The sequence below is a fragment of the Ranitomeya variabilis genome, chromosome 3 (assembly GCF_051348905.1).
Source record: "Ranitomeya variabilis isolate aRanVar5 chromosome 3, aRanVar5.hap1, whole genome shotgun sequence".
NCBI classification, from domain to species: domain Eukaryota; kingdom Metazoa; phylum Chordata; class Amphibia; order Anura; family Dendrobatidae; genus Ranitomeya; species Ranitomeya variabilis.
The window spans coordinates 519,595,678-519,739,856 of record NC_135234.1 but is presented as its reverse complement, the minus strand read 5'-3'; positions in this window follow the sequence as shown (position 1 = coordinate 519,739,856).

The window sequence follows — 144,179 nt, the reverse complement described above, 5'->3', positions numbered from 1 at the left end:
TGTGACACTGCATCTGTCCCTGAGCCCATGGAGGTTGGGGCTATCTTGATGATGGAAAGAGAGAGAAGACACCGCAGAGACAACCAACTATGCTTTTTCTGTGAATCCTCTGGACATTGGAAAAGGGACTATCCCTCTTGTCCTTCTTCTGCTAAGCTGTTGGGAAATGCCTAAGCCTAGATAAGGATTGAGAAAGTGACCCAGACTACCAGGTACATTTTTCCTCACTTGCTAAAATTTTGCTTCAGGTGGAATTGGAACTGGCTGGCGGTCCTGTCATGACCACCGCCTTTGTTGACTGCAGTCCTACCATTAACCTGATTGATGCCCAGGTGGTGACTTTTAGTAAGATAGGGGCAGTCAGGCTTAAGGATCCTGTTAAAATTGTGGCTATTGACTCGTCTCCTCTGGGACAGAGTTTGTTTCATGTCTGAAGTTTTTTCTCTGAAAGTCTGAAAGTGGGTTCTACTCATGTGGAAAAATTAAGTTTGCCTGCTGGACTGGTACCAGGAATGCCTTGGCTTCAACGCCATAATCCTATCATTGATTGGGTGACTGGGGAGATCACTCAGTGGGGATGTAAGTATAATGGTATATGTTGTAACCTGGTACCTCTTGTCACCCCTGTAAAATCTGTATCTGTGTCGTCTGTCGGTCTGGAGGGTGTTCCTGATACCTGAAAGACTTTGAAGACGTGTTTTCTGAAAGCGAGGCTGAGGCGATTTCACCACATAGACCTTTCGATTGTGCCATTGATTTAGTCCCGGGAGCAAAGTTACCCAAGGCTCGCCTGTTTAATTTGTCTGGGCCTGAGCATCAAGCCATGAAGGAGTACATAACAGAGAGTTTCCGCAAGAGGTATATTAGGCCTTCTGTTTCACCCTTGGCAGCGGGGTTATTTTTCGTAAAAAAGAAAGATGGTAGTTTGCGGCCATGCTTTGACTTTCGGGAACTGAACAAGATTACGGTAAAAAACATGCACCCTCTTCCCCTGATCCCTGATTTATGTAACCAAATCACAGGGGCCAAATGGTTCTCTAAGCTTGATTTACGAGGGGCTTATAATCTTATAAGGGTCTGGGAAGGGGATGAATGGAACACAGTGTTCCTGATGAATGAAGGGCTGTTTGAAAACTTAGTTATGCCTTTTGGTCTCACTAACGCTCCGGCCGTTTTTCAAAACTTCATTAATGTTATTTTCTCTGACCTAATTGGGGATTATGTGGCCATCTACCTGGATGACATTTTGTGTACTCAGTGAACAATCAAAACCACTGCGTATGGTTCTTAGGAGACTCAGGGAGAATCATTTATATGCTAAACTGGAAAAATGTTCATTTTTTGTGCAAGAACTGTCTTTTCTGGGTTTAATTGTGTCAGGGGAGGGATTCTGCATGGATCCTAAAAAGGTCAAGGCCATTACAGATTGGGTGCAGCCTCATGACTTGAAGGGGTTGCAGTGATTTTTGGGCTTTGCTAACCTCTATAGGAAGTTCATTAAGGGTTTTTCACAGGTGGTAAAGCCTTTGACGGACCTCACCCTCAAGGGGGCGGTTGTGAAAAATTGGTCCTTGGCTGCAAAAAATTCATTCATGACACTGAAAAAAGTTTTATTTCAGCTCCTGCGTTGGTACAACCCAATCCGTCAAGACCCTTTATTGTGGAGGCTGATGCTTCTGAGGTGGGGGTGGTGGCAGTTTTGCCTCAAGGTCCTTCCACACTCATTAATCTGAAGCAATGCGCCTTCTTTTCTAAAAAATTCTCTCCGGCTGTGAGAAATTATGATGTTGGCAATAGAGAATTGTTGGTGGTTAAGATGGCTTTTGGAGAATGGAGGCATTTCTTGGAGGGGGCCATCCATCCCATTACAGTTATCACTGATCATAAACATTTGGCCTATATCGAATCTGCCAAGAGACTGACTCCCAGACAGGCTCGGTGGGTGCTTTTTTTTCTTGATTTCAATTTACCATCACATTCTGCCCAGGATCTAAAAATATTAAGGCTGATGCTTTATCCTAAAGTTTTGATTCTGAGTCCCCTCCAGAACCTCCCTCCCCCCATTCTTCAGCCAGGAGTAGTGGTGGTTGAAATCTCTTCCGATTTGCAGAGAGAGATTTTGGAGGCTCAAACCCGGGCTCCTGGTAGTAAACCTCCATGTAAATTGTTTGTACCGGAACAGTTCCATCTCAGACTCCTGCAGGAGTGTCACGATTCTGTGTTAAGTGCCCATCCTGGGATTGCAGCTACGCGGGGGGCTGTTGCTAGAGGTTTCTGGTGGCCCTCTATGGTATCAGATGTTACCATGTTTTGTGACTGCATGTGGGGTGTGCACCCATTCCAAGAGCTCTCATTCCTGGCTGGGGAATTGACGCCTTTGCCAATTCTGGATAGGCCATGGACACATTTGTCCATGGACTTTATCATATATGAGTGGTGGTGGATAGGTTCCCCAAACAAGCCCACTTTGTACCTCTACCTGCATTACTGTCTGCTGAAACCTTGGCCCGCTAATTTATACAGCATGTTGTTCGGTTGCATGGAGTGCCTGTGAATGTGGTGTCGGACAGAGGTGGGCAGTTTGTGCCCAGGTTTTGGAGGGATTTTTGTAAGAAGCTGAGTATTACGCTGTCTTTCTCCTTCTGCCTATCATCCGGAGTCTAATGGACAGACTGAATGCACAAACCAATCCTTGGACTCAACCTCTCCAAAACTGAACTTCTTCTGCTCCCGCCTTCTACTAGCCTCCCTAAATCTGACATCTCCCTCTCTGTGGGTGGCACCATAATAACGCCTAGGCAGCAGGCACACTGTCTGGGTGTTATGTTTGACTCCGATCTCTCCTTCACCTCCCACATACAATCTCTTGCCCGCTCGTGCCGCTTACACCTAAAGAACATCTCTAGAATACGCCCTTTTCTCACCATGGAGACAACAAAAACTCTCACTGTCACCCTAATCCACTCCCGTCTGGACTACTGCAACTCTCTATTAATTGGCCTCCCCCTCACGTGACTTTCCCCTCTCCAGTCTATCCTTAATGCAGCAGCTAGGGTCGTCTGTTATGATCCTGGTGGTAAGGAACACATGAACTGACCTGATGGGTAAACCAAAAATAAGAACAAGCTCTGGGAATGTGGGAACTTTACTGACCGCAAACCTGATCCTATCAACACACACTATAGGCAGCCGTGGAGCGTTCCTGACTCGGCCTAGATGCCTCTACACAGCCTGAGAAACTAGCTACCCCTAGAGAGAAACAAAGCCTCACTTGCCTCAGATAAATTTTCCCCAGAGTGTAGGCAGCCCCCCACAGATAATAACGGTGAGTTAAGGGGAAAACACAAACATAGAAATGAAAACAGGTTTTAGCAAATGAGGCCCGCTAATAACTAAATAGTCAGAAGATAGCAAGGAATCTGTGCGGTCAGTATAAAATACTACAAAAATTATCCATGCAGAGAATACAAAAAGACCCCCACACCGACTCACGATGTAAGGGGCGCAACTCTGCACCTCAGAGTTTTCCAGCTAGCAATCAAATAGCATATAAGCAAGCTGGACTGAACTCATCATATACTGAGAAACATTTTCAAAAAACAATGAGCAAAAATGGACTAGTATGAACTTAGCTTCTCCACAAGGAGACAGGTCACAAGGGAAGTCCCAGAGAGATCTGAACCAGTACTGAATACAACGACAGCAGGCAACAAGTAAAGGTCCAGATGGAGTTAAATAGGCAGCAAGCCTAGCAGGAAACGAGGCAGCTGGAGTCCAGCTACAGACCAGCCGTAACACTCAAAGCCACCAGAGGGAGCCCATGAACAGAACTCACAAAGTACCACTCATGACCACAGGAGGGAGCCCGAGAACGGAATTCACAACAGTACCCCCCCTTGAGGAGTAGTCACCGAACCCTCACCAGAGCCCCCAGGCCGATCAGGACGAGCCAAATGAAAGGCACGAACCAAATCGGCAGCATGGACATCAGAGGCAACAACCCAGGAATTATCCTCCTGACCATAGCCCTTCCATTTAACCAAGTACTGAAGCTTCCGTCTCGAAATACGAGAATCCAAGATCTTCTCCACCACATACTCCAATTCTCCCTCGACCAACACTGGAGCAGGAGGATCAACAGAAGGAACCACAGGCACCACATAACTCCGCAACAATGACCTATGGAACACATTATGAATGGTAAAAGATGCTGGGAGGTCCAAACGAAATGACACAGGATTGAGGATTTCTGAAATCTTATAAGGACCGATGAAACGAGGTTTGAACTTAGGAGAGGAAACCTTCATAGGAACATAACGAGATGACAACCATACAAAATCCCCCACACGAAGTCGGGGACCCACACAGCGACGGCGATTAGCAAAGCGCTGAGCCTTCTCCTGTGACAACGTCAAATTGTCCACCACGTGGTTCCAAATCTGCTGCAGAATCCACCCCAGGACAGTCAGAAGGCTCAACCTGACCCGAGGAAAAACGAGGATGAAAACCAGAATTACAAAAAAAAGGCGAAACCAAAGTAGCAGAACTAGCCCGATTATTGAGGGCGAACTCAGCCAATGGCAAAAAAGTCACCCAATCATCCTGATCAGCAGAAACAAAACATCTCAGATAAGTTTCCAAGGTCTGATTAGTTCGTTCGGTTTGGCCATTCGTCTGAGGATGGAAGGCCGAAGAAAAAGACAAATCAATGCCCATCTTAGCACAAAAGGACCGCCAAAATCTGGACACAAACTGGGACCCTCTGTCAGACACAATGTTCTCCGGAATACCATGCAAACGAACCACATTCTGAAAAAACAGCGGAACCAAATCAGAGGAGGAGGGTAACTTAGGCAAGGGCACCAAATGGACCATTTTAGAAAAATGATCACAAACCACCCAGATGACAGATATCCTCTGAGAGACTGGAAGATCCGAAATAAAATCCATGGAAATATGCGTCCAAGGCCTCTTTGGGACAGGCAAATGCAAAAGCAATCCACTGGCACGAGAACAGCAAGGCTTGGCCCGAGCACAAATCCCACAGGACTGCACAAAGGAATGCACATCCCGCGACAAAGAAGGCCACCAAAAGGACCTAGCCACCAAATCCCTGGTACCAAAAATCCCAGGATGACCTGCTAACACCGAAGAATGAACCTCGGAAATAACTCTACTGGTCCATCTATCTGGGACAAACAGTCTCTCCGGTGGACAACGGTCAGGTCTATCGGCCTGAAATTCCTGCAGCACCCGCCGCAAATCAGGGGAGATGGCAGACAAGATCACCCCCTCTCTGAGGATACCAGCCGGTTCAGAAACTCCCGGAGAGTCAGGCACAAAACTCCTAGAAAGGGCATCAGCCTTCACATTCTTTGAGCCCGGAAGGTACAAAACCACGAAATGAAAACGGGAGAAAAACAGCAACCATCGAGCTTGTCTAGGGTTTAACGGCTTGGCAGACTCGAGATAAATCAAATTCTTGTGATCCGTCAAGACCACCACGCGATGCTTGGCTCCCTCAAGCCAATGTCGCCACTCCTCGAATGCCCACTTCATTGCCAACAATTCCCGATTACCAACATCATAATTCCGCTCGGCAGGCGAAAACTTTCTAGAAAAGAAAGCACATGGTCTCATTACCGAGCCATCAGAGCTTCTCTGTGAAAAGACAGCCCCTGCTCCAACCTCAGAAGCATCAACCTCGACCTGAAAGGGAAGAGAGACATCAGGCTGACGCAAGACAGGAGCCGAAGAAAACCGACGTTTCAGCTCCTGAAAGGCCTCAATGGCCGCAGAAGACCAATTTGTCACATCAGCACCCTTTCTAGTCAAATCCGTCAAAGGCTTAACCACACTAGAAAAATTAGTGATGAAGCGACGGTAAAAATTAGCAAAGCCCAAGAACTTCTGAAGACTCTTCACCGATGTAGGTTGAGTCCAGTCATAAATGGCCTGGACTTTAACTGGATCCATCTCGATAGTAGAAGGGGAAAAAATAAAGCCCAAAAAGGAAACCTTCTGGACTCCAAAGAGACATTTAGAGCCCTTCACAAACAAGGCATTGGCACGCAAGACCTGAAACACCATCCTGACCTGCTTCACATGAGACTCCCAATCATCAGAAAAGACCAAAATATCATCCAGGTACACAATCATGAATCTATCCAGATACTCTCGGAAGATGTCATGCATGAAGGACTGAAACACGGAAGGGGCATTAGAAAGCCCAAAAGGAATCACCAAGTACTCAAAATGACCTTCGGGCGTATTAAATGCTGTTTTCCATTCATCCCCCTGCTTTATACGCACAAGATTATAAGCTCCTCGAAGATCTATCTTGGTGAACCAACTAGCCCCCCTAATCCGAGCAAACAGATCGAACAGCAGAGGCAAAGGGTACTGAAATTTGACCGTGATTTTATTTAGAAGGCGATAATCTATACAGGGTCTCAGAGAACCATCCTTCTTGGCCACAAAAAAGAACCCTGCACCCAAAGGTGACGAGGACGGACGAATATGCCCTTTCTCCAAATACTCCTTTATTTAAGTCCGCATAGCTGTATGTTCTGGTACAGATAAATTAAAAAGTCGACCCTTAGGGAACTTACTACCAGGAATCAAATTTATAGCACAATCACAATCCCTATGAGGAGGTAGGGCACTGGATTTGGGCTCATCAAATACATCCTGGTAATCCGACAAAAATTCAGGGACTTCAGAAGGAGTAGAAGAAGCAATTGACACCAAATGAACATCGCCATGTACCCCTTGAGAACCCCAACTTGACACAGACATTGCTTTCCAATCCAGGACTGGATTATGAACCTGCAGCCATGGCAGACCCAACACGACAACATCATGCAAATTATGTAACACCAGAAAGCGAATAACCTCCTGATGTGCAGGAGTCATGCACATAGTCACTTGAGTCCAGTACTGGGGCTTATTCTTGGCCAATGGCGTAGCATCAATTCCCTTTAGTGGAATAGGGAATTGTAATGGCTCCAAGATAAAACCACAGCGCCTGGCAAATGACAAATCCATCAAATTCAGGGCAGCGCCTGAATCCACAAAAGCCATAACAGAGTAGGATGACAGAGAGCAAATCAAAGTAACAGACAAAATGAATTTAGGCTGTACAGTACCAATGGTGACAGACTTAGCGAACCTTTTTGTGCGCTTAGAACAATCCGAGATAACATGAGTGGAGTCACCACAGTAAAAGCACAACCCATTCTGACGTCTGTGATTTTGCCGTTCAATTCTGGTCAGAATCCTGTCACATTGCATAGACTCAGGCTTCTGTTCAGAAAACACCGCCAGATGGTGCACAGGCTTGCGCTCCCGCAAACGCCGATCAATCTGAATGGCCAAAGACATTGACTCTTTCAGACCCGCAGGCGTGGGGAACCCCACCATAACATCCTTAAGGGCTTCAGAAAGACCCTTTCTGAAAATCGCTGCCAGGGCACACTCATTCCATTGAGTGAGCACAGACCACTTCCTAAACTTCTGACAGTAAACCTCTGCTTCATCCTGACCCTGAGAGAGAGCCAGCAAAATCTTTTCTGCCTGGTCTACTAGATTAGGTTCCTCATAAAGCAATCCAAGCACCAGAAAAAACGCATCCACATTTAGCAATGCAGGATCTCCTGGCGCCAGGGAGAATGCCCAATCTTGAGGGTCACCACGTAACAAAGAAATAATAATTTTAACTTGCTGAGCAGGGTCACCAGAGGAACGAGGTCTCAGAGAAAGAAACAATTTGCAATTATTTTTGAAATTCAAAAACCTAGATCTATCTCCAGAGAACAGCTCAGGAATTGGTATTTTAGGTTCTGACATAGGACTGTGAACTACATAATCCTGAATGCTTTGTATCCTTGTAGCGAGCTGATCCACACAAGAGGACAGACCTTGAATGTCCATATCTGCAGCTGAGTCCTGAACCAACCAGAGATTAAGGGGAGGAGAGAGGCTAAGCACACTGCAGAGGAAAAAAAAAAACCTCAGAGCTTCTCTTATCCCTCTTTTGCGATGCATTAACACTTTACGGGCCTGCTGTACTGTTATGATCCTGGTGGTAAGGAACACATGAACTGACCTGATGGGTAAACCAAAAATAAGAACAAGCTCTGGGAATGTGGGAACTTTACTGACCGCAATCCTGATCCTATCAACACACACTATAGGCAGCCGTGGAGCGTTCCTGACTCGGCCTAGACGCCTCTACACAGCCTGAGAAACTAACTACCCCTAGAGAGAAACAAAGCCTCACTTGCTTCAGAGAAATTTTCCCCAAAGTGTAGGCAGCCCCCCACAGATAATAACGGTGAGTTAAGGGGAAAACACAAACATAGAAATGAAAACAGGTTTTAGCAAATGAGGCACGCTAATAACTAAGTAGTCAGAAGATAGCAAGGAATCTGTGCGGTCAGTATAAAATACTACAAAAATTATCCACGCAGAGAATACAAAAAGACCCCCACACCGACTCACGATGTGAGGGGCGCAACTCTGCACCTATGAGTTTTCCAGCTAGCAATCAAATAGCATATAAGCAAGCTGGACTGAACTCATCATATACTGAGAAACATTTTCAAAAAACAATGAGCAAAAATGGACTAGTATGAACTTAGCTTCTCCACAAGGAGACAGGTCACAAGGGAAGTCCCAGAGAGATCTGAACCAGTACTGAATACAACGACAGCAGGCAACAAGTAAAGGTCCAGATGGAGTTAAATAGGCAGCAAGCCTAGCAGGAAACGAGGCAGCTGGAGTCCAGCTACAGACCAGCCGTAACACTCAAAGCCACCAGAGGGAGCCCATGAACAGAACTCACAAAGTACCACTCATGACCACAGGAGGGAGCCCGAGAACGGAATTCACAACAGTCGTCCATCTGGCTAATCGTTACTCGGACGTGTCAGCTCTTCGCCAGTTGTTACACTGGCTGCCCATTCATTACAGGATACAATTCAAACTACTTTTTCTCACCCACAAAGCTCTCCACAGTGGGGCACCCCCTTACATCTCCTCCCTCATTTCTGTCTATTGGCCTAGCCGACCGCTGCGCTCTGCAAACGACTTTCGACTAACCTCTGCACTAATCCGTACCTCCCACTCCCGACTCCAAGACTTCTCCCGTGCTGCGCCAATCCTCTGGAATGCTCTACCCCAAGATATTAGAACCATCCACAACTTGCATAGTTTTAGGCGCTCGCTCAAAACTCATTTGTTCAGAGCGGCCTATCACGTTCCCTAATCAGTCATTTTAGGTTTGTGTTTGTGTAGCCCATTCACTATCTCCATCTACCCCCCACCCCCTGAAGATGGCTGGACCATCATTGTAAATACATCATTGTAAATACACACCTGTGCTTTGTATCTCCCCCACCTCATTGTAGATTGTAAGCTCTCATGAGCAGGGTCGTCTTATTTTGTCTTATTTTGCTTTATTACTGTATTGTTAACATTGTTACCTATGACTGTTGTGTTTGAAACGGTTAAACTGTAAAGCGCTGCGGAATATGTTGGCGCTATATAAATAAAGATTATTATTATTATTGGAGCAAATTTTGAGATGCCTGGCCTCTACCAGACAGGAGGATTGGTGTGAGGTATTGCCCATGGCAGAATTTGCATTCAACTCTTGTGTGAGTCAGTCCACTGGAAAGTCTCCCTTTCAGGTCAACTATGGTTTTGACCTACATTTTGGGGAATTTTCCCACATGGAGTCAGGTTGTCCTGGAGCCGAATGCATGGTACAGCGTTTGAGAACTCTTTGGAGGGAGGTTCAGACGAACATCTCTAAAGCCCAAACAATTTGCAGACAGGAGGAGGGGGCCAGGTCTGGTGTTTGTAGTAGGGGAGAAGGTGTGGTTATCCACTCATAATATCAAGCTTAAGATACCCTCTATGAAGCTGGGCCCCAAGTTTATTGGTCAATACAAAATTATGGAGGTATTCAATCCAGTGGCCTACAGACTACAGCTGCCCACCCCCTTCAAAATATCTGATGTCTTCCACAGGTCCCTGTTAAATCCAGTGGGGACGACCCTTCGTCCGATTTTCTGCCAGTATTGGTAGAGGGACAGCTGGAGTACGAGATAGGGCGCATCATTGACTCTCGGTGGGTGCCCCAGAAGCTCCAGTATCTGATACATTGGAAAGGGTATTCTCTTGAGGATCGGTCATAGGTCCCAGCCAGTTCGGTGCACGCCGATCGTCTGGTGTGGGCCTTTCATGACAGATATCCAGAGAAGCCTGGAGGTTCAGTGGCCCCCCTTTAAGGGGGGTACTGTTATGGTTTGGACAGGGTTAATGCCCTGCCCTCTCAGGGTTAATTGTTGGGGCCTCCTTTTGGATCTGGGAGGGATATTCATACCCACCCTGGACTAGGATTCTCTGTTAGTTATGGTACCTTCACACGAAACGACTTTGTAACGATATCGCTAGCGATCCGTGACGTTGCAGCGTCCTCGCTAGCGATATCGTTTAGTTTGACACGCAGCAGCGATCAGGATCCTGCTGTGATGTCGCTGGTCGCTGAATAAAGTCCAGAACTTTATTTGGTCGTCCGATCGCCGTGTATTGTTGTGTTTGAAAGCAAAAGCAACGATACCAGCGATGTTTTACACTGGTAACCAGGGTAAACATCGGGTTACCAAGCGCAGGGCCGCGCTTAGTAACCCGATGTTTACCCTGGTTACCAGCGTAAAAGTAAAAAAAACAAACAGTACATACTCACCTGCGAGTCCCCCAGCGTCTGCTTCCTGACACTTACTGAGCGCCGGCCCTAAAGTGAAAGTGAAAGCACAGCGGTGACGTCACCGCTGTGCTGTTAGGGCCGGAGCTCAGTCAGTGTCAGGAAGCAGATGCTGGGGGACGCGCAGGTGAGTATGTACTGTTTGTTTTTTTTACTTTTACGCTGGTAACCAGGGTAAACATCGGGTTACTAAGCGACGCCCTGCGCTTAGCAACCCGATGTTTACCCTGGTTACCCGGGGACCTCGGCATCGTTGGTCGCTGGAGAGCGGTCTGTGTGACAGCTCCCCAGCGATCAAACAGCGACGCTGCAGCGATCGGCATCGTTGTCGCTATCGCTGCAGCGTCGCTTCGTGTGAAGGTACCTTTATATGTTCGCTCTGGCTGTGTGTCTGACTCCCTGGTGTGTGTGTGTGCATTCTGTGTTGGTTGTTTGCTCTCTGTGCCTTATCTGATCTGTTTAATCCTCTTGGCTTCCCTGCTTTGTGTTTCTATCCATTCCTTACTTGGCTTTCTGACCTCCAGCTTCCACCTGACTATCTTTCTGTCTCACCCTCTGGTACCTCGCTTATTCCCTGGTTATTGACCTCAGCATGTTTGACTGCTCTCCGGCACCGTTCACCTCCTTGCACCCCGGTGCCTGGCTCCACCCCTGGCCACTTCCCCTCTGTCACATGGTTCATGTCCTGTTTGCTACCTGGTGAGTTCTCCGCCATTCTACTCTGGGCTCCCTTACTGCGGCGAGTAGCCTCCCAGCAGTAATTACACACGGGAGCCTTGACAGTCAGAACTTGATTCGTCATATGGTTCAGGTATGATTCCACCTTTATCGGAGCTAGGTATCTCTTCCAAGGTAGCAGGTGCCTTGGTTACTGGTATATCTGTGCCATGGGGGATGGGACGAATTGCTGAGTGAAGATTGGGGTATGAAATGGAATGCTTCAATTTGGAACTATACCCTTTCACAATTCATGAACAAAAGTAACAGTCGTTACTATGGTTCTTTTGCTCTCGCCATACTATAGGAATTCCATAACAGAAAGCTTTTTTCTTACCCTTAAACCAATTTCAGAGGTCCTGAACACACCTTTTGCACACTTTATGAGGCGCCCAAACTTTATCTTGAGCTCCAAGTATTAGTCCAAAGTATGCGAAGTATACATTTTGTTTACAAAGTCTGTAATATTCAGCTGTTGATTCAACATTGTATATTCGCCACAAATGAAACAGAAATAGTCAGGCAACTTTATACACTTCCGCAAAGCCATAACGCTAATTTGGGGAAACACCGTTGATGAATGAAATTCCAAAGCAAGTTTCTTGAAAGCATAAGGACCTTTCACTATGTCACTAGCCACCTGACAGCCAATCATGCAGTTCCTATTGATGTTAATGGGGAAAGAAATTAAGCTGCCTGTCAATGATTCACACCACAGTTTGCAGAAGAACCTATAGGCTTGTGGCAAGTTCTGACGTTTAGGATTTTTCAATATTTTTTTCGTTATCAAAATACATGGAAATTATATGAAAATAATCAAACAGCTTTTTAGTCGCAGACCTGTATAATCAGCTCCATAAACGTTTTGAAATGTACCTAAAGAATATGTGCAGCGCCCCAGAGTCCTGGTCGTTGCAGTACTGTGGCTCCGCCACTATGGGGAGCCATGGTGCGTCCGATGGCACTGAAGGAGTTCATCTGATCAGGTATCACAGACACCAATACATTTCACGGCCGGGCCTCCGGGGGGAGCTAAGGGTTCTATTCATTAGGCCACTCCCCACCATAGTGGGTAAACTGGGGGTCAGGCAGGAAGTTAGATGAGAAAGCTGACTGGATTGGACGAAGCAACACCTAGTGGCAGAGGGTGTTGCGGAGGAAGAGACAGTAGGGTCTCTGTCAGGGGTGGGATCCTGACAGAGGCTTGGCATTGGAAAGAACGTAACGGGTCCGCGCCAGCTCCGGGAAGCGGCGGGGCCCAAGAAAGGACTAGAAGCGAGATAGATTGTGCTGAGTGAGAAACGAGATCAAGCGATAGGAGAATTCCAGTAGGGGTCGTGCTGTAAGACCGGAGCAACACCCTACTGAGGCGCACTACCGGTGGCCGGAACGCCGAGGGAGTATTATAACATTCAGCTTTAAGCAATACTCTAAACAGCGGCAGGACAGTCAGTTTAAGGCGGGCTGTCTAACACATATCACCTATGAAGTCTTGGGAGGCAATTGCGGGAGAGGGGCGTCTCTAGGGTCCCGGAAGAACTCCAGGCCTACCCGACAAACGGGTGCCGTTCTAACTGTAACATCAGGAAGGGACGGACGATTAGAAGAACATCATTTAATCGAGTTGTGAGGGAACTTAAGAAACAGACACAACGGTTGTGGGGTACTTTCCGTAAGCACAGCAGGGAAGGACTACAACACATAGCGCTAAGGAAGGCACCGATTTCCACCTGTGAAGTGAACTCTGGAAGTGCCATTGGACCGGCCGGACTTGCGCAGCCTGGTGAACCGTATTCTGGACTGAGGATTCAGAGATCTCCAGTAAAGAGGTAAAGAGACTGCAACCTGGTGTCCTCGTTATTTACCGCGACCTGCATCCCACAACTGCACCACCAACATCCACACCTATCATTCACTGTGCGCCCCACGGCAGGGTCACGGACCGGGGCCTAGCCGCCGTGACAACCCCAGAAGCAGAGACTCAGAGGCCCGGTACCGGGTACCCCTCGGCCCTGCGGCAGTGGGGGCGCTACAACTTGGCGTCACGAACAGGATCTACTTAAGCCTGAAGAATCAGGTCATGTGTGCCTTGGAACTGTGATTTGTTGTGCTTGGACTGTACTTTATTGCAAAGACTGTGCTGCGCCATTTACCGCCAAAAGTTCCCGCCAAAATCCGCCGCCATTGCAGTGCTGAGGAGAGCGCAGGAAGGGAAGAGGGGCGTGAAGTGGGCGTAGGCGAGCTGGGGAGCGCGAACAGCAATGGCCGCCCAGTCTAAGTATTTCTTGATCCTGAGGACGTGCCCGTCAACAGCCGAGGTCCGCCTCCTGATTCTGGTTGGAGGGTGGAGACCATGGGGACGGGGCCGCCCACGGAAGAGACCGCGGGAAGAAGACGCTGGAGAAGAGACCAAGATGGCCACGCCAGAAGCCCCACATGAGAAGGATCGGGCACGGAGAGAGGTTGGACAGCCCAATGTAGTTCAGAGTACGCCGTCGCTGAGGGGACTGACCCTGGCAGGGCCAACGATGGGCCGACCTCCCCGGCCGCCGTCGGAAGAGAGCATGGCCGCGGCCGAGGCCCGGCAGATTGCCACCCGCCTGGAGGCCGACGCCCGCGAGATCGCCAGGCTGGGCCAGCTCACGGAGATCTGTTTGGCTCCAGTGTCCCCTGCTTCTCCCAACCCAGCCGCGGCTGAAAGTGCGATGCAGACGTCAGGCCTGAAGATCATGCCTGAGGCCGAACATCTGCGACGCTTGATGGCTGCATGGCGAACCCGACCCCAGCCGGCCGTGCAGGTTGACCTGACCACCAACGCGGAGGTTCCCTCATCCCACTGGGGGGTAGTGATCTCCTTCAACCCCCAATACGGACGCGGGGTTATCCAGGAAATCGGGGAGCCGCTACAAATCCACGTGGATCGGGAAGAGGTGGAGCCCTGCAGCGGAAGATTTCCCCGCGATCTGGAACCCGGGGATGCGGTGACTTACACCCGATGGAGGAGGGCTACGGGAGAGGCTGGCTGGATGGCGCGAGGCGTGCAGCGATGCATTGCTCTCCAAGCTGCTGCCGGAAAACCGGAAGAAGATGCTCCCGTGGGGAAAGCAGCAGAGCCCGGCCCCACGGAACCTCGAGAAGCCCGGCCTCGCCGTGCCCCGGAGGGACGTGTGCGCCTGCCAGCGAGAAGGGCCTCCCGGCGAGGGATCTTAGCGTTGCTGGGGCCAGAACCGCGTCCTGGCTCACCAGTGCGAGCTGTGGGCCTGGTGAGACCGGATAGGAGACCACCACAGTAAGATTTTACTGTACTTCTTTTACTTGTAAATAGTGTTGAGCGATACCGTCCGATACTTGAAAGTATCGGTATCGGAAAGTATCGGCCGATACCGGCAAAATATCGGATCCAATCCGATACCGATACCCGATACCAATACAAGTCAATGGGACTCAGGTATCGGACGGTATTCCTGATGGTTCCCAGGGTCTGAAGGAGAGGAAACTCTCCTTCAGGCCCTGGGAACCATATAAATGTGTAAAATAAAGAATTAAAATAAAAAATATCGCTATACTCACCTGTCCGACGCAGCCGGGACCTCGGCGATTGTAAGCGGCAGCGTTGTTTCTTTAAAATTCGCGCTTTTACTTGCTTACGTGAATTCCCGGCTTCTGATTGGTCAGGGCGGCCATGTTGCCGGGACTCGGACCAATCACAGCAAGCCGTGACGAAATTACGTCACGGCTTGCTGTGATTGGTCCGCGTCCCGGCAATATGGCGCCGTGACCAATCACAAGCCGTGACGTCACGGGAGGCTGGACACGCGCGCTTTTCAAAATAAGCGCGTGTCCAGCCTCCCGTGACGTCACGGCTTGTGATTGGTTAATGGCGGCCATGTTCCTGGGACGCGGACCAATCACAGCAAGCCGTGACGTAATTTCGTCACGGCTTGCTGTGATTGGTCCGCATCCCGGCAATATGGCGCCGTGACCAATCACAAGCCGTGACGTCACGGGAGGCTGGACACGCGCGCTTTTCAAAATAAGCGCGTGTCCAGCCTCCCGTGACGTCACGGCTTGTGATTGGTTAATGGCGGCCATGTTGCCGGGACGCGGACCAATCACAGCAAGCCGTGACGTAATTTCGTCACGGCTTGCTGTGATTGGTCCGAGTCCCGGCAACATGGCCGCCCTGACCAATCAGAAGCCGGGAATTCACGTAAGCAAGTAAAAGCGCGAATTTTAAAGAAACAACGCTGCCGCTTACAATCGCCGAGGTCCCGGCTGCGTCGGACAGGTGAGTATAGCGATTTTTTTTATTTTAATTCTTTCTTTTACACCTTTTTACATTAATGTTGTTTCGATACCGATATCCGATATTACAAAAATATCGGATCTCGGTATCGGAAATTCCGATACAGCAAGTATCGGCCGATACCCGATACTTGCAGCATCGGAATGCTCAACACTACTTGTAAATAGTTACTGTTTTATTGCTTTTATGATTGCTAACACCCGTTAAGGGTAAACTCTTAAGGGGATCCTTCTATGGACCCGGGATCCCTATTGTTTGTTTTTTGTTACCAAAAGTTTTGCACAAGTTTTAAAAACTGCTGAATCATGAACTGTGCATGATCCGAACTCTTTTGTATATAGTTTGCACCTTATTAAAGGCGCTCCCTACTGGTTTTACTTAAACAAGGACTCTTTGCGAAGATACCGCACTGGAACCTTTGATGAGTATGGACTGGTAGCTTGAGAAGATGTGCTACCTCACCGAGATTTGGTCCCCTCTTAAAGGGGATGTTCATTTGTTGCACGTAAATGGTGATATTGCTTTAAGACCGGTAGCAATAATGTCAATGGAAGAAAATGATGATAATATTTACATGTAAAAGTTATATGTATGCCATTAGTTAATTGTAAAGGAATGCTGATAATGTTCTCTGAAAGAAAAAGTAAAAGGAAGTAATGAGAAAGTTTAATATTGTGAAAAGAAGATAGTTGATAATGTTGATAAGAAAAGGGGGGGGATAGAAGGTAAACCCTGCGTTCCCCATCGAAAGTTAGTAATGTGTTATTAAGGACAGAAAGTGAACCCGTAAGGGTTAGTGGGTGAGTCCTTATAGGAGCCAAGTAGAGCCGGCTCGGTGTTCTCAAACTGAAAGAAAAGTTATGTTCTATACTGTGTATAGTAGTTGAAAAGGCAGTAGGCCCTGGCTGAACGGGGCGGTCCTGTAACAAAAAGGAGAGGCAGTAGGTCTGGTGCCGATAGGACAGGCAGTCCTGCAGATCCAAAGTAGGAGAATGAAAAAGTTAAAATACCTTGTAATGTGATTATAGGAAGGTCTTTAGCGGATTAAGAGTGTATATCCTTAAAGACAAAGTTAAATTATTGGTTAATAATGTTTGCACTTAGTAGAATACCCGGTTGGGTAAGAAAAGTTAATTATAGCATGTTGCTATGATATTTTTGCCATGTTTGTAACGTTCAAGTGTCCTTACCTCCCATAAAGGGAAGCCTGTTCAAGTATACTTATTGTTATTGCACTCAACAAAATTGTATGTCTTTTTGCTAACTTGTATTGTTGTTTTCTTCCCAGTCCCGGAGTACTGTGTTTAACCAGGGGGGAGTGCAGCGCCCCAGAGTCCTGGTCGTTGCAGTACTGTGGCTCCGCCACTATGGGGAGCCATGGTGCGTCCGATGGCACTGAAGGAGTTCATCTGATCAGGTATCACAGACACCAATACATTTCACGGCCGGGCCTCCGGGGGGAGCTAAGGGTTCTATTCATTAGGCCACTCCCCACCATAGTGGGTAAACTGGGGGTCAGGCAGGAAGTTAGATGAGAAAGCTGACTGGATTGGACGAAGCAACACCTAGTGGCAGAGGGTGTTGTGGAGGAAGAGACAGTAGGGTCTCTGTCAGGGGTGGGATCCTGACAGAGGCTTGGCATTGGAAAGAACGTAACGGGTCCGCGCCAGCTCCGGGAAGCGGCGGGGCCCAAGAAAGGACTAGAAGCGAGATAGATTGTGCTGAGTGAGAAACGAGATCAAGCGATAGGAGAATTCCAGTAGGGGTCGTGCTGTAAGACCGGAGCAACACCCTACTGAGGCGCACTACCGGTGGCCGGAACGCCGAGGGAGTATTATAACATTCAGCTTTAAGCAATACTCTAAACAGCGGCAGGACAGTCAGTTTAAGGCGGGCTGTCTAACACATATCACCTATGAAGTCTTGGGAGGCAATTGCGGGAGAGGGGCGTCTCTAGGGTCCCGGAAGAACTCCAGGCCTACCCGACAAACGGGTGCCGTTCTAACTGTAACATCAGGAAGGGACGGACGATTAGAAGAACATCATTTAATCGAGTTGTGAGGGAACTTAAGAAACAGACACAACGGTTGTGGGGTACTTTCCGTAAGCACAGCAGGGAAGGACTACAACACATAGCGCTAAGAAGGAAGGCACCGATTTCCACCTGTGAAGTGAACTCTGGAAGTGCCATTGGACCGGCCGGACTTGCGCAGCCTGGTGAACCGTATTCTGGACTGAGGATTCAGAGATCTCCAGTAAAGAGGTAAAGAGACTGCAACCTGGTGTCCTCGTTATTTACCGCGACCTGCATCCCACAACTGCACCACCAACATCCACACCTATCATTCACTGTGCGCCCCACGGCAGGGTCACGGACCGGGGCCTAGCCACCGTGACAACCCCAGAAGCAGAGACTCAGAGGCCCGGTACCGGGTACCCCTCGGCCCTGCGGCAGTGGGGGCACTACATATGCATGAAGAATTACTCCTTATTTGGAACACTCTTTTTTGGCAGTGACAAAAGCAAGCTAAAAGATACACCAAATTCCTTAAGAGACATAAAATTAAGCAAATTTATACAAAATGCAAGTCTGGATGAATTGACACTTCTTATTTTGAACTCACTCTTAGCTTTGGCTTACAAAACTGCATAAAATCCTGAGTGTGGAAATATACCCTAAACTGAATCAGTAGGCAAATTAAAATTAACGGATTTAAAGGGTTAAGGTATTTTAATTAAATTGTGCCCCAGAATTTTGGATATACATCCTATATTAATTAATGTTTTGTGCAATATATATTGATGCAGTGGGAAAGCTGTGAAACAATGTTTTTGTATTCTTTTAGGCCTCCTTCACACGTCCGCCTAAAAAAGTATATGTGAGAATGTCTGTTTTCACTATACATGTGGTTTTCGATTGTCCGTCAGTATGTACGTGTGTACCATGCATGTGTCCTCTGTGTGTACCATTTGTGTGCGTTCTGTGTGACACATATCAGAATAGAATTCAGAATAGAAATGATAGATTTTAGGTGTTAAAGATGTGCAAAAATATAGATAGATAGATAGATAGATAGATAGATAGATAGATAGATAGATAGATAGATGAGATATACAATTAGTATCTTGCGTGTGTAGCTTACTGTACGTGGATTAACCTAATAAATAAATAAATGAAAAAAGTGATGTGGGGTCCCCCCATTTTTGGTGATCGGTAAAGCAGACAGCTGTGAGCTGATATTATCAGGCTGGGAATATCCATAGTTATTGGGCCTTTCCTAGCCTAAAAATACCAGCCTGCTGCCCCCCGAAGTGGAGCATCACATAAGATGTTCCAATTGTGGTGCTTCACCTATGCTCTTCACGATTGCCCTATTGTGTTGGCATTCGGGGTAATGGTAGTTGGGCTTGATGTCAGCTGTCAATTGTCCAAAAACACAGCTGACATTACACCCTGGTGTTAGTAATGGAGAGGTGTTTATCAGACACACCATTACTAACCCAATGCTAAAAAGAAAAAGACACACATACAAAAATACTTTATTTTCATAAACAATCCACAAGTATTATCTGGTTTACCACTATATTAACAAAACAAATCCCATGCTGGTCATTCATTCAACGGAATCTGTCGTAGTTCACATATGGAAACCTGAAAAACATAAAAAGAGAAATAAAAGCAAGACACTGTCACTTGTTCACCAATTTATCATAAAAAGTTCTCACGTAGGTCCAGCGTAGGCCAGCGCGTCCCACGATGTTCCCTGAATCCATCATCCAAAGCTTATGGAACCCCATTCTGAGGCTTCACAGGCTTTAGTAGCAGTCACTCCCAGCTCATGGTGTGCTCCGTGAGGCCCAGCCTTGGAGAAAAGTGGTCAGTAATGTTACTGCTCTTCACAGTCACCAGGACATGCAAAGTGCAGCATGACCCGGCAACTCTGATGAGCAGTGTCGTCAGTAAAGGTACTGCTCTTCATAGTTTTCTGGGTCTCATGGAGCGCACTGTGAGCTGGGAGTGGCTGCTACTAAAGCCTATGGAGCTCCATGGGCTTTGGATGACAGATTCGAGGAATGCCATGGGGAGCACTGGAGTACATTGGACCTGCGAGGGGACTTTTTCTATAATAAATTGATGAATAAGGGACAGTGTCTTGCTTTTATTTCTCTTTCTCTTTATGTTTTTAAGGTTTCTATTTGCGGACAATGTCCGATTCCCTGGACTACTTTGGACCTGCGTGGGTTTGTTTTTAATAAATTGGTGAACCAGGGAAATAATTGGGCAGTGTTTCTTTAAATAAATGTTTTTTTAAGTGTTTTTTTTCTTTTTAGTACTTGACTAGTAATTGGGGTGTCTGATAAACCACTCTCCATTACTAATACCAGGGCTTGATGTCAGATGTGCTTTTGAACAATTCACAGCTGACATCAACCCCCATTACCCTGATTGCCAAAACACCAAAACAATTGGGAATAGCCAGAATTGGCGCATCTAATGTTATGCACCACTTCTAGGTCAGCAGCGGGCTGGTATTTTTAGGCTGGATAGGGCCCAATAATCATGGACCTTCCCAGCTTCATAATATCAGCTCTCAGCTGTTGTCTGCTTTACCTTTGCTGGTTACCAAAATTGTATTTATTTATTAGGTTAATCCATGTACAGTAAGCTACATACCCAAGGAACTCCTTATATATTTCATGGATATCTATTTATCTACTGTATGTATCTGTATGTCTACCTAACTAACTATCTCTATCTTTGCACATCTTTAACATCTAAAAATCTTTAATTTCTATTCTGAATTCAATTTGGTATGTGTGACATGGATGTCACACTTACGTTATCAGTGTGTGAATATAATCTGTGCTGCTGGAAAAACAGACATGTCTACGTGTGGGTCACACTGACATGTGCGCAGCCCCATAGATTATAATGGGTGTGCGTGTGTATGTGTCTATGGTACGTGTAAAAATAGATGCCACATGTACCAGAAAAACAGATGTGTGAAGAGGGTCTTAGGCTATTTTCACACTAGCACTTATCCGGGCTGCAGAGGGATGCATGGCCTGCGTACCCAATGTTATAGATAGGGTGCGCATGCCGCATGCAGCCATAGGAAGAGCTGAATGAAGAGGCGTGGTAGTGGGCGGGGCTTCACAGAGGAAGTCCGCTGTTATGATCTGGTGGCCTAAGAGCAGCATGAGACGTACTCTGTAGAAGGTGGTACCTGTACTGACCGCAGACCCTGAACTTAACACCGCAACTAGAAGTAGCCATGGAATGTACCTAGCACTCCCTGGACATCTCGACACAGCCGGAGGACTAATTACCCCTAGAGATAGAAAAGGGAAAACTATCTTGCCTCAGAGAAAATTCCCAAAGGATAGGCAGCCTTCCACAAATATTGACTGTGAGAGGAGAGGGAAAAAACATACACAGACTGAAATCAGAATTTAGCAAAGGAGGCCACTTCTAGCTAAATAGAAAGGAGAGGACAGAGTACTATGCGGTCAGTATTAAAACACTAGAAAATATCCACCACAGAAAATACAAAAACTCCACAGCTAACTAAAGATAGGGAGGGTACATCTGCATCTCCGGAGATACCAGCTTGGCTAAACAAATCCTTATACAGACCAAGCTGGACAAGACAAAAAACATGGAAAAGAACTGAACAATAAGGCCACAGCATGTGGACAGCAAAAAATCAAGGCCAGAACTTATCTTTGATGAAAAGAACTGCAAAGCAGGAGAGACCAGGCAGAGATGTGAATCCTCCAGGAACAATGGACAACTGGCACTAACTAAAGGGTGAAGCAAGACTAAATAGCCCAGTCACAATTGCAAAAAGTGAACACACCTGATAAATGCTGTGATTCAGAGACAGCAGCGCTACCACTTACAACCACTGGAGGGAGCCCAAGAACAGAATTCACAACAGTACCCCCCTTAAGGAGGGGTCACCGAACCCTCACCAGAGCCCCCAGGCCGATCCGGACGAGCCAAATGAAAGGCACGAACCAAATCATCAGCATGAACATCGGAGGCAACAACCCAAGAATTATCCTCCTGGCCATAACCCTTCCATTTGACAAGATACTGAAGCTTCCGCCTCGAAAAACGAGAATCCAAAATCTTCTCAACCACATACTCCAACTCCCCATCAATCAACACCGGGGCAGGAGGATCAACAGAGGGAACAATGGGCACCACATATTTCCACAACAAAGATCTATGAAAAACATTATGGATGGAAAAAGAGGCCGGAAGGGCCAAACGAAAAGACACTGGATTGATAATCTCAGAAATCCTATAAGGGCCAATAAACCGAGGCTTAAACTTAGGGGAAGAAACCTTCATAGGGACATGACGGGAAGACAACCAGACCAAATCCCCAACCCGAAGCCGGGAACCAACACACCGACGACGGTTAGCAAAACGCTGAGCCCCCTCCTGAGACAACACCAAATTGTCGACAACATGAGCCCAAATTTGCTGCAACCTGTCAACCACAGAGTCCACCCCAGGACAATCAGAAGGCTCAACCTGCCCCGAAGAAAAACGAGGATGAAAACCAGAGTTACAAAAGAAGGGTGAAACCAAGGTAGCAGAACTAGCCCGATTATTAAGGGCAAACTCGGCCAATGGCAAGAAAGCCACCCAATCATCCTGATCAGCAGACACAAAGCATCTCAAATAAGTTTCCAAAGTCTGATTAGTTTGCTCAGTTTGGCCATTTGTCTGAGGATGAAATGCGGAAGAAAAAGACAAATCAATGCCCAGCCTAGCACAAAAGGCCCGCCAAAACCTAGAAACAAACTGGGAACCTCTATCGGACACAATATTCTCCGGAATGCCATGCAAACGAACCACATGCTGAAAAAACAACGGAACCAAATCAGAAAAGGAAGGCAACTTAGGCAAAGGTACCAAATGAACCATCTTAAAAAACCGGTCACAAACCACCCAGATAACTGACATCTTCTGGGAAACCGGAAGATCCGAAATAAAATCCATAGAAATATGCATCCAAGGCCACTCAGGGACCGGCAAAGGCAAAAGCAACCCACTAGCGCGGGAACAGCAAGGCTTGGCCAGCGCACAAGTCCCACAGGACTGCACAAAAGAACGCACATCCCGTGACAAAGAAGGCCACCAAAAGGACCTACCAACCAAATCTCTGGTACCAAAAATCCCAGGATGACCAGCTAACACAGAACAATGAACCTCCGAAGTCACTTTACTAGTCCATCTGCCAGGAACAAACAATTTCCCCACTGGACAGCGGTCAGGTTTATCAGCCTGAAATTCCTGAAGAACCCGTTGTAAATCAGGGGAGATGGCAGAAAGAATCACCCCTTCCTTCAGAATACCGACCGGCTCAAGGACCCCAGGAGAATCAGGCAAAAAGCTCCTAGAGAGGGCATCAGCCTTAACATTCTTAGAACCCGGAAGATACGAGACCACAAAATCAAAACGGGAGAAAAACAGGGACCATCGGGCCTGTCTAGGATTCAGCCGTTTGGCAGACTCGAGATAAATCAAATTCTTATGATCGGTCAAGACCACAATACGGTGCTTGGCCCCCTCAAGCCAATGTCGCCACTCCTCAAATGCCCACTTCATAGCCAACAACTCGCGATTGCCGACATCATAATTGCGTTCCGCAGGCGAAAACTTTCGAGAAAAGAAGGCACACGGTTTCATCAAGGAACCATCAGAATTCCTCTGAGACAAAACGGCCCCTGCCCCAATCTCAGAAGCGTCAACCTCAACCTGAAAAGGACGAGAAACATCCGGCTGTCGCAACACAGGGGCAGAAGTAAATCGGCGTTTAAGCTCCTGAAAGGCAGAAACAGCCGCAGAGGACCAATTCGTCACATCAGCGCCTTTCTTCGTCAAATCGGTCAGGGGTTTAACCACACTGGAGAAGTTGGCAATGAAACGGCGATAAAAATTAGCAAAGCCCAAAAATTTCTGAAGGCTCTTCACGGATGTGGGCTGGATCCAATCATGAATGGCCTGAACCTTAACCGGATCCATTTCTATAGATGAGGGAGAAAAAATGAAGCCTAAAAAAGAAATCTTCTGTACTCCAAAGAGGCACTTAGACCCCTTCACAAACAAGGCATTATCACGAAGGATCTGAAATACCATCCTGACTTGTTTCACATGAGACTCCCAATCATCTGAAAAAATCAAAATATCATCCAAATATACAATCATGAATTTATCAAGATAATTCCGAAATATATCATGCATGAAGGACTGAAACACAGATGGAGCATTAGAGAGTCCGAATGGCATCACAAGGTATTCAAAATGGCCTTCGGGCGTATTAAACGCAGTTTTCCATTCGTCACCCTGCTTAATACGAACAAGATTATATGCCCCTCGAACGTCAATCTTAGTAAACCAACTAGCCCCCTTAATCCTAGCAAACAGATCAGAAAGCAAAGGCAAAGGGTATTGGAATTTGACCGTGATCTTATTCAAGAGGCGATAATCAATACAGGGTCTCAAGGAGCCATCTTTTTTGGCAACAAAAAAAAAACCTGCTCCCAATGGTGAAGAAGATGGCCGAATATGCCCCTTCTCCAAGGACTCCTTAACATAGCTCCGCATGGCGGTATGTTCTGGCACAGACAGGTTGAAAAGTCGGCCCTTAGGAACTTACAGCCTGGAATCAAGTCAATAGCACAATCACAGTCCCTATGCGGTGGAAGGGAACTGGACTTGGGCTCATTGAATACATCCTGGAAATCTGACAAAAACTCAGGAATTTCAGAAGGGGGGAGGAGGCAATTGACATCAAAGGAACGTCACCATGAACCCCCTGACAACCCCAACTAGTCACAGACATAGATTTCCAATCTAATACCGGATTATGCACCTGTAACCATGGGAATCCCAGCACAATAGCATCATGCAAATTATGCAACACCAGAAAACGACAATCTTCCTGATGGGCTGGCGCCATGCACATGGTCAGCTGTGTCCAAAACTGAGGTTTATTTTTAGCCAACGGTGTAGCATCAATGCCCCTCAAAGGAATAGGACTCTGCAAAGGCTGCAAGGGGAAACCACAACGTCTGGCAAATTCTAAGTCCATTAAGTTTAGAGCGGCGCCTGAATCCACAAATGCCATGACAGAAAATGACGATAATGAGCAGATCAGGGTCACAGATAACAGAAATTTAGGTTGTACAGTACTGATGGTAACAGAACTAGCGATTCTCTTGGTACGCTTAGGGCAATCAGAAATAACATGAGCAGAATCGCCGCAGTAAAAACACAACCTATTCTGACATCTGAATCCTTGTCGTTCAGCTCTAGACACAATCCTATCACACTGCATAGGCTTAGGACTCCGCTCGGAAGACAATGCCATAGTGTGCACAACTCTGCGCTCGCGCAAGCGCCGATCAATCTGAATGGCCAGAGACATGGAATCACTCAGACCAGCAGGCGTGGGGAACCCCACCATAACATCTTTAACGGATTCAGAAAGACCCTTTCTGAAGATTGCCGCCAAGGCATCCTCATTCCATTTAGTCAGTACAGACCATTTTCTAAACTTCTGGCAATATGATTCTGCCGCTTTTTGACCCTGAGACAGGGCCAACAAGGTCTTCTCAGCATGATCCACTGAATTAGGTTCATCATACAATAACCCAAGCGCCTTAAAAAAGATGTCTACATTAGCAACGCCGGATTCCCAGGTTCCAGGGCAAATGCCCAATCCTGGGGGTCACCACGCAGCAGAGATATAACAATTTTAACCTGCTGGATGGGATCACCAGAGGAACAGGGTTTCAGAGCAAAAAACAGTTTACAGTTATTTTTAAAGCTCAGAAATTTGGACCTATCTCCAAAAAACAAATCAGGAGTTGGAATTCTAGGCTCTAAAACCGGAGTCTGAACGATATAATCAGAAATACCCTGTACTCTAGCAGCAAGTTGATCCACACGAGAAGCCAATCCCTGAACATCCATACCAGCGCCGAACTCCTGAGCCACCCAGAGGCAAAGAGGGAAGAAAAAAAAAAAACACGACAGACCACAGAAAAAAAAATGGCTCAGCACTTTCCTTATCTTCTACTGAGATGCGGTTAACTCATTGCTGGCCAGTTGTACTGTTATGATCTGGTGGCCTAAGAGCAGCATGAGACATACTCTGGAGAAGGTGGTACCTGTACTGACCGCAGACCCTGAACTTAACACCACAACTAGAAGAAGCCGTGGAATGTACCTAGCACTCCCTGGACATCTCGACACAGCCGGAGAACTAATTACCCCTAGAGATAGAAAAGGGAAAACTATCTTGCCTCAGAGAAAATTCCCAAAGGATAGGCAGCCCTCCACAAATATTGACTGTGAGAGGAGAGGGAAAAAACATACACAGACTGAAATCAGAATTTAGCAAAGGAGGCCACTTCTAGCTAAATAGAAAGGATAGGACAGAGTACTATGCGGTCAGTATTAAAACACTAGAAAATATCCACCACAGAAAATACAAAAACTCCACAGCTAACTAAAGATAGGGAGGGTACATCTGCATCTCCGGAGATACCAGCTTGGCTAAACAAATCCTTATACAGACCAAGCTGGACAAGACAAAAAATATGGAAAAGAACTGAACAATAAGGCCACAGCATGTGGACAGCAAAAAATCAAGGCCAGAACTTATCTTTGATGAAAAGAACTGCAAAGCAGGAGAGACCAGGCAGAGATGTGAATCCTCCAGGAACAATGGACAACTGGCACTGACTAAAGGGTGAAGCAAGACTAAATAGCCCAGTCACAATTGCAAAAAGTGAACACACCTGATAAATGCTGTGATTCAGAGACAGCAGCGCCACCACTTACAACCACCGGAGGGAGCCCAAGAGCAGAATTCACAACAGTCCGCATCCTTATTCATTGTCTATCTTTTGAGGATAGCTTAGATTTCAGTTTGTGGACAGACAAAAACTGAGTAAATTTATTGAGAGTCCCTTTACTTTTTAGTAAATTTGGCACATCTAACCTCAGTTCTCATGCAATACCAGCAGCGTCGCACTGAAGCACCTTGGGCCCACCAGAGAAAATCATTCTTTAGGCACAATATGTAGCTACATAGAAATGAATAAAAGACCACCAACTGTGCAGTAAAACACACTAATATAAGGGTATATTTTAAGGTAGTACGCGTCTTAATGATATAGCAGGGATTGGGGTAGCCCACTCATAGAATATAATGTAGCCCCTCTCATAGAATATAATGTAGCCCCTTCAGAGAGTATAATGCAGCCCCCTCATAGGGTATACTGCAGCTCCCCATAAAATATAATGTAGCCCCCCTCAAAGAATATAATACAGCCCTTCATAGGGTATAATGCAGCCCCCTTATATGGCATAATGCAGCCTCTTCATATAACATAATGTGGCCCCATCATAAAATATAACGTAGCCCCCTCATAGAGTATAATGCAGCCCACTCATAGGGTATAATACAGCCCCCCCATAGAAAATAATGTAGCCACCTAATAGAGTATAATGCAGCCCTCCCATAGAGTATAATGCAGCCCCCCTAATATAGTATAATGCAGCCCCCCATAGAATTTAATGCAGCCCACTCAGAGTATATTGCAGCCACTTCATAGGATATAATGTAGCCCCCTCATAGAGTATAATTCAGCCCCCTCATAGGGTATAATGCACTCCCCATAGAATATAATGTAGCCCCCTCAAATAGTATAATGCAACCCCCATAGAATATAATGTAGCCCCCTCAAAGTTTAATGCAGCCCCCATAGAATATAATGTAGCCCCCTCATATAGCATCATGCATGCATCATCCCATAGAATATAATGTAAACCCTCAGAGTATAATACAGCCCTCCCACCATACAATGTAATGTAGCCCCTCATAGGGTATAATTCAGCCCCATCATAGGGTAAAATGCAGTCCCCCAATAGAATATAATGTAGCCCGCTCAGGGTGTAATGTAGCCCCCTCTTAGGGTATAATGCAGCCCCCCATAGAATATACTATAGGCCCCTCATAGGGTATAATGCAGCTCCCCCATAGAATATAATGTAGCCCCCTCCACAGTGTTATGGCCATCAGTACTCACTCACTCATACAAAAAAATATTATATATATAAAAACCCACAATACTCACCTCTCCACCTCATTCCCCCGCTGATCCTGGCTCTGCTCCAGTGTCAGCAGCTGTGATCTGTCCAGCACACACAGCATGGTGCGATGAAGTGACATCATCATGCACCGGCTGTGTCAGAGGCAGAGGGGAATGATGAGGGAGGGAGCGTCATCTGACACATCTCTTCCATTATTGCTTTCAACTGTATTGGGATCTATAATGCCGATACAGTTGAATGAGGCGTGTGCTGGGGAGCAGCAGCTGTGGAGCAGAGGGTGACCGGAGGCAGGAGCCGGCTGCTGTGGCTAAAGCCTGTGCCCACTGATAAAGAGAAATGAATATACACTGCTCCCCATGCCCACGGGTGTGGAGAGTAGTGAATATTCATTCTCTTTAGTAAAGAAAATGAATATTCACCCCTATCCACGCCCATGGGCGTGGGGAAGTGAATATTCATTTCTCTTTAGCAGCGGGCACCGGCTTTAGCCGCAGCAGCCGGCTCCTGCCTCCTGTCACACTCTGTTCCGCTGGCACCAGACGGGCCCCCCTGTCTCACAGGTCCCATAGCAGCTGTGTAGTGTGCTGATATTAGCGACACACCAGTAGCACCATTTTGCTTGAACTGTTAAACACAGCAGATTTTCTGCACAAAAAAAGCATCGTATTACAGTAGCAGTATTATAGAGAAAATCCACTGTGTAAATCTACAGCCTATCAATTTATGCTGTGAATTTTCACAGCAGATTTAACCTTTACAACGCAAAGGACGAAAGTGCGTAAAATCAACAGCATTTCTACAACCATGTCTACAAAAAATTCTATTTGGTGCAGATTCTTCTGCTGCACGTAACTTTTTTTTTTGTCAGATGGATCATTGAGATGATTCATACAGCTGGTCTACTCTTCAGTAGTGTTGAGCGATACCTTCCGATATCGGAAAGTATCGGTATCGGAAAGTATCGGCCGATACCGTCAAAGTATCGGATCCGATACCCGATCCCAATGCAAGTCAATGGGACGAAAATATCGGAATTAAAATAAACCCTTTCTTTCCTTGTAGGTTAATTCTACATGAAGGAAAACAACTAAGAATAATGTAGGATGTATTGGGGGACGTGGCGGAGACATTAAAGGCATAGAGGTTTAGCCCAATCTAATAGAATAGCAGGATTTTGTTTTGTTTTTTATGACGTTCGGCGTTAGAAAGATTTTGACTATGTTAATTTTTTTTTTATTTTGTCAGATATTGATGCTTCACTACTTCCACGCCCTTCACCTTCTTTTTTACTTCTCCCACACTTTCTTCTTCATTATCCTCATCATCAGCTTCTTTGACATCAACTTCTTCACCTTATTCATCTTCTTCTTCATCTTCTACCTATTATTTTTTTGGTTACATTGTTCATATTCTTTTTATTTTACTATTATCTTCATCATATTCTACTTCTTCATCATATTCTTATTTGTGACAGGCATTCCCGTAGTTGTTATCTATAAAAGTTTGAAGATTACACCTTCCGTTCTGCCTGTCACAAAACAGTTACATTTGTCCGCGTTCAGTTTGGCCTGCAGCATCAGGCTTTATCCAGGGGCACCACGAGGAGGAACGGACTCACCCCCATACACTGCTTAGTCTTCTTCTGCTTATAATTTAGATAATATCTTTTGCTCTGATATTTAGTCTTATGCTTAATGTTCTTCTGCTCTTTGTTCTGCAGCCTCTTGTTCTTCTGCTTCTCGGTCTTCCAGGTCGTCGTCGTCTCCAGGGTCGTCGTCTCCGGGGTCGTCGTCATCGGGGTGGTCTTCAGGGTCATCGTCTCCAGGGTCGTCGTCATCACGGTGGTTGTCGTCTCTGGGGTCGTCGTCATCGGGGTGGTCTTCAGGGTCATCGTCTCCAGGGTCGTCGTCATCACGGTGTTTGTCGTCTCTGGTGTCATCGTCATCTTAGGGGTGGTCTTCCGGGTCATCGTGTTTAGTCTCTTGAACTTGGAAATGTAGCAGAAGGTACAAGAAGGCTGAGAAAATGCCGAGAAACAGCTGATGGAACTGGAACTCGGATGGCTACCCGAAGGTCCAAGAGCCAATGGAACTACCGAGGACCAGCTGACGTTACTGGAACCCGGTTACTAAGCAGGAGGTACCCGTGCCTGAAAGCACTACCAAGGACCACCTGACGTTGGTGGAACTCGGATACCCAGAGGGAGGCACCTAAGCCAAAGGCTCTGCCCGGAACCAGCTGACGGTACTGGAACCAGGATGGGGAGCAGAAGGTACAAGAGCAAAAGACACTGCCGAGAACCAGCTGACGGTACTGGAACCCGGATGGGTAGCCGAAGGTCCAAGAGCCAATGGAACGACCGAGGACCAGCTGACGTTACTGGAACCCGGTTACTAAGCAGGAGGTACCCGTGCCTGAAAGCACTACCAAGGACCACCTGACGTTGGTGGAACTCGGATACCCAGAGGGAGGCACCTAAGCCAAAGGCTCTGCCCGGAACCAGCTGACGGTGCTGGAACCAGGATGGGGACCTATTCAAGCTTGTCTTCCTAGAGCCCCAACTAGCAGTGTTGGAGCAAAGGGTCAGCAGGAGGAGGAGAGGGAGCAGAGTGTAGGCCGAAGCCTGCAGTGGCAGCAGCTTTGGGTCTGTTGTGTCTGCGTGGCAGTTGCAGGACACGTTGCCGGCTGCACAGCAGGGGAACAGCTGGCGGTGCTGAACCCCACTGACACATTGGCTGGTGTTTTTCTCTGTGCAGCTAGCAGTACCGGGCCCCAACTGGCGGTGTTGGAGCCCGGGCTCTGCAGGGGGAGCAGAGTGTAGGCCGAAGCCTAATTGAACCAATTTCAAAGGTAACCTTTAACCCCCCCTCAGGGGTTACAAAGTAGAAGAGCCACAGCTTATGCAGCAGTAGTGCTGCACAAGTCAAAGGTTGCTCTTTTAATTTTGCTCCTTGCACACGCTGAATGAAACACGTATAACATTTAGCCCTTTACACAGTCAAACTGTGTTGGAGGCGCGAGTTCCCTTCGTAATGAGACGCAGCACAGATGTCAAGAATCCCACCTTGGTGCTGGGTGCAGCCTCCTGAGCATTGTTATTTGCTGTACAGGAGTCTGCGCTGTCGTGTTATCCCCTGGCCTAGCGCTGTTAGCGCTGCCCATCTTCTGACATCATTTAATGTCGGCCGGTGCGGTTCGCGATGACCATGAATCCCAGCCCCGCAGTGTCTTAACATTGTTAAAACACTGCGGGGCTGGGATTCATGGCCTGGCGCAGCACATATGTTCGCCTCTCACACTCGGGTCCTTACACCCGCTTCAGACTGTGCGGCGTCAGCTGATCCCTTATTGCATGCCGCGGCCATGAAGCCGCACAGTCTGAGGAAGGCGGAAGGAGATGAGGGACAGGCGAACATATGCACTGCTCATGCCCATCAATCACACCCTCGCAGTCAAAATAAATAAGACACCGAGGGGCGTTGTGTTGGGCAGGGCTGCCGCAGAGGCGCAGCCAGCCAAACAATGATGCCAGAAGACGGGCAGCGCTACCAAGGGGGTTGCAGCGTGTCATTACAAAGGAAAGTCACACCTCCGGGACGGTTAAATGGTCACACAGAGGACACATTTTAGACGTGTTTTCAGTTCCACATGTGCGAGGAGAATACGTTTATGAGCCACCTTGCACACATGCAGCATTACTGCTGTACAAGGTGGCTGTAAAACATACAAACGCCTGGGGGAGGGGGGACAGGTTCCCTTCAATTTCAGTTCTTGTGTCTGCGTGGCATTTGCAGGACACGATGCCGGCTACACAGCAGGGGAACAGCTGGCGGTGCTGAACCCCACTGACACATTGGCTGGTGTTTTTCTCTGTGCAGCTAGCAGTACCGGGCCCCAACTGGCGGTGTTAGAGCCCAGTGTCAGCAGGAGGAGGAGAGGGAGCAGAGTGTAGGCCGAAGCCTGCACTGGCGGCAGCTTTGGGTCTGTTGTGTCTGCGTGGCAGTTGCAGGACACGTTGCCGGCTGCACAGCAGGGGAACAGCTGGCGGTGCTGAACCCCACTGACACATTGGCTGGTGTTTTTCTCTGTGCAGCTAGCAGTACCGGGCCCCAACTGGCGGTGTTGGAGCCCGGGCTCTGCAGGGGGAGCAGAGTGTAGGCCGAAGCCTAATTGAACCAATTTCAAAGGTAACCTTTAACCCCCCCTCAGGGGTTACAAAGTAGAAGAGCCACAGCTTATGCAGCAGTAGTGCTGCACAAGTCAAAGTTTGCTCTTTTAATTTTGCTCCTTGCACACGCTGAATGAAACACGTATAACATTTAGCCCTTTACACAGTCAAACTGTGTTGGAGGCGCGAGTTCACTTCGTAATGAGACGCAGCACAGATGTCAAGAATCCCACCTTGGTGCTGGGTGCAGCCTCCTGAGCGTTGTTATTTGCTGTACAGGAGTCTGCGCTGTCGTGTTATCCCCTGGCCTAGCGCTGTTAGCGCTGCCCATCTTCTGACATCATTTAATGTCGGCCGGTGCGGTTCGCGATGACCATGAATCCCAGCCCCGCAGTGTCTTAACATTGTTAAAACACTGCGGGGCTGGGATTCATGGCCTGGCGCAGCACATATGTTCGCCTCTCACACTCGGGTCCTTACACCCGCTTCAGACTGTGCGGCGTCAGCTGATCCCTTATTGCATGCCGCGGCCATGAAGCCGCACAGTCTGAGGAAGGCGGAAGGAGATGAGGGACAGGCGAACATATGCACTGCTCATGCCCATCAATCACACCCTCGCAGTCAAAATAAATAAGACACCGAGGGGCGTTGTGTCGGGCAGGGCTGCCGCAGAGGCGCAGCCAGCCAAACAATGATGCCAGAAGACGGGCAGCGCTACCAAGGGGGTTGCAGCGTGTCATTACAAAGGAAAGTCACACCTCCGGGACGGTTAAATGGTCACACAGAGGACACATTTTAGACGTGTTTTCAGTTCCACATGTGCGAGGAGAATACGTTTATGAGCTACCTTGCACACATGCAGCATTACCGCTGTACAAGGTGGCTGTAAAACGTACAAACGCCTGGGGGAGGGGGGACAGGTTCCCTTCAATTTCAGTTCTTGTGTCTGCGTGGCTTTTGCAGGACACAATGCCGGCTACACAGCAGGGGAACAGCTGGCGGTGCTGAACCCCACTGACACATTGACTGGTGTTTTTCTCTGTGCAGCTAGCAGTACCGGGCCCCAACTGGCGGTGTTAGAGCCCAGGGTCAGCAGGAGGAGGAGAGGGAGCAGAGTGTAGGCCGAAGCCTGCACTGGCGGGCAGCTTTGGGTCTGTTGTGCCTGCGTGGCTGTTGCAGGACACGTTGCCGGCTGCACAGCAGGGGAACAGCTGGCGGTGCTGAACCCCACTGACACATTGGCTGGTGTTTGGCTCTGTGCAGCTAGCAGTACCGGGCACCAACTGGCGGTGTTGGAGCCCGGGCTCTGCAGGGGGAGCAGAGTGTAGGCCGAAGCCTAATTGAACCAATTTCAAAGGTAACCTTTAACCCCCCCTCAGGGGTTACAAACTCGAAGAGCCACAGCTTATGCAGCAGTAATGCTGCACAAGGTAAAGGTTGCTCTTTTAATTTTGCTCCTTGCACACGCTGAAAGGAACACGTATAACATTTTGGCCCTTACACAGTCAAACTGATTTTGAGGCGTGAGTTCCCTTCGTAAAGAGACGCAGTACAGCTGGCAAAAATGCCACCTTGGTGCTTTGCGTGGCCTCCTGAGCATCGTTATTTGTTGCACAGGAGTCTGCGCTTTTGTGTTATCCCTTGGCCTTGCGCTGTTAGCGCTGCCCATCCTCTGACATCATGTTATGTCGGCCGTTGCGGTTTGCGATGACCATGAATCCCAGCCCCCCAGTGTCTTAACATTGTTAAAACACTGCGGGGCTGGGATTCATGGCCTGGCGCAGTACATATGTTCGCCTCTCGCTTGGGTTTTTACACCCGCTTCAGACTATGCGGCGTCAGCTGATCCCTTATCGCATGCCATGGCCATGAAGACGCACAGTCCGAAGAAGGCGGAAGGAGATGAGGGACAGGCGAAGAAATGCACCGTTCATGCCCATCAATCACACCCTCGCAGTCCAAATAAATAAGACACCGAGGGGCGTTGTGTAGGGCAATGCGGCCGCAGAGGCGCAGGCAGCCAAACAATGATGCCAGAAGACGGGCAGCGCTACCAAGGAGCTTGTTGCGTGTCAATACAAAGGAAAATCACACCTGAGGGACGTTTTAATGGTCGCAGAGGACTCATTTTAGACGTGTTCAGTTCAACATGGGCAAGGAGAATAAGTTTCTGAGCCACCTTGCACACATGCAGCATTACTGTCGTACAAGGTGGCTGTAAAATGTAAAAACGCCTGGGGAAGGGGGGACAGGTTTCCTTCAATTTCAATTCTTGTGTCTGCGTGGCTGTTGCAGGACACGTTGCCGGCTACACAGCAGGGGAACAGCTGGCGGTGCTGAACCCCACTGACACATTGGCTGGTGTTTGGCTCTGTGCAGCTAGCACATCTGGGCCCCAACTGGCGGTGTTAGAGCCCAGGGTCAGCAGGAGGAGGAGTTTTAGGGAGCAGAGTGTAGGCCGAAGCCTGCACTGGAGCAAGCTGAAAGGGAAACTTTAACCCCCCCCCCAGGCGTTTGTAGCTGAAAGAGTCATCGTGTACAGCACTAATGCTGGAAAAGGTAAACTTAGCTCTTTTAATTATGGTCCTTGCACATGCTGAACCTAACACTTATGAAAAGTGTCCCCTCCTACCGTGATACCGTCCGGTTGGTGGAACTTTCCTTTGTGATGTGACGCAGCACAGCCGTCATTCTTACCCCCTTGGCGCCGTGCGCCGCCTCCTCAGCGTTGTTTGAATCAGTCCCGGAGCCTGCGCTGTTAGGTTAGCCCTTGGCCATGCACACATTTTGCGCTGCCCATCTTCTGACATCATTTGGTGTCAGGCTGGCTGCGCCTGTGCGGCCGCGCTGGCCGAGAGCCCGCCTCGTACTGTCTTCTGATTTAATCCCACCGCGGGCCTGGGATCCGTGGCCATGCGCAGTGCATATCCTCACCTCTCACTCCCCTCCCTACGGCTTCTTCAGACTGTGCGGTGTCACGGCCGTGGCATGCTATTAGGGACCAGCTGACACCGCACAGTCTGAAGAAGCCGTAGGGAGATGAGTGAGAGGTGGAGGTTCAGATATGCACTGCGCATGTCCATGGATCTCAGGCCCCCAGTGGGATTAAATCAGAAGACAGTACGAGGCGGGATCTCGTCCAGCGCAGCCGCACAGGCACAGCCAGCCTGACACCAAATGATGTCAGAAGACGGGCAGCGCAAAATGTGTGCATGGCCAAGGGCTAACCTAACAGCGCAGGCTACGGGACTGATTCAAACAACGCTGAGGAGGCGGCGCACGGCGCCAAGGGGGTAAGAATGACGGCTGTGCTGCGTCACATCACAAAGGAAAGTTCCACCTACCGGACGGTATCACGGTAGGAGGGGACACATTTCATAAGTGTTAGGTTCAGCATGTGCAAGGACCACCACGAAAAGAGGCACTTTTTCCCTTTGCATCATTACTGCTGCACAAGGTGGCTCCTTCAGTAACAAACGCCTGGGGGGGGACAGGTTCCCTTAAATTTAACTTGTTGTGCCTGCGTGGCGGTCGCAGTACACGTTGCCGTATACACAGCAGGGGAACAGCTGGCGGTGCTGAACCCCACTAACACATTGGCGAGGTGTTTGGCTCTGTGCGGACAGCACTTCTGGACAGCAACTAGCGGTGTTGGAGCCCAGGGACAGGAGGAGGAGGAGGAGGAGGTGGAGGAGATAGGAGGGATTGCCACACACACAGCAGGGGAACAGTTGACGTTACTGAACCCCAATAACAGAGGAGGGACTGTTGGGACTGTGCGGACAGCACTACCAGGCAACAACTAGCGTTGTTGGAGCCCAGGGACAGGAGGAGGAGGAGGAGGTGGAGGAGATAGGAGGGATTGCCACACACACAGCAGGGGAACAGCTGCCGTTACTGAACCCCAATAACAGAGGAGGGACTGTTGGGACTGTGCGGACAGCACTTCTGGATGGCAACTAGCGGTGTTGGAGCCCAGGGACAGGAGGAGGAGGAGGAGGTGGAGGAGATAGGAGGGATTGCCACACACACAGCAGGGGAACAGCTGACGTTACTGAACCCCAATAACAGAGGAGGGACTGTTGGGACTGTGCGGACAGCACTACCAGGCAACAACTAGTGGTGTTGGAGCCCAGGGACAGGAGGAGGAGGAGGAGGTGGAGGAGATAGGAGGGATTGCCACACACACAGCTGGGGAACAGCTGACGTTACTGAACCCCAATAACAGAGGAGGGACTGTTGGGACTGTGCGGACAGCACTTCTGGACGGCAACTAGCGGTGTTGGAGCCCAGGGACAGGAGGAGGAGGAGGAGGTGGAGGAGATAGGAGGGATTGCCACACACACAGCAGGGGAACAGCTGACGTTACTGAACCCCAATAACAGAGGAGGGACTGTTGGGACTGTGCGGACAGCACTTCTGGACGGCAACTAGCGGTGTTGGAGCCCAGGGACAGGAGGAGGAGGAGGAGGTGGAGGAGATAGGAGGGATTGCCACACACACAGCAGGGGAACAGCTGACGTTACTGAACCCCAATAACAGAGGAGGGACTGTTGGGACTGTGCGGACAGCACTACCAGGCAACAACTAGCGGTGTTGGAGCCCAGGGACAGGAGGAGGAGGAGGAGGTGGAGGAGATAGGAGGGATTGCCACACACACAGCTGGGGAACAGCTGACGTTACTGAACCCCAATAACAGAGGAGGGACTGTTGGGACTGTGCGGACAGCACTTCTGGACGGCAACTAGCGGTGTTGGAGCCCAGGGACAGGAGGAGGAGGAGGAGGTGGAGGAGATAGGAGGGATTGCCACACATACAGCAGGGGAACAGCTGACGTTACTGAACCCCAATAACAGAGGAGGGACTGTTGGGACTGTGCGGACTGCACTACCAGGCAACAACTAGCGGTGTTGGAGCCCAGGGACAGGAGGAGGAGGAGGAGGTGGAGGAGATAGGAGGGATTGCCACACACACAGCTGGGGAACAGCTGACGTTACTGAACCCCAATAACAGAGGAGCGACTGTTGGGACTGTGCGGACAGCACTTCTGGACGGCAACTAGCGGTGTTGGAGCCCAGGGACAGGAGGAGGAGGAGGAGGTGGAGGAGATAGGAGGGATTGCCACACACACAGCAGGGGAACAGCTGACGTTACTGAACCCCAATAACAGAGGAGGGACTGTTGGGACTGTGCGGACAGCACTTCTGGACGGCAACTAGCGGTGTTGGAGCCCAGGGACAGGAGGAGGAGGAGGAGGTGGAGGAGATAGGAGGGATTGCCACACACACAGCAGGGGAACAGCTGACGTTACTGAACCCCAATAACAGAGGAGGGACTGTTGGGACTGTGCGGACAGCACTTCTGGACGGCAACTAGCGGTGTTGGAGCCCAGGGACAGGAGGAGGAGGAGGAGGTGGAGGAGATAGGAGGGATTGCCACACACACAGCAGGGGAACAGCTGACGTTACTGAACCCCAATAACAGAGGAGGGACTGTTGGGACTGTGCGGACAGCACTTCTGGACGGCAACTAGCGGTGTTGGAGCCCAGGGACATGAGGAGGAGGAGGAGGTGGAGGAGATAGGAGGGATTGCCACACACACAGCAGGGGAACAGCTGACGTTACTGAACCCCAATAACAGAGGAGGGACTGTTGGGACTGTGCGGACAGCACTTCTGGACGGCAACTAGCGGTGTTGGAGCCCAGGGACAGGAGGGGGAGGTGGAGGTGGAGGAGATAGGAGGGATTGCCACACACACAGCAGGGGAACAGCTGACGTTACTGAACCCCAATAACAGAGGAGCGACTGTTGACTGTGCGTACAGCACTACCAAGCAACAACTAGCAGTGTTGGAGCCCAGGGACAGCAGGAGAAGCAGAGGAACACAATGTAGGCCGAAGCCTGATTGGAGAAAGTCGAAAGGGAACCTTTAACCCCCCCTCAAGGCGTTTGTAGCTGAAAGAGCCAGCTTGTGCAGCAAAAAAGATGCAAAAGGAAAAGGTGGCTCTTTTCATGATGCTCCTTGCAAACACAGAACTAAACACTTATAAAATGTGTCCCCTGAAACCGTGAGACCGTCCCGGAGGTGGGACTTTCCTTCATAATATGACGCAGCACAGCTGTCATTCCTACCTCCTTGGCGCCGTTCCCCGGCTCCTCAGCGTTGTTTGATTCCGTCCCGGAGCATGCGCTGTTATGTTATCCCTTGGCCAGGCACACTTAGCGCTGCCCAATTTCTGACATCATTTGGTGTCAGGCTGGCTGCGCCTATGCGGCCGCGCTGGCCGAGAGCCCACCTCGCAGTGTCGTCTAATGTAATCCCACCGCGGGCCTGGGATCCGTGGCCATGCGCAGTGCATATCCTCGCCTCTCACTCCCCTCCCTACGGCTTCTTAAGACTGTGCGGTGTCACGGCCGTGGCATGCTATTAGGGACCAGCTGACACCGCACAGTCTGAAGAAGCCGTAGGGAGATGAGTGAGAGGTGGAGGTTCAGATATGCACTGCGCATGTCCATGGATCTCAGGCCCCCAGTGGGATTAAATCAGAAGACACTGCGAGGCGGGCTCTCGGCCAGCGCGGCCGCACAGGCGCAGCTATCCTGACACCAAATGATGTCAGAAGACGGGCAGCGCTAAGTGTGCCTGGCCAAGGGATAACATAACAGCGCAGGCTCCGGGACGGAATCAAACAACGCTGAGGAGCCGTGGCACGGCGCCAAGGGGGTAGGAATGACGGCTGTGCTGCGTCATATTACGAAGGAAAGTCCCACCTCCGGGACGGTTTTACGGTATCAGTGGACACATTTTATAAGTGTTAAGTTCTGCGTGTGCAAGGAGCTAAACAAAAATAGCTACCTTTTCCTTGTGCAGCATTACTGCTGCACAAGGTGGCTCTTTCAGTAACAAACGCCTTGGGGGGGGGGGACAGGTTCCCTTACATTTCAGTTGTTGTGTCAGCGTGGCAGTCGCAGGACACATTGTCGGCTACACAGCTGGGGATCAGCTGACGTTACTGAAACCCAATAACACTGGGTCGTATGTTTTGACTGTGCAGACGGCACTTCTGAGCCTCAACTGGCGGTGTTGGAGCCCAGGAATTAAAGTTCAGGTGGTAGAAAGATGAACACAACAGGAGACCTGGATACTGTAGACAGTCACCTAATTATTTAATCAGGAAGAGGAGTGGCAAATTCCTGCGAGATCCAGGCCTTGTTCATTTTCAGGAAAGTAAGCCGGTCAACGTTATCGGAGGATAGTCGCATGCGACGGTCAGTTAGTACACCACCTGCAGCACTAAAGACACGTTCCGATAATACACTGGCCGCAGGGCAAGACAGCACCTCCAATGCATACTGGCTTAGCTCTGGCCATGTATCCAGCTTTGAGACCCAAAACTTGAAAGGTGAAGAGCCATCTGGGAGTACAGCAAGAGGGCAAGACATGTAGTCTGTCACCATCTGACGGAACCGTTGCCTCCTGCTGACTGGAGCCGTCTGTGATGGTGTAGACTTTTGTGGCGGGCACAGAAAACTGTGCCACAGTTGGGCCATACTGGTCTTGCCTTGGGCAGAGGCACTGCTTCTGCTCCCTCTTTGTGCAGAGCCTCCACCACTGCCTGGACGCACTGAGCTGCTTTGGAATGCACTAGCAGCACTTCTCTCAGTTGGAATGGAGAAGATGATGGAATTCACCAGTGTGTCTTGGTACTCCCGCATTTTTCGCTCCCGGTTCAACGGTGTGATGAGGCTTTCTACGTTGTCCCGGTAGCGAGGATCGAGGAGGGTGAACACCCAATAATCAGACATGTTGAGAATGTGGGCGATGCGGCGGTCGTTTCTCAGGCACTGCAGCATGTAATCCACCATGTGCTGCAGACTGCCAACTGCCCAAGAAACGCTGTCCCCTGCTGGAGGCGTGATCTCTGCCCGCTCGTCATCACCCCACCCTCGCTGTACACACTGAGTACTGGACAATTGTGTAACTCCCTCCTCTGGACGGATGTCTTCCTCCTCCATTGACTCCTCCTCATCCTCCTCACAAACTGTCCCCTGCCTACGCGTTTGTGAGGAACCACGTGGCGCTGACTGTCCAGAAGATGATGGAAATGCTGAATCCTCATCCTCCACCTCTTCCACAACATCATCCCTTAGCGCTTGCAGTGATTTTTCAAGCAGGCAGATAAGGGGGACAGTCATGCTGACTAGTGCATCATCTGCACTCGCCATCCGCGTGGAATAATCAAAGGGACGCAAAACCTGGCAGACGTCATTCATAGTGGCCCACTCTGTGGTTGTGAAGTCTGTACGGCGCTGAGTGCGACTTCTTTGCGCCTGAAGCAGCTGGTACTCCATTACAGCTTGCTGCTGCTCACACAACCACTCCAACATATGTAACGTTGAATTCCACCTGGTAGGTAGGTCACATATGATGCGATGTTCCGGCAGGCGGTGTCGGCGCTGCAGAGCCGCAATGCGCGCTTTTGCCGTGCTGGAACGCCGCAAGTGAGCACACTCTAGGCAGACCTTGTGCAGCAGTGCATCAAGATCCGGATAGTCCCTCAAAAAACTCTGCACGACCAAATTGAGCACATGTGCCAGACATGGGATGTGAGTGAGGTTGCCGAGGCCCAGAGCTGCCACCAGATTTCGGCCATTATCACACACTACCATGCCTGGCTGGAGATTCGCTGGCACAAACCACACATCGCTCTCCTGCTTGATGGCATTCCAGAGCTCCTGCGCTGTGTGGCTTCGATTCCCCAAATAAATTAATTTCAAGACGGCCTGTTGACGTTTGGCCACGGCTGTGCTCATGTCGGTCGTAACAGGTAAACGTTCATCACGGGTCCATGTGGAGGTGGACTGTGACGGCTCCTGCAGTGATGATTCTGAGGAACTGGTGTAAGAGGAGGAGTCAATGCGTACAGAATGGATTCCTGCAATCCTTGGAGTGGGCAGGACACGTCCTGCGCCACTCGCACGATCTGTACCCGGCTCAACGACATTAACCCAATGGGCAGTGAGAGAAAGGTATCGCCCCTGTCCATGTTGACTGGTCCACGCATCGGTGGTGAGGTGGACCTTGCTACTGACGGCGTTCAGTAGCGCGTGTTTTATGTGTCCCTCCACATGCTTGTGCAGGGCAGGGACGGCTTACCTGCTGAAGTAAAAGCGGCTGGGCACATTGTACTGTGGGACTGCCAATGACATCAAGTCACGGAAGCTGTCAGTCTCCACCAGCCTGAATGACAGCATTTCCAGTGACAGAAGTTTGGCAATGCCTGCAGTCAGAGCCTGTGCTCGTGGGTGGTTTGACGAGAAAGGCCGCCTTTTCTCCCATGCCTGTACTACCGATGGCTGTAGAGTGGGCTGGGAGTGTGTGGATGACTGGGAAAGTGGTGCTGCGGGTGGAATTACAGCGGGTCTCTGGACAACAGGGCCAGAGGTTCTTCCACGGCGATCCTGGGAGGAAGCCGAACCAGCTGCGTGTGAGCTGGAGGAAGAGGCAACACGAGCTGAAGAGGTGGTAGCTGCCGCTGTTGGTTGGCCTAGCTCTTCAGTGTGTTTTTCTAACTCCGCCGGGTGCCTGGTGCGCACATGTTTCCACATGTTGGAGGTATTGAGGTTGCTGACATTTTTCCCTCTTTTGACTTTGTGATGACACACCTTGCATTTGACATATCAAATGTCATCTGCAACTGTGTCAAAAAAGGACCAGGCACTGCAAGTCTTGGGAGCGCCCTTTTTGGCTTTTGGAAGAGACATGCTCCTAACGGGTGCCAAAGCGGAGGCTGCAGGATCCGCAGTCTTCCCCCTCCCTCTCCCTCTTTGGGCCGTACGGGGAATCTCTTCCTCAGAGCTGCTCCCACCACCTTCCTGTCCCTCACGCCAAGATGGGTCAAGGACCTCATCATCTACACTACCCTCTGCCCCCAACTGCTCCTCCTGGGTAGTCTCAGCAGCAGAGCACGCACCAGTAAGTGGCACCTGAGTGTCATCATCAGCTGATGCGGCCTGCGATGTGGTGAATGGAGCCACTGGCCCACCCGCCTCTTCAGAGGAAGAGAGAAAAAGCTGTTGGGCATCACTGCACCCTGCCTCTTCTTCCATTTCTCCAATGCTGCTTGGCTGGCCCCCTGTTTCCAAGCCAAGAGATTCAGAGAACAGAAGTAGAGACGGCTCCTGTCCTGGGCTCTCTGTCTGCCTGGGCAATTTGGCAGGTGGTGAAGAGACAGATGGCTGCTCTCCAGTGCTCTGTGTCTGAGAGGATGTGGCACTAATTGAAGTTGATGCATTAGCCGCCATCCATCCGACAACGGCTTCAATTTGTTCTTCACGCAGCAGCGGTGTACGGCGCTCTGCGACAAAGCTGCGCATGAATGACTGTTCCCTGGTGAAAGTGGGTGCTGATGAGTCACCGGTGCCCGCAGCAGGCACAGAATCCCCACGTCCCCTCCCTGCTCCGCGCCCACGCCCACGCCCACGTGCCTTACTCACTGCCTTCTTCATCTTGGTTGACTGATAAAGATAAGCAGAAAAGTACTAACGGCTTTGTGTGCTTATTCCTGAACAACTCCTCCTAACAGGTATAAGAAACACTAATTTTCTAAAGTGTGGACTAGACTTTAATATGAGCTAATGTGGCCTACACAAATGTAAAGTGGTGTCACTGGTGTGTTTGGTGAACTTTATTATTTATTTTTTTTTTTGGGGCTGAACTGACAACAGATAGAGCTGCAGTCACACGGAGACCGTGCAGACAGCCGTAAACGGCGCTGCAAGGCCCAAAAACCCTCCTCTACGTTATCCTATGTAGTGTTTTTCCACAAGTTAGCTGGAGACGGGTGGAAAGACACTAATAGGAATTTTTTGAAAAAATGTGCAGCAGCCTGCACTACTTAAAACAAAATGAAAATTGATTTTGCGGTATGACGCAGTGAAGAACCCTGAGCTGGAGACAACCAGGCTATGGCTGCTCACAGACTACAGGGCGAGCTGCAGTCACACGGAGACCGTGCAGACAGCCGTAAACGGCGCTGCAAGGCCCAAAAACCCTCCTCTACGTTATCCTATGTAGTGTTTTTCCACAAATTAGCTGGAGACACTAATAGGATTTTTTTGAAAAAATTAGCAGCAGACTACACTACTTGGAAAAAAAAAAAAAAAAGAACAGTATGAGGCAATGAACCACCCTCCCTGAACTGAATACAACCAGCTATGGATGGCCTATGTGGCTGCACTCAGACTAGAGAGTGGGCTGCACTCACACACACACACACACACACACACAGACCTTGCAGATCGCTGTGAAAACAGCGCTACAAGGCAAAAGCAAGGTGAATAGTAGGTGAACACAGCGGTTGCTAAATTAGCCTTTGGAAAGCACAAAGAAGCAAATCGTTATCTCTAAACTGGCCCTCAGTCAGCAAACAGCGTCCTGTCACTAACTGAATTCACAGCAGAGTGATCGCAAAATGGCGCCAGCGACTTTTAAACTGCATCATGACATCATTTCAGCAGCCAATCACAGCCATGCCAGTAGTTTCATGCCCTCCATGCTGAACAGGATGTGCCCACACTTGGAATCATTCTCATTGGCTGAATTTGTGCATTTTGAATCTGGGAACTTCCGATTCCGGTATCCGATACGCGGCAAGTATCGGAATACCGGTATCGGAATTCCGATACCGCAAGTATCGGCCGATACCCGATACTTGCGGTATCGGAATGCTCAACACTACTCTTCAGACAACTTTAGGATTTCTAGGAGAAAGGTGAGGAATTAGATTATATTGGGAGTGAACCTTTAAACTTTTTTTTATATTTTGAGCATCTAAAACTTGCTGAAAAGGCTGCACAGAATTGTTAAGCTCTTGCATGAGCATGTGCACAGTGGTGTATGGACCATAGACTTTCTTCTGAGGCTTTACACTGCTGTGTGCATGCTCAAGCTGAGCAACTCTGCAGGCTTTTCAATAATCAAGGAAGTGATAAGAGCCTAAGCTCCACTGATCTACAGCACATATAAAGGGATCCAAAATATATATACTGTATAAAAAGCATTTAAAGTTTAGTTACACAATTTAATATTATTTCTAATTTTCTATACATGCAGGTGAGAAACGGTAGGTGATGGGCTCTTTTATGAGAAGGGAGCATGGAGGAGAGAAAATCTATAATATAATGCTAGGAGCGTCACTCTGTCAGAAGCCTTTATAGACTGCACAAGCACGATGACATCATAATGACAATGACATCACAAATCTTTTTTTTTTGTTCAAGAATAGATCTTTATTTAGCTTTCAAAAATGCATACAAAAAAAGCATTAAAAAACGCATACAAAAACGCATAAAAAACGCATCAAAAATGCGCTGATTTTTACCTGCGTTTTCTGGCAAGAGATATGGATTTAGTGTGGAAAAATCCGCAGGCAAATACGCAAGGAGTGCACATACCCTACAAGTTCCTGTTCATGGGGAGCCCCTAGAGCGGCTGCTGTCCACCTACAGGAACAAGTTCGGGGAGATCAAGGAGTACCAGCATCGGTACGGCCTGGAGATCATGCGCCGTACCGCCAGCAGCCGCCCGCTGCCGCATCCAAGGGAGAGGAGTCACCTTCTCCGAGTTCCTGTGATACCTGCTGGACAAGGACGAGGAGAAGATGAAAGAGCACTTGATGCCCATTTACTAGCTGTACCAGCCCTGTGCCGTGCCCTACTACTTCATCGGCACCTACGAGCGGCTGCGGGAGGACGCTAACCAGGTGCTGGACGACAGTGCAGCGCCCCAGGTTCCTGGTCGTTGCAGTAATATCATTCTCCTCTAGGGGGGAGTGATGTTACATTTGGAGGCAATAAAGGAGATCTCTTTACCAGGTACCACAAACATACAACACATTTCATACTCCAGTCCACCAGGGGGAGCTATGCTCCTATTTATTAGGGCACTCTTCACAATTAGGTAAAACTGGTGGCCTGGAGAGGAAGTTAGGCAGTTGCTGGCAGAGCTTTGGCTCAGGTAGTTGGTCCCTGACAGGGGTGGGATCCTTGTCAGAGGCCTAGATGGAAGATCATGGAGCTGCGCCTGCCCCACGTGCGGCAGTTCCTAAGAAAGGACACGAACAGAGAACTGTATTGTAGAGAGTGAGAAAGAAGTCGTAGCAAAAGGAGTGGAAACCAGAATGAGTTCTGCCCTGCACAGGCTGCCTCCTTCTGAGGCACAGGATCCGGTAGCTGGAACACCGAGGGAGCAACAGTCCTTTATGCCTTTCTCCAGAGACCGGCAGGACAGCTAATTTCACGTTACTGATCCGCCCCATACCCAGGAGGCAAGGTGACACCCACGAGAGGCCGGGGCATGCTAGAGTCCCTGTAAAAAGCCTCAGGCCACTGGTCCTATCCATCTGGGAGACAGAGAGAGAGAGACATAACATCTACAACATCTACAACAGTTGTGAGGATCTTATGAGAGGCTCAGCAATAAGGTACTACAACACCCAGGCGCTAGAGGAAGGCTACTGATTTCCACCTGGATAAGGGGACTCTGGATTTGCCTCCAAGCCGGCCAGACACTGCCTGCTCTGTGATCTAGTGCTCTGGACTGTGGATGCTGAAGACTTCAGTAAAAAGGTAAAGAGACTGCAACCTTGTGTCCTCGTTCTTCACTGTGCCTCTCACCATCCACCATCTACACACTGGGAAGCCCTAGGGATACACTTCACCTGTGGGAAGGTATACCATCTAGCTGCCATAACATCACCCCAGCAGACCCCTTAAAGCAGCGTCAGTCACCCTGACCAAATGCCACAGGTGGCATCATGAACATTTCCCCTCTAAAGACCTTTCCCTTTTACATGGATGTCCCTAGGGCCACGGACCGGGTCAGCCACCGTGACATCCCGCTAGAGAACCGAAGGACCCGGTACCGAGTACCCCTAGCCCTACGCCGAGGCGATCCACCATCGGCGCACATGACATGATGGAGGCGCACAAAACAGGATGAGGGCGCAGGATGGGGGCTGCACATGACAGGAAGGGGGCGCAAGATGGTAGCAGCACATGACACGATTAGGGCGCAGGATGGAAGCAGCACATACCAGGATGGAGACCATATACCAATATAAATGCTCTCCACCTGGGCATAGAACTGGTTCAATTGCTAATAATAGCTATAAAGAAAAAAATGTCCTATTTGCGTCTCTGTATGGAAGGAGGTAATAGAAGTTGGCATGAAAGAAATTATACAGTAAAAAGTTACAAGTCATTGAAGCTATTGCCTGCACAAAAACAGAAAGAAATGATCGAATCTTGAAATTCAAATTCGCAAGGTTTGGTCAATTTTTCAATCAGCGACGAGCTCAGTCCGTCTGCGAATTCACCCCGTCCTACTCTCTGTCAGTGCCCCCTCCAGTCAGCGCTCACACAGGGTTAACGCAGTCCGTTAGCGCTGCTATTAACCCTGTGTGACCAACTTTTTACTATTGATGCTGCCTATGCAGCTTCAATAGTAAAAAGATCTAATGTTAAAAATAATAAAAAAATAAAAAATCATTATTTACTCACTGTCCGGTGCCTTTCCCGCTCCTCGTGACACTCCGGGCCATGCATTGCGGTCTCACGAGATGATGACGTAGCGGTCTCGCGAGACCGCTACGTCATCATCTCGCGAGACCGCATTGCATTCTTGGGACCGGAGCGTCGCGAGGAGCATCGCTAAATGCCTCACCTGGATCCGAGGGCTGACGGAAGGTGAGTATATAACTATTTTTTATTTTAATTCTTTTTTTTAACAGGGATATGGTGCCCACATTGCTATATACTATGTGAGTTGTGTTATATACTACGTTTGCTGTGCTATGTACTGCGTGGGCTGTGTTATATACTGCATGGGCTGTGTTATATATTACCTCTCTGTGCTATATACTATGTGGGCTGTGCTATATACTACATCGCTGTGCTATACACTACGTGGGCTGTGTTATATACTGCGTCTCTGTGCTATACAGTATACTACGTGGGCTGTGCAATATATTACGTGGCTGGGCAATATACTACGTGGCTGTGTTACATACTGTGTGAGCTGTGCTATGTACTACGTGAGCTGTGCTATATACTATGTAGCTGTGCAATATATTATGTGGCTAAGCAATATACTACGTGGCTGTGTTATATACTGCGTGAGCTGTGCTATATACTACATGGGCTGTGCTATATACTACGTGGCTGTGTTATACACTTTGTGGGCTGTGTTATATGCTGCGTGAGCTGTGCTATATACTATGTGGCTGTGTTATATACTACGTGGGCTGTGTTATATACTACGTGGGCTGTGCTATATACTGCGTGGGCTGTGTTATACAATGCGTGGGCGGGCTATATACTACGTGGGCTGTTATACACTGCGTGGGCTGTGTTATATACTACGTGGGCTGTGCTATATACTATGTGGGCTGTGTTATACAGTGCATGGGCTGTGCTATATACTATGTGGGCTGTGCTATATACTATGTGGGCTGTGTTATACAGTGCATGGGCTGTGCTATATACTATGTGGGCTGTGTTATATACTGCGTGGGCTGTGCTATATACTACGTGGGCTGTGCTATATACGTGGGCTGTGCTATATACTACATGGCTGTGTTATATGCTATGTGGCTGTGTTATATGCTACGTGGCTGTGCTATATGCTACGTGGCTGTGCTATATGCTACGTGAGCTGTGCTATATGTTACGTGGGCTGTGTTATATACTATGTGGCCTGTGCTATATACTACGTGGCCTGTGCTATATGCTATGTGGCTGTGCTATATGCTACGTGGGCTGTGTTATATGCTACATGGGCTGTGTTATATGCTACTTGGCTGTGGTATATTTCTCTGCTGTATCTGTGCATCATGAATCGTGGTATGTGTTAAAGAGGAGGGCCCACTGAGACTTTTTTGCCCGGGGCCCTCAAAAACCTGGAGGCAGCCCTGGCTTCACTGATTGGTCACGCCCGGCCGGCCGCGAACATTCAGCGACAGGTGCAGTCCAGCCGCGAATTGGCGTGGAATTTGAACCACACTTCGCTAATTGGTCGTGCCCGGCCAGCCGAATCCTGTATATAAATTGCATTATTCTGAAAACTTCATAAATAAACTACATGCACATTCTAAAATACCCGATGCGTTAGAATCGGGCCACCATCTAGTTTAACATAATCCTGCTGTGACAAAGACTGATGTGCCTCATATTCCGTAATGCCATCCACTTCTACCTCACTAAGATGTTTACCAGAGGAAAAGAAGACCTTCTCTTGGTAGTACTACTACCTAGATGGTTGGTGCAAGTGGTGGGGGTAGTAAGAGGCAAAATTAGGGATACAGCATAGGCAAAGAAAACACATGTCTACAACTGTATTGGCAGACCGTAATCATATTGGGTAAAGTGGAATTGCAGCAAATGACTATGCTGTTACTGAAGAGAAATTACGATATAAAGACCAAGACCAATATCACCACCATACGGTGACCATATAGTGGTGGGTACCAGCTCTGCAGAAAATATTAGTAGGTAATACATAGTGACTTACAGATTAAATTCTTTCTGAGTCTCTCACTTTTCCAGTGTTTTCTATCTGACCAAGACCGACATGACAATTTCTTTTTATAGCCAAATCAGAGTCTACAACAAAGACACAATTGACTTCTTTCATTTCCAGCATCATCCCATTAATCTGAAACCTGCACAAATTCCTCTTCCTGTGTATATCCCAATGCTGAGCCTGCTGTTGCAATATTTTACCCTATTACTGCACCTGCTATGTGGCATTATCATAGAAAAATTAAAATATGTAAGATATCCTCAGAGAAGGGAGAAGAGCGGACAATTCAAACTCTCTTTGAAGTAGGCCTTCACAAGGAAAATATGGGAAATAGGAAGAATAACTTATAGCTAGGGACTGGTAAAAGCTAATTAAAAGAGGGGAGATACAGAGAGAGAGCTAACACCTCATGTCCTGTGAAGCAGCGACTCCTTGCAGTGTCTAGGTAATTAAACAGGAAAAATCTTTTCTGGGAATCAGAAAATAAAATGATATCTGTTTACACAGAGGAAACTTTTGTTCTCATCAAAGCATTTTTTGTAGACACTCTGTCTTTAGTATCCTGATAGGATATTTATGAAATATGGATTTTCGGCATAGTAGCAAAGAGACGGACGTGACGGACACCCTCCAGCTTAATGTCAGTGCGATAGGTGATGCGAACCATGTCATATTTGTTCTCTTTTTAAAAGTAAAATTGCGATAGTAAATATGATATCAATATCTAAAGCCAAAGATATCTTGTAAATTGGGGATCTGATAAAATCCTGAAGGGCTGAGAACATCCTGCAAACAGCACACCACATGTAGTCATTAACCCCTTCATGACCCAGCCTATTTTGGCCTTAATGACCTTGCCGTTTTTTGCAATTCTGACCAGTGTCCCTTTATGAGGTAATAACTCAGGAACGCTTCAACGGATCCTAGCGATTATGAGATTGTTTTTTCGTGACATATTGCACTTCATGTTAATGGTAAATTTAGGTCGATAATTTCTGTTTATTTGTGAAAAAAACGGAAATTTGGCAAAAATTTTGAAAATTTCGCAATTTTCACATTTTGAATTTTTATTCTGTTAAACCAGAGAGTTATGTGACACAAAATAGTTAATAAATAACATTTCCCACATGTCTACTTTACATCAGCACAATTTTGGAAACAAATTTTTTTTTTGCTAGGAAGTTATAAGGGTTAAAATTTGACCAGTGATTTCTCATTTTTACAACAAAATTTACAAAACCATTTTTTTTAGGGACCACCTCACATTTGAAGTCAGTTTGAGGGTTCTATATGGCTGAAAATACCCAAAAGTGACACCATTCTAAAAACTGCACCCCTCAAGGTGCTCAAAACCACATTCAAGAAGTTTATTAACCCTTCAGGTGTTTCACAGCAGCAGAAGCAACATGGAAGGAAAAAATGAACATTTAACTTTTTAGTCACAAAAATGATCTTTTAGCAACAATTTTTTTATTTTCCAAAGGGTAAAAGGAGAAACTGGACTACGAACGATGTTGTCCAATTTGTCCTGAGTACGCTGATACCTCATATGTGGGGGTAAACCACTGTTTGGGCACACGGCAGGGCTTGGAAGGAAAGGAGCGCCATTTGACTTTTTGAATGAAAAATTGGCTCCAATCTTTAGCGGACACCATGTCGCGTTTGGAGAGCCCCCGTGTGCCTAAACATTGGAGCTCCCCCACAAGTGACCCCATTTTGGAAACTAGACCCCCCAAGGAACTTATCTAGAAGCATAGTGAGCACTTTAAACCCCCAGGTGCTTCACAAATTGATCTGTAAAAATGAAACAGTACTTTTTTTTCACAAAAAAATTATTTTAGCCTCAATTTTTTCATTTTCACATGGGCAACAGGATAAAATGGATCCTAAAATTTGTTGGACAATTTCTCCTGAGTACACCGATACCTCACATGTGGGGGTAAACCACTGTTTAGGCACATGGTAAGGCTCGGAAGGGAAGGAGCGCCATTTGACTTTTTGAATGAAAAATTATCTCCATCGCTAGCAGACACCATGTCACGTTTGGAGAGCCCCTGTGTGCCTAAACATTGGAGCGCTCCCACAAGTGACCCCATTTTGGAAACTAGACCCCCCAAGGAACTTATCTAGAAGCATAGTGAGCACTTTAAACCCCCAGGTGCTTCACAAATTGATCCGTAAAAATGAAAAAGTACTTTTTTTTCACACAAAATTTCTTTTAGCCTCAATTTTTTCATTTTCACATGGGCAACAGGATAAAATGGATCCTAAAATTTGTTGGGCAATTTCTGCTGAGTACGTTGATACCTCATATGTGGGGGTAAACCACTGTTTGGGTGCACGGCAAGGCTCGGAAGGGGAGGCGTGCCATTTGACTTTTTGAATGGAAAATTAGCTCCAATCGTTAGCGGACACCATGTCACGTTTGGAGAGCCCCTGTGTGCCTAAGCATTGGAGCTCCCGCACAAGTGACCCCATTTTGGAAACTAGACCTCCCAAGGAACTAATCTAGATGTGTGGTGAGCACTTTGAACCCCCAAGTGCTTCGCAGAAGTTTATAACGCAGAGCCGTGAAAATAAAAAATAATTTTTCTTTTCTCAAAAATGATTTTTTAGCCCACAATTTTTTATTTTTCCAAGGGTAACAGGAGATATTGGACCCCAAAAGTTGTTGTCCAGTTTCTCCTGAGTACGCTGATACCCCATATGTGGGGGTAAACCACTGTTTTGGCACACGTCGGGGTTCGGAAGGGAAGTAGTGACGTTTTGAAATGCAGACTTTGATGGAATGGTCTGCGGGCGTCACGTTGCATTTGCAGAGCCCCTGATGTGCCTAAACAGTAGAAACACCCCACAAGTGACCCCATTTTGGAAACTAGACCCCCCAAGGAACTTATCTAGATGTGTGATGAGCACGTTCAACCCCCAAGTGCTTCACAGAAGTTTACAACGCAGAGCCGTGAAAATAAAAAATAATTGTTCTTTCCTCAAAAATTATGTCTTAGCAAGTATTTTTTTATTTTTGCAAGGGTAACAGGAGAAATTGGACCCCAACAGTTGTTGCCCAGTTTGTCCTGAGTACGCTGGTACCCCAAATGTGGGGGTAAACCACTGTTTGGGCACACGTCGGGGCTTGGATGGAAGGGAGCACCATTTGACTTTTTGAATGCAAGATTGGCTGGAATCAATGGTGGCGCCATGTTGCGTTTGGAGACCCCTGATGTGCCTAAACAGTGGAAACCCCTCATTTCTAACTTCAACACTAACCCCAACACACCCCTAATCCTAATCCCAACTGTAGCCATAACCCTAATCCCAACCCTAACCCCAACACACCCCTAACCACAACCCTAACCCCAACACACCCGTAACCCTAATTCCAACCCTAACCCTAATCCCAACCCTAACCCTAATCCCAACCCTAACCACAACTGTAACCCCAACACACCCCTAACCCTATCCGTAACCCTAACCACAAGCCTAATCTTAACCCTATTTCCAACCCTAGCCCTAATTCCAACCCTAACCCTAAGGGTATGTGCCCACGTAGCGGATTCATGTGAGATTTTTCCGCACGACTTTTGAAAAATCTGCAAGTAAAAGGCACTGCGTTTTACCTGCGGATTTACAGCAGATTTCCAGTGTTTTTTTGTGCGGATTTCACCTGCGGATTCCTATTGAGGAACAGGTGTAAAACGCTGCGGAATCCGCACAAAGAATTGACATGCTGTGGAAAATACAACGCAGCGTTTCTGCACAGAATTTTCCGCACCATGGGCACAGCGGATTTGGTTTTCCATAGGTGTACACGGTACTGTAAACCTGATGGAAAACTGCTACGAATTCGCAGCGGCCAATCCGCTGCGGATCCGCGGCCAATCCGCTGCGGATCCGCGGCTAATCCGCTGCGGATCCGCGGCCAATCCGCTGCGGATCCGCGGCCAAATCCGCACATGCCATAACCCTAACCCTACCCTTTACCCTAACCCTACCTGTAACCCTAACCTTACCCCTAACCCTAACCCTACCCGTAACCCTAACCCTAGTTCTAACCCTAACCCTAGTTCTAACCCTAACCCTAGTGGAAAAAGAAAAAAAAAATATTTTCTTTATTTTATTATTGTCCCTATCTATGGGAATGATAAAGGGGGGGGTTTATTTATTATTTTTTTTATTTTGATCGCTGTGATAGAACCTACCACAGCGATCAAAATGTACTTGTAAGGAATCTGCCGGCTGGCAGATTCGGCGGGCGTACTGAGCATGCGCCCGCCATTTTGGAAGATGGCGGCGCCCAGCGAGGAGGCGTACGGACACCGGGAGGATCGGTAAGTATGAAGGGGTGGTGGGGGGGTGGATTGGAGCACAGGGGGGGTGACTGGAGCACAGGGGGGGTGATCGGAGCACAGGGGGGAGCGGACAGCAGGACGGGGGAGCCGGCAGGCGGACGGAGGGGACCGGAGGACTAACGGAGGACTGGGGGGGCGATCGGTGGGTGTGGGGGGGGTGACTTCAGGTTTTCCAGCCATGGCCGATGATATTGCAGCATCGGCCATGGCTGGATTGTAATATTTCACCAGTTTTTTAGGTGAAATATTACAAATCGCTCTGATTGGCAGTTTCACTTTCAACAGCCAATCAGAGCGATCGTAGCCACGGGGGGGTGAAGCCACCCCCCCTGGGCTGAAGCACCACTCCCCCTGTCTCTGCAGATCGGGTAAAATGGGAGTTAACCCCTTCACCCGATCTGCAGGGACGCGATCATTCCATGACGCCACATAGGCGTCATGGGTCGGATTGGCACGGGTTTTCATGACGCCTACGTGGCGTCATGGGTCGGGAAGGGGTTAAGGGAAGGTGTGTTGGCATAACTTAGAGCTAATAAAAAGCAGAAACTGGGTTTGGGTCTTTGTTAGCCCTGAGAAGACATAGTTCGCTATGAAGGTTCTATCCATTTTCTCAATCAAAGTGCTTCCGCTAAGCTCTGAGCCATTTCTGTGACCAGTTTTAGTAAGTTTTTTTTGTTATCCCGTTTTATTTTATGTAGTTGTATATTTTGTATTGGTTTGTTCCATTCTGTATCATCTTATATATTTTTATAAACTCTGCCTATATTTGAGGATTAAATATAAAATTTAATAGCTCTGTTCCTCTTGCTCTGTAAACCGCACCCCTGAAGCCTTACATTACCTGTAACAGGTGTCCAATAGGCCTGTATAAACAATTGGTGATGGCAGCTAGTGGTTCTTTTGTTATTGCAGAGCTGGCAGTTACCATATTGGGGTTATATACATATATTCCATGCATTGGAATTAGAGCTGTATATACCATATGCTCACTGTTAGTTCCTCAATAACCAGCCTAGTAGTGGAAGCAGCCGTGGTCTCATCCATCACTCGTCAGACAATTGCGTCATTGTCCTGATGATTGGATGCAGCAGAGTTGCGTTCCTCTGTCAACTGGTGGTAGCTGTGGGATCTGTGGAATCTTTCCCGTGTCATTTGTGACAAAGTGGTAAAAGTGGTGGGGGTTCTGGCTGTGTATTTTTGATAGGCATGGTAACAATACTCCTGCTTATGTCTCATATTGTAATAATGCCACCATGTGACACATAGTAATAATTCTCCCTTTGTGGTTAAATTTCACCCTAGAAAATATTAATTCCCTAAGTGAGTGCCCTAGAAATTAATAATGATGAACACATTTTGCCCTCATAGTAACATAGTTAGCAAGGCTGAAAAAAACATTTGTCCATCCAGTTCAGCCTATATTCCGTCAGAATAAATCCCCAGATCTACATCCTTCTAAAGAACCTAATAACTGTAAGATACAATATTGTTATGCTCCAGGAAGACATCCAGGCCTCTCTTGAAACCCTCAACTGAATTCACCATCACCACCTCCTCAGGCAAGGAATTGCAGATTCTCACTGCCCTAACTGTAAAGAACCCTCTTCTATGTTGGTGGAAAAACCTTCTCTCTTCCAGACGCATGGAATGCCCCCTTGTGACCGTCACCTTCCTTGGTATAAACAGATCCTTAGAGAGATATTTGTATTGTCCCCTTATATACTTATACATGGTTATTAGATCACCCCTCAGTCATCTTTTTTCTAGACTAAATAATCCTAATTTTGCTAATCTATCTGGGTATTGTAGTGCCCCATCCCCTTTATTAATTTTGTGGCCCTCCTTTGTACTTATATCCTTCCTGAACACCGGTGCCCAAAACTGTACATAGTACTCCATGTGCGGTCTAACCAGGGACTTGAACAGAGGCAGTATAATGGTCTCATCATGTGTATCCAGACCTCTTCTAATGCACCCCATGATCCTGTTTGCCTTGGCAGCTGCTGCCCTCAAGAAATTAAGAATGCTTCCTGTGCCCCTTTGACAGCTACAATAACCTGAGTTACTCTATGATGTAATTGTGACACCCCAGTAATCCAGTTGTCACAGTGGTATTGCCTGCCTTCCGGGGAGGGTGATGCCATGACTGGAAGCGAGAAGGAATCCCCTTAGCAGGTAACACTAGCATACAACACTCTCCTGACTCCAGGCCAGAAGGGGGAGCTCTAAACCCGGTTTCAGGGTAGCTTCCCTATAAGTTCTGGCCTGGAGGAGGAGTTAGAGTACAGTCTGTGTGAGACAGTGAAGGGAGAGGAAGCGAAGGAGGAGAGAAAAACTGGAGTGGAGCTGCGATTGGGTTCACTCCTGGTTTGAGCGCAAGAGACCGAACACCAGAGTCTGAGGTTGTGTGGGAACTGTATGCCCCTCAGCAGAAACCAGAGGGCAGGAGATTGCAGGTCTCCTGGCCATTACTGACACCCGAAGGCACAGCAGCAGATTAGAGCCCGGAATCACCACGAGAAAAGGGACACCTGTAAAAAGGCTCGAGCTGCCTGCCATGCGGGTATTGTTCCACCAAAAGGACAGATTGAGAGAGGGACTTGAGGTAAGCTAATGCACCAAGAACCTAGAATTCAGTGCAGAAAGGAAGGCTTCCAACCTCACCTGGCTAGGGGGATTCCAAACCGCTTCCAGGGTGCCCAGATTTCAAGATCACCTGTAATCTGTGCCCTGGACTGCAATTCCACCAGTAAAAGGTAAAGAGACTGCAACCCTGTGTTCTCCAATTCTTCCCTGCACCTTAACATCAACAAACCCTCTTAGACTGCCCTGGTAGCCCTGGGGCCTCTGCTCCACCTGTGGGGAGCAAAACCATCTAAGCTGCATTACCATCGGCCCAAGTGGATCCCTTTAATCAGCGTTGGCCATTCCTGGCCGAGTACCACAGGTGGCATGACGAACATTACTCTGTAGACTTTATTTCTCACTAGACTTTATCCCCTTTAATTGGACGCCCAGGGCCACGGACCGGGTCACCGCTGCCTTGACCACATCCCCTTTAAGAGCCAGCCCGGTACCGAGTACCCCACGGTCCTAGCGGGCGCGCCATAATAATGCCTCTTCCTTTTAAGTGCTCACTTAAAGGGAATCTGTAAGCAGGTTTTTGCTACCGCATCTGAGAGCAGCAAGATGTAGGAAGGAGAAGCTAAAAATCTAAAATCTCTGATTGTGTCAGCACAGCTGCACCCAGTAAGATGAGAAAGCTTACCCTGCCTACACCAGGCTCTCTGTGTACAAAGTCCATAGACAGTTAGGTGCTTAGTTTATTTCTTAGTGATAAATCCTTCACAGTTTGTAAACAACATCACACACTCTGACAAGTGACACATCCCTGAATCCTGTGCCTCTATCGCCTGTTATGATCCCAATGGCAGAGGATCTCTGATATTCCGGCAAGATAGCAAAAACATAAATACTGCTCTAGGGAGGTGGAAACTGGACTAACCGCATACCTGATCCTGACACAAACAACTAAAAGTAGCCGGTGAACGTGCCTACGTTGGTTCTAGACGTCTCGAGCCAGCCGGAGAACTGACTACCCCTAAAGGGAAAAAATAAGACCTCGCTTGCCTCCAGAGAAATTGAACCCCAAAGATATAGAAAGCCCCCAACAAATAATAACGGTGAGGCAAGAGGAAAACACAAACGTAGAGATTAACTAGATTCAGCAAAGTGAGGCCCAATAGTCTAGATAGCAGAAAATAGATAGTGGACAATGCGGTTAGCAGAAAACCCTACAAAACATCCACGCTGAACATTCAAGAACCCCCACATCGACTGACGGTGTGGAGGGAGAATATCAGCCCCCTAGAGCTTCCAGCGAGTCAAAAATCAAATGTAAAGCAAGCTGGACAAAAACACTGAATAATGCAAACGATCCAAATTGTACAAAACAGACTTAGCTTTTCTTGCATGAGGCAGACTGAAAGGAATCCGGAGGAGACCAAATAGGTCTGGATACAATGATGCCAGGCAAGAGACTGAGTCCAGAGGAGACTCAAATAGGAAACACCCGCTGCTTAACGACACAGCTGGAGCTCAGGCCTGCAACAAGACATACCTAACACAATACCGTTAGTGACCACCAGAGGGAGCCCAGAAACACAGTTCACAACAGTACCCCCCCTTAAGGAGGAGTCACCGAACCCTCACCAAGACCCCCAGGGGGATCAGGATGAGCAGCGTGAAAGGCATGAACCAAATCAGCCGCATGAACATCAGAGGCGACAACCCAGGAATTATCCTCCTGACCATAGACTTTCCACTTAACTAAATACTGGAGTTTCCGTCTAGAGATACGAGAATCCAGAATCATCTCCACCACGTACTCCAACTCGCCCTCAACCAAAACCAGGGCAGGAGGCTCAACAGCAGGAACCATAGGCACCATGTACCGCCGCAACAAGGACCTATGGAACACATTATGAATAGCAAAAGACGCTGGAAGGTCCAAGCGAAAAGACACCGGGTTAAGGATTTCCAAAATCTTATAAGGACCGATAAAGTGAGGCTTGAACTTAGGAGAGGAGACTTTCAAAGGAACATGCCGAGAAGACAACCAAACCAAATCCCCAACACGAAGTCGGGGACCCACACCGCGGCGGCGGTTGGCAAACCGCTGGGCCTTGTCTTGTGACAATTTCAAATTGTCCACCACATGGTTCCAAATCCGCTGTGTTGTGAAATTGGATTTTGGGCTCCCCCGGTGGCCACTGGTGGAATTGAACTGGTGTGCATCATCCCCTCTGTTCACCTGTTTCCATCAGGATGTGGGAGTCGCTATTTAACCTTGCTCCTCTGTCACTTCCATGCCGGTCAACATTGTAATCAGAAGCCTTTCTGTGCATGTTCCTGCTTCTAGACAACTCCCAGCTAAGTTGGACTTTAGTCCTCGTTTGTTTTTGCATTTTGTTCCAGTTCACAGCTGTAGTTTCGTTTCTGTGTCTGGAAAGCTCTTGTGATCTGAAATTGCCACTCTGATGTTATGAGTTAATACTAGAGTCTTAAAGTAATTTCAGGATGGTATTTTGATAGGGTTTTCAGCTGACCATGAAAGTGCCCTTTCTGTCTTCCTGCTATCTAGTAAGCGGACCTCAATTTTGCTAAACCTATTTTCATACTACGTTTGTCATTTCTTCTAAAATCACCGCCAATATATGTGGGGGCCTCTGTCTGCCTATCGGGGAAATTTCTCTAGAGGTGAGCCAGGACTATATTTTCCTCTGCCAGGATTAGTTAGTCCTCCGGCCGGCGCTGGGCGTCTAGGGATAAAACGCAGGCTACGCTACCCGGCTACTGTTAGTTGTGCGGCAGGTTTAGTTCATGGTCAGTTTAGTTTCCATCCTTCCAAGAGCTAGTACCTATGTTTGCTGGGCTATGTTCTCTTGCCATTGAGAACCATAACAGTTTGACCGGCCATAAGGGTTAAATTAATTGACAGAGAAAGGAGAGAAAAGAGAAGTCTGCTGAAGATTTTTTTTTTTTTTTTTTTCCCCTTCCCTTCAGTTCTGAGTGTGCTTGTAATTGAATCTCTTGCAAGTCTGCCTATATTGCAGCCTTTCTCTCTCTCTCTCTCCTTCTAATCCTGGAATGGCTCTGTGTTCACCTGTTTAAAATGGATATTCAGAGTTTAGCTGCAGGTTTGAATAATCTCACCACGAAAGTTCAAAATTTACAAGATTTTGTTGTTCATGTTCCTATATCTGAACCTAGAATTCCTTTGCCTGAATTTTTCTCGGGGAATAGATCTTGCTTTCAAAATTTTAAAAATAATTGCAAGTTGTTTTTGTCCCTGAAATCTCGCTCTGCTGGAGATCCTGCTCAGCAGGTCAGGATTGTGATTTCCTTGCTCCGGGGCGACCCTCAGGATTGGGCTTTTGCATTGGCTCCAGGGGATCCTGCGTTGCTCAATGTGGATGCGTTTTTTCTGGCCTTGGGGTTGCTTTATGAGGAACCTCAGTTAGAGCTTCAGGCGGAAAAGGCCTTGATGTCCCTATCTCAGGGGCAAGACGAAGCTGAAATATACTGCCAGAAATTCCGTAAATGGGCTGTGCTTACTCAGTGGAATGAGTGCGCCCTGGCGGCGAATTTCAGAGAGGGTCTCTCTGATGCCATTAAGGATGTTATGGTGGGGTTCCCTGTGCCTGCGGGTCTGAATGAGTCCATGACAATGGCTATCCAGATCGATAGGCGTCTGCGGGAGCGCAAACCTGTGCACCATTTGGCGGTGTCTACTGAGAAGACGCCAGAGAATATGCAATGTGATAGAATTCTGTCCAGAAGTGAACGGCAGAATTTAAGATGAAAAAATGGGTTGTGCTTCTATTGCGGTGATTCAACTCATGTTATATCAGCATGCTCTAAGCGTACTAAGAAGCTTGATAAGTCTGTTTCAATTGGCACTTTACAGTCTAAGTTTATTCTATCTGTGACCCTGATTTGTTCTTTATCATCTATTACCGCGGATGCCTATGTCGACTCTGGCGCCGCTTTGAGTCTTATGGATTAGTCCTTTGCCAAACGCTGTGGGTATGATTTGGAGCCTCTTGAAACTCCTATACCCCTGAAGGGGATTGACTCCACCCCATTGGCTAGTAATAAACCACAATACTGGACACAAGTAACTATGCGGATTAATCCGGATCATCAGGAGATTATTCGCTTTCTTGTGCTGTATAACCTACATGATGTGTTGGTGCTTGGATTGCCATGGCTGCAATCTCATAACCCAGTCCTTGACTGGAAAGCTATGTCTGTGTTAAGCTGGGGATGTAAGGGGACGCATGGGGACGTACCTGTGGTTTCCATTTCATCATCTATTCCCTCTGAGATTCCTGAATTCTTGACTGAATTTCGTGACGTTTTTGAAGAACCTAAGCTTGGTTCATTACCTCCGCACCGGGAGTGCGATTGTGCCATAGATTTGATTCCGGGTAGTAAATACCCTAAGGGTCGTTTATTTAATCTGTCTGTGCCTGAACATGCTGCTATGCGAGAATATATAAAGGAGTCCTTGGAAAAGGGACATATTCGTCCTTCGTCATCTCCCTTAGGAGCCGGTTTTTTCTTTGTGGCTAAGAAAGATGGCTCTTTGAGACCGTGTATTGATTATCGGCTTTTGAATAAAATCACGGTTAAATATCAATATCCGTTGCCACTGCTGACTGATTTGTTTGCTCGCATAAAGGGGGCCAAGTGGTTCTCTAAGATAGATCTCCGTGGGGCGTATAATTTGGTGCGAATTAAGCAGGGGGATGAGTGGAAGACCGCATTTAATATGCCCGAGGGCCACTTTGAGTATTTGGTGATGCCTTTTGGTCTTTCAAATGCCCCTTCAGTCTTTCAGTCCTTTATGCATGACATTTTCCGTGATTATTTGGATAAATTTATGATTGTGTATCTGGATGATATTTTGATTTTTTCGGATGACTGGGACTCTCATGTCCAGCAGGTCAGGAGGGTTTTTCAGGTTTTGTGGTCTAATTCCTTGTGTGTGAAGGGTTCTAAGTGCGTTTTTGGGGTTCAAAAGATTTCCTTTTTGGGATATATTTTTTCCCCCTCTTCCATCGAGATGGATCCTGTCAAGGTTCAGGCTATTTGTGATTGGACGCAACCCTCTTCTCTTAAGAGTCTTCAGAAATTTTTGGGCTTTGCTAACTTTTATCGTCGATTTATTGCTGGTTTTTCTGATGTTGTTAAACCATTGACTGATTTGACTAAGAAGGGTGCTGATGTTGCTGATTGGTCCCCTGCTGCTGTGGAGGCCTTTCGGGAGCTTAAGCGCCGCTTTTCTTCCGCCCCTGTGTTGCGTCAGCCTGATGTTGCTCTTCCTTTTCAGGTTGAGGTCGACGCTTCTGAAATCGGAGCTGGGGCAGTTTTGTCGCAGAGAAGTTCCGATTGTTCCGTGATGAGACCTTGTGCCTTTTTCTCGCGTAAATTTTCGCCCGCCGAGCGGAATTATGATGTTGGGAATCGGGAGCTTTTGGCCATGAAGTGGGCTTTTGAGGAGTGGCGTCATTGGCTTGAGGGGGCTAGACATCAGGTGGTGGTATTGACTGACCACAAAAATCTAATTTATCTTGAGTCCGCCAGACGCCTGAATCCTAGACAGGCGCGCTGGTCGTTCTTTTTCTCTCGGTTTAATTTTGTGGTGTCCTACCTGCCGGGTTCTAAGAATGTTAAGGCGGATGCCCTTTCTAGGAGTTTTGAGCCTGACTCCCCTGGTAACTCTGAACCTACAGGTATCCTTAAGGATGGAGTGATATTGTCTGCCGTTTCTCCAGACCTGCGGCGGGCCTTGCAGGAGTTTCAGGCGGATAGACCTGATCGTTGCCCACCTGGTAGACTGTTTGTTCCTGATGATTGGACCAGTAAAGTCATTTCTGAGGTTCATTCTTCTGCGTTGACAGGTCATCCTGGAATCTTTGGTACCAGGGATTTGGTGGCAAGGTCCTTCTGGTGGCCTTCCCTGTCTCGAGATGTGCGAGGCTTTGTGCAGTCTTGTGACGTTTGTGCTCGGGCCAAGCCTTGTTGTTCTCGGGCTAGTGGATTGTTGTTGCCCTTGCCTATCCCGAAGAGGCCCTGGATGCACATCTCGATGGATTTTATTTCGGATCTTCCTGTTTCTCAGAAGATGTCTGTCATCTGGGTGGTGTGTGACCGTTTCTCTAAGATGGTCCATTTGGTTCCCCTGCCTAAGTTGCCTTCTTCTTCCGAGTTGGTTCCTCTGTTTTTTCAAAATGTGGTCCGTTTGCATGGTATTCCGGAGAATATCGTTTCTGACAGAGGAACCCAGTTCGTGTCTAGATTTTGGCGAGCATTCTGTGCTAGGATGGGCATAGATTTGTCTTTCTCGTCTGCTTTCCATCCTCAGACTAATGGCCAAACCGAGCGGACGAATCAGACCTTGGAGACATATTTGAGGTGTTTTGTGTCTGCAGACCAGGATGATTGGGTTGCTTTTTTGCCTTTAGCGGAGTTTGCCCTCAATAATCGGGCCAGCTCTGCCACCTTGGTGTCTCCTTTTTTCTGTAATTCGGGGTTTCATCCTCGATTTTCTTCTGGTCAGGTGGAATCTTCGGATTGTCCTGGAGTGGATGCTGTGGTGGAGAGGTTGCATCAGATTTGGGGGCAGGTAGTGGACAATTTGAAGTTGTCCCAGGAGAAGACTCAGCTTTTTGCCAACCGCCGGCGTCGGGTTGGTCCTCGGCTTTGTGTTGGGGACTTGGTGTGGTTGTCTTCTCGTTTTGTCCCTATGAGGGTTTCTTCTCCTAAGTTTAAGCCTCGGTTCATCGGCCCGTACAAGATATTGGAGATTCTTAACCCTGTGTCCTTCCGTTTGGACCTCCCTGCATCTTTTTCTATTCATAATGTTTTTCATCGGTCATTGTTGCGCAGGTATGAGGTACCGGTTGTGCCTTCCGTTGAGCCTCCTGCTCCGGTGTTGGTTGAGGGCGAGTTGGAGTACGTTGTGGAAAAAATCTTGGACTCCCGTGTTTCCAGATGGAAACTCCAGTATCTGGTCAAATGGAAGGGATACGGTCAGGAGGATAATTCTTGGGTGACTGCCTCTGATGTTCATGCCTCCGATCTGGTCCGTGCCTTTCATAGGGCTCATCCTGATCGCCCTGGTGGTTCTGGTGAGGGTTCGGTGCCCCCTCCTTGAGGGGGGGGTACTGTTGTGAAATTGGATTTTGGGCTCCCCCGGTGGCCACTGGTGGAATTGAACTGGTGTGCATCATCCCCTCTGTTCACCTGTTTCCATCAGGATGTGGGAGTCGCTATTTAACCTTGCTCCTCTGTCACTTCCATGCCGGTCAACATTGTAATCAGAAGCCTTTCTGTGCATGTTCCTGCTTCTAGACAACTCCCAGCTAAGTTGGACTTTAGTCCTCGTTTGTTTTTGCATTTTGTTCCAGTTCACAGCTGTAGTTTCGTTTCTGTGTCTGGAAAGCTCTTGTGATCTGAAATTGCCACTCTGATGTTATGAGTTAATACTAGAGTCTTAAAGTAATTTCAGGATGGTATTTTGATAGGGTTTTCAGCTGACCATGAAAGTGCCCTTTCTGTCTTCCTGCTATCTAGTAAGCGGACCTCAATTTTGCTAAACCTATTTTCATACTACGTTTGTCATTTCTTCTAAAATCACCGCCAATATATGTGGGGGCCTCTGTCTGCCTATCGGGGAAATTTCTCTAGAGGTGAGCCAGGACTATATTTTCCTCTGCCAGGATTAGTTAGTCCTCCGGCCGGCGCTGGGCGTCTAGGGATAAAACGCAGGCTACGCTACCCGGCTACTGTTAGTTGTGCGGCAGGTTTAGTTCATGGTCAGTTTAGTTTCCATCCTTCCAAGAGCTAGTACCTATGTTTGCTGGGCTATGTTCTCTTGCCATTGAGAACCATAACACCGCTGCAACCTATCCACCACAGAATCAACCCCAGGACAGTCAGAAGGTTCAACCTGACCCGAGGAGAAACGAGGATGAAAACCAGAGTTGCAGAAAAAGGGTGAAACCAAGGTGGCAGAACTAGCCCGATTATTAAGGGCAAACTCGGCCAGTGGCAAAAAGGTAACCCAGTCGTCCTGGTCAGCAGAAACAAAACATCTCAAATAAGTCTCTAACGTCTGATTAGTTCGCTCGGTCTGGCCATTAGTCTGAGGATGAAAAGCCGACGAAAAAGACAAATCAATACCCATCTTAGCACAAAAGGATCGCCAGAATCTGGACACAAACTGGGATTCTCTGTCAGATACAATATTCTCAGGGATGCCATGCAAACGAACCACATTCTGAAAGAACAAAGGAACCAAATCAGAGGAGGAAGGCAACTTAGGCAAGGGCACCAAATGGACCATTTTAGAAAAACGATCGCACACCACCCAGATGACAGACATCTTCCGAGACACCGGAAGATCCGAAATGAAATCCATGGAAATGTGCGTCCAAGGCCTCTTCGGGATAGGCAAGGGCAAAAGCAAATCGCTGGCACGAGAACAGCAAGGCTTAGCCCGAGCACAAATCCCACAGGACTGCACAAAAGAACGCACATCCCGCGACAAGGAAGGCCACCAAAAGGACCTGGCCACCAAATCTCTGGTACCGAAAATCCCAGGATGTCCCGCCAACACCGAAGAATGAACCTCAGAAATAACTCTGCTGGTCCATCCATCAGGGACAAACAATCTCTCTGGTGGACAACGATCAGGCCTATCAGCCTGAAATCTTTGCAGCCCTCGTTGCAAATCTGGGGAAATGGCAGACAAAATTACTCCCTCTCTGAGAATACCAGCCGGCTCAGAGACTCCCGGAGAATCAGGCACAAAACTCCTAGAAAGTGCATCAGCCTTCACGTTCTTCGAACCAGGCAGGTACGAGACCACAAAGTCAAAACGGGAGAAAAACAACGACCAACGGGCCTGTCTAGGATTCAGGCACTTGGCAGACTCGAGGTAAATCAGATTTTTATGATCAGTCAAGACCACCACACGATGTCTAGCTCCCTCGAGCCAATGTCGCCACTCCTCAAATGCCCACTTCATGGCCAACAACTCCCGATTACCAACATCGTAGTTCCGCTCAGCAGGCGAAAATTTCCTTGAAAAGAAGGCGCATGGCTTCATCACGGAGCCATCAGAACTTTTTTGCGACAAAACAGCCCCTGCACCAATTTCAGAAGCATCAACTTCAACCTGGAAGGGAAGAGAGACATCCGGCTGGCACAAGACTGGCGCTGAAGTAAACCGATGCTTCAGCTCCCGAAAGGCCTCCACGGCCGCAGGAGACCAATTCGCAACATCAGAACCCTTCTTGGTCATATCCGTCAAAGGTTTAACCACGCTGGAGAAATTAGCGATAAAACAACGGTAAAAATTAGCAAAGCCCAAGAACTTCTGCAGGCTCTTAACAGACGTGGGCTGAGTCCAGTCATGAATGGCACGGACCTTAACTGGGTCCATCTCCACAGTAGAAGGGGAAAAAATAAAACCCAAAAAAGAAACCTTCTGTACCCCAAAGATACATTCATAGCTTTCCAATCTAAAACTGGATTATGGGCCTGTAACCATGGCAGACCCAAAACGACAACATCATGCATTTTATGCAGTACCAAAAAACGAATCACCTCCTGATGTACAGGAGTCATGCACATGCTCACCTGCGTCCAATACTGAGGTTTATTCTCTGCCAATGGCATAGAATCAATTCCTCTAAGAGGAATAGGATTTTCCAAAGGCTCCAGGACAAAACTGCAGCGCTTGGCAAACGACAAATCCATCAGACTTAAAGCAGCACCAGAATCCACAAAAGCCATAACTGAGTAAGAAGACAATGAACAAATTAAAGTCACAGACAAAATAAACTTAGGCTGAAAAGTACCAATGGCGACAGGATTAACTTTTTTCTTTAAACGTTTAGAGCATGCTGAGATAACATGTGTTGAATCACCACAGTAGAAACACAACCCATTTTGACGTCTATGATTTTGTCGCTCGGCTCTGGTCAGAATTCTGTCACATTGCATAGAATCAGGTGACCGTTCAGACAGCACCGCCAAAGGATTATCAGATTTGCGCTCCCGCAAACGTCGATCAATTTGAATGGCTAGAGCCATTGAATCATTTAGACCTGTAGGGATAGGAAACCCCACCATCACATCTTTAATGGCTTGAGAAAGAACATTTCTGAAATTTGCGGCCGGCGCACACTCATTCCATTGAGTAAGCACGGACCATTTCCGAAATTTTTGGCAATATACCTCAGCTTCGTCCTGACCCTGAGAGATAACCAGCAACATTTTTTCAGCCTGATTTTCAAGATTAGGCTCCTCATAAAGCAAACCAAGTGCCAGAAAAAACGCATCAACATTCACCAATGCAGGATCTCCTGGCGCCAGAGAGAAGGCCCAATCCTGAGGGTCGCCGCGCAAGAAGGAAATAACAATCTTAACTTGCTGAGCGGAATCACCAGAGGAACGAGGTTTCAGAGACAGAAACAATTTACAATTATTCCTAAAATTCAGGAATTTAGATCTATCTCCAAAAAACGGCTCAGGAATAGGTATTTTTGGTTCAGACATAGGGCTATGGATAACAAAATCCTGAATGCTTTGCACCCTAGCAGCAAGCTGATCCACACTAGAAGTCAAAGTCTGGACATTCATATCTGCAGCAGAGTTTCAGCCACTCAGAGAAAAAGGGGATGGAAGAAGCAAGGCAAACTGCAGCAAAAAAAAAAAAAAAAAAAACCAACAAAAAAAAAACCTCAGAACTTCTTTTTAATCCCGCTTCTGCGATGCATTAAACATTTTCTTTTTGGCCTGGCATTCTGTTATGATCCCAATGGCAGTGAATCTCTGATATTCCGGCAAGATAGCAAAAACATAAATACTGCTCTAGGGAGGTGGAAACTGGACTAACCGCATACCTGATCCTGACACAAACAACTAAAAGTAGCCGGTGAACGTGCCTACGTTGGTTCTAGACGTCTTGAGCCAGCCGGAGAACTGACTACCCCTAAAGGGAAAAAATAAGACCTCGCTTGCCTCCAGAGAAATTGAACCCCAAAGATATAGAAAGCCCCCAACAAATAATAACGGTGAGGCAAGAGGAAAACACAAACGTAGAGATTAACTAGATTCAGCAAAGTGAGGCCCAATAGTCTAGATAGCAGAAAATAGATAGTGGACAATGCGGTTAGCAGAAAACCCTACAAAACATCCACGCTGAACATTCAAGAACCCCCACATCGACTGACGGTGTGGAGGGAGAATATCAGCCCCCTAGAGCTTCCAGCGAGTCAAAAATCAAATGTAAAGCAAGCTGGACAAAAACACTGAATAATGCAAACGATCCAAATTGTACAAAACAGACTTAGCTTTTCTTGCATGAGGCAGACTGAAAGGAATCCGGAGGAGACCAAATAGGTCTGGATACAACGATGCCAGGCAAGAGACTGAGTCCAGAGGAGACTCAAATAGGAAACACCCGCTGCTTAACGACACAGCTGGAGCTCAGGCCTGCAACAAGACATACCTAACACAATACTGTTAGTGACCACCAGAGGGAGCCCAGAAACACAGTTCACAACAATCGCCTACTGTCTTCAAATTACATAGCAAAAACGTTCTGACAGATTTGCTTTCATATTTGTTATTGTCCTCTTAAAGGGAATCTGTCACCTCATTTTTTGCATGTAAGATGCAGCCACCGCCACTAGGGGCTTATCTACAGAATTCTGTAATGCTGTAAATAAGCCCTGGATGTAACCTGAAAGATAAGAAAACAGTTAGATTATACTCACCCAGGGGCGGTCCGGTGCGGTCCGGGTCCGATGGATGTCGCGGTCCGGGTCCGGCGCCTCCTATCTTCATGCGATGACATCCTCTTCCTTGCTTCTGTCGCAGCTCCTGTGCAGGCGTAATTCTCTGCAGGCGCCAGGAAAGGTCAGAGAGGCTCTGCGCCTGCGCACTGCAGTACTTTGCTCTGCCCTCAGCAAATCAGTATGCCTGCACAGGAGCCGCGACAGAAGCAAGGAAGAGGATGTCATCGCATGAAGATGGGAGGCACCGGACCTGGACCCGCAACGCCCATCGGACCCGAACCGAACCGATACCCTACCTGGGTGAGTATAATATAACTTGTTTTTCTTACCTTTCAGGTTACATCGGCGGCTTATGCACAGCATTACAGAATGCTGTAGATAATGATGGTGGCTGCATGTTGTATGCGAAAAATGAGGTGACAGATTCCATTTCATGCTTATATAAAGTAATAATGTTCCCTGATGCTCCTTCAGCCCCCACAAAGTATGATGGCTCCAGTTGCCCTCACACACAATATGATGCTTTCACAGTTCCCCACACACAGTATTATGCTTCCACAGCCCTGCCACAAAATATGATACCTCCACAGTACCTCCCACACATTATGGTACCCCAATATGACCCCACACATAGTATGATGAATTCACAGCCTCAACACAATACATTACAGCCACAACATAGTATGATACCCCCACAGCTCTAAAAACACAGTAATATACCCCACAGCCTCCCACATTTTGAGAGCCCATAGCATCTCAACATACAGTATGATAAGCCCACAGTCCCCACCTCAAACAGTATGATTTGTCCACAGCCTCCTCACACACAGTATGATGCATCCACAGATCCAACATAGTATGATACCCACACAGTTCTCCACACAAACACAATTTGATGGCCCCATAGTCACCACTCACAATATAATGGCTTCACAGTAGTCTTCACAATACACTGTGTGCACAATTATTAGGTATTGACCATGAGTATTTTGACCATATCATCATTTTTATAACTATTTTCCAACTCAAAGATGTATAAACATGATCTCTTATTGGAGGGAGGGTGGTTGTGGCTTAAAGATATCAACACTCTTTATCAAGGTGTGCAGAATTACTAAAGGGAACCACCAGAAGTTGTCTGCATGTAAATACCCTGCCTAGCTGTCCCTGTATTATATTACAAACTTAAACAGATCTTCAGAAAAGCATTTCTAAAGTCTGTTTATGATATGTAATTGAGTCCTTTGGCTAGTCGATGGGGTGTTAGTGTCCTCAGACCAGATGGCCCACTTAGCTTGCAAGCGTCGGCATCATCACTAGTACTATACTTCCCATCATTGATCCTCTGAAGCAGGGCAGGGTATTTACATATGCAGACAGAACTGATGGTGGTTTTGGGGGCAAGGGGGTTACCTGACAGGTTGTCTTTAAGCAGATTACTTTCCTGAGGCAAAATTGGCCAAAAAGAGAGATTTAACTGACTCTGAAAAGCCAAATATTGTTAAACGTTTTAGAGAGGGATGCATAAGTCTTGAAATTGCTAAAATATTGGGGAGTGACCACAGAACAATCAAAAGTTTTGTTTCAAATAGTCAACAGGGTCACAGAAAATGTGTTGAGAAATCAAATGTAAATGTGTATGTCCGGGATTGGCATCTGCACCGTTGCAGCTACAGCCACAAAATTTTGCACAGTCACCCCTCTGGACCCCCCGAGAGTGTCATAGGCTATGATGTGAGGTGAAATTTTAACCCCGCGCGTTCCAATTCACCAAACAATTTTGCCCCTATTTACATAATGGGGAAAAAGTGAAAGGAAAAGTGTTGGAGGCTAATTGACAGCTGCCAGATGTGAACAAGGGGACTTAAAGAATGAGAGCGATGGCGCCAAAGAGTATATACGGTACAGTTGCTAAGGTAGGGCCCCGACATGGGATACTCACCACACACGGGGATATGAACACACACAAAAGCGCCATTTGACTTTTCAATGCAAGATTTGCTGGAATTGAGATCGGAACCCATGGCTCGATTGGAGAGCCCCTGACGTGCCTAAACAGTGGAAACCCCCACAAGTGACACCATTTTGGAAAGTAGACCCTCTAAGGAACTAATCTAGATGTGTGGTGAGCACTTTGAGTCTCCAAGTGCTTCACAGAAGTTTATAATATAGAGCAGTAAAAAAAATTCCATAATAATTTTCACAAAAAATGATCTTTTTGCCCCAAATTATTTATTTTCCCAAGGGTAACAGGATAAATTGGACACCAAACGTTGTTGTGCAATTTGTTCTGAGTACGTTGATACTTCATATATGGGGATAAACCACTGTTTGAGCACATGGCAGAGCTCAGAAGGGAAGGAGCGCCGTTTGACTTTTCAATGCAAAATTGGCTGGAATTGAGATCGGAACCCATGTCGCGTTTGGAGAGCCCCTGACATGCCTAAACAGTGGAAACCCCCCACAATGGACCCCATTTTGGAAAGAAGACCCCCTAAGGAACTCATCTAGATGTGTGGTGAGCACTTTTAACCCCCAATTGTTTCACTAAAGTTTAGAATGTAGCGCTGTGAAAATTAAAAAAAATCATTTTTTCTTTCTACAAAATGATGTTTCAGCCCGCAATTTTTTTTTTCCCAAGGGTAACAGGAGAAATTGGACCACAAAAGTTATTGTCCAATTTGTCCTGAGTACGCTGATATCCCATACATGGGGGGGAACCACTGTTTGGGCGCACGGCAGAGCTCGGAAGGGAAGGAGCGCCGTTTGAAATGCAGACTTAGATGGATTGGTCTGCAGGTGTCATGTTGCATTTGCCTTGCCCCTGATGTACCTAAACAGTAAAAAAAAAACAAAAGTGACCCCATATTGGAAACTAGACCCCCCAAGGAACTTATCTAGATGTGTTGTGAGAACTTTGAACCAACAAGTGTTTCACTACAGTTTATAACGAAGAGCCGTGAAAATAGATTTTTTTTCCACGAAAATGATATTTTAGCCCCCACGTTTTTATTTTTCCAAAGGTAATAGGAGAAATTGGACCACAAAAGTTGTTATCCAATTTGTCCTGAGTATGCTGATACCCCATATATGGGGGGAACCACTGTTTGGGCGCACGGCAGAGCTCGGAAGGGAAGGAGCGCCGTTTGAAATGCAGACTTAGATGGATTGGTCTGCAGGCGTCATGTTGCATTTGCAGAGCCCCTGATGTACCTAAACAGTAGAAACCCCCCAAAATTGACCCCATATTGGAAACTAGACTTCCCAAGGAACTTATCTAGATGTGTTGTGAGAACTTTGAACCAACAAGTGTTTCACTACAGTTTATAACGCAGATCTGTGAAAATAAAAAATATTTTTTTTTCCACGAAAATGATATTTTAGCCCCCACGTTTTTATTTTCCCAAGGGTAACAGGACAAATTGGACCCCAAAAGTTGTTGTCCAACTTGTCCTGAGAACGCTGATACCCCATATGTTGGGGGGACCACTGTTTGGGTGCACAGGAGAACTCGTAAGGGAAGGAGCACTGTTTTAGCTTTTCAAAGCAGAATTGGCTGGAATTGAGATCGGACGCCATGTCGCGTTTGGAGAGCCCCTGATGTGCCTAAACAGTGGAAACCCCCAATTATAACTGAAACCCTAACCCCAGCCCTAACCCTAGCCCTAACCCCAACCTTAACCCCAGCCCTAACCCTAGCCCTAACCCCAACCCTAACCCTAGCCCTAACTCTAGCCCTAACCCTAGCCCTAACCCTAACCCTAATGGGAAAATGGAAATACATACATTTTTTAAAATTTTATTATTTTTCCCTAACTAAGGGGGTGATGAAGGGGGGTTTGATTTACTTTTATAGCTTTTTTTGGCGGATTTTTATGGTTGGCAGCCATCACACACTAAAAGACGCTTTTTATTACAAAAAATAGTTTTTGCATCACCACATTTTGAGAGATATAATTTATCCATATTTTGGCTCACAGAGTCATGTGAGATCTTGTTTTTTGCGGGACGAGTTGATGTTTCTATTGGTACCATTTTCGGGCACATGACATTTTTTGATCGCTTTTTATTCCAATTTTTGGGAGGCAGAATGAACAAAAACCAGCAATTCCTGAAATTCTTTTAGGGGGGGCGTTTATACCGTTCCACATGTGGTAAAATTGATAAAGCAGCTTTATTCTTCAGATCAGTACGATTACAGCGATACCTCATTTATGTAATTTTTTTATGTTTTGGCGCTTTTACACAATAAAAACTATTTTATATAAAAAAATAATTGTTTTTGCATCGCTTTATTCTGAGAGCTATAACTTTTTTATTTTTCTGTTGATGATGCTGTGTCGCAGCTTTTTTTTTGCGGGACAAGATGACGTTTTCAACGGTACCATGGTTATTTATATCCGTCTTTTTGATCGCGTGTTATTCCACTTTTTGTTTGCCTGTATGATAATAAAGCGTTGTTTTTTGCCTTGTTTTTTATTTTTTATTTTTGCGGTGTTCACTGAAGGGGTTTTATAGAGCGGGTTGTTCCGGACGCGGCGATACCAAATATGTGTACTTTTATTGTTTTTTTTTTTATTTACAAAAATAAATGGATTTACTGGGAAATGTTTTTTTTTTTTATTTGGGGATTTTTTTATTTTATTTTTTATACATTGTATTTTTTTTTTTTACTTTTTACCATTGTCCCAGGGTGGGACATCACTGTTTTAGATCAGATCGTTGATCTGACAGTGTGCATAGCACTCTGTCAGATCAATGATCTGACAGGCAACTTACAGAGGCTTGCCGGTGCCTGCTATTAGGAACTCTCAGCAGGCGCCGGCAAGCCAGGTCAGTAAAGGACCTGGGAGGAGTCCCGCGGCCATCTTGGATCCGGGGACTCCTTCCGGATCACTGGAGCAGCGCGATCTCATCGCGTTGCTCCGGTGGGAGAGCGCAGGGAGCCCCCGTCCCTGCGCGATCCACCTCTATGCCGCTGTCACTACTGACAGCGGCATCAGAGGGGTTGCTGCGGGGTGTCAGCTGTCATATACAGCTGACACACACACCCGATCACTGCGGCGCTCAGCGTGAGACCGCGGTGATCGATCCGCCGTACTAGTACTGCGGCTGGCACAAATGCAGTGCCGGCAGCGCAGTACTAGTACGGCGCATGTCGCGAAGGGGTTAATAAGCAGACAAACTACAAGAGCAACAAAAGTGCCATATAGGAAATATGGCAGCTGTCAGTCACATGACCTGTCTATTATGTGCAGGTGTGAGCTAATATATACTGCCAGGAGGGAGGGCTTCCTGTTGGCTGGGGATTTATCAGGCTGCCAATTTAGCTTACAAATATTGAGGTAAAAATACTGACCAAATAACGTGTGAATGAGGTCTAATACAGGAGGAGATGACATACAGGTATATACTATATACAGGAGGAGATGACATACAGGTACATACTATATACAGGGGAGATGACACACAGGTATATTCTATATACAGGAGATGACACACAGGTATATACTATATACAGGAGGAGATGACATACAGGTATATACTATGTACAGGACAAGATGACATACAGGTACATACTATATACAGGGGAGATGACACACAGGTATATACAATATACAGTAGGAGATGACATACAGGTGTATACTATATATAAGGGAGATGACAAACATGTATATACTGAGGGGAAAATGAGAGGTGTGAGGTGAAAATGAAAAGGTGTGAGTGCAAAATAGTGGAGTGATCGGAAAATGACAGTTGTGAGGTCGAAATGACAAGTGTTAGAGGAGAGGAGTGAGGGGGAAAGAGAGGAGTGAGGGGGAAAATAAGAGGAGTGAGGGGGAAAATGAGAGGTGTGAGGGAGAAAATGAGAGATGTGAGGGGGAAAATGAAAGATGTGAGGGGGAAAATGAGAGGCGTGATGGGAAAATAAGAGAAGTGAGGTGCTATAACTAACCACAGATATTCACTATGCCCAGGCAATGCCGGGCTCTTCAGCTAGTAGTTAATAAATTTTGATATTTTCCACTTTTAAACACTTGGAGGAGCAGGTGCTGAAATTTGACATAAAAAATTAGTGGACTGCTAGCTTACATTACAACTGCAGTAAATGTGGGAGGGTTTTCTGCTCACATGCGTGTGATGCCACTCCTCAACTCCCCTTCTGGGTGTATACAAAAGGATAAGGGACGATGAAGTTTAGGATCCCAGTACAGAGCCATTTTGTTCTATCCGTGTTTGTCATTATAGTGTACGGGGCTGTTCACACATCCCTGTATTTTTACAGACCAAGTGATCTGCAAAAATTCAGGGAGACATATCCGTTTTTGATCACAGTTACAGATCTTAGCTAAACATACAAGTCAATGAGTCAGTGAAAATCACAGACAACACACAGGTGGCAGGAAACTTTCTGCAGCACAGATGCAAAGTACTTGCCATCTTTCTGGCTTCCTTGTTTGTTGCTGCCTTACCTACTTTTCTGCCATAAGAGTGTGTGAACTATGTTGTGTTACATGACAGAAAAAGTGGGATGAATCTTGTATGTCAACAAGCCATGGTACATACGGTGGGCAAAAAGGCTGGGGAGCAGCATTGAAGGTGAGATGGATAAGGATGTGACCAGGAAGCACAGGAACTGCCCAGCATCATGACTTTGCCTGTGCCACCATCCTGAATTAAAGCCAGGAGGAGGAAGTAAGAAAACATAGGGAACTGAATTTATGGTCTTTCATTTACTCTGAGGTATGCTTTTATTTTGGGATTTAGATTAATTTGGGGGTATTGTCTGGGATCTGTATCATGCAGAACAATGTAATGCACCTTTATATGATGCATTTCACGTGTCACAATTTCGTTTGGGCTACTTATGGGGTTTCTGTCTACATAGTACTATTGTGTCTGGGGTACTATTGGTATTACACTATTTACTTTGGGACAATATCTGTATGGTGTTATTTACTAAAGGCTATTTCACACCCCAAGCCAGTTTTCACCTTCATGACCAGGCCAAATTTTACAATTTTGACCAGTGTCATTTTGTGTGAAAAAAATTCTGACATAGTTTTTTCAAGACTAGAGATGAGCAAACATTTCAAGGTTCAGTTCGATGAATGCCCCAAACCCATTGACTTCAATGAGAGGCAAAACCAAACGCATAGACAACACCTTCACGGGAGAAAAAAAGCTGCAAAACAGCTAAATTTAGGGTCAGACACCAGGAAAAGTGGCATAAATTGACCCATCAATTGCGTTATAAATAAATAATAAAAAAATTGATGTGGGATCCCCTGTATTTTTGATAACCAGCCATGCAACACTGACAGCTGCGAGCTGCAACCCTCAGCTGTCAGAGTTAGCAAGACTGGTTATCAAGAATAGAGGGGTCGCCACACTGTTTTTTTAAACTATTTAAATATGTATTTTTTTTAAATTGTGGCAGTGGCAAGTGGGTTCATATCTGTGGGGTTATTGTCACCTTTGTATTGTCAGGTAACATCAAGCCCACGGCTTAGTAATGGAGAGGCATTTTTAAGACGCCTCTCCATTGGTAATCCTATAGTTATATTGTAAATAAACACACAGCCAGAATAAAGTCCTTTAATTGAAAGAAGGACACAGACTATTTTAATGAATCTAAATTAAACCATACTCACATCATCACCCATTCCACTGAAGCCATGGTTTCCTGTAATAAAACAAAACTAAAAAATAACCACCTCCCTCACCTGTCCATCGTTCTGTCCCATGACTAGTGTTGAGCATTCCGATACCGCAAGTATCGGGTATCGGCCGATACTTGCGGTATCGGAATTCCGATACCGAGATCCGATACTTTTGTGGTATCGGGAATCGGAATCGGAAGTTCCCAGTGTATGGTTCCCAGGGTCTGAAGGAGAGGAAACTCTCCTTCAGGCCCTGGGACCCATATCCATGTAAAAAATAAAGAATTAAAATTAAAAATAGGGATATACTCAACCTCTGACGTGCCCTGGTAGTAACCGGCAGCCTGCTTTGCTTAAAATGAGCGCGTTCAGCACCTTCCATGACGTCACGGCTTCTGATTGGTCGCGTGCCGCTCATGTGACCACCACGCGACCAATCACAAGCCGCGACGTCATTCTCAGGCCCTAAACTCCTCATTCTAGGAATTTAGGACCTGAGAATGACGTCGCGGCTTGTGATTGGTCGCGTGGCGGTCACATGAGCGGCACGCGACCAATCAGAAGCCGTGACGTCATGGAAGGTGCTGAACGCGCTCATTTTAAGCAAAGCAGGCTGCCGGTTAACAGCGGTAAGGTGCAGGGGCCTCCGGACGGGTGAGTATATCAATATTTTTTATTTTAATTCTTTATTTTACACATTAATATGGATCCCAGGGCCTGAAGGAGAGTTTCCTCTCCTTCAGACCCTGGGAACCATCAGGATACCTTCCGATACTTGGTGTCCCATTGACTTGTATTGGTATCGGTATCGGCGATACCCGATACTTTTTGGGTATCGGCCGATACTATCCGATACTTTCAAGTATCGGACAGTATCGCTCAACACTACCCATGACGTAATCCGTATCTGGGGATAAACAGTTTTCAACCTGGATGGTGCCAAGATGCGATCTCCAGGCTGAGAACCACTGAGGAATGGGCTGCTGCGGGCACAGCATCAGTGACTAGCGGTGATGTCATCAAGGTTTACGCTGGTCACTGAGGCTGCATGCTGAGCTTGGCTCCTGAACTGTCCACAGAAGCCAATGTCTCCTGTAACAGTATTAAAATAATAAACAACAATATTCCTCACCTGTTCGCCGAGAAGATAATAATTAATTTGTCATATGATGGGTCTAGCTCTGCTACATCTAGATGGCAGGCTGCATTGTTGCAAGATGTGAATATACAGTCTGCCATCCAGCAGAGACACTGAGCAGCATCTGCTACCACTGCCCAGTGTCTCGTGGTGAACTCCTTTGACCTGACCGACGTCACCGCGAGCGGGAGACAGTTCTCACGATTGCGGTGCAGTCAGAAAGGTCCTGGGAGTCTACAGCCAATGAACTCAGCTCAACTGACTGATGTCAACGCGATCGCCTTTATAACTTTTCCCACAAATGGATTATTATCTTCTTGTCTGACAGGTAAGGAATATTGTGGTTTATTATTTTAATTCTGTTACAGGAGGCCATGGTTTCTGTAGACTGGGTGGTGATGTAAGTATGGGTTAATTTAGATTAATTAAAGGAGTCTGTGTCATTGTTTCAGTTAAAGGACTTTATTCTGGGTGTGTTTGTTTACAATATACAATAATTATAGGATTAGAAATGGAGAGGCATCTTACAGACACCTCTCCATTATTAAACCGTGGGCTTGATGTCACCAGACAATACAAAGGTGACATCAACTCCACAAATATGAACCCCACTTGCCACAGCCACAGGGCAAGTGGGAAGAGCCAGGCAAAACGCCTTTTTTGGGGTGACTGATGGCTGCTATTTTTGGGCTGGGGAGACAACATCCATGGCCCCTTACCAGCCTGAGAATATCAGTCCCCAACCATCAGCTTTAGCTTGACTGGTTGTCAAAATGGGGAGGCTCTATGCCTTTTTAAAAATTATTTATTTAAATAATTTAAAAATACAGCGTGGTGACCCCTCTATTTTTTATAAGCAGCATTGCTGAAGCTGACAACTGAGGATTGCAGCCTGTTGCTACTGGAAACACTGACATCTGAAAGAGCCCTTAGTGAACTTAGTCATTTACCGAATTTTGGCCGACTTTTGACGATTTTTAGGAAAAAAGCTTGGGAATCCGAACATTAATCCAAATGTGCAACGTTTATGCCAAATTTGAGATTGGCAATTTTTTTCTGAACAAGTTCGCTCATCTCTATTCCAGATACAAAATTTGGTCTATATGATTTGCATTTATTTGTGAAATTATCAGAAACATGTCGAAAATTTTTAAAATGTTGCAATTTTCAAACTTTTAAGTCTTGTGCTCTTAAACCAGAAAGTTATGTCACACAAAATCTTAATATATACTTACCTTGTAATGTCTTCACATCCTGTTCCATCCAGTGTCCAGACCCCGGAATTCCAAATGGTGGAAGTTCACTGACCTCCATATTGGGACACTCAAGTGATGGGTGTCTCAATATGGAAACTGCTGGTGGTACCAGTCTCTTGCGCAGTACCACCAGCAGAACACGTCACACCACACACACACTGTATACGCTGTACGCACCACAGACACGCACACACACAAACACACACTGTATATGCTGTATGCACCACACACACACTGTATACGCCGTACGCACCACACGCACACACACACACACACACACTGTATATGCTGTACGCCGTCTTTTGCGTGGTACCACCTGCCGAACACCATCGCGAAAATGCCGCCGCTGTGATCAGCTGAATGATTCACTGACCGCTGCCATTTTTGTACAGGCGGAGCGCATTCGTAGTTTTAATGTGACAGCCGCTCTCTGTCTGCACAAAGATGGCGGCGGTCTGATTTACTGTACCTGTGCGAATTCCGTGCAGGAGCAGTGAATCATTCTGTTGATCTCGGCAGCAGATGCGCAACGTGTCTACAGGCAGAGGTAGCTGGTCACATTAAAGGGGTTTCCCACAAACGAAAGTTCATTTTAAAAATTGACTGTGTCTGATCGTGTACGGAGCATACCACATCTCCTGGGCAGGGGAGGAAACAAAAGACAATACTGACATTACAGCAGGGGATCACAGAGGATTTTTTTTGTCAGGTAAAATATTTCACTGACTGTTTTTAAACAATATTTTACCTCACAAAATGTATCCTCTGCGATCTCCTGCTGTAATGTCAGTATTGTCTTTTGCTTCTTCCCTGCCCACGAGCTGTGAGAGACAGCAGACAAGGGGAATATCACATGGGGTATACAGGTCAAAGAAGAGAGCACCGACGGGAGAAGTCATCACATGGGGAAAAACACAGTGGATAGGTGGGTGAGCACATGGGGGGAAGAGATTCTCAACGCTGCAAAGCCTGCCCCCATCGTGATATTACCGCCCTCCCGATGCGACAGCATCGGGCCTCCATCTACTGTAGTAGTTAATAAATAACATTTACTGCACGTCTGCTTTACATCTGCATCATTTTTTAATTTTTGTTTTGTTTTGTTAGGAATCAGAAGGGTTAAAAGTTGATCAGAAATGTATAATTTTTCTGGCAAAATTTATAAAATTACTTTTTACGATCCACATCACATTTGAAATTACTTTGGGGGCCTATATGACAGAAAGTCAAAAACTGCACCCTTCTGAGTGCTCAATATCACATTCAAGAAGTTTATTAACCTTTCAGGTACAGGAATTAAAGCAATGTGGAAGGAAAAAATTAACATTTTACTTTTTTCACAAAAATGTTACTTTAGCCCCACATTTTTATTTTAACAAGGGTAAAAGTAGAAAATGAACCAAAATTGGTTATGCAATTTCACATGAGTGCACCAATATCCTATATGTGGGGAAAAACTGCTGTTTGGGCACACAGTAGGGCTTGGAAGGGAAGGAGCACCATTTGACTTTTTAAATGCAAAATTAGCTGGAATCAATAGTGGACGCCATGTCACGTTTAGAGAACCCCTGATGTGACTAAACAGTAGAAACCCCCAACAAGTGACCAGATTTTGTAAACTAGACCCCTCAAGGAATGAATCTAGATGTGTGGTGAGCACATAAGTTTATAATGTTGAGCTGTGAAAATAAAAAAATCACATTTTAACCACAAAAATGTTCTTTTAGCCCTACATTTTTAATTTTCACAAGGGTAAGAGGAGAAAATTGAACCCAAAATGGGTTATGCAATTGTTCCTGAGTATGTTGATACCCCTCATGTGGGGAAAACTACTGTTTGGATGCACAACAGGGCTGGGAAAGTAAGGAGCGTTGCTTGACTTTTTGATCGCAAAATTTGCTGGAATTGAGTGCGGATGCCATGTCTTGTTTATAGAGCAGCTGATGTGCATAAACTGTAGAAACCTCCAAGTGACCAAATTTTGCAAAAAATAGATCTCTCAAGGAATTTAGCTGTGTGGTGAGCACCTTGAACCCCAGGTGCTTCACAGAAGTTTGCAACGTTGAGCAGTAAATATAAAACATCACATTTGAACTGCAAAAATGATGTTTTAGCCACAAACTTTTGATTTTCACAAGGGTAGCTGTAGAAAATAGACCTCAAAACTCTTTGTTCAATTTCTCCTGAGTATGCCAATATGGCAGGGCTTTGAAAGAAAGAAGTGACGTTTTGGAATGCAGACTTTCATAGATTGATCTGTGGGCATCATGTCACATTTTGAGAGCCCCTGATGTGCCTAAACAGTGGAAACCCCCCACATGTGACCCCATTTTGTAAACTAGATCCATCAAGAAATTCATCTACATGTGTGGTGAGAACTGTGAACCCACATGTCCTTCATAGAATTTTATAATGTTGAACTGTGAAAATTAAAAAAATTAAACATTTTTCCTACAAAAATGTTGTTTTATCCTCCATGTCTTTCATTTTTTAAAACGATAGCAGGAGAAAATAGATGCCAAAATTTGCTGAGCAATTTCTCTTGATTACCCTGTACCCCATATGTTGTCAAAAACTACTTATGAGGCACAGTACAAAACTCAGAATGGTAGAAGAAGCACCATATTGGAATACAGATTTTGATGGAATGGTTTGAGGGAGCCAGGTCACATTGGCCGAGCCCCTGAGGGGACAGATAAGCAGAAACCACTCATAAGTGACCTCATTTTACATACTATAGCCCCCCAAATGAATTCATCTAGGAGTGCAGTGAGCATGTTGACACCACATGTGCCTCACAGAATTTTATACCATTGGGCGGTGAAAATGGTTTAAGCCCCAAGTTTTTATTTTTTATAAGGGCTAAAAGGAAAAAATGGACCTTAGTTTGTTGTGCAATTTCTCCTGAGTGCGCCAATATCCTACATATAATTGTGAACTCCTTTTCAGGCACAGTGCAAAGCTCAGAAGGGAAGGAGTGCCATTTCATAGAGCAGATTTTACTGTTATGGTTTGCGGGTACCATGACCAACTGAGAAAACCCCTGAGGTGACAGAACAGCAGAACGCCCCATAACTGACTCCATTTTAAAATCGATACCTCTCAGTGAATTCGTCTAGGGGTGCAGTGATCATTTTAACACCACAGGAGTGTCACAGAATTTTATTCAATTGAGCAGTGAAGAACAAATAATTACATCTTTGCCTCAAAAATGTTGTTTTAGTCTCATATTTTACATTGTCACACATGGAAGTGGGTAAAAATGGCACCAAAATGTATCACACAATTTCTGCTGAACATAGAAATACCCCATATGTGACTGCACAGTACTGTTTAGCCACATGGCAGACTCAGGAGGGACAGAGCGCTACTTGCCTCCTGGAGCATAGATTTTCTTACAATAGTTTATGGACTCCATTTACAGAGCCCCTAAGTGCTTTGGGAATTTATCTACAGGTGTAGTGATGATTTGACTCCATGGATGTTTTTCAGAAACAAGCAGCAGTGGATGTTGCGGAGTGAAAATTGCAAATCTACGATTGTCGTGCCTGTACATTGTAGTGCTCAGTACATTGTAGTGCCCAGTACATTGCAGTACCCGTACATTGTAGTGCCCAGTACATTATGTCCAGCTCATGATTTTGGAGATATGCACCCAGTAAATTAGGTGAGCTCTCATTGCTACAGAAATACCAAACATGTGGACTCTAAACGTGGTGTGGTTCACACACTGGGGTTCAGAAGGGAGGGGGCATCTGGATTTGGGAGCTCAGAATTTGCTGAATTTATTTTGGGGGTTGAGGAGCCATTTTGCTTTTCCTGAGCCTCAACTACCAGTAATGTGGAAGCCCCCTATATTTCTGTTAATAGATGATGGACTTGAGAGGGGACTTGCTTTTTTGTGAATTGAATTGAAGCTTTTGCTATGAACATTTTACAAAAAATTTTTGATCATGTATATCAAAAGCCAGACAGCGTCCACAGTGCCTCATCTGCCTCATTATAGGGAATCTTCTGCCGATGGTTCCATTTAAATCACGTATTTCAGAGATTTGCATAGAATACCAGGTGAAAGAGCTCAGTGTAGAACGCAAGATAAATGTGATCCAAGTCTTACTGCAATCTTTGGGAGGCAGAATGAACATATCAACAGCAGGTCAAGAATTAGATTTATTTATTTTTTATGCTGTTCCTCATGCAGTATAAGTGTTTAGACAATTTTATTCTTCAAGTCAGTACAATTATAGCGATGCCAGAGTTATAGGTTTTTTATAGGTTTGTCTGCTGTGACTCACTAAAAGATGCTTTTTTTTGCAAAAAAGTTTTTGCATTGCTATGTCTAAGAGCTATAATTTTTCCATATTTCCGCTTATAGAGTCATGCGAGGGCTTGTTTTTTGTGGGACGAGTTAACGTTTTTATTGTTATCATTTAAGTTATGTAACTTTTTTTATTGCTTTCTATTATGATTTTTGTGAGACAGAATAAACCAAAGCCAGAAATTCAGGAATTGATTTTGTTATGCCGTTCTGAGTGTGGTAAAACTAATAACGCACCTTTATTCTTCGGATCAGAATGATTACAACGATATCATATTTTTATATTTTTTATGTTCTGTCTCTTTTACACAATAAAAACTATAGAAAAAATAATTATTTTTGCATCATTTTATTCTGAGAGTTATAAAAATAAAAAAGTTACCGTATATACTCGAGTATAAGCCGACCCGAGTATAAGCCGACCCCCCTAATTTTGCCACAAAAAACTGGGAAAACTTATTGACTCGAGTATAAGCCTAGGGTGGAAAATGCAGCAGCTACCGGTGAATTTCAAAAATAAAAATAGATGCTCCATACCGTTCATTATGGCCCCATAGATGCTCCATATAAAGCTGTGCCACATATAATGCTCTGCACCGTTCATTATGGCCCCATAGATGCTCCACATAAAGCTGTGCCATATATAATGCTCTGCACCGTTCAGTATGGCCCCATAGATGCTCCACAGAAAGCTGTGCCACATATAATGCTCTGCACCGTTCATTATGGTCCCATAGATGCTCCAGATAAAGCTGTGCCATATATAATGCTCTGCACCGTTCAGTATGGCCCCATAGATGCTCCACAGAAAGCTGTGCCACATATAATGCTCTGCACCGTTCAGTATGGCCCCATAGATGCTCCACATAAAGCTGTGCCATATACAATGCTCTGCACCGTTCATTATGGTCCCATAGATGCTCCACATAAAGCTGTGCCATATATAATGCTCTGCACCGTTCAGTATGGTCCCATAGATGCTCCACATAAAGCTGTGCCATATATAATGCTCTGCACCGTTCAGTATGGTCCCATAGATGCTCCACATAAAGCTGTGCCATATATAATGCTCTGCACCGTTCATTATGGTCCCATAGATGCTCCACATAAAGCTGTGCCATATATAATGCTCTGCACCGTTCAGTATGGTCCCATAGATGCTCCACATAAAGCTGTGCCATATATAATGCTCTGCACCGTTCATTATGGTCCCATAGATGCTCCACATAAAGCTGTGCCATATATAATGCTCTGCACCGTTCATTATGGCCCCATAGATGCTCCACATAAAGCTGTGCCATATATAATGCTCTGCACCGTTCAGTATGGCCCCATAGATGCTCCACATAAAGCTGTGCCACATATAATGCTCTGCACCGTTCATTATGGTCCCATAGATGCTCCATATAAAGCTGTGCCATATACAATGCTCTGCACCGTTCATTATGGCCCCATAGATGCTCCACATAAAGCTGTGCCATATATAATGCTCTGCACCGTTCATTATGGCCCCATAGATGCTCCTCATAAAGCTGTGCCATATATAATGCTCTGCACCGTTCATTATGGTCCCATAGATGCTCCACATAAAGCTGTGCCATATATAATGCTCTGCACCGTTCATTATGGCCCCATAGCTGATCCATATATAGCTGTGCCATATATATTGCTCTGCACCATTCATTATGGTCCCATAGATGCTCCATAAAAAGCTGTGCCACATATAATGCTCTGCACCGTTCATTATGGCCCCATAGATGCTCCACATAAAGCTGTGCCATATATAATGCTCTGCACCGTTCATTATGGCCCCATAGATGCTCCACATAAAGCTGTGCAATATATAATGCTCTGCACCGTTCATTATGGCCCTATAGATGCTCCACATAAAGCTGTGCCATATATAATGCTCTGCACCGTTCATTATGGCCCGATAGATGCTCCACATAAAGCTGTGCCACATATAATGCTCTGCACCGTTCATTATGGTCCTATAGATGATCCATATATAGCTGTGCCATATAGAATGCTCTGTACCGTTCATTATGGTCCCATAGATGCTCCACATAAAGCTGTGCCATATATAATGCTCTGCACCGTTCATTATGGCCCCATAGCTGATCCATATATAGCTGTGCCATATATAATGCTCTGCACCGTTCATTATGGCCCCATAGCTGATCCATATATAGCTATGCCATATATAATGCTCTGCACCGTTCCGTATGGCCCCATAGATGCTCCACAGAAAGCTGTGCCATATATAATGCTCTGCACGGTTCAGTATGGCCCCATAGATGCTCCATAGAAAGCTGTGCCATATATAATGCTCTGCACCGTTCATTATGGTCCCATAGATGCTCCATAGAAAGCTGTGCAATATATAATGCTGCTGCTACTGCTGCAATAAAAAAAAAATGACATACTCACCTCTCTTGCTGCCCGCAGCTCCTCAGCGTCCCGTCTCGGCGTCTCTCCGCACTGACTGTTGAGGCAGAGGGCGGCGCGCAGATTAGTACGTCATCGCGCCCTCTGACCTGAACAGTCAGAGCAAGAGGACGGGAAGACGGAGCGGCGCCCGGCGGGTGGAACGTGGACAGGTAACTATGACATACTTACCTGCTCCCGGCGTCCCTGGCTCCTTATCCCGGACAGATGGTCTCCGGGTGCCGCAGCCTCTTCCTCTGTCAGCGGTCACCGTTACCGCTCATTAGAGAAATGAATATGCGGCTCCACCCCTATGGGTGACCACTGAACAGGTGAAGAGCTGCGGCACTGAAGACCGTGGGACGGGGAGGGGGAGCGCCAGGAGCTCCGGGACTAGGTGAGCATGCGACAGTCCTCTCTCCCCCTCACCCGCCGACCCCACCGCCGATCATGACTCGAGTATAAGCCTAGAGGGGCACTTTCAGCCCAAAAATTTGGGCTGAAAATCTCGGCTTATACTCGAGTATATACGGTATATACAAGATGATGTTTTCAGCAATACCATTTTTATTTACATTCATCTTTTTATCGTGTTTTAGTCCACTTTTTGTTCTGCGATATGATAAAAAAGCATAGTTTTTTTGCCTCATTTTTAATTAATTTATTTACGGTGTTCACTGAAGGGGTTAACTAGTGTGACAGTTTTATAGGACGAGCCGCTAGGGACATGGTGATACCAAATGTGTAATTTAAAATTTTTTTTTTACTTAAAAATGTGTATTTATGTGTATAATTTACAGTTGTGTGAAAAAGTGTTTACCTCTTCCTTATTTCCTATTCTTTTGCATGTTTATCACACTTAAATGCTTCAGAACAAAAAACAAGTTTAAATATTAGACAAAGATAACACAAGTAACTCAAAATGCAGTTTTTAAAATAAGGTCTTTATTAAGGAAAAAAATATCCAAACCTACAGGTATCTTTTTGAGAAAAGTGATTGCACCCTCTCCCCCAAACATAAATTAACTGTGGTTTATCACATCTTTGGGAAGCTTAGCTCAAATTCCTAGCAACACCCAAGCCTGATTACTGCCACACCTGTTCTCAGTCAAGAAATCACTTAAATTGAACCTACCTTTCAATGAGAAATAAAGTAATTGAGATCTATCAGTCTGAAAAAGGTTATTAAGCCATTTCTAAAGCTTTGGTGACTGTAGGGAATCACAGTGAGAGCTATTATACACAAATGGCAAAAACTTGGAACAGTTGTGAACCTTCCCAGGAGTGGCCATCTGACCAAAATTACCCCAAGTGTGCAGCGAGGACTCATCCAAGAGGTCACAAAAGACCCCACAATGACTCCATTGTAAGAAAGAGACTGGGCAAAAATAGCCTGCATGGCAGAGTTCCAAGATGAAAACCACTGCTGAGCAAAAAGAACAGTTTTGCCAAAAAAATCTTGATGATCCCCAAGACTTTTGGGAGAATACTCTGTGGGCTGATGAGACAAAATTTGAACTATTTGGAAGGTGTTACATGTGGCGTAGAAGTAACACAGCATTTCAGAAAAGGAACATCATACCAACAGTAAATGATGGTGGTGGTAGTGTGATGGTCTGGGGCTGTTTTGTTGCTTTAGGATCTGGAAGACTTGCTGTGGTAAATTGAACCATGAATTCTGCTGTCTACCAAAAAATCCTGAAGGAGAATATCCGGCCATTTGCTCATGACCTCAAGCTGAAACACACTTGAGTTATGCAGCAGGACTATGATCCAAAGCACACCAGAAAGTTCAGCTCTGAATAGCTTAAGAAAAACAAATTTAAGACTTTGGAGTGGCCTAGTCAAAGTCCTGATATTAATCAGATTGAGATGCTGTGACATGACCTTAAAAAGGTGGTTCATGCTCGGAAACCCTCCAATGTGGCTGAATTCTGCAAAGATAAGTGGGACAAAATTCATCCAGAGCATTTTAAAAGTCTTATTGCCAGTTATCACAAATGCTTAATTGCAGTTGTTGCTGCTGAGGGTGGCCCAACCAATTATTAGGTTTAGGGGGGCGCCCTGTAGGTTTGGATCACGTTTTCCCTTAATAATAAAGACCTTCATTTAAAAAGTGCATTTTGTGTTTACGTGTGCTATCTTTGTCTAATATTTAAACTTGTTTGCTGATTTGAAACATTTAAGTAAACATGCAAAAGAATTAGAAATCAGAAAAGAGGCAATCACTTTTTCACACAGCTGTACATATATTTGTTTATTTTGGGATTTAAAAAAAAATATTTTTACAATTTTGTTTCTACTTTTTTACTTAGTCCCTCTATGGGACTTTCACTTTCATGGCTCTGATCACTGGTATAAAGCACTGCAATGCACGAACATTGCAATGCTTTATATCTGTCAGTTCTGTACAGACACAAGCCTCTTAGGCTAGGTTCACATTTGCGGTTGAGTCCGCAGCGTTTTGTATGCAACCACAAACGCATGGCAAATGCATGATAACGCTGCATTTTTTATCCACATCAACTTACGCATGACGAATAAAAAACGTTTGCACATGTTTGCATGCGTGTTTGCATTCGTTCGCGTTTTTTATGCGCATGCGTTTGTTATGAAAAGAAATTTCAAGGAGAATTTCCTTGACCACAAGCTTCCTTGAGATTTCTTTATATAAACCCTTGGCCAGCTGAAATCCTCACATTTTGCTCCTGTATCCTGTGTCAAGATGAATCTTCACATGGAGAGTTTCTATCGGAATCTGGATTTGGATGTCAACTTGTTTCTTTCCTTTGCATTTGCTTGTGAGCATGAACGGAAAAGAGAAAAACAGAGAAGATGGTGTCGGCGCTTTTAGCAACACCCGATTGTTGAACTCCGACCGAGCAGTAGAGCCTACCATGCCTTATTCAGTGAGTTCCGTGAAAACCTGGAGAAATATTTTGAGTACACGAGGGTGTCTCAAGACAGCTTCATGGAATTGCTGGATCGTGCACAAGGAGCCATCATCAGGAAGGACACTGTCATGGTTCCCAATGGCAAGGGAACGTCAGAGAACTTAAATAACAGACTAGCTCTTGGGTGATGGAATCTCGAGCTGACCGTGAGCTAAACCTATCACACAACTAACAGTGGCCGGGTGACGTACCTACGTTTTATCCCTAGACGCCCAGCGCCAGCCGGAGAACTAACTAACCCTATTAGAGGAAAAAACAGACCTGGCTTACCTCTAGGGAAATTCCCCCAAAAAGGAGACAGAAGCCCCCCACATATATTGACGGTGAGTTCAGAGGAAAAGACATACGCAGTATGAAGGTAGGTTCAGCAAAGCGAGGTCCGCTTACTAGATAGTAAGAAGATACAATAGGGAACTTCACGGTCAGCTGAAAACCCTATTAAAATACCATCCAGAAATTACTTTAAGACTCATGTGTCAACTCATGACACCGGAGTGGTAATTTCGGCCCACAAGAGCTTCCAGCTACAGAAACATAACATAACTGTGAACTGGAACAAAAATGCAAACAAACTTAGGACTAAGAGTCCAACTTAGCTGATAGTAGTCTAGAAGCAGGAACATGCAACAGAAAGGCTCTGGTTACATTGATGGCCGGCACTAGAATAACTGAGCAGCAAGGCTAAATAGAAATACTCCCATATCCTGATGGAAACAGGTGAACAGAGAAAGTGAAGCACACAAGTCCAGTACCACCAGTGACCACCGGGGGAGCCCAAAAACCAAATTCACAACAGGACACCCAGCTCCATAGAGCAATTATTGCTGAGGAACGTCTGTTGGTGACACTAAGGTACGTATTATTTAAACATTGCCTGTCATAATTATTATTGTTTGGCAATGTACTTACAATATTTTTTTATTTTTTTTATTTTTTTTCTTTTGCTAAAATACTGTCCTAAATATTATTGTTATAAAAGCCATGTTCTTTCTCTTTTTTTTCTTTGGTTAGCAAAACCCCAGTCATAAATATTATTGTTCTGATTTATTTTTTCTTTCTCTGTTCTGCAGATTTCTGGCTACCGGAGAGAGCCTATAATTGCTCCATTTCCAGTTCCGGATAGGAATTTCAACCCTATCTAGGATTGTCGCAGACACCTTCCGGGCTTTGTGGGATATTCTCCTTGCGGAATTTATCCCCCTACCCACCTCAGAAATCTGGCAGCAAACTGCTGAAATTTTTTTGAAGTTTGTAATTTCCCCAACTGTTTGGGAGCAGTGGATGGAAAACATATCCGGATTACCAAACCGGTTGGAACTGGATCCGAGTACTTTGATTATAAAAAATATTTTTCCATAGTGCTCATGGCGATTGCAGCTGTGGACTGTAGGTTTGTCGCCGTGGATATTGGATCTTTTGGCCGTGGTAATGACTTCCAGACATTTAAAAACTCGGACATGGGCCAACCGGTGTATGGCAATCATTTCAATTTCCCCATGCCACAACCTCTCCCCAATACTCAAGGCCCGCCAACGCCATTTGTTGTGGTTGGGGATGTGGCCTTTCAGATGTGTGGAAACCTTCTGAAGCCATACTCCAGTCGGGACTTGACACACACAAAAAGGATTTTTAATTACAGACTGACCAGGGCATGAAGAACTATTGAGAGTGCCTTTGGTATGCTTGTCTCAAAATGGCGCATTTTAAGAACAGCCATTAATCTCAAAATTGAGACAGCCAATGAGATGGTCAAGGCATGTATGGTTTTGCACAACTACATAATGGATACAGAGCGACCAAACATTGAACTTGATGAACCTGTTTCTAACCCATTGCCAGATTACCATCATCATCCTTTCAGGACAACAGTTGAAGTTGCCCAAATGAGGGATACATTTGCGTCCTACTTTGTTTCTGAGACTGGACGTCTGTCCTTACAAGATGACGTGGTTTAGTGTTCTTGTAATGTTGTGCAATGTTATGTACCTGTAGTTATTTAAATTTACTTTAATGCTTGCTGACAATAAAGCACCTCTATTTAAACACCTGTTCCAAGTGTCCTCTATATTAGAATAATTATTTTTAAAGTTTAATAAGGTGATCATTGGTTCACAATTACAGTTTTTATAAAATCCACTTGCTGTATCATGCAGATTGCATCATACAGGGATTGGATTATAACCAAATTGGGTTATGTAAACCATGCTTTACACTACACCTCTTCTCTCTGCGGTCAGTGCTATGGTAGGTGACGTTGGATTAGCTCCATCATCTCTTCAGTCTGCATTTCTATTTTTCTATATATCAATGCAGACTGAAGAGATGATGGAGCTAATCCACCTCATATCTTTACTCACCTGCCCGTGTGTCAGAACTAGTGCACTCAGGATGCAGAAAACAAAGCATCCTGAGTGCACTAGTGCTGACACCTGGGCATGTGAGCATTGTTGACCCCTGACTTTTTTTTGCTGTATTAATATAAATTTTTGGAGGATTTTCAGTCCTCTTTGTGTTTCTGCCACCTCATAGCTCCATGACAGACACAAGAATCAAAGCTGCAGTGTAAAGCAAATAAAGAAGAGGGGCAATAGATTGTGTGTCATGGAGCTATGAGGTGGCAAAAATGTGATAGAGTCTTCCAAACTTGATGCTGCAAGGCTTGTATCGCTTCCAGAGTCTTGAGAGTAATGGACTTCCTTCCCACAACTTCTTTTATAAGCTTTGTTTGGGCGGATGGCTGAAAACAAGTTCCTAGACATGTTTACTCATAAAAATGCATGCCTACGTAAACAAAGACGTACGCGTGTCCTTGGGTACGCATGTGTTCCCATAGACTGTACTGCGTTTATTTGACGCACTCCTTCCGCAAGCGCCCGCATGCGTATGGTAGCGGAAATTTGCCACCACAAAAATTCTAACATGGTAAGTCAGCCGCGCCCAGCCGCACACCGCAAAAATTTGCATGCATAAGTAAACGCTGGCGAATGCATGCAAACACATGCACCTGCGTCTACAATGTTAAAGATATGAAATCAAGACACATGCAGATGTATGCATCAGAAACAATGCGGACACAACCGCAAATGTGAAACCAGCCTTAGACCATGCTCTGTGTATGGTCTCACAGGCTGTTCGTAGCCTGGTGACACGGATGTCGCCATGACAACCTCGGGTCACCATGGTAAGGATCGGGCCCTCGCAATGATGTTGCAGGGGTGCCAATTGGAGTGGAGCGAGAGCCCCCTCCTTCTCCCTGCCTTCTAAATGCAGCAATCAATATCGATTGCAGTATTTAGGGGTTAAACAGCCAGGTGCAGTACAGGCATCACTCCTGTCAGCTTTCATGTTAGCCGAACACTCAGGCAACGATCATGCACACCAAGATCCTGTGCCCGCACCATAGCCAAGACATATCCATCCAATGTTGGGTATCCCTTTCTAGCCAGGATGTATGGATATGTCTAAGGTCCTGAAGAGGTTAAAGTGAGTGCTAATGGCATGGTGCTATTTACCGTGGACATTTTACAAATGGGTCCGATCCTTCATTTGTGAATTATTGAAGTTACTTTTCTATTTTTGTATTATGTTATTTGCTGATGTTATTTTGAGCCAAATTCTTCAAAATGGTGCACGTGGTCCATGAATTTGATGCAATAAATAAATGCTCTTTATTTTTTATTTTTTTTAATTTAACTAGCTTTTGTGAATCTTAATCACTAAAAGTTGAAAACCTTTTAAAAAATTGCACAAATATGCCAAAATCAAGGGGAGATTGGAATTAGATGTTACATGTGGTAGAAATCACATTTCATGAATATGTCTACAACATTTAGATAAGCAAAGATGTTGAGAAAATAATCATAATAGACTTAATAAAAAAGACAATTTAAAAAGTGGCACAAAACATATAAAGAACAATGCGCATATACTTAAGCCAGGAACAATTAGCAAATTACTTAAAATGAGCAAATATAGAGAAAACTAGAAAAATTGTAATGGTGGATCGTGTCCTATGTGTACACAGTGCCAGTTTTAGACAAAGTGGGGCCTTGGGCAAAAGTTTAATGTGGGGTTACAAAATGCTTACATTTTGCACCATCACAAAGAAACATTTCGGCTGCATTTACATGCTTTGAGTTAATGAGCGCAATCCGCAATATTGAAGTAATTTGGCACTTACTTTCAAGCCTCTTTACACAGTCTGATGAAGAATGATGGGCACAGAACAATCACTAGAAGATCAATCTGCCTCTTTATTTAGTTCGTTATCAGAGAAATATACTTGCAAAAACAATCAGCATGGCAGATACGAGTGTATAACCAGTAAAGTGATAAACATATTAATTATCAGCCATATTACCTAGCCAGCTGACTGAAGTGGACTAATCAATGTGGACTGGTCGCTAAACAGAACAAAAGAAGAGGAAGGCTAAAAAGCCAAAGAAAGACGACAAAGTCCCTATATATGTAAAAATGAAAAATTCTTTATTGTAAACAATTAAACAGGACAGATAGCCATCAGGATAAGGAATGGTGCCGCTGCCCACAAGGTATAGTTACATTTGATCTTACTACCCATTCTGAGTTAAGCGTTAGCTTCTCATTTTGATTCTTGTGGGAAGCATTATTAGTTAAGGTTTTGTCCGGTCTGTGATATTGGCTATACATTTATGCATGCACCCTCTCTTATACCGTCTTGGTTTGACGGGGAGTTAATTATACACGAACCATTCTGTGTGAGTGGTTCCGGCATGTGCACACACTCGCTGTCTGTACCTTTGTATTATGGTTACTTTTATTGCATCCCATTCCTTATCCTGATGGCTGTCTGTCCTGTTTAATTGTTTACAATAAAGAATTTTTCATATATATATATACACTCACCGGCCACTTTATTAGGTACACCTGTCCAACTTCTTGTTAACACTTAATTTCTAATCAGCCAATCACATGGCGGCAACTCAGTGCATTTAGGCATGTAGACATGGTCAAGACAATCTCCTGCAGTTCAAACCAAGCATCAGTATGGGGAAGAAAGGTGATTTGAGTGCCTTTGAACGTGGCATGGTTGTTGGTGCCAGAAGGGCTGGTCTGAGTATTTCAGAAACTGCTGATCTACTGGGATTTTCACGCACAACCATCTCTAGGGTTTACAGAGAATGGTCCGAAAAAGAAAAAAAATCCAGTGAGCGGCAGTTCTGTGGGCGGAAATGCCTTGTTGATGCCAGAGGTCAGAGGAGAATGGGCAGACTGGTTCGAGCTGATAGAAAGGCAACAGTGACTCAAATCGCCACCCGTTACAACCAAGGTAGGCCTAAGAGCATCTCTGAACGCACAGTGCGTCGAACTTTGAGGCAGATGGGCTACAGCAGTAGAAGACCACACCGGGTACCACTCCTTTCAGCTAAGAACAGGAAACTGAGGCTACAATTTGTACAAGCTCATCGAAATTGGACAGTAGAAGATTGGAAAAACGTTGCTTGGTCTGATGAGTCTCGATTTCTGCTGCGACATTCGGATGGTAGGGTCAGAATTTGGCGTAAACAACATGAAAGCATGGATCCATCCTGCCTTGTATGGAGCATCTTTGGGATGTGCAGCCGACAAATCTGCGGCAACTGTGTGATGCCATCATGTCAATATGGACCAAAATCTCTGAGGAATGCTTCCAGCACCTTGTTGAATCTATGCCACGAAGAATTGAGGCAGTTCTGAAGGCAAAAGGGGGTCCAACCTGTTACTAGCATGGTGTACCTAATAAAGTGGCCGGTGAGTGTATATATATATATATATATATATATATATATATATATATGGACTTTCTCGGTCGTCTTTCTTTGGCTTTTTAGCCTTCCTCTTCTTTAGTTTGTTATCAGCAGCACAACTGCTGTATACAGTGAGCAATGTGCTGCTGAAAAACAATGTTTTTTGTTCCACCATAAACAATCGAATACACACATACAGTGGGGAAGGAAAGTATTCCGACCCCTTTAAATTTTTCACTCTTTGTTTTATTGCAGCCATTTAGTAAATTAAAAAAAGTTCATTTTTTTCACATTAAAGTACACTCTGCACCCCATCTTGACTGGAAAAAAAACAGAAATGTAGAAATTTTTGCAAATGTACTAAAAAAGAAAAACTGAAATATCACATGGTCATAAGTATTCAGACCCTTTGCTCAGTATTGAGTAGAGGCACCCTTTTGAGCTAGTACAGCCATGAGTCTTCTTGGGAATGATGCAACAAGTATTTCACACCTGGGGATCCTCTGCCATTCTTCTTTGCAGATCCTCTCCATTTCCATCAGGTTGGATGGTGAACGTTGGTGGACAGCCATTTTCAGGTCTCTCCAGAGATGCTCAATTGGGTTTAGGTCAGGGCTCTGGCTGGGGCAGTCAAGAATGGTCACAGAGTTGTTCTGAAGCCACTCCTTTGTTATTTTAGCTGTGTGCTTATGGTCATTGTCTTGTTGGAAGATGAACCTTCGTCCAATTCTGAGGTCCAGAGCACTGTGGAATAGGTTTTCATCCAGGATATCTCTGTACTTGGTCGCATTCATGTTTCCTTCAATGATAACCAGTCATCCTGTCCCTGCAGCTGAAAAACACCCCCATGATGCTGCCACCACCATGTTTCACTGTTGGGATTGTATTGGGCAAGTGATGAACAGTGCCTGGTTTTCTCCACACATCCTGCTTAGAATTATCACCAAAATGGTCTATCTTCTTCTCATCAAACCAGAAAATCTTATTTCTCATAGTCTGGGAGTCCTTGATGTGTTTTTTAGCAAACTCTATGCAGGCTTTCATATGTCTTGCATTGATGAGAGGCTTCCATCGGGCCCGACTGGTGGAGGGCTGCAGTGATAGTTGACTTTGTGGGACTTTCTCCCACTCTCTTCTTTACCTCTCTCACCAACGCTCTTCTCCCACGATTGCTCAGTTTGGCTGGACGGCTCCGGTGCTGGCGTACTTTGTCTGCCCTGTTGAGGGCAGAGCAAAGTACTGCAGTGCGCAGGCGCCGGAAAGGTCAGAGAGGCCCGGCGCCTGTGCACTGCAGTACTTTGCTCTGCCCTCAACGCGGCGTAAAGACCGAAGAGGACGTCATGGAACGAAGATGGGAGGCGCCGGAGCGGACCGGAGACACCCATCCGACCGGACCACAGCGGGACCGCCCCTGGGTGAGTATAATCTAACGTTTTTTTCTCCTCTTTCAGGTAATGCTTACAGAATGCTGTAGATAATCCCCTGATGCCGGTGAGCTTACCTCACCAGCTATTTTGGGGGTGACAGGTTCCCTTTAAGGATTGTGGATTCCACTGTGCTCTTAGGAACCTTGAGTACTGCAGAAATTCTTTTATAACCTTGGCCAGATCAAGACATACTCTTGAACTATACCTTCCAGATTTAACAAATTGCTCCGCCAGAGAAGAGAAAATCCCTATCTAGAAGGGAATACCTACTGAGTGCAACTTGGCACTTGGCCGAAACGCATTGACACTCAAAGGTTGCTCTTATGTCTTGAACTTTAATAAAAAAAAATCTTCTTTGCATTCAAAGGAGTGTGCAATTGATATAGCGCCATGGAATAAATTGCGCTATAATAATAAATAATAATAATATACTTAAATATGAGTGTCTGAGCAAAGGGTTTGAATACTTATGACCATGTGATATTTCATTTTTTCTTTTTTAATACATTTGCAAAAATTTCTACATTTCTGCTTTTTTTCAGTCAAGATAGGGTGCAGAATGTACATTTATGTGAAAAAAATAAAAAAATTTGAATTTACCAAATGACTGCAAAGAAACAAAGAGGGAAAAATTTAAAGGGGTCTGAATACTTTCCGTACCCACTGTATATGTATACACAGAGAATATATACTGTATACACACACACACATATATATATTTATAGACAGAGTACATGCATACAGATACTTGCATACACAGATCACCTACATACAGGCACATGTATACACAGAGCACATACACTACGCTCCAAATAGTTATGCAAGTGACATTTTTCTTGGATTTTTCTAAATGGTTGGTGCAAATGACAGTCAGTCTAATAAAAGTAATCACCCGTTAGAGTATACATCAAATTTTATTGAAGAAACCTCCCAATGATAACAGTATAATCTCCAAAATGAATAAAAACTCAAAATGCACTGTTCCAAATTATTAGGCACAATAGAATTTCTAAACATTTGATATGTTTTAAAGAACTGAGAATGCTCATTTGTGGAATTTGCAGCATTAGGAGGTCACATTCACTGAACAAAAAAGCTATTTAATGCCAAAACATCATAACAGGCCAAGTTACATGTTAACATAGGAACCCTTCTTTGATATCACCTTCACAATTCTTGCATCCATTGAACTTGTGAGTTTTTGGAGAGTTTCTGCTTGTATTTCTTTGCATGAAGTCAGAATCGCCTCCCAGAGCTGCTGTTTTGAGGTGAATTGTCTCCCACCCTCAGATCTTTTGCTTGATGATACTCCAAAGGTTCTCTATAGGGTTGAGGTCAGGGGAAGATGGTGGCCACACCATGAGTTTATCTCCTTGTATGCCCATAGCAGCCAATGACTCAGAGGTATTCTTTGCAGCATGAGTTGGTGCATTGTCATTAGTGTTGAGCGATACCGTCCGATACTTGAAAGTATCGGTATCGGATAGTATCGGCCGATACCCGAAAAGTATCGGATATCGCCGATACCGATACCCGATACCAATACAAGTCAATGGGACACCAAGTAACGGAAGGTATCCTGATGGTTCCCAGGGTCTGAAGGAGAGGAAACTCTCCTTCAGGCCCTGGGATCCATATTAATGTGTAAAATAAAGAATTAAAATAATAAATATTGATATACTCACCTCTCCGGAGGCCCCTGCACCTCACCGCTGTTAACCGGCAGCCTTCTTTGCTTAAAATGAGCGCGTTTAGGGCCTTCCATGACGTCACGGCTTCTGATTGGTCGCGTGCGCTCATGTGACCGCCACGCGACCAATCACAAGCCGTGACGTCATGGAAGGTGCTGAACGCGCTCATTTTAAGCAAAGCAGGCTGCCGGTTACTACCAGGGCGCGTCAGAGGGTGAGTATATCTCTATTTTTTATTTTAATTCTTTATTTTTTACATGGATATGGATCCCAGGGCCTGAAGGAGAGTTTCCTCTCCTTCAGACCCTGGGAACCATACACTGGGAACTTCCGATTCCGATTCCCGATACCACAAAAGTATCGGATCTCGGTATCGGAATTCCGATACCGCAAGTATCGGCCGATACCCGATACTTGCGGTATCAGAATGCTCAACACTAATTGTCATGCATGAAGATGATTTTGCTCCTGAAGGCACGCTTCTGCTTTTTATACCATGGAAGAAAGTTATCAGTCAGAAACTCAATATACTTTGCAGTGGTCATTTTCACACCTTCAGGAACCTTAAAGGGCCCTACCAGCTGTTTCCCCAATGATTCCGGCCCAAAACATGACTCCTCCACCTCCTTGTTGACGTCGCAGCCTTGTTGGGACATGGTGGCCATCCGCCAACCATCCACTACTCCATCCATCTGGACCAACCAGGGTTGCTCGACACTCATCAGTAAGCAAGATTGTTTGAAAATTAGTTTTCATGTATGTCTGGGCCCACTGCAACCGTTTCTGCATGTGAACACTGTTTAGGGGTGGCCGAATAGTAGGTTTATGCACCACAGCAAGCCTCTGAAGGATCCTACACCTTGAGGTTTGAGGGACTCCAGAGGCACCAGCAGCTTAAAATAAATGTTTGCTTCTTTATAATGGTATTTTGGCAGCTGCTCTCTTAATCTAATGAATTTGTCTGGTAGAAATCTTCCTCATTATGCCTTTAACTGCATGAACTCTGTCTGTTCTCTGTTTCAGTCACAAATCTCTTCACAGTATGATGATCACTCTTAAGTTTTCGTGAAATATCTAATGTTTTCATCCCTCGACCAAGGCCTTGCACTATTTAACGCTTTTCAGCAGCAGAGAGATCCTTTTTATTTCCCATATTGCTTGAAACCTGTGGCCTGCTTAATAATGTGGAACATCATTTTTAAGTAGTTTTCCTTTAATTAGAATCATCTGGAAAACTAATTATCACATGTGTTTAAGATTGATTTCAGTGATCCATTGAGCCCTGAGACACAATACCATCCACGAGTTTATTTGAAAAACAAAACAATTAAATCTTTATGACACTTAAAACCAATTTGCATAATAATTTGGAACACAGTGTATATAGAAATACATGTATACAGAGCACCTATATACAAATATACTGTACAGTTGTGCTCAAAAGTTCACATACCCCGGCAGAATTTTTGCTTTCTTGGCCTTTTTTTCAGAGAATATGAATGACAACACCAAAACGTTTTCTCCATTCATGGTTAGTGTTTGGGTGAAGCCATTTATTGTCAAACTACTGTGTTTTCTCTTTTTAAATCTTAATGACAAGCCAAAACATCCAAATGACCCTGATCAAAAGGTCACATACCCTGGTCATTTTGGCCTGATAACATGCACAGAAGTTGACACAAATAGGTTTGAATGGCTACTAAACATAACATCTTCAACTGTGACCTATTTGCTTGTAATGAGTGTGTGTGTGCAAAAGCTGAGTGAGTTTCTGGGATACAGACAGACTCTTGCATCTTTCATCCAGCCACTGACATTTCTGGATTGTGAATCATTTGGAAAGCAAAAGAATTGTCAACAGATCTACAGGAAAAGGTAGTCGAACTGTATAAAACTGGAAAGGTATGCAAAAAGATATCCAAGGAATTGATAATGCCAGTCAGCAGCGTTCAAATTGTGATTAACAAATGGAAAGTCAGGGGCTCTGTAAAAAACAAAACCACGGTCAGGTAGACAAACAAAAAATGTCATCCACAACTGCCAGGAAAATTGTTTGGGATGCAAAGAAAAACCCACAAATAACATCAGCTGAAATACAGGACTCTCTAAAAACTAGCAGTGTGGCTGTTTCAAGATGCACAATAAGGAGGCACTTGAAGAAAAATGGACAGCATGGTCAATTCGCCAGAAGAAAACCATTACTGCGCAAATGCCACAACGTATCTTGCCTACAATGCGCAAAACAGCACAGAGACAAGCCTCAAAACTTCTGGAACAAGGTAATTTGGAGTGATGAGACCAAAATTGAGCTTTTTGGCCACAACCATAAACATTACATTTGGAGAGAGGTCAACAAGGCCTATGATGAAAGGAACAACTTTCCTACTGTGAAGCACGGAGGTGGATTGCTGATGTTTTAGGGATGTGTGAGCTACAAAGGCACAGGAAACGTGGTCAAAGTTGAAGGAAAGATGAATGCAGCACGTTTTCAGCAAATATTGGAGGCAAATTAGCACTCATCAGCCCAGAAGCTGCGCATGGGACACACTTGGACATTCCAACATGACAACTATCCAAAACACAAGGCCAAGTCGCCTGTTATTGGCTACAGCGGAACAAAGTGACGGTTCTGGAGTGGCCATCCCAGTCTCCTGACCTCACTATCATTGAGCCACTCTGGGGAGATCTGAAATGCGCAGTTCATGCTAGACAGCCCAGGAATTTACAGGAACTGGAGGCTTTTTGCCAAGAAGAGTGGGCAGCTTTACCATCTTAGAAAAAAAAGAACCTCATCGCCAACTACCACAAAAGACTTCAAGTTGTCGTTGATGTTAGAGGGGGCAATACAAGGTATTAAGAAATGGGGTATGTAAACTTTTGATCAGGGTCATATGGATGTTCTGGGTTGTCATTATGATTTAAAAGAGAAAGCACAGTAGTTTATTATTATTATTATATATTAATATAGCATCATTAATTCCATGGTGCTGTACATGAGAAAAGGGGTTATGTACAGGGTTATAGATAACGTTTATGGTAAACAAATTAACAATGACAGACTGGTACATAGGGGAGAGGACCCTGTCCTTGCGGACTTACATTCTATGTCTAGTTTGACAATAAATGGCTTCACCCAATCACTAACCATGAGTAGAGAAAAAGTTTTGGTGTTATCATTTATGTTCTCTGAAAAAAGGCCAAGAAAGCAAAAATTCTGCTGGGGTATGTCAACTTTTGAGCACAACTATATGCATACACGGAGCACAAACATAGATACATGTATTGCATATATGGAGCACCTAGGTGCATACACGGATCATACAGTACAGTATATATACAGGTACATGCAAGCACAGATCACATACATAGGGACAGTGAGATGACCATGTTATAGATGCTCATCTTGACTATCTCACACATAGGCAGTGTTGAAAGCTAATGGTCGATTTACAAAATACTATCAAAACAATAAAATAAACATTTAGATTTTTAGGAGCAAAAGAGTAACAATGTAGTGACATGACAAAAATCTGCATAACTAATCAATTGCAAAATAGTTGCAAGACAAATGTATGTTTGACATAGACAAGATGATTGTCTTTAAAATGATGGTAGTCTCATGTTTGAAGCAGTAGTGGATGATGAGCTATGGTGACTGAAAGTCAAAAGTTCAAAACATTGTTACTCTTTCGCTTGTCAGTATACAGATACATGTATGCACAGAGCACATACAGAGACATGTGTGCACAGAGCACGTACATACAAAGACATGCATGCATAGAGCACATACATTCAGAGACATGCATGCACAGAGATCACATGCATACAGAGACATGTATGCACAGAGCACATATGTACAGACTAGTGTTGAGCGATACCGTCCGATACTTGAAAGTATCGGTATTGGAAAGTATCGGCCGATACCGGCAAAGTATCGGATCTAATCCGATACCGATACCCGATACCAATACAAGTCAATGAGACTCATGTATCGGACGGTATTCCTGATGGTTCCCAGGGTCTGAAGGAGAGGAAACTCTCCTTCAGGCCCTGGGAACCATATTAATGTGTAAAATAAAGAATTAAAATAAAAAATATTGCTATACTCACCTCTCCGACGCAGCCTGCACCTTACCGAGGGAACCGGCAGCGTTGTTTGCTTAAAATTCGCGCTTTAACTTCCTTACGCGAAGTCCCGGCTTGTGATTGGTCGCGCGCCGCCCATGTGGCCGGGACGCAACCAATCACAGCAAGCCGTGACGTAATTTCAGGTCCTTCAGGATTTTAAAATTACGTTCCGGCGTTGTGATTGGTTGCGTCGCGGTCACATGGGCGACGCGACCAATCACAAGCCGTGACGTCACGGGAGGCTGGACACGTGCGCATTTTAAAATATGACAGATATGTGTGTATTGTATAGGTCTCACCAGTGATGTTTTTTGGTGATTGTTGTAATTCATTTTCCGTTGTCTTTTCCATTCGTTCCAGACCACTGTGACCTCTTCTTCTATCCATAACTTGTCCCTGCAAAATGTAACAAAGAGACAACTTTGGCTTACTGCTTTTCAGCACCTTGCTAATATTCCTCACTTCTGCACAAACCATATAGCGCTATAACCAAGTTCATAGGCAATAATAATGCCCCTTCTGTGCCCTGTATAATAAAGGCACGATCCTTTTGCGCCCCACACAAAAACAGTGCCCCGTCTGTGCCCTCAGAGTATTAATGTGTCTTGTGTATTTCCTCATAGTAATAATGCTCCCCTTTTCATCCTTACAGCTATACAGCACCATACAGTACAGTAATGCAGTCAGTCCTCCTGTGCTGCCTTATAATAATTCCCCAAAAATGGGAAGAAAAATGTACACTACAATATTGATGTGCACACCTATATCTAAAATAATATATTTTATTGAAAAACAAAAAATCAATACTACATACCGTATATACTCGAGTATAAGCCGAGATTTTCAGCCAATTTTTTTAGGCTAGAAGTGCCCCTCACGGCTTATACTCGAGTCATTGTCCCATGGGGTCAGTGGGGGAGGGGGGCGGCGGCTGTCACATCATACTCACCTGCTCCCGGCGCGGTCCCTGCTTCTCAGATTGTCTCTGACGACAGCAACTCTTCCTGTGTTCAGCAGTCATGTGGTACTGCTCATTAAAGTAATGAATATGGATGCTACTCCACTCCCATAGTGGTGGAGCGCATATTCATTACTTTACTGAGTGGTACCATGTGACCGCTGAACACAGGAACAAGCTGCCGGCGCCAGAGACCATCGCATCAGAGAAGCAGGGACCGCCCCGGGAGGGTGAATACGATGGGGGAGGGTGAGCCATGCGATATTCACCCGTCCCTGTTCCACCACCGGGCTCCATCTTCCGTGTCCTTTGGCTGTGACGGCACCTGACCCCCATAGCACGCCCATGTCACCGCCTGCTCAAGACACTGACACCAGGCCAGGTGAGTATGTAATTTTTTTTTTAAATGGCAGCATATTATTCTATTGAGCATCTTATGGGGCCATTAACCTTTATGGAGCAGTATATGGGGCATAATCTATGGAGTGAACAGTCACTGCAGAGACCCGGAAGACACAGCAGCGCACAGCGGTGGTTTGGGGACAGGTGAATATTGCAAGTGCCGGGGGCCTGAGCTTTGAGAGGTGAGTATGTCTTTTTTTTTAATCACAGCAGCAGCATATGGGGCATAATATGCTATGGAGCATCTTATGGGGTCATCAAACTTTGTGCAGCATTATATGGGGCATAATCTATGGAGCATCTTATGGGGCCATCAACCTTTGTGCAGCATTATATGGGGCATAATATTCTATGGAGCATCTTATGGGGATATCAAGCTTTTTGCAGCATTATATGGGGCATAATATTCTATGGAGCATCTTATGGGGCCATCAACCTTTGTGCAGCATTATATGGGGCATAATCTATGGAGCATCTTATGGGCCATCAACCTTTGTGCAGCATTATATGGGGAATAATATGCTATTCAGCATCTTATGGGGCCATTAACCTTCGTGCAGCATTATATGGGGCATAATCTATGGAGCATCTTATGGGGCCATCAACCTTTGTGCAGCATTATATGGGGCATAATATTCTATGGAGCATCTTATGGGGCCATAAACCTTTGTGCAGCATTATATGGGGCATACTATTCTATGGAGCATCTTATGGGGCCATCAACCTTAGTGCAGCTTTAAACGGGGCATAATATTTTATGGAGCATCTTATGGGGCCATCATTAACATTTTATGCAGCATTATATGGGGTATATTTTAATATGGAGCATCTTATGGGGCCCATCATGAACTTTATGGAACACTATATGGGGCATTTTTTGTATGGAGCATCTTATGGGGCCCATCACGAACTGTATGGTGCATTATATGGGGCTTCTGATTCAATATGAATATTCAAAAACACTTAACCTACTGATGTCTCAATCAATTTTACTTTTTTTGGTATCTATTTTTATTTTTGAAATTTACCAGTAGCTGCTGCATTTTGCACTCTAGGCTTATACTTGAGTCAATATTAAGTTTTCCCAGTTTTTTGTGGCAAAATTAGGGGTCTCGGCTTATACTCGGGTCAGCTTATACTGAAGTATATACAGTAATTAAAATAAACTAAAACAACAATATCCATAACACAGACATTGAAAGCTAATATGTAAACAACATATTTAACTCTTTCGTGACCGAGCCAATTTTGTCCTTAATGACCAAGTCAAATTTTACAATTCTGACAGGTGTCACTTTATGTGGTAACAACTCCGGAACACTTCAACATATCCCACTGATTCTGAGAATGTTTTTTTCATGACATATTGTACTTCATGATGGTGGTAACATTTCTTTGCTATGACTTGTGTTTATTTATGAAAAAAATAGAAATGTAGCAAAAATTTTGAAAATGTTGCAATATTCAAACTTTTAATTTTTGTGCCCTTAAATCAGAGAGTTATGTCAGACAAAATAGTTCATAGATAACATTTACTACATTTCTACTTTACATAAGCACAATTTTGGAAATACAATATTTTTTGTTAGGAAGATAAAAGGGTTAAAAGTTGAGTGATTTCTCATTTTTCCAGCAAAATTTATGAAACAATTTTTTTTAGGTACCACATCACATTTGAAGTGACTTTGAGGGGTCTATATGACAGAAAATATGCAAAAGTTACACCATTTTAAAATCTGCACCCCTCAAAGTGTTCAAAGCCACATTCAAGAAGTTTATTAACCCTTTAGTTACTTCACAAGAACTGAAGAAATGTGGAAGGAAAAAATGAACATTTAACTTTTTTCAGAAAAAATTTACTTTAGACCCAAACTTTTTTATTTTCAAGATGTGTTGTCCAATTTCTTCTGAGTATGCCAGTACCCCATATGTGGGGGAAATCCAATGTTTGGGCGCATAGCAGGGCTTGGAAGCAGCACGGTTTGACTTTTTGAAAGCAAAATAAGCTGGAATTGAGAGTGAATGCCATGTCGCGTTTGAAGACCCCTGATGTGCCTAAATACTGGAAACCCCCACAAGTGACCCCATTTTGGAAACCACACCCCTCAATGATTCTATTTAGGGGTATAGTGAGAATTTTGAACCCACAGGTACGACATAGAACTTGATAACATTAGGTTGTTATATTGAATATGTCTTCATTAGTGTTGAGCACAAGTGCTCTCTACTCCAGTTTACATTGGGTCCTTGGCTGTTAGACACCCCCCAAAAACATGCAGAGATCCACAATACTCCATGCATACTGAGCACCCGATGCAAACTCGAGTAGCAAGCACTTGCGCTCAACGCTAGTCGTCATATCATCATCTTTTTTTTACTTTAAAAAAAAAAAAACAATTCTAACTCCAGTCTAACCCTAACCACAACCATAACACAAACCTAACCCTAAGTCGAAACCCAACCCCAAACCTAACTGCAAAGAATGGCATTTTTTTTATTTTATTTTAGAATTTTTATCTAACTAAGGGGGTGACAAAGGAAGATTTGATTTACTAATTTGTTTTATTTTGTCACTGTGATAGGGTCTATCACAGTTATCAAAAGGAACCGATAGGAAAAATTCCATATTGTTGCTGGGTACTGGCCTGCAAATCTCGGTGGGCGCACTGCACATACCTCCATCACTTTTTTCCAGGAAGATGAAGTGAAGGGCTGGGGAATGGAGCAGGAGGGCCTGTGGGATGTCAGAGGTATAGGGGGCTCAGGGACCCCATTTGTCTCTTCTATGATATGATAGATCATATCAGAGAAGAGAGAAATTACCGTATTTTCCGGCGTATAAGACGACTGGGCATATAAGACGACCCCCCAACTTTTCCAGTTAAAATATAAAATCTTCTTAAAAGTCGGGGGTCTTCTTATACGCCGTATGTCGTCTTATAGGGCCGGTGACTAATGTGCCTTTTGGGGGGAAGTGGTCCCGATGACGAAGAGGGGGCGTCTCACAGAAAAGTGTGAGAGGAGTATCCCCCATTACCTCATCGTAGCTGCTCCTCTTTGTGCCACGTGGGTGCTGTGCTGTGGGGCGGTGTCTCCTCTTCATGCAGCATCGGGGCTCTGTGCTGTGGGGCGGCATATCTTCGTGCAGAGTCAGTCGGGGCTCCTCCAGCATTTCCTCAAAGCCCGGAGGCCCCGGCAGCTCCATTGCTGCGATGCGGTGGTCTCCGGGAAAATGGCCACTGGGGCGGCGCATGCTCAGATTCAGATCTCATCTTGATCTCGCCACCCCACAGCACAGAGCCCCGATGCTGCACGAAGAGGAGCCGCCACCCCACAGCACAGCACCCACGCGGCACAAAGAGGAGCAGCCGCTGCCGCTCCCAGCACAGAGACCCCATGCTGCAGCTACGATGAGGTAATGGGGGATACTCCACTCACACTTTCCTGTGAGACGCCCCCTATTCATCATCGGGACCACTCCGCCCCACCCACCATATGCACATTGGTGTCTGCACCCGGCATACCAGACGACATCCGGCGTATAAGACGACCCCCGACTTTTAAGAAGATTTTCAGGGGTTAAAAAGTCATCTTATACTCCGGAAAATACGGTAATTGTAAATCAGACTTTTTTGTGATCGCCGTTATTCGGTGAATAACTGTGATCACGTGACAGGAGATTGTAAAAACAGACCTGATCTTGTTCTCCAGGGTCTCAGCTACCCACGGAGGTTTTCTATCGCTGGGGGGTCGCCATACCCTTATTTCTCAGCAGCATTAAAAAACAGAGATGAGGAACAAGTACCTTTAACTGCTGCTGTTGAAAGGCATATTGGCAGTTAAGGGGTTAAATGTAAGTCCCATATAAGTGTTTTTCATTAGTATAAGTTACTTGTCCATTCTTTTGTTTACCCTGTCCCAACTTTTTTCGACATGTGTTGCTGCCATTAAATTCTAAATGACTTATTTTTTCAAATGACATAGAAAAATCTCTAACTTACAATTTGACATATGTCTTCTGTTGTGAATAAAACATAGTTATAAGCAATTTTTTTACATTTTACACAGCTTTCCAACTTTTTGGGAACTGGGAATGTTGGGAATTGGAGTAAGATTCTTGGCATGGCACATGGAGGAGCACATCAATCTTCTGAGACTCCTGATTCATTAAGAGGAGGGGCCTCTAAATGAATCTTAAGTGTCTGACTCCTACACACACCCTCATTAAGATGGTGAGAAAACTGTTGGTCTTGTATAGAATATGTGAATCAGTCTATGTACATGTGTTTATATCAGGATTCAGTAACTCAGTATCACTTACTAATAAACTCACATACTGTTAATATCCAAATGTATGGCAACATTATACAGACCTAAACAATGTGTACACATACAATATTTGCTTATTAAATCTTAAGGCTACCAGTGAGGAAAACACTGAATGCATATAGCAGTTCCCATGATTTCTACATGAATATTTCTCTCCTTATGACAGCAAAGATGTATACTGTTTGTGTGAGCAGTATATACTGTATGCAAGGCAAATTAGTACTATGGTATATTATTGTTAAATTAAATGTCAACCTTTAAAAATATATTTTTATATTTATTTATATAAGTCCAAAAGTGAGTTCTGTTTAATGATCCAATACAATTTTCCAGCTAGTTGCATATCGTTACTGGTCAACTTGGTAACATTTGTACACAGGACCCTTAGCCCTCAGCCCCTCGTCACCTGTGAAAGGTAATTAATGTGAAATATAATTATTAAATAAAGTGAGGTTCTCATACTTCCAATCACTAGACAGAGCAGTGTCCCTGGTAAGAAATGGCCTGCTGCTACACTAAAGGGAGCTATATACTGTATACTCTATATTATTGATTTCAGTGTATTGATAGTATGCAGCGAACTGCTAAGGTTTCTCTGCAGGCAAAGTTTTATCATATCATCTTGTTATAATTGTATCTATGTAAAGAAGCTGGAGTGAACAGCCTTGCGAAATGAAATCTTTTTAACCAATTGATGACTTTTGACGTGAGTTTACGTTTTGTTTGGTAAGGGGTTTACGCAAGTAGCTAAGCATAAATGATAGCCCAGCCATCATTATAATTGTATCTATGCAGAGAAGCTGAAGTGAGCAGCCTTGGGAAATGAAATCTTTTTAATCTCTTAACGACTTTTGACATGAGTTTACGTCTTGATTGGTAAGGTATGATATAAACTTACATCATGGCGATCATGCAGGTTCAGGAACTGCGCCCGCTTGATCACCGTCAGGAGCTCAGTGTAAATGATACCAAGCTCCAGCCATCACGACCTGGAGTGGCGCAAGCACCACCCCATGCCATTTAATCCCTTAAATTCACAGATCATTAGCGATCGAAGCATTTAGGATGCTCTCTCACTTCACATCGGCACCCCCATGGCATCATCATGAGGGCCTGATCATTGCTATGGCTACCCAAAGTCATCATGACAACCTCCGGATGTGCCAGCTATGGTAGGCTGTTTAGAACATGCCAGAAGCATGACCTTAAAGGCTTCTGTCAGTGTCAGACTGACAGGTATAATGCAATGCAATGCTGGTTATCGGCTTACTCAGGAGAAATCGCACAACATATTTCTCTTGTCACCCTTGTGAAAAAGAAAAATTTGGGGCCAAAAGAACATTTTTGCTGGAAAAATTTATTTTTTAATTTTCACTGCTCAGCAACATAAAATTCTGTTACCTGCTTGTGGGTTGAAGGTGTTCAAAATACATCACATTCACAATAAGTTACTTCAGAGATATAGTTTTCAAAATGAGGTCATTTATTGGGGGTTTCCACTGTTCAGGCACATCAGGGGCTCTGCCAACACAACATGGTGTTCTCTATACTGTGTATTTGAGCCAATTTTGCACTCCAAAAGTCAAATGCTGCTCCTTCCCTCCCAAGCCCTGGCATGTACCCAAGCAACAATTTTCAACTACACATGAGAAAATGGACCATAAAAATTGTTTTTCAATTTTTCCTTTTACCCTTGAGAAAATAAAAAAGTTGGGACTAAAGCAACATTTTAGTGCGAAAAATTTAATTTTTTTTATTTTTTAATGGCTCAACGTTAGAAAATTCTATGAAGCACCTGTGGGTTCAAGAGGATCACCACACCTCTAGATAAATTCCTTTAGGGATGTAATTTCAAAAATGTGGGTCACTTGTGGGGGGCTTCCATTGTTTAGACATATCAGGGGCTCTGTATACACGACACGGCATTCACTATCTATTCCAGCCAATTTTGAGATGCAAAAGTTGAAAGTTACTCCTTCCTTTCTGATCACTGCCATGCACCGAAACAGTAGTTTTCCACCACATATGGGGTATCGTTGTAATCAGGAGAAACTGCTCAACAAATTGTATGGTCCATTTTCTCCTGTTACCCTTTTAAAATGCAAATTTGGGGCTAAAGCAATATTTTTGTGGGTAAAAGTAAACTTTTTATTTTTTCTGTCACATTGCTTTTTATTCCTGTGAAATCCTAAAGGGTAAATATCTTTTTAAATGTGGTTTTGAGTACTTTGAGGGGTGTAGTTTTTAAATAGTGTCACTTTGGGTATTTTTTGTCACATAGGCTCCTGAAAGTCACTTGAAACGGAAGGTGGTCCTGAAAAAAATTGATTTTGTAAATTTTGTTGAAAAATGAAAAATGAAAAATAAATGTTTATCCCATCTATCTTCCTAACAATAACATTTTTAGTGGTGTTTTTAAGCTGTTATTAATAAGACATAAAGGTCAATTAATATTTGAAAATGTATACTAAAATTTGAAAATGTCTACATACACAACAAATTTTTCCCTGACCTTCAAATAACTGTGAAAAAAATCACTAGCACAATGTGACCATATTTCAAAAGAAAACAAAAGAAACTAAAAACATGTAAAACACCGTAAAAAGATCTCCAACTTTTATCTAATTTATATTAAAATGCTACACAAAAATAATTTCTGACCACGACCTTATACCATTTTAATTTCTGCTAAAACACAATGCACACTCCAACAGAAGAAGAATCCACATCTCATAAATGCCCAACTGGAAAAATACAAAGCGTCACCCTCACAAACAGAGAACCCCATAATAGAATTTTAAAGGCTCACACAAAACATGAAGAACACTCATCTAAATGTTTAGAATTCCTCTTATACATAAAAACGGCAAAAGTCTGAACCTACAGAACAGGGATACATGTATATGCTGTATATTAGGAAATAAATTAGAACCTAAGATGTCTTTTAATTTTGCAAACTGTTGAATATATTAAAATATATATACTGAAAACTTTGAATAAGAAAATAGTTATATTTGCTGGTTTTGCCAGTTGTTGGCTCGGTGAAGAAACTCTTTTTGAACCTACAAGTCTGTAGTTATTAATATCCCATTTCATCAAATAGCTCAGTGGGAAAGTATTGATAAATCACAGAAAAAGTTGAGAGCTGAGGAGACATTTTTATATGCTCATAACAATCACTAAAAGTTTATCAGGAAGGACTCCTTGCTCAGCAGCAATAGTTTATACAGTTTTTACTATTTATCTGCACAATGACAGAACATTTAACGTAGGCTTTCTTTATAAGTTTATTGATTCTTGCAATCTGTAAATACTTTTGTGCCCAGAAAACCCAAAAGTATTCTAGGAGTGATACCTTTATTGACAAACCAGAAAAATTATATTTATCCCCTTAATACCATATGATGTACTATCCCGTCGAGGTGACCTGGGACTTAATTCCCAGTGACGGGATAGAACGTCATATGCGATCGGCCGCACTCACGGGGGGAGCGCGGCCGATCGCAGCCGGGTGTCAGCTGACTATCGCAGCTGACATCTGGCACTATGTGCCAGGAGTGGTCACGGACCGCCCCTGGCACATTAACCCCCGGCACACTGCGATCAAACATGATCGCAGTGTTCCGGCGGCATAGGGAAGCATCACACAGGGAGGGGGCTCCCTGCGTGCTTCCCTGAGACCTCGGAGCAACGCGATGTGATCACGTTGCTCCGAGGGTCTCCTACCTTCTTCTCCCTGCAGGCCTCGGATCCAAAATGCATCCTGGTCCTGAAGGGAGGTGGCTTACCAGTGCCTGCTCAGAGCAAGCGCTGGTAAGCCTGCAGCCCTGCATGTCAGATCGCTGATCTGACACAGTGCTGTGCAAAGTGTCAGATCAGCGATCTGACCTTATAACATGATGCCCCCCCAAATAAAGAAAAAAAATATATATATTGTTCCCATAAATACATTTCTTTATCTAAATAATAATTAAAAATAAATAAAAGTACACATATTTAGTATCACCACGTCCGTAACGACCCCACCTATAAAACTGTCCCTCTAGTTAACCCCTTCAGTGAATGCGGTAAAAAAAAAATGAGGCAAAAAACAACGCTTTATTATCATACCGCCGAACAAAAAGTGGAATTACACGTGATCAAAAAGACAGATATAAATAACCATGGTACCGCTGAAAATGTCATCTTGTCCCGCAAAACACGAGCTGCAATACAGCATCATCAGTGAAAAAATAAATAAGTTATAGTCCTCAGAATAAAGCGATGCAAAAATAATTATCTTTTCTATAAAATAGTTTTTATCGTATAAAAGCGCCAAAACATTATAAAATGATATAAATGAGATATCGCTGTAATCGTACTGACCCGAACAATAAAACTGCTTTATCAATTTTACCAAATGTGGAATGGTATAAATGCCCCCCCCAAAGAAATTCATGAATAGCTGGTTTTTGGTCATTCTCCCTCACAAAAATCGTAATAAAAAGCGATCAAAAAATGTCACGTGCCCGAAAATAGTTCGAATAAAAAAATTAACTCGTCCCGCAAAAAACAAGACCTCACCTCTGTGAACCAAAATATGGAAAAATTATAGCTTTCAAAATGTGGAGACGCAATAAAAAGCATCTTTTAGTCTGTGATGGCTGTCAATCATAAAACTCCGCTAAAAAACGCTATAAAAGTAAATCAAACCCCCCTTCATCAACATCTTAGATAGGGAAAAATAATAAAATTAAAAAAATGTATTTATTTCCATTTCCCATTAGGGTTAGGGCTAGGGTTAGGGTTAGGATTAGGGCTAGGGTTAGGATTAGGGCTAGGGTTAGGGTTAGTCCTAGGGTTAGGGCTATGGTTAGGGCTAGGGTTGGCGCTAGGGTTAGGGTTAGGGTTGGGGCTAGGGTTAGGGTTTCAGTTAGAATTGTGGGTTTCCTCTGTTTAGGAACATCAGGGGCTCTCCAAATGCGACATGGCATCCAATCTCAATTCCAGCCAATTCTGCGTTGAAAAAGTAAAACAGTGCTCCTTCCCTTCCGAGCTCTCCTGTGCACCCAAACAGGGGTTAACCCAACATATGGGATATCAGCGTAGTCTGGACAAATTGGACAACAACTTTTGGGGTCCAATTTCTCTTGTTACCCTTGGGAAAATAAAAATTTGGGGGGCTACAAAAATATTTTTGTGTGAAAAAAATTATTTTTTATTTTCACGGCTCTGCGTTATAAACAGTAGTGAAACACTTGGGAGTTCAAAGTTCTCACAACACATCTAGATAAGTTCCTAGGGGGGTCTAGTTTCTAATATGGGGTCACTTGTGGGGAGTTTCTACTGTTTAGGTACATTAGGGGCTCTGCAAACGCAATGTGACGCCTGCAGACCAATCCATATAAGTGTGCATTCCAAATGGCGCTCCTTTACTTACGAGCTCTGCCATGCTCCCAAACGATGGTTCCCCCCCACATATGGGGCATCAGCGTACTCAGGACAAATTGGAAAACAACTTTTGGGGTCCAATTTCTCTTGTTACCAAGGGAAAATAAAAATTTGGGGGGCTAAAAAAACATTTTTGTGTGAAAAAAATGATTTTTTATTTTCACGGCTCTGCGCTATAAACTGTAGTGAAACACTTGGGGGTTCAAAGTTCTCACAACACATCTAGATAAGTTCCTCGGGGGGCTAGTTTCTAATATGGGGTCACTTGTGGGGAGTTTCTACTGTTTAGGTACATTAGGTGCTCTGCAAACGCAATGTGACGCCTGCATTCCAAATGGCGCTCCTTCCCTTCCGAGATCTGCCATGTGCCCAAACGGTGGTTCCCCCCACATATGGGGTATCAGCATACTCAGGACAAATTGGAAAGCACATTTTGGGTCCAATTTCTCCTGTTACCCTTGGGAAAATACAAAACTGGGGGCTAAAAATTATTTTTGTGGGAAAAAATAAATTTTTATTTTCACGGCTCTGCGTTATAAACTGTAGTGAAACACTTGGGGGTTTAAAGCTCTCACAACACATCTAGATAAGTTCCTTAGTGGGTCTACTTTCCAAAATGGTGTCACTTTTGGGGGGTTTCAATGTTTAGGCACATCAGTGGCTCTCCAAACGCAAGATGGCGTCCCCTCTCAATTCCAGTCAATTTTGCATCGAAAAGTCAAACGGCGCTCCTTCCCTTCCGAGCTCTGCCATGCGCCCAAACAGTGGTTTACCCCCACATATGGGGTATCAGCGTACTCAGGACAAATGGCACAACAACTTTTGTGGTCCAATTTCTTCTCTTACCCTTGGGAAAATAAAAAATTGGGGGCCAAATATCATTTTTGTGAAAAAATATGATTTTTTATTTTTACCGCTCTGCATTATAAACTTCTGTGAAGCACTTGGTGGGTCAAAGTGCTCACCCACATCTAGATAAGTTTCTTAGGGGGTCTACTTTCCAAAATGGTGTCACTTGTGGGGGTTTCAATGTTTAGGCACATCAGGGGCTCTCCAAACGCAACTCCTTCCCTTCCGAGGTCTGCCATGTGCCCAAACAGTGGTTTACCCCCACATATGGGGTATTGGCGTACTCAGGACAAATTGTACAACAACTTTTGTGGTCCATTTTCTCATGTTACCCTTGGTAAAATAAATCAAATTGGAGCTGAAGTAAATTTTGTGTGAAAAAAAGTTAAATGTTCAATTTTATTTAAACATTCCAAAAATTCATGTGAAACACCTGAAGAGGTAATAAACTTATTGAATGTGGTTTTGAGCACTTTGAGGGGTGCAGTTACACTTGGATATTTTCTATCATGTAGACCCCTCAAAATGACTTCATATGAGATGTGGTCCCTAGAAAAAATGGTGTTGTAAAAATGAGAAATTGCTGGTCAACTTTTAACCCTTATAATTCCCTAACAAAAAAAAATGTTGGTTCCAAAATTGTGCTGATGTAAAGTAGACATGTGGGAAATGTTAATTATTAAGTATTTTGTGTGACATATCTCTGTGATTAAAGGGCATCAAAATTCAAATTTGAAAAATTGCAAAATTTTCTAAATTTTCACCAAATTTCCATTTTTTTCACAAATAAACGCAAGTCTTATCAAAGAAATTTTACCACTATCATGAAGTATAATATGTCACGATAAAACAGTGTCAGAATCATCAGGATCCTTTGAAGCATTCCAGAGTTATAACCTCATAAAAGACAGTGGTCAGAATTGTAAATATTGGCCCGTCATTAACGTTCAAACCACCCTTGGGGCTTAATGGGTTAAAAGTATTCAGAGCATAGAGGCTCCTACATGAGGCGGGATTATAAATGAATGTAAACTTCCCAATAATGTATCCTCTGTGCTCTGAATGATTAAAATATAATTTTTCTGGTTCGCTAATAAAGGCATCACTTCTAGAATACTTTTTGTAGTTTTTTGGCATGCAAGTATTTACCGTATATACTCGAGTATAAGCCGAGATTTTCAGCCCACTTTTTTGGGCTGAAAGTCCCCCTCTCGGCTTATACTCGAGTCATACCCAGGGGTCGGCAGGGGAGGGGGAGCGGGGGCTGTCTATACTCACCTACTCCTGGAGCGGTCCCTGCAGGTCCCTGCTTCCCAGCGCTGCAGTTTCTTCCTGTACTGAGCGGTCACATGGTACCGCTCATTACAGTAATGAATATGCGGCTCCACCTCCCATAGGAATGGTGCCGTATATTCATTACTGTAATGAGCGGTAATGGTGACCGCTCAGTACAGGAAGAAAATGCAGCGCTGGGGAACAGACATGCAGTGACGGCGCCAGGAGCAGGTAAGTATGACGAGGGCAGTGCGCGATAGTCACCTGCTCCTCGTTCCACCGTCGGCACCGCTGTGTCTTCCACAGTGACGCTCAGGTCAGAGGGCATGGTGACGCGATTACTGCGCACCGCCCTCTTCCTGAACGTCGATGCAGAGGATGGGAAGACACAGTGGTGGTCAGCGGTGGAACGGGAAGCAGGTTACTATAGCAAGTGCTGGGGGCTGGAGAGGTGAGTTAATCACAGCAACAGCATATTGGGCAAATATCTGTATGGAGCATCTTATGTGGCCATGTGCAGCATGATATGGGGGCAAATATCTGTATGGGGCATCTTATGTGGCCATGTGTAGCATGATATGGGGCAAATATCTGTATGGGGCATCTTATGTGGCCATGTGCAGCATGATATGGGGGCAAATATCTGTATGGGGCATCTGTATGGGGCCATGTGCAGCATGATATGGGGGCAAATATCTGTATGGGGCATCTGTATGAGGCCATGTGCACCATTATACAGGGGGCAAATATCTGTATGGGGCATCTGTATGGGGCCATGTGCAGCATTATATGGGGCCGTGTGCAGCATTATATGGGGCCATGTGCAGCATGATATGGGGCAAATGTCTGTATGGAGCATCTTATGGGGTCATAATCAACATTTGTGCAGGATTATATGGGGCATATTTTAATATGGAACATCTTATGGAGCCCATCTTAAACTGTATAGAGCATTATATGGGGCTCCTGATTCAATATGGATATTCAAAAACACTTAACCTACTGATATCTCAATTAATTTTACTTTTATTGGTATCTACAGTATTTTTACTTTTGACATTTACCGGTAGCTGCTGCATTTTCTACCCTAGGCTTATACTCGAGTCATTAAGTTTTCCCAGTTTTTTGTGGCAAAATTAGGGGGGTCGGCTTATACTCGAGTATATACGGTATATAGATTTTTTTCTAGCTAACGTGGTACCACAATATAATTTTTTATTGTAAATCTTGATTTTTATAAAACTGCATTAAACTGAGAAATGCTTTATTATACACAGCATTCTGAGTGGAATTGTGATGGGTCTTGTAAGAGCCAGCACTGGGCAAGAAGTTTTTTTGCATTTTTACTTTTGGCTCAGATAAAATTTCAAATCTGCAGGTGATCAGCAGCACCTAATTGGCTGCAGTTGTCATGAGATGCCACCCACTGGAAGAAGAAGGTGGAAGATACTGGCAGCAAAGTGGAGAAGTGGTAGCTGTTCATTAGGTGAATATTGTCTTTCTTTAATATATTTGAAGCTTTTTGAAATAGTGAACAATATCTTTAAACAGGAATTTGGGGGCCATAGTCACTTTTTTGCCGGGTAATTTTGGAGGCATTAATAATTGTTAGGTTTATCGAGGAATTGATGATTGTTAAGGGGACTCTGGGGGCGTTATTACTTTTTCAGGGCAGTCAGGGGGCATTATCATTTTATAAAGGTTACTGAGGACAATATTACTTGATGAGTGGAACTTGAGTCATAAATTGCTACGTATTGGGAATTATTACTTTTTAAGTGGGCACAGAAGGGGCACTTTTACTTTGTACTCATTGTTACCTTATAATGGGATTTATTACTTTTTCATAAGGTACTTGAGGTTCATTATTACTATATAAGGGGCACTCACACCTTTGCTGCTTCATAAGGGGGACCTTGGCATAACTTCTTTAGGAGGAAACACTCATAGAATTATTACTTTATAAGTAGGAACTCAGGGAATTTTAACCTTTATTGGGGCACACAGGAGGCTTCTATAATTTCTTAGCATAGAATGTGGCTCGGGACCATCTCTCGGAGCTGAGGTTGGCTCTTAGGTTAAGAAAGGTTGGGAACCCTGTCTTAGAGCACAAATTAATTAAAAGAACAAAAAATCATAAAATATTTCATAAAAAATTACTATGACTTTAACAATAAAGAACATTGTGAATACCTTATAGTGCGAGAAGAGATTAGTAGAACCAATTAGTCCAAGGGTTGGACCCATGACAATTTTATTTACAGTGGAGCTAAAGTCATGTGGTAATTTGTCAGAAAAATAAAGTTGTCATGAAGCCAGATTTTGTAGTCTTTACTATTGACAGGCTTTTGTTTGCGCTCATACACATTTTCACTTTCTTCTATTTAGGTAGACTGTGACCTCACAAACCTTTTCTTCTCTATCCACCAGTAGTTATTCGCCATCTCGGTATTCACTTTGGGAATCAGAGAGTTGCAAACTCTATTTGATTAGACACTATCTTTGGTATGCTTCAAGTCCAAGCTGCTTCTTATAGATTTTGAGAATGTTATCACATTGAAATCTTAATCTGAGTTCATTTGGAGTTCATAATAACGTTTTAGGATAAAACACACAAAGAATGAATAAGGACTGTTACAGCAAAACAATGTCTATCAGATTCTAATCAACTCATATCAATGTGAGCTGCTGGCAAAGGCGTAAATGGAAGACTTTAATAGACATTGAGGATGCCATGTTTGGTATCTGTAATTGAATTATTCTGATTCACAAAGAGAATATTTAAGCTATTTAAAATGGGTAAATTTTGTTTTATCATCCACCACTAGTTTGCCAGGGAAAATCAATTTTTGGAATTTAATCTTAACCACTAGACTAAAAATCATTTCTTTGGAAGCCAAAGAAACATTTCTTTGTTTTTCTTTTAAACTTAAAGTTCACCTGTGTTAGTTATGGCAAAATGTGTCTAACCGGCTTTTACATACTGCTGTAATATGCAACACTGCTGTAATATGTTTCAAAAGGCATTTAAATAGTATCTACTCTTTTTTCATAAACTGTAAAAATGAATGAAAGAAGCTTTTTAATATATCATATTAGAGACAAATGCATCTTTCTCCCACATATTAATCACGTTTTGTCTCCTGCACTGATCCCTCAATCTCAAAAACTGACTACAAATACATATATCTGTAGCGAAGGATCAAAAATCCTATAGACAGAGGAAAGGAAGAACATGGGGGGTAACAAATGTATAAAGGCACAAGGAGAAACTGCGGAGATCTGTAGTGCAGAGATAGGAACTAATCATCAGCGCATCAGGCATAATTCAAATTTGCATGTTTGAGCAGTTATTCCCAGGAAATTGGATGCATGGAATTAAGTGAATTTCCTTAAAATGTAATATTCCTTATCTTCTAAGGTTGCTTCAGACCTCAGAGCATAAGAAATGTAATATGCAAAAAAATATCCTTATACTCATCTTACCACTCACTTTTCTGGCCCTTCCGCTCTTCACCACCACCCGTCTGGTCCCCATTGACGTGATATGTCTCAGTTTGAGCTGCAACCATTGCGAGTGCATGCACAGAACCCTCCCAGACCTAACAAACCTGGAATCCTTGGGCTAGCAAGCATGGCTCTTAGATTTCAGTTGGGCCAATGGCGATCCAATGAGGAAGGTAGAACAGGTGTTGCTGAAGAAACAAATTAGCAGGAGAGGTGAGTACAAAGATTTTTTTTAACAGTTTAATAGTCTTCTACGCTTAAAAAAATGGCTGCCATTTTGGAGAATCTGCGTGGGAGCAAATTACAAAAATCTGCATATTGGCGAATGCGAATATTTGTAAATTTTGAGTAAAACTCAGTTCCATTTATTCACTCATTTCTGTACTGCTAAACTAGAACTGCTAGAACTAGTAAAAATTCAGGATACAAGTCATATAATAGCCAGAAATAGAGTTATTGCCTATTTACATACACATCATAGCTTACCCTGAAAATTTACCTGAAAGTGCAATTACATTTTAATGCTCTGGTCGCATCTTCTGTTCAACTACATGTAAGAAATATTGAAATAATGGAAGTGTCACCAGATAGCCCCAGTTGACCCATATTGTGTTCATCTGGTTTTTGCCTTAGTGTCTGCCAATTTACCTGACAAAATACCACAGCTTGCTGCACTATTTTGTCAATTATTTTTTGCAAACTCAGACTTAATCATTCATGCTATTATATTTTAGCATTCCAGTATTTAAAGATGTACAATTCTGTAGAACCAAAGACCAGCAGGCTCTGTATGGAAGAATAAATATCTTTGAAATGTCTTACTATAAAATTAGTTTAACACCTGACTACTGCAGAGACTTTCAGTTGCACATAAAAGTTTAAAACAAAATGGTGGAGGTCCAAACAGCAGGAGAAGGCTAACAAGATAGCAAAGCATTTTCAAGTTGCCCTTTCCTCAGCTCAAAATGTAAATAAGAAATGTCAGTTAACAGAAACAGTGGAGGTCAAGATAATGACCAAGCAAAAATTCAGTGAGAGCTGCTCATAGGATTGCTAGAGGGGAAAATTAGAAACCCTGCTTGACTGCAAAAAACCTTCAGAAAGATTTAGCAGACTCTGGAGTTCTGGTACATTGTTCTACTCTTCAGAGACAGCTGCACAAATATGGCCTTCATGGATGAGTAATCAGAAGAAAACCTCACTGCGTCTGCACCATAAAATTCAGCATCAGAAGTATGAAAATAAACATCTAAGTCCTGTGGACCAATGAGGTTAAAATATGGGGTTGCAAAACAACCCCAAAGCATAATTAATCCACTCCTATGCCTAATGGTAGGCTATATGTATTTTCCTGAAATTCTGTGCCCTTTTTTCTCCACACATACTTTGATCATTGTGGTCAAAGACTTCCATTTTAATAATAATAATTTAATAATAATTGTATTTATGTTGGCGCTATATAAATAAAATTATTATTAAATTATTATTATTATTATTATTATTATTATTATTATTAATAAAATAGAAGTCTTTGGCCACAATGATCAAAGGTATGTGTGGAGAAAACAGGGCACAGAATTTCAAGAAAAAACATATAGCCTACCATTAGGCATAGGAGTGGATTAATTATGCTTTGGGGTTGTTTTGCAATCAATGGCACAGGGAATATTTCACGGGTAGAAGAAAGAATGGATTCAATGAAATTTCAACAAACTGAACAAGTTGAAAAGAGGATGGCTTCTACAAATGGATTATGATCCTAAACACATGTCAAAATCCACAATAGACTACCTCAATAGATGCAAGCTGAAGGTTTTACAATGGCCCTCACTGTTCCCAGGTCTGAACATCATTGAAAATGTGTGGCTGGACCTCAAACTAGCAGTGCATGCAAGATGACCCAGGAATCTCACAGAACTGGAAATCGCTTCCAAGGAAGAATGAATGAAAATCCCTCAAACAAGAATTGAAAAACTCTTGGCTGGCTAAAAAAAGTGTTTTCAAGCTATGATACTTTCAAAAGGTGGTACTACCAGTGCAGGGTGCCCAACCTTTAGCATAGGCCCCATTTTCCTTTTTGTAATTTTTAAAATGTAAAAGATGAAGTACATTATATATTCCTAAAATAGAAAGGAAATGTATCATCTTTAACTTTAGACCTTTAAGAGATCACTTAATCTTCAACTTGCTGTTCACAATAACAGTAATTTTGACCAGGGGTCCCCAAACTTTTACATGCCACTATAAGTAAAGGTCACCACGAATTAGGTTTTTAGAAACATCATGGTAGACGATTTTGAAGGTACCAGATTGCTTTGAAATGTATATGAGAACTTCAGTTGATGTTCGCTGAGCCTTATGACAAGGGGAAAAAAAGCAATTCAACATGCTTGATTTTTTGCTCTATACAAAGATAAACCATCACCAGAAGTGTCAGACAGGAACCAATGTGCCTTTCCCTACCTAAAACTTAGAGTGTCCTATTTGTTTAAAGTAAAACTCCAGTAGTTTTTGTTTCAGCACTGGAGTGGTGCTTCTAATCTAAGTCCCTTCCGCGGTCTTATACTCATCCACCACTATCTTCATCTTTTTTTCTGTGCCACCCTGGTCCCGAGACACCATCTTGTGACCACAACTTCTGACTGACCAGAAGTCAAAAATTACACCACAAGCTCTCAATGTAAGTCTATGAAAGTCAGAATGTGTATTGAGTTGTAACCTGCGGCTGGCTCCATGAAACACTGGAGCTATCGCTACTGTATCTGGCAGGCCATAAACTGCCAGAGACCAACGGGAACAGCTGCAATAGAAGAGGAAGATGGTAGGAGGTAAATATGAGAGTAGGGGCAGGGACCTTAGGTTAGAAGCACCACTCCAGCGGTAAAATAAAAAAATGATTGGTGCCTTAAATGTTTTTTCTGCCTTGCGATATTGATTATCTATTCTTAGGGCAGGTCATCAATATCAGATTGGGGGTGTCAACATCCAGCAGCACCAAGTAGCATCAGAATTAAGCTCCAGTATGGGTCAGATGTAATCAGTGTATGGAGATGGAGGAGCACAGCGCCGTACGCTATGTTGTGGTCATTATCATGTAATGCAGCTCAGCTCCTAGTCAAGTGAAAAGTAGTGAGGAGTGAGTGTGCTCGATACTCGATCGAACATTGGGGTGCTTGGGCACCCTTGGTACTCAATCGAGTATCCCGGGTGCTCCAGCACCATGCTCAAGTCCCTGTCTAACATGTTTGGCACCTGTTAGACAGCCAACAAACTTATGGGGATTGCCCGCCACAGATGGCAATGACGTTGCTATGTTTGCTACTGGCATTACTGTAATTGGCCGGTTGCATCGCATCATGGAGTCTTATATAAGACCCAGTGACACGATGCTCAGCACAGGGTGTTCAGGAAATATGTCAGGTAGAGTTGTTATTGGAGGGAGAGCGTAGTTTAGAGAACGGATATAGTTAGGGCTTAATAATATTGCTATAGGAATACTTGACAGGGTTTAATATTACTATTGCAGTAATTCTATACTGCTCCTGTAGCATTAAAATAACAGTCCTTTTCAGAGCTAAATATTTCACTTTCTGTAGTAAAACTGCTGCTACCTGCATTTAGTCCAGGGAAACTTTAGGATTGGCAACATCTAGACAGGGTTTAATATTGCTATTGCAGTACTAGTATACCACCGCTGTTGCTGCACCATTAAAACAACAGTGGTTTTCAGGTCTAGGATTTGAGGTATCTAGGCAGGGTTTAATATTACTATTGCAGTACTTCTATACCACCGCTGCTGCTGCACCTTTAAGACAACAGTCTTTGCCAGGGCTTAATATTTATTTTTCTCTATTAATACCAGAAAGTTTGCAGGACTATATAGCTAATTTAAGATGCGCAAGGCGTGCGGTAAGGGACGGGTAAGAGGACATGCTGCTGATAAGACAGGTGAAACTGTGCCTGTTGTGGGAGCACAATACCTCACTCATCCATTAGATCTAGCTTCCAGTCCAACTTTGCAGGTGGGGCCAAGGCACGACTCTTGAAGCCAGAACAGTAGGAACAAGTGGTTGGTTGAACTGCACATAATGCTTCCAATATGTTTTCCAGCACCACCCTATCTTCCACACCATTCAGTCTCACTAGCCAAGAGTCTGGACCGCATAATCCCCTTCTGCTGACCATAACGGGTCCAAAGAGACAAGTGATCCTACACTTGGACACTCCGAAGAGCTCTACACATTTCCATATTTCCATTTATTGATTCTGACCTCTCGCTTTGCATATTTCAAGAGGCACATGAGGAGCTTATGTGTAGTGATGCCCAAATATTTGAGCATCCATGTCAATAGAAGACGATGTTAGGGAACGGAAATTACTTTTTCAAGAGGTAGATGATGATTAGACACAGCTGCAACAAGTGATGTTGTTAAGTCAATATGTCAGCAGGACCAGAGGGCAGAAGTGGAAGACAAGGTGGAGGACAATGAAGTCAGTGACCCATCCTGGGAAGGTGTCATGCAGAGCAGCACAGAGGGCATCACGATCCAGCAACTCTGATGAGCTGTGATATCAGTAATTTTGCTACTCTTCACAGTCACCGTGTCTCACATAGGGCAACGTGACTCAATGACTCAGATGAGCGGTGAGATCAGTAATGTTACTGCTCATAAAATAGGGGGGACCCAAGTCGTTTTTTAATTTTTTTCATTTATTAGGCTAAGCAAGCCTAAAAAGCTGTAGCATAAACTCCACATGAAAGGCACTAAAGGGAGCAATTTTAGAATATGTTGGGGAGATTAGAAATTATATATCTGCAGGGTATCTATCTATCTATTATATCTTTTTGTCATCTAGCTATATGTTTATATAATATTTTTTTTTATTATTTTTTTGGTTGCCAGGAAGGTGCTGCCTGTGAACGTCCTGTGCTTGGTTGATGCACTTTCCTTTTTCCTCTGAGATATGTACATAAAAATCAGACTTCATACGGATGGTCCATTTTGTTTTCTCGCCCCCTTACACTTGCATTGGCAAGTCTCATATCCATATGCAGCATGCTGTGATTTTTTACTCACACTGAATACAGGTGAAAAAAAATAGCAGATCTGCTCTGCCTCACTGAATAACATTGATCCTAGTGCAATCCAATTTTTTATCGGATTGCAGGCGTACGATTTATATGCAAGTGTGAGCGAACCATTAGCCTACAAATTGAAGGTCTCTATAATAGTGCCATCACCAGAATGACTCTACATTTGTGAAGATGAGGATACTGAAAATATTCACTATTCACTAGTTTTGCAAATATTCACTATTGCAGATTGAGACCCTTTAGTTAATACATCTACATGCTGACATTTGGAGTTCTTCAAGGGCTTTCAAGCATTAGTAATCAATTAAACATTTCTGGGTTAAAACCATTGAGTTGGTATAATTGGTTAGAAATTTTAGTGATGCTTTTGTTCATGAAAATATAACAAAATTCACAAGGCACCATTTACATATATATGAACTAGGAACATTGCAGTAAAATAGTCCTTCCAAAGTTTTTCAAATATGAAAGCAGTGGAAACCCCAAGTATGTTAACACCTCGACACAAACGATGGAGTTATAATCAATAAAGTACATCTAAAGAAGTACTCCCATGGAACTTTTTAATGCCTAAACACACTGGAAATTATCTGCAATCTGGGCATACAGTTAAGTTCATTTGTGAGAAGCGGTAAATGTCTATTTAGTCACCGATCGCTGTCTTTCCAGGTTTACAGCTCTGATCTAGTCCTCTTCTAGACGTAATTCGCTTTTACAGTGTAAGTGTATGGAGCGCCAGACCAAGGCTCCATAGGCTTACATTATAAAAGAGAATTCCAGCTCACACATAAACCCAAGTGTGATCCAACAAGTTGGAATAGAAGTCACATGAGTGAGAAGAGAACCGGAGCGGCCCTGAAAACCAGAGAAGATGGCTTTCGGTGAGGTGAGTATATTGTCTCACTTACTCTAGGTTACATATACATTTACAAAGGTTTAGACCAAAAAAGTTTCATGGGATTTGTGTAATTTAGGCTAGTTTCACACTAGCATTTTGAGGAGCAGCAGAGGGCTGCGGACTTCCTCCGTGAAGCCCCACCCTCGGCCGCACCTCCGCCGTTAGCTCCGCCTACTTCTGCATGCGGCCTGCGTACCTATCTTTAACATTAGGTATGTGCAGCTGTATGCAGATGCTTCCGCATGCGTTGTTTTGACGATGCGGAGAAAAAAAGAAATTGCTACCAGCTGCGTCCTATGCTGGTCGCCGCATTGTCAAAACGACGCATGCGGATGCATCCGCATACAGCCGCATGACCTGCGTACCTAATGTTAAAGATAGGTACGCAGGCCGCATGCAGGCCGCATGCAGAAGTAGGCAGAGCTAGCGGCAGAGGTGCGGCCGAGGACAGGGCTTCACAGCGGAAGTCCGCAGCCCTCCGCAGCTCCTCAAAACGCTAGTGTGAAACTAGCCTAATACAGGTTTTTTTCAGAATGGTTCAAGTAATAGGTGTAGTACCAAGTATTCTTAATGCTACATAGACATTAACCCCTTCTCACAAATGGATGTAACTGTGTCCAGATTGCAGATAATTTCCCACAATCAGTAATACATTTATGTCCGATTGATGGCACATTCACAGGAGTTGTGTCTGTTGCAGGTTCCTTCTGCATATGCTGAGACCAGACATAGCGCTAATCTCAGCATTTTAACTACTCAGATGCCGCTGTCAATAGTGACAGCAGCATGTGACGAGTTTGACAAAGGGAGATTGCTTCATTTGTCTGCATATCGGCACCACCTAGTACGTGATCGCTGCCAATGATCGCTATGGCAACCAGAGGCCTCACAATGGCATCCACATCTCCCATATGCCTTAGCCAATCAGATCCCACTGAGATCAGGGCCTGATAGGCTAAATGTCAGTCAAACACCAATGAAAAATATAAAACCACAGTTTTACTAATAAAAGAATGGTTTAATTGTTAAAAAGACAAAAAGAGTCACATATTTGGTATCTTCATTTGTAATGACCAGTGCTAGAAAAGAATATCTTTTATTGTCTCAAATTGTGAACACCGTTATAAAATATGAAAAACCAAGTCATAATTGCCATTGATATCACATTAATTGTATTGACCCACAAAATAACAATAACATGTCAAATATATTTCATAGTGAATTCTATAAAAAATAAAATGTAAATATTACTCCAGATTTAATGTTTTTTGTTCATGTTTTCTAGAAAAAAAATAATTAAACTATGATCAAAAAGTAGGATGCATCAAAAAGTGGTATTAGTAAAAACCACAGCGTGTCCTCCCCCCCCCCCCCAAAAAAAAAAAAGCTCTAACACAGCTCCAGCTATGGAAAAATAAAAAAGTTAGGGGTGTCAAAATATGGAAAACAAAAAATATACCTATATTACAAAAAAAGCAAAAGTAGCAATACATACTGTTTAACAACCTATATAAATTTGGTATTGTCAGGACTTTATTGACTGATAGAATCCAATTTTTTTTTCCAAAAGTGTATTACTTGTTTAAAAGTAATAAAAAATAAATAAAACTATATAGATTTGGTAAGATCGTATTCGTACTGACCAATAGAAAAGCACTTCATTCATGCAGCACAGCAAATTGAAAAAAATTTAAAATGAAAAAAAAGAAAAAAAAAAAAAAAAACCAGTGGCAGAATTCTTGTTTTCCTTATATTCCATCCCATAAAGAGTTAAAAAGTGCAACTTATAGTCTTTTCTTAACAAGAAAAACTCTTGCTAAAAGTGCCAGCGTCTTATAGTCTGGATACAATTTTCTGTGATGGAGGAGAATGCTGACACAGTTTTCTTCCCTATCACAGAGAGAGCTGCCCTCTCTCCTCCTGCCGCAGATCAGCAGAAGAAGCTTATCGAGACCTGACCGGAGGCTACACGAGCTGAGCAGCTGAAGGACCTTCACCCAACTAACTCAGGGATCTCTCAGATCATGTGACTGACCACATGACCTGAAAGATCCTTAAGATAATTGTTTTTTTTCCCCAAAAAAATACTGTATATGACATGGTCAATTTTACATTTCTGTATAAAATAATCGTGTATAGAATTTGGAAAAAAATGCAAAGATCTCCGGCACTCAAAATCAGTCTTTATTAATGAAAGAATCCGCAGTTCCGGGAGATGGACACAAATCAATACAAGAATTCAGAGTTCATCAGACCCAAGTGAATACAGATAATTCATCAACGTTTCAGCATAATCGCCTTTTTGCAAGATATTATCTGTCAGGTGAGGGGTCCCTGGGTATCCGGATAGAGGGTCCACTTGTGTCCTTTTGCATTCTGGTGTGAGCCAGTGGCTGGATGCAAACAATGTATGAAATGGAAGCTGGGTGGTGGGTTCAAATCCCACCAAAGTCAGCATCTGAAAGAAGTTTGTATGCTCTCCCCATGTTTGCGTAGGTTTCATTCCACACTCCAAAGACATACTGATAGGGAATTTAGTTTGTGAGCTATAATGCAGACAGTGATGATGTCTGTAAAATGTTGTGGAATATGGTGGCTTCATGTAAGCAAGAAAAATAATAAAGGCACTGTTTAAATCTGGCCACAGATGATAGCATCAGTTCATGAAGGTATCGGACCCCCCCCTACTGCTCTCTTACTTATGGCCTATCATAGGTCACCAACATTAGTGTATGGAAAAGCATTTTCAGGAGTCTTCATTTAGCCTACAGCAGTCTTAACTGTATCTGGATATCCTCCATGTTCTGCCATTTGGTGTTTTGCATGTGATCTATTATGAGGTGGATAGCACCATCATAGAGCAACAATGGCCATGGGGTACTTGGTACTGGGTCCGGTCATTATTAAAGGGGTAGTCACAGTGGCAGCAAACTGGTCTGTGGCCCTGGGTACCAAAGTAAAAGTGAAAGTCTTTAAAGGGATTTGTAAAGTAATAAAAGTTCATGATGCCACCTGTGGCACTCGGTCAGAGGTGACTGACGCTGGTTAAAGGGGTCCTCTGGGGGTGATGGTACTGCAGCAAAGATGGTATCGCTTCCCACATGTGAAGCTGTGTCCCCAGGCTCCTGGTGTGTTTGGCAAGGATGGTGCAGTGCCAGAATAAACAGAGTTACAGTCTCTTTACCTGGTTTACTGGTTGTAGTAAGCCACAGTCCAGGGTACCAGCACAGGAGGTGATGTGGTCCAGTTGGACTGGAGGCAATGGTGGATCTCTCTCACCGGTGAGGTTTGTAAGCATTCCTTCTCGCGCCCTTATGCGAGGTCCTCGCTGCCTGTGCCTCCCATACAAGGTCCTCTCTCTCCTGTCCTGGAACAGTACCCATATGATGGGCAATGGGAGCCTTTTTACAGGGTCTTTATCATGACCTAGCTCTCTGTGTACTGCTGCACCTTTGGGTGTGGGTGCGGACAGACGACTTCCAATCTTCTGTCCTTCCAGTTCTGCTGTGGGACCTGAAGTACGACACAGCCTCAGGCTCCCGGTGCCCAGTTGCTGCGCTTCAGTTGGAAGAGTGCCCGGTCACAGTTCTTGAAACTCCTTGTTCTCCCCTCCAACACTTGCTATCACTGCAACTCTTCTGGTTCTCTTCTGTCCTGGAGCTGCAGCACCTCACATGGCTGCACGGCCCCACTCTCTGCTCTCACTCCTCTCTCCTTCACTGTCCCTCTCCAACTCCTACTAACTCACTCCTCCTCCAGACCAGAATATATATATATATATATATATATATATATATATATATATATATATATCTGGGGAAGCTCCCCTGAATCTGGGTTCAGCGCTCCCCCTTCTGGCCTGGATTCAGGATGTGTTGCATGTAGATGTATTACCTGTTAAAGGGAATCCTCCTTGCTTCCAGGCATAACATCACCCTCCCTGAAAGGAAGGAAACATCACTGTAGCAACCAGTTACCTGGGGTGTTACAATTGCATTATATTTTCTGCTGGATTCATAAGGGCCAAACTCTATGGGTGTTGGTCATGTCAGTCTTGATGAGGGGATGTGCTAGAGACAGACACTCCTGATTCATGAGGAGGTGAACACCTCTTCATGAAACTGGAGCCTCTGATGAGTGTCGTGTGTCTCTGTGCATTACAACAGATATATTACTCCAGACAGGGACTGTAGTGAGTTTTCTGGTGTAGGAAACACCACAGCTCATCATTAATTAGATGTGCTGTGGCGCCAGCCACCCCTCGCTCCTTATTCCGCCACAGCTCTGCCCACTTTGTTGGAGCTTGGAGAAACTAGCATGAAAATGCCAAAAATCCCAAAATTTTTGCACAGCCTAATTTCTTTGACTTTTCAAAACTTTTATTCCACAATTCTGGCATGAAAGCTTTGATGCACTGAGCCCTATATGTCTCCATATGAAATCATTCATAGGGTCCCAAAAACATGTTCTGTTATGGTTGCAATGGTGTTCTGAGATTTTAATACGACCACATGCTGGAGGCTTGAGATGTTTTTTCTATTACAAAAAAAATTTTGGTATTTGCTTTTTAATAGTTATTAGTTGTTTCGCTCTGGGTGAGAACATTGATGACAACAGGACCTAATCTGTATATTATAGCACTTAGCAACATGGGAAATGTAGCTCTTTAAAAATATGGAAAACGCTTTAATCCACTTTTTTCAGGACCTAAAATGTTTTCTACAGTCTGTAAAGACTGAACTGATGCAGCTGATATATTTTTACATAAACCTGCATGATTAATTTTATGTATCTGTTGATAAAACAATTTTTAAAAAGCCTTCTTCGGTATTACAGTTACTTTTTAGGATCTGCTTCTATTTTCAGGACCCTGGACAAAGCCTGCTGAGTTTTAAACAATCCTGTATTTTAAAAAAAAGTACATTCTGAACTGAAGAAGACTGATGTTCTTCTTCATCTATTAGTCTTACATGAATCACGAGTATGAAAATGTACTATAAAATTACCATCATATCTAATTAATTTTGATTCTTTTACATATATTTATGTACTTAAAACATTGATATTGTATATGTATATATATACAGTATATATACACAAAATATAATTGTTATATGTATAAATAACATGAAAATTAATTAAATTAATTAGTTATGGTGGTTAATTGTATAGGATTTATACGTGTGTGTGTGTGTGTGTGTGTATAAGCCGGAAATAAAGCAAAGCAACCCTTTTGCAACTTTGCAAGGTAAGAATGCTTTAAAAAATAGAGATGTTAATAGTCTGTTTTTATAAGTTAAAAGGAGGCATGTGATTGGCTCTAAATTTGGCCTGCAGCAGGATAAGAAACCCAAATATGAAGCCAATGCCATTAAGTACAAAGCAGCATACAGTATATATGCAGCATACAGCAGAATAAGGCATCCTGGAAGTGATAACATGGCCCCCATAGAGCACTGATCTCATCATAGTCTGGGGTTACATGCGGAAACTCATTCTGCGTACTCGCTGCCCAGGACAATGATAATGCTGGAGCAATATTTCAAACAGAAGAGACAGGTCACTGCAAAAAGCAGTGAACTGTTATTCAAAGACCAGAGGCAGGCAGAAGGGCCGGGAATCACAGACAGGGAGAAGACCCCCTGTACAGTCCGGACACTGTGCACCAAACTCTAATTAGCAGAAAACTTCAAAGGGTGATTAAAGAAGAAGAAAAAGAAGATTTGTTCACTAAAGTATCAATGTAATCAGTATTATAGCGACATTAAAACCATGTCTTCACTTTACATTACAAAATCCTGCCAAAAGGTTCTCTACAACATTTTGCACATATTGAATTTTTTCACTTCGTTTTGTAACATAACAGCAATGGAATTTTCCATTTACACACTGAATCCCCTTAATCATAGTCATCAAAGGAAAACGTAACAACATGGAAATCAATTTTTTCTTAATAATCACTTGGAAATCTTTGCTTTTGTTCATTGATACAAATTGATCACATAAAATTTTTGAATCATCACATTTAAAAAGTTTAACATGGGTTATTCCAATAGATACCAATGAGGACAAACATCTTACACCATGTTCTAATTTATTATGCAACTTATATTTTTCTCGGATGTTCCTAAATGGTCGGTGCAAATGACAGTCAGTCTAATAAAAGTTATCACCCGTTAGAGTATACATCGAATTTTATTGAAGAAACCTCCCAATGATAACAGTATAATCTCCAAAAAGAATAAAAACTGAAAATGCACTATTCCAAATTATTATGCAGCATTAGGAGGTCACATTCACTGAACAAATAATTGCAACTAGAAAAAAGAAGGGTGCACCGGGCTGTAGATCAAGTACTTAGAAAGGGTGCGATGCCTAGTCCAATGAAATATGTAGTACCAAAGCGAAGAAAAAAGGATTGGACTAAAACAGGCACGCACAACCATATGATATGAAAAAATAGAAAACCTTTTTATTCAACACCACAATAATTATAAAAACATTTAAAACCAATGAAAACACAACACCCCTATACAAATCTGTAACTGTAATAGTCAAATGAGTATGCAAGATGAACTATATATAATATATTGCAAAGACATGCTCCATTAGAACCAAACTTGGGCCTAGCCCCACCTGATAGCCCATGCCTGGGCCGTGGCTCTAAAGGACCTGTGTAATGAGCCCAATGAAGAGCCAAGAAAAAAGGAAGTGGTGCAATGCTGCATGTAGTGAAACCACCAGTTACCTATTAAAGGAGGGAGTAGCGTCTATGTGAAAAAATGATCACAACGCTAACTACACAGTGGTCCTGTATAAATGAAGAGGCAGAGTATGCCGTCAATACTCAACTGGATCAGGCCTGGAGCAAACTGTGTCCACCGGGTGGCTAAGCAGAAGAGGCCAAGTGGATGCACTTAACTAATATTACCACCATGAAGTGACAATAAAGGGCTCATGGCACAGATTTCGCACAGGTGCTCTATAAACTTTATAACTGTTTATAGTTAAAAAGAGTGACTTTACCATGAGATATTCTTTGATTAGAGTGTTCTGCTGCCATTTTCAATTGGCCCAAACTGCCATGAAAGCTTATTTCAGTCATGACTTGGGTCAGCAGAGCTTATTGCACAGAAAATTTTGGTAGTTCAATTTTCCTGCATCCTCCCTACTAATTTTGATCTACCCAAGCTCTCAATTCCGATCTTACTCCCAATTCTGTGCCTATTGAAGCCCCACTTGCCCCTATTCCTGAATCTTCTTTAGTGCACACTGCCTTCAAATACTGTTCATCAGAAATAATATTGTGACAACTATATTCATCCCCCAAATAAACCACAGTATTCTAGAAACAGATAATGTGCCACAAAATAATGCCAAGCAAATATTTCCCCATATTGTGCCCCAGAAGTTAGTGTCACACCAGAGTGTAATTGTATGCTGCACTGTCAAAGTGGCCCTTTCTGTGAAGTGCACTTTGTTCCCCTTTATAAATATCTACATTTGGGTCCCCTAAAAGGCATTAGTGCCCAGTTTTTCACTATAAAAAATTATGCTCATCTTATTTTCTTGAAGAACAAAATAGCTAAAACTTCTTCATGACTGTGAAGTCAGTGGAACAGCATATGTGGGGTATTACAGGAGGGATACCTGTCTGAGAGGTGAAGATAATATTTCATTGAATAAAAACAGGTAAATCCTACAGTGCAGTACAATCTTACTCAAGCCCTACTTAGCTGTGAAAAAGCCCACTGAGATTCGACAAGTCCTTATAGTGTAGAACATTGTTTCCCAGAGTCCAGTTCTCAAGGCCCCCAAGTCATGCTTTTAGAATTTCCTTAGTATTTCATATTATTAAGGCATCAGAAACTGTAATAGGTTCTCACATCTGTGCAGTACTAAGGAAATCCTGAAACTATGATGTGTTGGAGGCAGTGAGGAAGGGATTTGGGAAACACTTGTGCAGAACTAAATATCACTGCATGATTAAGGTACTACAAGTGTCAACAAAGTGTGCAAATAAATGCACAGTGCAAGCAGGACTTAACTAGCCCAGGTCTCATGTAAGGACAAGAACCCAGCTAGGTGTGTTTCCTCTGTGACGGGTCCGGAACCGTTGGGGCTGTCACCTATCTTGCAGGGGGGAAAGCTTAAGGCCCTGGACTGTTCCTGGCAGTTGAGAAAAGGGGGCATGGCTAAGCTGAGGGAATTGCAGGAGGGCAGTGTCAGGGCTTCTGCGGGGGGGCAACTGCCTGAGCGGGCAAAAACCAGCAGAGGCAGAAAGCTGTTGACAGAGACTGTCGACAATGACGTACCTGGTCCCCACTGACATTGCTGACCAGGGAAAGACTGTGCTCTGTCCGGCTCATCGTTTCCTGACACACCGATCACCGACTGGACCACAAGGAATCACCATCACCGCCAGAAGCCAAGACGTCATCTTTTCCAGGACTTCACTGGACCACGAGGAATCACCGCCGCCACCAGGATCCAGGATGCCATCTTTTCCAGGACCATACTGGACCCCTTATGCACCACTGCTTTGGCACCAATGTTCATATCCTGAACTAACCGCATTCTGAAGTTGTCAGACTGATAAGTTTGCTATCTTTGAACTTCCTACCTTATGCTTCACACCCACTTCCCCTGAGTTACGTCCCCTGTGTTACTTTATATTGTTTTATCTGTTTTCTCCCTGCGAGTAGTATACTTTTTAAATTAAACCCCATGTTAACACTTGCTCTGCCTCTGACCCGTTACTGCATCTTCCTACTTGCTCACAGTCATATGAAGGCTGGTTAGTGGTTAGACTGTACAGGTGCACAGAATTTTTCAACTTGGCAGTGTAGGGGTTCTCCTACTTGAGATTAGCAAATCTTTTGAAATTTGAATTTGCAAGCTTGGGCAAATTTTTCCCAAAAATTTGATTTACGGTGAATCTCAAATTGTGTAAGTTCTCTATTTGTCTTGGAAAGATATGTACAACATTCTTAGGTCTCCTTGGACTTTATCCAACTGCTTTTCAGCCCAACGACCTTATTCAACCCCTTCTATAGCGCAAACACAATCTTTGTAATATCAAAGTGACGTCAACATTTATGGCTATGGGTAAATGGATTGTAACCCTTCTTCACTTCTGTGCCACCACGCACTCTCTACATTTTTTTTTACTGATTTATGGCTTTCTCTCCCTATATCTATTGCTAAGATGTGACCTGTTACATCCTTTCAGTATAGAAATGTTCAACATATCTGATCAAAATCATTGCTGCATTCTCTGCCTCTGCTTTTATACAGACTATTATAGTCCCACCTGAATAGCTGTAGTTTACCATGTGATGTGATCGCTGCAAGGCATTTTGATGGAACCTGCTATGCGGGGCTTATGTGATCTTTCTCTGTTTGGTGCAAGCTTTGCCAATACATATGTAAAATGGTGGTGACTATTTTTGGTAATTCACTCAAATCAAATTGTAAACTTTTGAGAACAATTAAAAAAATACACCCATTTCTTGTGTGATGCAACTCTCAGTGGCATTGTATTATAGCTATGTTTTTACAGATTTGGTTAAATGATTAGAAACTGCATTAAGAAAAAAAGTTAAGGTTCCAAATAGTATAGAGAGAATAAAAAAGATTATATGCAAAAACATCTTGTTCCATGTAAATAAATTCCGGCAGCTGATCCTTTTTTATAATAAGCATGCAGCAAAAAAAAAAAAACTCAACCTATACAACATTTTTTGCCTATACTTTCCTCTTTAAGTAATTCCCTCTTAAAATTTGAGGATGATGTTAAATATATTAATGTAAAATTAAGTAATTTAGTGTTTTTCTTAATTCTATTTCTTTTTTACGGTGCTTAATGTTTGGTGCAAGGTAAAATACATGAAACCTACTTTCCCAGTATATCTATTATTCCTTATGACAATATTATGCTCATGAGTCTTCACTTTAAGCTGAATGTTCTGAAAACTATCATGAAATTACAGCGACAGACAATGATTCAGTTCAACTCTGAATTCTTGGCTCGTGACATAGAATTTCTGAATTTGCACCTAGGGCTTTATTTTATTTTTTTTTTACAAAACTGTCCTTGGGCAGATTTCCAAAATACAAAATTTTAGAATCGAAAAAAATTGAGGTAGCTCTGCACAAACTTTCTGGACTTCACTGTATGTCCAATGTCTAATGTTAGGTATTTTGGACACATCATAATATGATCTTCAACATTTTTTTAAAATGAAAATTATATTTATTTTGATTTAACTACTTAATTTTCCATTAACAACTCATGAAGCTGCTAAATGGCCTTTTCTTTACTCACTAATATATGTGTGTCTGGTGCATGTATTATTAAAAGGGAAGTACTTTTGCTGGTTACAAATAGCATCCAAATGCCCCTGCTGACATAAGGTGCTTTCACCTTGGGGCTGATCCTTCGACTTACATCTGATTATCTAAGCAATTTAAAAGAAATTGTCTATTACCACAATTATTTGTATCTTATCAACCGGCTCTATATTACAAGGACTTTTATTGAACCAGCACAAAAGCAGGGCAAGCCATGGCATATTGCCAAATAAAAGAGTGATGTTCTGGTGAATTTAGCCTAAATAAATTTACTGCAGAATAACAGTGGGAAAGTGGGAGGTAAACCCCTTTGACCAATAAATCTCTTCTGTATGTGAAACTCTTATCTTGTCCCCTCCAATATATGCCTCACTAGGAAGCCATCATCATTGGCTCTGGTTTGTTATTTGTAAACCTTGATCTTCTGCACTTGGTGTCCTAAATATGGATAATTAGCATCGGTTTATCACGTCTCTGCATATTTCCTCTGCTCTCCAAACATGCAATGCTTCTATTGGCTGCCATTCTGTCACAGAAGATTATGGAGACAGATTGCACAGAATGAATGTGCTAAACGAGATTAGAAAGGAGTAGAAATAGCAACTTGGCCAATAAATACCTCGTGAGAGCCTTATCATACAATTACACGTTGACTTGTTTCACACTCTCCCAGCCTCTTAATCCAGCACCCCACCACGTATGAAAATTCACTAATTTCTGAATTACTGCATATCCATGCGACTTGTCACTGAGAATATTTGGAAAAGGTAATATTGACACAAATGAAAAATACACAATCTAGATTGCCATCCTGCTATGGCTTTTGTGTGTTTTCCTTCAACATACAGAAAAACATTTGCATTTATACAAGGTGATACAGAGAATCACTGGTTAACCGTCGGCTTTGCAACGCTGGTAAACAATGAGTCTCTTAGCAAACTACTCAGTTCTTTGCTACAATTAAATGATGCTAAATAAATAACGGCATTAAATGGATCAATGGTAATAAGTCCTTGAGGGGAAATACTGATACTAGTGAACGCTAAATCTAGGATTTAGAGTCTCAGCCATTACGGAATGTAAATTATTCAGGACCTTAAATGAAAGTGAATTGTATCCCACAAGCCTTATGAAATCATGGTATCCGCACTTCTGGAGTTTTGATCATCTTATTAGATGGAATTATTCCTGATATCGCCCACACTGAATTACGTCTAATTTCTGAAGGGATTTAAGACACTATCATTATATGTAGGTTACAATGGGATGTCAGTAACCCTTTTCTTCCCAGATCACTCTTTCCAAAGACACTTAGTTATGCCTGATCCCAACACTGAGTTAACCGCTCTGGTGTTTGCATCAGCAATGCTGGTTGACCATTAATATGGGAACCAACTGCTAACCTCAGGGATTGGTATTTTAGCTTTTCTTTTCTAACTTTTCTTAGTGTGGGGAAGCAGTGCAGCTTGTGTGGAGTGATTGTAAGGGTCTCTGCTGGAATTTGGCAGGCCAGAGGCTTGGAGAGCAGCCCCATGCTGACTCCTATTCACAGGGCCAGTTCTGTGTGAGCTTTGCAAGTTTCACTCAGCCGTGCACTCAATAGCTTCACAAAGCTGATTACAAGCTTCAGCGAATTCCTGAAGGAGCCAAAAGCGACGCAGGTGCAAACGAGCCGAGGGAGCCCGTGATCCCAGTGACAGAATGAGACAAGCTGGGAAAGGCTTGGACCACACAAATCCAAGCTTCTGCTCACCAGGCAGCAACAAACCTTGGGAACTTAGGGTCATTATCCATTCCATTCACAGCAGAACACACTATAAGTATCCAGTATCTCACAGGACGCTCCATCAGTTACCGCAACCAAGTGCATCTTGTGTTCAGAGAGGAGGGGGACCTGTCTACTTTTCACCCCCTGCACTAAACCCAACTATAGTATTCATTGTCTTTAAGCTCATCTGTATAACTTAATCACCTTGTTCAATCTGGTGGAATCAAAACGCTACAATAGGTATATAATCTGTAGATTGCCACTGAACTAAAAGAGAGATAAATAAAAATATAACTTGGGATGTTTACTAAGAAAAAAAGAATTCCGGAGCAAAATTGTACCAAAACATTGGGGTATATAACATGCTCCAAATTTATTATGGGTTTTAGAGACTTCTTGCACCTCAAAGGACAGTTTTCTAAAGTCTCTAGGAAAGAGGCATAGTAAAAAGAAGTGTGCCATTTTTCGCACAGTAGTGTGATGGAAGGCAGATAAGAGATAGAATAAAAAAAGAGAAAATCTCCATTCTGTATAAATTTAGAACAGTTATTATGAATCTGCACTAATCTTAATCTGCTCAAAGTGTCAAATAAGCTAATAAATAAAATGATGCAAGCAATGCTCTTTATGGTGTACCATGTACTAAGCATGCCCAACCAGAATGGCCCATGTGACTTCACGGTAATCACTTAAATCATATCAGACAGCCATGAATTAATAATAATATACTAATATTAATAAGTTTTAAAACATGTCCTTTGTTTTATTTCTCTAGATTCAAAAGATTTCGAGTGATCCGACCTGATTTAGTAAAAGAAATATCAAATACCAGACTAAAAGCAGTGCAACTGCATTTTTACCCATAAAGCTCGGTTATAGCCACTAACACTTAGTCAAGTCGAGCATTAATATTTTAGGACTTTCTTATTTCCATTCTATATTTGATCTGTAATCATTTTTACAAGGGACACATGAATGATTGGTCTATCACCAATGAAGGAGCATGATATTTGATAGTTCCCTGTTACTGCTGTAGTCGACCAATTGATTTTGAGAACCTAGAAAGGAAAGGTCTGTAAAATCTACAAATTCTATTATTTAAATATTTAGAAATACTTTTGTTTCCGCGTCCTATTCTCAGTTCTGGCTACAGTTGTATAATTTAGGTCTGTCATTAACCGGTAATGTGCTTTGTACTGCTGCGCTGTCCATTGTTACTTAGTGCGATCCTTGCCTTCTCCTTGGTGATGAATAGTGGAGTAAGGAGGGGTTGGATTTACCATTATCTGCCCTCTTCCTCCTCAGTCTTTCTACACTTAATATTGTACATTACAGGGGACTAATTCCTTAAGCAACTTTCTTTTTTCTCTGCAGCTCTACTGGAGTTCATAGCATCCAGTATTTATTGCAGACATGGAACAGTTGTATCAATAGGAATAAAGTTTTAATCAAGAGAGATTTGCTTTGAGATGTGCCTTAGGTACCCTAAAAAATCTATAAATCCATAAAGTATTCATTTTGCAATTTTATGTTTTTTTTTGTTTTGTTTTACAATGAAAGTTAATGTCAGATAAAAGTTATTGAATAAGTTTTCACTTGTACATATTTGCATTTTTTTGACAGGAATTTTTTAAATCTTTTTTGTTGTTGCTTTACAACCACTTATATTTCAATGTTAGTTTGGATAAGAAAAACCTATGCACATGAAAATACTGTATATATATTTTTTCCCAATTAGCCAGTGATTGAGATTTTTCTCATGTAAATTGAGTATTATATTTGGGTGCACAGTTCATTGCTGTTAAAGGTTTTTTCTCTTTCAGTAAATTAATATTCCTGTCTGCACTCCACTCTGTACTCATTTTACCTGGGTCCATCAGTGAGTCTCCACCTCTTTTCTCTGTCTGACATTGGCTGTGGTGCTGACATCACATCCACAGCGCCGCAGCCAATCAGTGAGCTCGGCGGCTCTGCCAGTATAGATGCAATGCTCCCTTCAGAGTCACTGATTGGCTGCAATACTGTCAATGTGACATCAGCCCATAGCCAATGCCATAATCAGGAGTAGTGATGGAGAATCGCCGGTGGACCCGGGGAAGGTGAGTACAGCGCAGTTTCTTTCCTCACAATAACCTGCAGCAGGGGATTTACTGAAAGGCAACAACCCCTTTAAGCATATTTTCCAACAGAAAAGAAATTAAAGAATAAATCCCTTAACAGTCAAGTATATCAGGCATATAAGCCAAAACAGTATTGGTCTGATTCATTATTGTTTGCCTAGTTTTTGGTATTCTTTGCCTGTTTTACCTTCATACTTAATTCTTCTTTTAATATGCAACTTTTTATCATGTATTTGCCATGTTTTTTTTCTTATGTTCGCTCCATTGTAGGCAGGATTTTGGACATTCAGATGTTGTTGAATGATTCATAAACTGCGACATTTTAACAAGTTTGGCTCAAATGTAGTCCAGCATCCCTGGAGGGATTTTATGTATGTTAGATATTTTGATACAAATTTTATGACATTTTGCAAAATGTATGACTTTTCTTTGGATTAAAAGGTCACAAATCAGGTTAAAGGAAAAAATATAAACAATTTTTAATTATATGCAATATTCATGAATTGTGTGAGCTATTTTGATGAATTTAGTGCAAAAAAAGTAACTGCAATGAATACCACAAGCTTTTCCGGGCTTGCATTTATATTTTAAGTATACCAGTGCTGCTTCTATCTATCTATCTATCTATCTATCTATCTATCTATCTATCTATCTATCTATCTATCTATTATCTATCTTCTATCTATCTATCCCATATCTATCTATCCATCTATCCCATATCTATCTATCTAAAGCATAAATCTATCTATCTATCTATCTATCTATCTATCTATCTATCTATCTATCTATCTATCTAACTATCATCGATCTATCCCATATCTATCTATCTATCTATCTATCTATCTATCTATCTATCTATCTATCTATCTATCTATCTATCTATCTATCGCATAAATATGTCTACCTGTTTATCTATCATTTATGTAGCTGCTATCTGTCCACATAGCAGCCTATTATTAATATCTGTCTCATGTCTATCTGTCCATACTTCAGTTTCTAAACACCAAGCACGTGCCTGCTCTGCATAGTAATGACGCTGGGGCTCTTAATAGAATGCAAATGATATGCAATGTTAATAGTTTTAGCAGATTGTGAGATCCTCCCAGATCTGCTGCTAAAATGAGCATAATTAATAGAGCATCTCATGAAGACAATCCACTGCCTCCTTGTTTACCTTGGGAGATGACACACTGTGAGCTGCTTACAGCTTTAATCAGTCATACTCATGCAAAAAAACAAACATTATTCTGTTTAATGGCATCTTAAAATGCCTTCATTATATCCGTGCGGTGTTTGATTCTATTCTGCTTTAAAAAAAACATGCACATAATAATCATTCTCTAGTAACTCTTAAAACATTTATTGTCAATAAGTTTAGGGATCTTTTGGAAAATCATAATAAGGTTTAAGTATTGTACAGTGAAGTATCACAACTTTTACTTGCTTACTCCAGTACAGAATGTAGCTTGTCCCTGGTTAATATTTACTTGTCAAGAGAAACCAAATAATCTCCAAATAAGGAGCATAGAGAATAATTATGGCAAAGATAAAAGTAGCAGTTATCTATCTATCATTTCGACATTTATCTTTATTAGTTCACTATTTTTTCTCTGTTTCTCTCTATTACTTCTCTATTCCTCTGTTCATCAATTTAACTATGTATATATCCCATATATAGCAATCTTTTTGCCTGCCTTTTATCTCTATAGCTATTATCTTTGTTTTTGGGTTTTGTTTCTCCATTTAACTAATTTTAATCTATCTATCTATCTATCTATCTATCTATCTATCTATCTATCTATCTAATATCTATCTATCTTCTATCTATCTATCTATCTATCTATCTATCTCTCTATCTTATATCTATTTATCTTCTATCTTTCCATCTATCTATCTCATATCTATCTATCTTATATCTATCTATTTATCTTCTATCTTTCTATCTATCTTTGAAGAAATTGTCACCCATTATTCTATTTTTGACAATTATCTTACATTATTGCTAGAACGGCGGAGTTATTGTTTGCAGGAGGCTGATCTGTCTTCTGTGTGAGCTTTTAATTACAGAACACAAGTGGAACTACAAATGTAATTAACCCCTTTAGCACGTGCCCATTTTGGGCCTTTACTATAAAACTAATTTTGCAATTTTTTTTGCTGTCACATTTCTGGAACCATATTAATTATATCTTTTTGTCGATGTAGCTGTATAAGGACTTCAGATTTAGTTATATTTGTCAGTGGCAGAATTTGGGGGCATTATACATTTTTACCTAACTTTTATTAACTCTTCATTTGGAGAAATAGAAAAGAAACAGCAGTCCTGTTGTTTTTTTTAATGTTATGCCATTCAACTGCTGCATAAAAATGGTTGTTTGCCTTGGGAGATGATACACTGAGCTATTCTGTGGGACAGCATGCTTATGGTGAGATCAATTATATTTTATTTCTGTTTTTCGAATAATAAATGCACTGTTTGAAAAAAACAATCAGAGTCATACGTTTTGTAATTGACAATCAAAGGAACTGTATTAGGACTTATTTTTTTCATGACAAGATATAGTTTTCAGTAGGACTATTTTCAGGTAGATGGTTCTTTTTGATTACATTATATTACACTTTTTTGGAGGTGGAATGTTCAAAGGAAACAACATGTCTGGATGTTTATCAAACACTATTTACTATTCAGTTAAATGTATAAAACTTATAATTTACTCCTCTCACTCGAAAACAATCAATCATTAAAAAAAGGGGGATGATTTGCCATAATTTATAATCCATAATTGTTTCAATTTTTTTTATAGATAGTGTTGTGTGAGGGTTGAGCTGTTTTTGCATTTTTAAAGGACTAATGCACCCTATGGGATAAAAATACACTGCTCAAAAAAATAAAGGGAACACTAAAATCCCACATCCTAGATATCACTGAATAAAATATTACAGTTGTTAATCTTTAGCCATTACATAGTAGAATGTGTTGAGAACAATAAAACCTAAAAATTATCAACGTAAATCACAACTAATATCCCACAGAGGTCTGGAGTTCGAATGATGCTCAAAATCAAAGTGGAAAATGAAGTTACAGGCTGATCCATCTTCAGTGGAAATGCCTCAAGACAAGGAAATGATGCTCAGTAGTGTGTGGCCTCCACGTGCCTGTATGACCCCCCTACAACGCCTGGGCATGCTCCTGATGAGGCAGTCTCCTGAGGGATCTCCTCCCAGACCTGGACTAAAGCATCTGCCAACTCCTGGACAGTCTGTGGTGCAACGTGACGTTAGTGGATGGTGCGAAACATGATGTCCCAGATGTGTTCAATCGGATTCAGGTCTGGGGAATGGGCGGGCCAGTCCATAGCTTCAATGCCTTCATCTTGCAGGAACTGCTGACACACACCAACCATATGAGGTCTGGCATTGTCCTGCATTAGGAGGAACCCAGGGCCAACTGCGCCAGCATATGGTCTCACAAGGGGTCTGAGGATCTCATCTCGGTACCTAATGGCAGTTAGGCTACCTCTGGCGAGCACATGGAGGGCTGTGCGGCCCTCCAAAGAAATACCACCCCACACCATTACTGACCCACTGCCAAACCGGTCAGACTGAAGGATGTTGCAGGCAGCATATTGCTCTCCACGGCATCTCCAGACTCTTTCACGTCTGTCACATGTGCTCAGTGTGAACCTGCTTTCATCTGTGAAGAGCACAGGGCACCAGTGGTGAATTTGCCAATCCTGGTGTTCTGTGGCAAATGCCAAGCATCCTGCATGGTGTTGGGCTGTGAGCACAACCCCCATCTGTGGACATCGGGCACTCAGACCATCCTCATGGAGTCAGTGTCTAACCGTTTATGCAGACACATGCACATTTGTGACCTGCTGGAGGTCATTTTGCAGGGCTCTGGCAGTGCTCCTCCTGTTCCTCCTTGCACAAAGGCTGAGGTAGTGGTCCTGCTGCTGGTTGTTGACCTCCTATGCCCCCCTCCACATCTCCTGGTGTACTGGCCTGTCTCCTACTAGCACCACCAGCCTCTGGACACTATGCTGACAGACACAGCAAATCTTCTTGCCACAGCTCGCATTGATGTGCCATCCTGGATGAGCTGCAGTACCTGAACCACTTGTGTTGGTTGTAGAGTCCATCTCATGCTACCACGAGTGTGAAAGCACAACCAACATTCAAAAGTGACCAAAACATCAGCCAGAAAGCATTGGTACTGAAATGTGGTCTGTGGTCCCCACCTGCAGAACCACTCCTTTATTGAGTGTGCCTTGATAATTGCCAATAATTTCCATCTGTTGTCTATTCCATTTGCACAACAGCATGTGAAATTGATTGTCAAACAGTGTTGCTTCCTAAGTGGACAGTTTGATTTCACAGAAGTTTGATTTACTTGGAGTTATATTCTGTTGTTTAAGTGTTCTTTTTATTTTTTGAGCAGTGTATATTGTTTTATAGTACCAGTAAGTATGATTATAGTGATATTCAGTTTATATACATTTGGCTACTTTTGTACAAGAAAATCACTCTTTAATGTAATACTAATGTTTTGTGCTATGTTCTGAGAGCTATACCATTTCTATTTTTTTATTTATGGAGGGATTGTTTTTGCATAATAAGCTGGAATATTCATTGGTTCCATTTTGTGATGCGTACAACTTTTTGATAACTTTTTTTTGTGATGCCGGGCTGTTAATCCTAGGACATTGTTTGCAGACTGGTCACCATTCTGCTTGCTCTTCTCTGAACTTGCTCCAGTTTGTAGGTGTCTTTTTTAAAATGTGGTGCCTGGAATTGGACACAGTTTTCCAGATGACCAAGAAAGAGGAGAGGAGGATAATTACTTCACAAAACAAATAATGGCAAAAAATACAGACCCATAGTAGATAGATAATGCCTTCACCCTGCACTCTTATCTTTCCTTGGCCCAGTGTCATCCTTCAGGATTTGATCCAGCAGTTTTTTGTTTTTCTGCTGGCATCTCTATCTGCTGAGTTACAGGAGATCCTGTCACTGTCAGGGTGCTCTTTGCTTTTGTCCACTCCTATCGCTCTGCAGGGGCTTTTATTTAGACATCACTGCTGCCTTTGTTCCCTTCTGGTGATAGCTTACAACTAGTTTGGTAGCGAAGGAGTAGTCCTTATTTGATAGTCTGTTGGTGTTTTCTCTAGGAGTTAACTGCCTGATTTTGATAGTATGTGTATTTACTTACCCTCTACCATTTGGTTGGTCACTCCTACTGTTCCCTTGATTTCCACTTTGCAATCATACAAAAATGCTCATGAAACAACAGTTTCCTTCCATCCCAGTCTTTTTCTCCTGTCTGTCTGGTTTGCACTATCCATTTTACATCTGTCCTATACCTCCCAGGTTGGGGGAGGAAATGGTTCAATGTGCATTCAGGAGCAGAGTAAGGTTTAGACCCAGGCCTCTCTACCATGAAGAGTACCAGTAGGACAAGGATGGTGAGGGTCCCAGTTCCAGATACAGCTTTAGGCCCCTCTCTGGGTTACCCAAGAGATGCATGTTTGCCCATTTACAGGCTTATAACTAGACATGAGGGAATGTGTTCGGAAAACGATTGCCAAACATAAATCCGGCATGAATATGATACATTCGGATTCGTGATCGGTAACACGAGCACTTTTCGTTAAATCGGAAAAAGTCGGTAACATTTGGTAAAAGTGCAAGAAATTAATTGCATTGCCTCTAAAGTATTTTAAAGTAGATGATAGATAGATAGATAGATAGATAGATAAATTAAAGCCGGCAATTCATGTGCTTTTTTACAGTAAAATAACAGTGTGACAGGTTAGAATAGAATATATAGAATAGATACATGCAATACATAGATATATAAAGGTCAGTGACACACAAATATATATTCAGAGGGTGCAGAATGTATTCAGACCCCTTTAAATTTTTCACTCTTTGTTTCATTGCAGCCATTTGGTAAATTCAAAAAAGTTTTTTTTTTTTCTCATTAATGTACACTCTGCACCCCATCTTGACTGAAAAAAAAACAGAACTGTAGAAATTTTTGCAAATGTATTAAAAAAGAAAAAAGTGAAATATCACATAGTCATAAGTATTCAGACTCTTTGCTCAGACACTCATATTTAAGTCACATGCTGTCCATTTCCTTGTGATCCTCCTTGAGATTGTTCTATTCCTTCATTGGAGTCCAGATGTGTTTAATTAAACTGATAGGACTTGATTTGGAAAGGCACACACCTGTCTATTTAAGATCTCACAGCTCACAGTTCATGTCAGACCAAATCATGAGGTCAAACGAACTGACCAAGGAGCTCAGAGACAAAACTGTGGCAAAGCACAGATCTCGCCAAGGTTACAAAAAAAATCTGCAGTACTCAAGGTTCCTAAGAGCACAGTGGCCTCCATAATCCTTAAATTAAAGACATTTGGGACCACCAGAAGTCTTCCTAGACCTGGCCATCCAGCCAAACTGAGCAATTGTGGGAGAAGAGCATTGGTGAGAGTGGTGAAGAAGAACCCCAAGATCACTGTGGCTGAGCTCCAGAGATGCGGAAGGGAGATGCGAGAAAGTTCCACAAAGTCAACTATCACTGCAGCCCTCCACCAGTCAGACTTTTATGGCAGAGTAGCTCGACGGAAGCCTCCCCTCAGTGCAAGACATATGAAAGCCTGCATAGAGTTTGCCAAAAAGCACATGAAGGAATCCCAGACTATGAGAAATAAGATTCTCTGGTCTAATGAGATGAAGATAGACCTTTTTGGCGATGATAATTCTAAGCAGTATGTGTGGAGAAAACCAGGCACTGCTCATCCCAACAGTGAAACATGGTGGTGGCAGCATCATGCTATGGGGGTGTTTTTCAGCTGCAGGGACAGGCTGACTGGTTGTCATTGAAGGAAACATGAATGCGGCCAAGTACAGAGATATCCTGGATGAAAACCTCTTCCAGAGTCCTCTGGACCTCAGACTTGGCCGAAGGTTCATCTTCCAACAAGACAATGACCCTAAGCAC